Source organism: Hoplias malabaricus, chromosome 15 (assembly GCF_029633855.1).
Source record: "Hoplias malabaricus isolate fHopMal1 chromosome 15, fHopMal1.hap1, whole genome shotgun sequence".
NCBI lineage: Eukaryota > Metazoa > Chordata > Actinopteri > Characiformes > Erythrinidae > Hoplias > Hoplias malabaricus.
In genome coordinates this window covers 28,275,122-28,391,382 of record NC_089814.1, presented here as the reverse complement: position 1 = coordinate 28,391,382, position 116,261 = coordinate 28,275,122, and the positions used below count along the sequence as shown (strand labels likewise).

At 37.2% G+C, this 116,261-nt stretch overlaps 1 protein-coding gene and 1 long non-coding RNA gene across 6 annotated transcripts; one reads left to right on the top strand and one right to left on the bottom strand.

The window, feature by feature from the left end:
* Positions 1-5,244: 5,244 nt before the first annotated feature.
* On the bottom strand, positions 5,245-60,627 carry tcf7 (transcription factor 7). 5 transcript variants are annotated; one of them, XM_066645873.1, is made up of 11 exons: positions 60,299-60,627; positions 60,051-60,120; positions 58,996-59,102; positions 26,457-26,583; positions 20,537-20,624; positions 13,769-13,888; positions 12,455-12,617; positions 11,422-11,529; positions 10,247-10,295; positions 9,376-9,448; positions 5,245-6,653 (listed from the first exon to the last, which is right to left on the bottom strand). In XM_066645873.1, the coding sequence occupies exons 1-11, from the start codon at positions 60,479-60,481 to the stop codon at positions 6,341-6,343; spliced, it is 1,401 nt and encodes a 466-aa protein (XP_066501970.1). In that variant the 5' UTR covers positions 60,482-60,627; the 3' UTR covers positions 5,245-6,340. The 5 variants fall into 5 exon arrangements, with proteins under 5 accessions (XP_066501970.1, XP_066501966.1, XP_066501968.1 ...); XM_066645869.1 differs by lacking the exon at positions 9,376-9,448 and adding an exon at positions 18,100-18,186 and having other exon boundaries at positions 6,434-6,653; XM_066645870.1 differs by lacking the exon at positions 9,376-9,448 and adding an exon at positions 18,100-18,186 and having other exon boundaries at positions 6,512-6,676; positions 60,299-60,625.
* A 7,826-nt stretch (positions 60,628-68,453) lies between these two features.
* LOC136668121 (uncharacterized) lies at positions 68,454-104,636 on the top strand. The gene is made up of 3 exons (XR_010795470.1): positions 68,454-68,557; positions 103,817-103,937; positions 104,330-104,636. It is a non-coding gene; the product is annotated as an uncharacterized lncRNA (long non-coding RNA).
* Positions 104,637-116,261: the final 11,625 nt, after the last annotated feature.

Genomic DNA, 116,261 nt, shown 5'->3' with positions numbered 1-116,261 from the left:
ATATAGGCGACACGGTGGCGCAGCAGGTAGTGTCGCAGTCACACAGCTCCAGGGGCCTGGAGGTTGTGGGTTCGATTCCCACTCCGGGTGACTGTCTGTGAGGAGTTGGTGTGTTCTCCCCGTGTCCGCGTGGGTTTCCGGGTGCTCCGGTTTCCTCCCACAGTCCAAAAACACACGTTACAGGTGGATTGGCGACTCGAAAGTGTCCGTAGGTGTAAATGTGTGTGTGTCTGTGTTGCCCTGTGAAGGACTGGAGTCCCCTCCAGGGTGTATTCCCGCCTTGCGCCCAATGATTCCAGGTAGGCTCTGGACCCCCCGCGACCCTAAATTGGATAAGCGGTTACAGATAATGGATGGATGGATGGATATTGCAATATTGTGAATGCTATTAAAGGGTTAAATCGAACTGTTACCAGACTACTCCACTGCAGCCTTGAAGAACATGTTCTAGAGTACCCAGATTATACTTTTCATACATATTTACAGTAGGAATTTGGAGTAATATTATTTTAATTCTCATAAAAAATGATGTTTGATTTACATATATTGCATTTTTGAGTGCTATTAAAGCGTTAAATCATACTGTTACCAGACTATTCCAATGCAGCCTTGAAGAACATGTTCTAGAGTACCCAGAGAATAATTTTTACTGTAGGAATTTGGAGTAATAGCATTGCAAAATTCACTAAAATATTATGTTTAATTTGCACATATTGCAAAATTGAGTGCTAATAATGAGTTAAATCAAAATGTTATAATTTAATTTTATGAATCGTAATGTTTAAGACCATAAAAAGTTTTTAGTACTAGGTACTAATTACCAGGGATATGTACTGCATTTACAAAGAACATGGTCTCAGGTAAGTATATGTTTTGTTTTGGGGTTTTTTTGTGTGTGTTCGGAATAGTAATATTTAAAATTTCCCTAAAAATTATGGTTAAATACAATTGCAGTGTTACCAGGGAGCCAAGTGCAGTCTTTAAAACCTTTTTTCTTAGGTACAATGTGCATACGATTTCATTATCGTTTAGTGGGTAAAAGCAGTTAATGATTATCTCCTGCTAGTAATTCATATTTCCTGAAAATGACAGTTATAATAGAATTTTAAAAATGTTTAAAAATGTTAAATTCAAAAAATGCTAGAGATCATGTCTGTAGTCTTGAAAACAATAAGACAATAACTTTCAAACTTCAAAAACTCTTTTCAAGACTACAGACATGATCTCTAGCATATTTTGAATTTAACATTTTTAAACATTTTTAAAATTCTATTATAACTGTCATATTCAGGCTTTTTGGATGTCTTCTAGGATTTACGACTGTGTTTTGCCTGTGTTTACCCCTTGTGTGTTCTCGACTATTCTCTTGGACTTCCCGAGACTTAGAGAAGCGCAACTGAGAAAAGTATGAATAAAAGCGAAAATGGATTCTTCAAGAATATTAAACTCATAGACGATTATATACATAAATATTCTCTTTACAAACCTGTTTTTATAACTCTCAATATAAATGACAGTTTTCTCAATTTTTGGTTCTCAAAACTTTAGAACCTATTTTGATGCAATATCCCCTGCTCAAAATCATCAGGAGCCACATAGCTGTTTGCCACTTTTGTAAACATGATGAGTGAGTGAGTAAAAGCGAGAGAGAGTGAGAGAGGTGTTTGTTTGTGAGAGAGAGACTTACTTTACTGTGTAAAAGTTTGTCTGTTTATTAGTAAAGGTTACTGTATAAAAGTTTATTGTCTGTTTATTAGTGAATGTTTTTTGTGTAAATATTCATGGTCTGTCAATTAGTAAATGTTAATCTGTAAAAGTACATGGTCTGTCCAACAATAGTTTACGTTAATTTTACTGTGACAAAGGTCCAAATTTGTCAATATGCATTTCTTGTTCTGTGACATGATTTTAGCAGCCTGCTTGTTTATATTTTGACACAGTGTTTGTTCAGTTTGTACAGGGAAGTAAAGTTTGAACATGTCAAGGGGTGTATATGTAGAACTGGAACTGAGCTGTAGCCCTGGTGTCCGAGCTGGTCAAAGCCTGGAGACAAGGGGACTTGTGTCTAGGTCTTTTTCTGCTTTCCAAGACAGTATGATGTTCTCATGAAGCTGTTTTTTTACAATGTAAAGTAAAAATTACTAAGGGACACGTTATGATATTTTACAATGTGAAGTAAACATTACTAAGGGACAGAATTTTGTCAAGGTTTATGGCTACTGTATCACATCAGTTTTCCTGCATTGTGCACTTATCCAAACACTAATCCGCCATTAAGGGGAAATGGTTTTGTAAAATACCCATCTTCAAATGGATAAAATTTGTTTTCGTATTCCTCTTCGTCTTATGAACAAAACCCCTCTGTCTCTGAAGCGCCGTTCTATTCCATTAGTTTCTGCACATTCAGAGAGAGTCGACCGGCAAAAAAACACAAACAAAAACATAGTGAGACCATGAATCAAAATCCTAAAAATGTCAAGAGCCAATGTCATTTGCCAAGCAATGTCACATCATCATCACTGTCACCTGATGTACCAGCAACAACAAAAAAAGCTACAGTGCAAGCAAACTAGCACTGCTAGCAAACGTTTGTGAGAGCAAAACGTGAAGCAGATGATGAATTTCCTTAAGCCACAACATGCAATGGGAAAGCAAGAAAATTATGAATGAGGCATTTCTCAAAGTAAGCTCATACCAATCACTGAAAAGATGAGAGGGTTAAATGTGTCATTGTTGCAGAGCAATTGTGCAGGTTTTATTTTTTCTCTAAGGAAGCTGTTTTATAATTTATTAGCAAATATGTTAACAATATTTTTTAAGCACAATCACATCATTTTAGTTTTTCTCTATTCTAGTGGAGATCAGAAGAGTATGTGTCAATATCCTCTGGGGGGGTGGGGGGGGTGGGGTGGGTGGTATCATTAGGATTAGGATTTTTTTCATTTAGTAAGATTACAGCAAATGGCAGTATAATTTACATGGCCATACTCTTGATTTACAGTTTTACAGCATGTTCCTTGATGAATCACATATTAACCCTGTATGAAAGCTCACAACTTTAGGGGACACAAATACTGTGAAGTAATAATGAAGTAACACCATTCCTTTTAATTTGTAATGAAGTGTCAGTAGTTAGTGTTAGTTCCCAGTGACCCTTAATGTACTACTTAGGAATTCTGCATGACATTTTCCCACGTTACAATAGTGGGCACATTCATTCATTCAGTATCTGTAACCGCTTATCCAGTTCAGGGTAGTGGTGGGTCCAGAACACAACTGGAATCACTGGGCGCAAGGCAGGAACAGACCCTGGAGGGGGCGCCAGTCCTTCACAGGGCAATACACACACATTCGCTCACACACTCACACCTACGAACACATTTGAGTCGCCAATCCACCTACCAACGCGTGTTTTTGGACCGTGGGAGAAAACCGGAGCACCCGGAGCAAACCCACGCGGACACGGGGAGAACACACCAAACTCCTCACAGACAGCAGGACTCCAGGTCCCTAGAGCTGTGTGACTGCGACATTATTTGCTGCACCACCGTGCCGCCCATAGTGGGCACAAATACTCTTAATTAGTAATGAAAGTTTTATTAATAACTTATTACTACTATTAATCAGTCATGATTATTCAATCGTTCTAAGTAAGTGATCAGCCCAAAGCTCTCCCAAAATAAATATCTCCCATTTTATTTAACCTGAAGGTTCACTGTTCATAGCAACTTCGCACATGAATTATTATTTCTCAGATTTGTAGCCCGACCATGTTCCATTGAATTAAATAATTCATACCTGTGATTAAATAACCCTAATGTAGTTTAGACAGAAGATTTGGGAATCATCTGATTTTGTAATCAATTTTGTAATCTTAGGCTACTGGTTCTAATATATTTGCAATTCGTTTAGGTTAAGTTTTGAAAATGTACACAAAATTAAAATGTAATACTACAATCTTTACATTAATAAATATATACTATAATTCTTAAAATCAAACCATAAATTAGTTTCTGTATTTGCTTAATAATTTGTCCATGTTAAATTCCTATAGAATTTCATTGTTATTTTTTTTATGTAGTCATGATTTGTCCACATATATTTACTATATAATTTCATGATGTATATGTCCATGTATAGTTACACTATCAGTATATAATTTGTCCACATATTGTTACAACATTGGTTTATAATTTGTCCATGTATAGTTAAGGAATTGTTGTAAAACAAAAAATTTATTATTTCAGTAATAAATAAAATAGTATATTATTAACTACTATAGGAACACGATTCCGTCTTATGTCTGTTCATTAGTAGTAATGCATAACAACGTATTTGTTACCAGTAGTTACTGTATTTGTTCATGAGTTGTTCTTGTATAGGGACTAGGTTATTAAGGACCCTTATTGTAAATTGTTACCCATTTTCTGTTAACACTTTTGAAGGTTGTGGTGGATCCAGAGCCTTTCTGGAATCATTGGGCACAACTTGAAAACACCCTGGACACACACCAAGTCACTCATACACTTATGGACAATTTGACAAAGCCAGTTTATCTACCAAAATGTTAGGGAATATGGGAGGAAGCCCTTACACATTGTTTAAAGCCCCAAACTCTGCACATAAAATGCCTAGATGCATACTAGCTCCACATGGCCCTGGAGCTGTTTTGAAGGAACACAACCTGCTGCACCACTGTGTTGCTCATCTCAACTCATGGTATTTGACTTGACTCTGGACAGTAAGTCTTGTGTTTTGGACTTGCTTGTACTTGCATATGATTGTTCGGACTGATCATCTTGGAAATGTTTGGAAACGTTTGGAGATGTCTCCTGACTGGAAGACTATTATATTCTTTCTCAAATGAGACCTTTTTATGTAGGCACTCACTGATAATCAACTAGCTTTATTTAGTCATAATCATTAACAGTCAATAGACAATAATCATGTTGTCATATGACCAAATTTAAAAACATTTTGTGACTCATTAAAACAATAATCTAAGTAAGGATATCATTATTTTGACACTAGATTTACAGACATGGATTAGTGTTTGCAGTTAATTATGCACTTACCACTGTAGAATGTGTTGTGTATAGAATATTTATGCTATTATTGCTATGGATATATTTTAAAATAAAAGTGTAAATTAACAACATATAAAGCTGCCTAACCCATGAGTTTTTAACTGTCTTAATGACACAACTTACTCAATACAGATTTTGAAAATAGTTTAATGTATTCAACAACAAATCTACCTGTATAAAACATAGATGGAAAATGCACATGTACTGTCAGTCATGAATAATGATTTTTGTTGATTGTACATGTACACATAGATATTAGTCACGTAGAACAGCTCCCTCTGCTGTACATGATGTGAACAAGCATAGCAGTTAAGAGTGCAGACGAAGAGCCATAATCAGACATTTTTAAGCCATAAAATAACACTTCGTTTAAAGGGGAAACTTTAGCATTTTAAAATTTTCAGTTTCATTAATTGTCATTATAGATTCACTGACTGGACTGCAAAAAGAGCAATCTGACAGCACAGACAAGTAAGGCAAAACGAATTATTTTCTTTCTTTTTTTTGGACTATTTCTGAAGTTGGAAAGACATGCACAGTTTTGGTTGGATCAATGACAGACATTACACACTATTTCAGATCTATAGAATAAAATCCATTTTCAAAAGTGGAATTATCAGTATGTATGAAAACCAGGACTATGAAAATCAGTTTCTTTTTTTTGTTTGTTTGTTTCTTTTTTTTTTTTTTTACATAAAAACATATAAAAGTTCAATTATATATATATATAGAGAATTCCATATCTATAAAAAACAGATTTACAGCACTTGAAATAATACGCATTTGGTCTTTTAGAAAATTTTACAGGTCAAACCAGGGCACTGGAAGCACTTGGGGCAAGTTTTACAGACAGACATTAATCCAGAATTTAGCTGGTTTTTCAATAATGCATCGCCATACTGAATGACTACATGTACTGTACAACTGATTGGCTCATGACAATTTGATCATAAATATTTTCAGACTTTAACTCTACATGTGTGATGGACCTTAGCCATAGAAACTAGGGCCAAGCAACTTTTCACAAAAAAAGCATATACCATCACTGATTAGAAAAGAAGCCCCACCTTTCTTCACCTTAGGGCAACGGAGCACTAAAACATTAGTATAAAACACCTATGATTAGCATATTCCTCTTGTGCCTTGAACAGGCACATTAATTGTGTTGTTCATGCTGTTTCTTGTGGAGTTCTTGTTAGATTTGAGTGGTTGAAGATCAGGTAGATTGGAATGGAGTCTGAGGGGTACAGACGTTAGTGGGCCTGTGGTACAGTGCAGCCTGGCTGGAGGCTATAGACTTTGGCCTCTATTTTGTATCTGCTAAAGGCAGGAGAGAGTTTGCTGAGTTTGAGGGGTGAAGACAGAGAGTTTGGGTGCTTTCTGCTGGGGGCTGTGTGGAGATTGCTTATTCGTGATGTGGGGGAAGGTGGCGGGCAGTGTAAGGGAGAAGTAGGTTGTAGCAGATGAAGGGCAGGGGAAGAGGGCGAGTCTATAGCACTTCCATCGGAAGAATGGGAGCTGATGCATGGTCCTCCTTGAAGGTAGCGAATGCACTTCTTTTTCCTCCTAGGAACAGTCAAGAGAGTTATCTGTAAATAAAGCGTGGATGTAAAATGTCACAAATGCGTACACTCAGATTTTCATAAAGACAGAAAATCAAAAGAAAACATTTCAGTAAGAAAAATGTACCAATGTTTGTGAAAAGCTGCCTTTTTTCAGTATTTGATACAGTTGCAAATACATTTTCATGATTGTTCTTTTCAGAATCCCCAAGGTTAAAAAAATAATTTTACACTGAAGTAACCTTGCACTATGTTTATACTGAAGAATCAAACATTGGGATAAAATTGTAATAAAGAAAAAAGTCTTTTTTCATCATTCCAAGTGCAGATTAAAATTATTAGCCTCACTGTTTGTATTATCACTGTGGACAATGAATCATTTTTTTGTCACTGTATTTGTAAAGGTGTATTTAAAATCTTTCAAATCTGCAACCTTTTTAACATTAGTAAACCAAAACTATTTTATATATATATATATATATATATATACACACACACACACACACACACACACACACACACACACACACACACACACACACACACGCTGTCTTAATGGACAAGGTCAATATGCTTCATGAAACCCACTAAATTCCAAAGAGTTGTGTCTAACAAATGTAGGGCCCCAGTAGTGAAAGTGAGAAGAGCAGGAAACAAAAAATGCATCAGCTACTACTGCCATTGTTGATGAGTTTAGAATAAATCAAAGTAGCATGAAATCACCGAACAGAGAAACAACAGTTACTTTCGGCCACAGCAGAAATGGGTGGGTCATGCAACAAGTGCTCCCTGAAGTGTGCCATCAAACACATCTCAAGCCAACCGCACTGAGATAACGAGAGAGGAGACATACAAGGGAGGAGATACAGACTTTGTGGGGAGATGTGTAGGTGTGAATGCCATCAAAAGCACTGCAGTTTTGAAAGAGCTGCTCTGGGTGTTGTTTGGTCTACCAGGTTTGCTGGAGCTTTCTAAACCACAAGCATCTTGCTTTTTCTCTTCTTTTGTTGTGTTGGTGCATGTGAAAATATTTTGGATGTTTCCATGATGTGGGGAGACATAGGGAGATACACACATATAGGCCAGGCTTGAAACAATCTTACTGACTGAAAATTAATTCCCAATTTATAAGGCAATTTGTATTTTTTCTTAGTCAGATGCCAGAAATGGCAAGTTACAAGTTTTAATTGAAGGCAATATTAGAATACAGCCCAAATTCCAATGAAGTTTGGACGTTGTGTAAAACACAAATAAAAACAGAATACGATGACTGCAGGCAGACCAGTCTAGTACCCGCACTCGTTTACTATGAAGCCACGCTGTTGTAACACGTGCAGAATGTAGCTTGGCAGTGTCTTGCTGAAATAAGCAGGGACGTCCCCGAAAAAGACGTTGCTTGGATGGCAGCATTTGTTGCTCCCATGTACCTTTCAGCATTAATGGTGCCTTCACAGATGTGCAAGTTACCCACGCCATGGGCACTAACACACTCCCATACCATTAGATATGCTGGCTTTTTAACTCTGCGCTGATAACTATCCAGACAGTCCTTTTCCTCTTTTGGCCCGGAGGACACGACGTCCATGATTTCCAAAAACATGTGAAATGTGGATTCATCTAACCACAGGACACTTCCACTTTGTGTCAGTCCATCTCAGATGAGCTTGGGCCCAGAGAAGCCTGCAGTTTTTCTGGGTGTTGTTGATATATGGCTTTTGCTTTGCATGGTAAAGTTTTAACTTGCATTTGTAGATGGAGTGACAAACTGCATTCACTGACAATGGTTTTCTGAAGTGTTCCTGAGCCCATGTGGTAATAATATCCGTTACAGAATGATGTCGGTTTTTAATGCAGTGCCAACTGATGGATCAAAGGTCACAGGTATTCAATGTTGGTTTTTGGCGTTGCCACTTACTTGCAGAGATTTCTCCAGATTTTCTGAAGCTTTTGATGATATTTTAGACTGTAGATGATGAAATCCCTAAATTCCTTGCCACTGTACTTTGAGAAACGTTGTTCTTAAACTGTTGGACGATTTGCTCACACAGTTTTTCACAAAGTGGTGAACTCCCTTTAGGTATGCTCCCTTTATACCTAATTATGACACGCACCTGTTTCCAATTAACCTGTTCACCTGTGGAATTTTACAAACAGGTGTTTTTTGAGCATTCCTTAACTTTCCCAGTCTTTTGTTGCCCCTGTCCCAAATCTTTTGGAATGTGTTGCAGGCCTCAAATTCAAAATGAGTGAATATTTGCAAACAAAAAATAAAAAATAAAATTTATCCGTTTGAACATTAAATATGTCTTTGTAGTGTATTCAGTTGAAAATAGGTTGAAAAGGATTTGCAAATCATCGTATTCTGTTTTTATTTATGTTTTACCCAATGTCCCAACTTCATTGGAATATGGGGTTGTAGATAATGCATTCACTCAAAAGGCAATGAACAACTGACATGGGCATACCGAGGAAAAACGTTGAAATTATTGTCTGTGGAAACCAACCATATGATAAAGAAAACACAAAAAAATAATGTTTTCATTAAAATTGTTATTTTTGTTCTTGTAGAATTGTAGATCTGTAGAGTTGACTCCTAAAAATTATTTACATTCGATTTGAGTCCTAGTGTGCTCAAAGTTAGTAAAAGTGCAGAACAGTGTATAGCAGTAACAGAAAGACAGGAGAGAAGAATGGACATAGTGTGATAGGAGAGCAGAAGTACACACCTGCAGGGGCCACACCAGTCCGTTTGTTGGTTGAGGCCAAAGCGAGCTCTGCATTTCTTAGGGGAGCCAGGGTCTTAGTACATGGCAGCATGTGTGTGCAAGACAAAAACAAAAAGATACAGAAGGAAAGTAGGAAGACAGGGATAGGGTGGAGGTATAAGGCAAAGCACAGAATAGTGAAGCATTAATGGTCAGAGAGAACAAGGAAAGGCATTAAATATCAAGACAAGTGATGTTTAGTTGGGAGTTTCAGGAAATTTCTCTTAAAAACCAAATGTTCATATGCCTCTTTTGTTAACTGCTATTATGCAGATTTTTTAAAACTCAACTGTGCAATTCTATATATTTAAAGAAAAAATAATAGCTGAATTCTGTTTTTTAATTTTATTAACAAGAACATTTCAGAAAACGTATTTTTTGCGCAAAGAAATTTTTTTTGCATGTAATTCAAATGTAAATGCAAACAATTTAATTCATGGTCTAAAAATGACCTCAAAAGTTATCCAACTGAAGGACCGAGGATGATCCACCACCCAAATCATAGTTGTCCTGATGGGACCTAATCAATGAAGGCCAGAGTGAATGTGGGCTACCAAAATATACAGAATAAAAGATGGACTATAGTCTTTAATTGTAAAGTGCACCTGTATGATCAGTGGAGCTAAGTGGATGATGTAATGATAAAAGTGTAATGATGAAACAAGGAGAAAGAACGAGAGGTCATCTTAATGATATTGCAGACCTGTGTTTCTGTGTATATATATATATATATATATATATATATATATATATATATATATATATATATAGTATAATCTGTATGATTTTTGATTTTTAAACAAACAATCAAAGAGCAAAACTACTTCCATACCTGTGGTTGAATCCTGCTGTTTCTCCCTTTTTCTCCTTTTCTTTTTGCCCTTTGGAGAAGAAGAAATGTTTAGAAATGTAATTCTGATAAAGTATAATTAAATATAAATTGATTGCTAGTAGTGAACCCTCTGAAGTAGCAACAGCAATTAAATATTTAAATTAAAATTGAACCTATTGTAATGCATTCAGGGACTTTGTTTTTGGTCTCTTTGCTCTTGTTGAATTTAGGAGCAATTGTTGATTTTTACCTCAATTTAAAAAACAACACAGAATTAAAACAACAGAGAATTTACTCTTCACAGTTTATTAAATGAAGAAGCATGCAAAGTTTGGAGCTCATTTTTTTGATCCTCCACCCCCTCTTTCCCGAATCCGTTGTGCACTTCCTGTTTGTATGTCTGCGATACAGCCCTGAATGTAGACCACAACTCATTCTCCTTCCATTTCTGTCAGAACAGGCACATGTTTCGTTTAAGTCTGATTAATGCAACCTTCATCTGTCATTTTAAGTTAATTGATTGTTTTTATTTAAGTTTTTAAGTTCAAGTGTTATTTTAGAGAATGTAGGTACCATAATCTTATCAAATTAATCACTGTCGCCCAGAAAGGCAACATTGTTTAAAAAGGAAGTTACATCTCAAAAACCCAAAGACTATCAGGGTAAAACCTGTTGAAGATAAATAAGCATTGGTTTGTTGTTTCATAATGCCCAAGTAAGTTTAAGGTTTGTAAATCCTTTTTGTCTGATTAATACTAGGATTTAATGTAAGTCAGATTCCAATCAATGTACGCTTTGAAAACATGATTTTACAGTTACATTGCCACCATAAGCTTGGTTAAGGTCTCCTACAAGAAGCATATAATTTGCACATCATTATACTTCTATGTAACTTCCAGTGAGAGTCGCATCTCTTTTCTTCATTAAATATTCACTTTAATGTTATCATTGCCAATCCAGCATTCTACATTCATTATATATATTATTATTTACATATTGCTTATTCTGTTATCTGGTGTGTTGGTGAACAGAGGAAAGTCTTGAATCCTATTTTTCCTGTTCACCTCTGCTTACTACCTTGGGGCTAGGACACATTTTTTGTAAAGCTGACTCCTGAAAACAAAAGTTATAAAAATTACTATATAAAAGTAAAATAAACAGGTACATGAACTCACATAGTTGTCTCGGGCAGACCAACTTGGGTAAAGTTGCATGTGGAGCTGCCGCTCTTTCCTGGCAAGTTCATAGTACTTGGCCTGCTCCTCACGGGTTAAAGCATGCCACTGTAGAATGCAAAACAGATTTATTATAAAGGGATATATAAATGTTCATTCATTCATTATCTGTAACCGCTTATCCGGTTCAGGGTCACAGTGGGTCCAAAGCCTACCTGGAATCATTGGGCGCAAGGCAGGAACACACCCTGGAGGGGGCACCAGTCCTTCACAAGGCAACACACACACTCACGGACACTTTTGAGTCGCCAACCCACCTACCAACGTGTGTTTTTGGACTGTGTGAGGAAACCGGAGCACCCTAGGAAACCCACACGGACACAGGGAGAACACACCAAACTCCTCACAGACAGTCACCCGGAGCAGGACTCGAACCCACAACCTCCAAGTCCCTGGAGCTGTGTGACTGCGACACTACCTGCTGCGCCACCGTGCCACCCGGATATATAAATATTTATAATAAAAACACACATTTTAAATTATTTCTACAGATCTACTCTGAAAGTCAGATGAGTCGCAATGTCACAAACTAAATATATTCATTGATTATCTGTAAGTGCTTATCCAGTTCAGGATAGCAGTGGGTCCAGAGCCTACCTGGAATCATTGGGCACAAGGCAGGAATACACCCTGGAGGGGGCGCCAGTCCTTCACAGGGCAACACACACACACACACACACACACCCACACACACACACACACACACACACACACACACACACACACTTTTGAGTCGCCAATCCACCTACCAGCATGTGTTTTTGGACTGTGGGAGGAAACCGGAGCACCCGGAGCACCACACACACACACACAGGGAGAACACACCACACTCCTCACAGACAGTCACCCGACTCGAACCCACAACCTCCAAGTCCCTGGAGCTGTGTGACACTACCTGCTGCACCACCGTGCCGCCCTAAATGTATTTCTTAATTCTAAATAATCATGGTGTGTATGTTTAATGCTCCCTCACCCTGCGTCCCAAGATCTGATTGATTGCTGCACTCTCCTTCAAAGTACATTCTGCAATGACTTTTGCCCTCATCTCCTTCATATAGAGCATAAAGGCATTCAGAGGTTTCTTTATCACTGGTTTCTTGGGTTCTCTCTCTCGTTTTGGCTCAGGGTGAGGCTTACTGCAATACAGGGGAAAATAATATTTATTTTACTTTATTCAACATTGTAGTATCTTCAAAAAAATTATTTCTATGAAAGTTGAGATGCTGTGCAAAATGTAAATAAAAACACAATACAATTATGTGCAAGTACTTTAAACCCTACATATGATAGAAAATAGTAAAAAGGCAACATCTGTAATGTTAAAAAATAAACATTTTTTTTTTCTTTTTTGCCCATTTTGAATTTGATGCCAGCAACAGGTTACAAAGACAGGTTGGGCTATGTTGACCACTGTGTTGCAACACAATGACAGGTCTGTACCAGTGTAGCACCCAAACTCTTTTAATAAGGAGCCATTCTGTTGTAATCCATGTCGAATGTGAACTGGCCTTGCTTTCCTGAATTAAGCAAATCCTTTAGTGAACAAAAAATCTTAGGATGTTAGCATGTTGCTTCAAACCTCTTTATATAGTTCAACAACAGATGTGCAAATCACCATTGCCATGTGCACTAAAAAAGCTCCATATTATCATGGTGCTGGAGTACTTCAGTATTTTTGGACTCTGTATGGTTTCTTTTTTACATTGCTCACAGATAATGGTTTTGGAAAGTGTTTCTTAGTTCATACAGTTTCAGCCACAAAAATGTGTCTGGTTAGGACTCAAAGACCACAGCCATCTAATAATAGTTTTAGGCCTTGTTCCTTGATATATAGATTTTTCCTGATTCTCTGAATCTTTTAATGTGTACTGTTGATGATTAAATCCCAGTTTTAAGTTAAGAAATATTATTCTTTAATTGTAGAATTATTTGCCTGTGAAATCTTAAAGAATGGTGAACCCTTTCCAACTTTACTTCTGAGAGGTTCTTTCTTTAAATTTTGGAATGCGGTATTGGCATCTAATTTAAATGGACAATTATTTTCAAACAACAATACAAATTCTCAGTTGAACACTTGAAATGTTGTCTTATACTATTTTCAATTAAATATAACGTTTGAATGACTTTTCTGGGAATGGGGTTTGTAAATTGTCTGATCAATTATTCAATTCAGTATTTGAAACAATTAAGTTAATAAGCTGTTATGTATACAAATATACACTGAGCTGACAGTTTGCAAACTATTTATAATTTTAGAGTAAATATTGAAAAAATAAAAGCTACTTACCCATACATGGTCCTGTCAAACTGATCATGTTCTTGTTTGCCTGAGGAGGGCACTATAGCTGGGTGAGGGATGCCTGTAGGGTGCATGCCAGATGGCCCCAACATGAGAGAATGAGAGAACCTAAACAAACAAAAACAGGATGGTCATTTCATTTATCATGGTAGAATAAACATATGGCCTGCTCAGTTGGGTTATTAAAGGGAAAAACTAAACACTATCCCCAAAGTTTAAATGCTTAGTTTTGACTATGAACTGTGGTGTGAATAGTAGATCTCACTGTTATTACACTGAAAATATATTTTAAAAGGGCATTAAAAAGTGAGTTTTGCTGTTAAGGTAAACAGGCATCACAACTATTTTTTGAGGGGAGATAATATACTGCTTTTCATTCATTTATTCATTATCTGTAACCGCTTTTTCAGTTCAGAGTCACGATGGGTAAAGAGCCTACCTGGAATCATTGGGCATAAGGCGGGAACACACCCTGGAGGAGGCACCAGTCCTTCACAGGGCAACACACAAACACATTCACTCACACACTCACACCTAGGGACACTTTGGGTCACCAATCCACCTACCAATGTGTGTTTTTTGAACTGTGCGAGGAAACCGGAGCACCCTAGGAAACCCACACGGACACAGGGAGAACACACCACACTCTTCACAGTCAGTCACCTGGAGCAGGACTTGAGCCCACAACCTCCAGGTCCCTGGAGCTGACTGTGACACTATCTGCTGCGCCACTGTGCCACCCTATATTGCTTTTGCTTATCAAAAACTAAGAAAATTATAATTATAAATAAATCAGCCATAACATTATGACAACTTCTGTGTTTCTACGTACACTGTTAACTCTCTCAGATCCATTGACCATACAGGTGTACTTTGTAGTTTGTTGGTTTAGAATTACAGAATATAGTCAATCTGTTTGTTCTGCATACATTATTTGCCCGATTTCACCCTGTTCTTTAATGGTCAGCACCCTTCAGGTCCACTACAGAGCAGGTATGGTTTGGGTGGTGGATCATGCTCAGAGGGGCAGTGACACCGATATGCTGGTGGTGTGGCCGCATGTGTTGCATTTGTATGAGTGGATCAGACACAGAACTGCTGCTGGAGTTTTAAACACTGTGCCAACTCACTGTCCAATTTATAGGCACACTTAACTTGTTGGTCCACCTCTTAGACATAAAGTCAGAGACTGTAGCTCATCTGTTGCTGGACAGTTCATTAAGTCCCTCTTCAGTTGTCATAGGACACTGTTGTCTGGATATTTTTGATGGGTGGACTATCCTCAGTCCAGCAGTGACACTGAGGGGTATAAAAACTCCAGTAGGACTGCTGTGTCTCATTCACTTATACCCGCATAATATAGATCACACCACTACCATGTCAGTGTCACTGCAGTAGGAGTGGGCGATATAATATTATTCACAATAATACCGGTATGTTTTTTACTTCGATAAATCTTTTGCCATATTGTGATGTAATTGCGAGCTTAAAAAATGCAGGCTTGTGAAGATGACTTGAGCTCAAGCTAGAGCTGGAGGATATATCGCAAATATCCATACATTCCATATTATTTTTTACACGATTTTGAAAATGACCATATTCTTTATATCAGGAATGCGAAGGATACGCAGGTTTCCATCTGAGTACATTTAAAACAATGCACAAATGTGCCGTTCAGCTCTGTTTTTCTCTCGCACGAGCATCCACCAATGCATGCATGTGCACACACAAACAGACACACTCCACGTTGTCCTGCTATGGCAAGTCAAAGGGGTGAGAATTCGCCAGGGTTTTGATAGAATATAAAGCACGCGCTTTGTCTAAAAATGCTGTCCAGAGTTAGTTAACGCTGCCACATCTCTTATTAATAGAAATGAGCTGAATTAACATCCTTCCCTGATAGGGTCATCTATCTGGCTTCAGTGGGAGGGTCCTACTGAGAGTCGTCGTTTTGCTCAGTTTGAAATTGAACTTCAGGGGAATTTGTTTCATCTGGCTTGATTCCTCCGGTGGAGCCCAACTGGACATACTCCAGTCCACAACTAAAGCGATGTGACTGCATACAGCGATGTGAGTGACAACATACTCCACAACTCCTAAACAGAGAATGCATTTCTCATTGGTCATCAGTTTTATTTAGCCAATCAGCACCCAGACTTAGCTGTCCATCATTTAGTGCTGCAGCCAATGGAGTCACAGCACTGCGTAATGTGGTTTTGTGGCTGCGCTGAAAAAAACAGGTAAGTGCTTTTATTTTTACACCGTGGCTGAAACTACATGTAACTTTCCCCTTAACACATCTGTGATGACAATAAAATGGACTGACTGAAAATCACATTACATTTTTTTCATATAAGATTAAATATAATAATATATAATTTACATAAGCTGTGAAGACACCACTTGTTTACTTTGTTATAAAAAAAAATTAAGCAGCAGCTCGGATGCATGCAATTTGTTTCTTAATGTGAGATATTCAGTGTTAAGCAGATACATTGGTCTGAGCTTACTTTAAGTGTGCTCTGCATGTAACAGCACTATCTAGGAAAATCTAAGTACTAAATCAGGACTCGGTACTGGCAGATACTCAACATTAAAAGATTAGAATCAGGATCCGGGGCAATAAATACTTGATCGGGACAGCACTATTTCTTAAACATACAGTTTGATAATTATGGTTAGATGACACAGCATGTTCTATTTGGTGTTAAAAATATACACTAATACTTTAACATTATATTTTGTTATGGTTTTCATAATATCGTATCATATTGTATAATCGCCATTTATTTTAGGCATACTGAGATATGAGTTGTTTGGTCATATCACCCAGCCCTACACTTCAGTACTGAGAATGATACACCAAACAAATAATACCTGCTTTGTGATGGTCCTATGGGTTTCCTGACCATTTTAGAAGAGGGTGACAAGGTGTAAACAAAGTATGCAAAACAACAGATGGATAACAAAATGCAACAATATATGTGGTCATTGGAGCTGAGAAATTAGACAGTGAATGTTAAAACAAGGAGGCCATACTATTATGGCTGATTGGTGAATATGGTTATGTTTAGTTATGAAACAGAAAAGTATTTGTTTCTTCCTACTTTTTGTTAATTTAGAATAAAAAAAACAACTGTTTATTATTTGATTCATTACTCTTTCATGAGTAGAATGTGTGACTTTGGCCACCTGTTCACATTCATATAAAACCAATTTTGGATATAATACGTATTGTGAATATATTAATGTGACGTGTTCATAGAAATGAGGTTTTGGATTACAAAGAAGGGATTTGATAATGGAACTGACATCTAATGGGAAAAGCCACAATGGATTACAGACACTTGGCAGCCCTGCAGCAATTGCAATATTGGGCACAGAGGCTCCCATCGTCCAACACAAAATAAGTCATGGGGCTGACTGCACACAAAGCATGAGACTTACACACAGAGCATCAAGCAGTTACAAAACCTATTAGCGCAAACTTGCTTGCAATAATTATTTTCTTGTTTTCCTGGTCTATTCTTCTAAAATGTTAATTTCACAGACGTTTATGTTTTTTGAGGTTTTTAAATTATTTAATCTGTTAGAACTGGGAAACTGCTCTTGGTCTTCAAAACTGTCGCAATGATCTAAGTCAAGCATAACCTAAAAAATAACTTCTTACAAAAATTGTGAACAGTGCACTATAAGTAAACACACAGCTGAGACAAAGTTCAAAGGCATCAGCATGAGAAAAAGGGTCTGAAAATTTACATAGAATATATATATATATATATATATATATAGAGCTTGTGATGTTTTCATAAGCCCTTAACATCTCATGAAAAATTGCTTCAGTTTTTCTTATGTATATAGAGAAGAATACAATTCTTGTCTGTTGGGAATATTTAAGGATGTAAATAAGCCTGAGTGCCTCATATTGCTGATCACTGGCATTCTCCAAATAATAATAAAAAAACCAAGAAGATAAAAAGCTTTTGTCTATGATACCTGCCTTGGTATTACACAGCAGTTTGAGGCTTGGGTCTGGAGAGCCTGGCTTTAGTCTTAGTCTCCAAGTCTATGATATTGCCTGGATGTTTTCCATCCAGATCTTTGGTCAGATAATCATGGTAATACAACAGGAATGTATGATGTGATTAATCTAGGACCTACTTTTCCATAATTGCATAAAATTGATGCAACTTGCACGTAAAGACATTGCAGAAGCTTGGGCAAGCTTGGCTGGGCAGCAGGTATGACAGGCAGGCATAGGGTACACTGCAGGCCAACTGAAACCCCAGCCTTAAAACTGGTTTCTTTCAATACTGTACCTGGAGTAGGATGAGCTGCTGGGAAGACTGGAAGAGTAGGGCTGCCTGAAGCCACACGAGGAGAGTGGATACACAGGCTGACTTTGCCTGCAAGTTATTGTGGGGTGAAGTAGGAGAGATAAGGATTCTGACCTGACTAAAGACCTAGACCTAAGACCTGGATTTAGTAAGATGACCTGATCATGCTCAGAGGATAGACCAAAAAATTGTGCTTTGGCCAGTCATATCCTGACCTTAGGATAAGGAATATACACTCAGGTTGTAGCTAAATAAACATTATGGGTGAGTGACCAAATACCAGAAAAACCATCAGACTTGATTTAATTTGGCTTACATTACTTACATTTGTCTTACCATTCTCTTTTAGCAAATATTTTTTATCCATACAGTAGGAAGCATGTTCTGTACTGTAGTGTGGTAGGTGTGGCGCATTTCTAATATATTAAACTGAGAAAATTTGTGGATTTAGTGTAAACCATGTGAACATCATTGCATGAAGAGCCTATTCACAAAGCAAAATTCAGACAAAGCATAAATGTTCTCAGTTTAAAATATTAGAAATGCACCACACATACCACAAGAAAGTCAAAGTCAATTCAAATTCCCCCCCTTAAAGGAGCAATCTGTAGGATATTTACTGTACTTAGTCATTAAATGTCCAGGGTGTGTGATCATAGACTAAGGAAATAGTCAAAGTTAAAACACTGCTGCCTCTCACAGCATTGCTAAAGCAGTATATTTTCCTTGTGAATTACCCAGTCCGGTGCAGAGATACTATGATCCCACCCTCCGAGGTCCTGCCTGTCATTCCGCCCTCTGTCCAATCATTTTACAGTCCACCGTGTGGCCAGGTCTAGAGTGCCTCGCAGCCATTAAATGACCAACTGAACATAGTTAATGTTGTGCTTTACCAGGCCCCAAAAGCCCCACTGCCATTCTAAAAATGTCCATGACAAGAGACAGAGTAAAATGAAAGGAAACTGGCCCTGTGTTTGAAAAGTGGAGGCAGTTTACAAGCAGCAACAGTACAGAACAGAGCCCGAGCTAGCTAATTTTCTCCTGAACAGGTAACAGCAAATCATTTCTGAAAAACTATAGTACAGATGTCTATGAATAGATTAAAAGAAGTAAACACAATAGGTTCTGTGTTTTATATAAAGAAAGTGAGGCATGGTGACGCTTGAAGGGTGTTAGGACTGTGTTTTGTGTGTTTTATACAAAGAAGGTGGATAACAACATGATTGAAAAGTGTAAATACCATTGTTTGATTTAAAGAAATTGATGCAGATTCATGTGTGTTTCTCTGTGGTGTGTGTGTGTTTTAAACATTTTAAGGAGTAATAAGTGTGTGTGAAAAGCCACGCATATTCACCTATTTAAGGTGGAACGGAGAAATCAAGCTTGATGGTACACAGCAAATATAAGTGTTTTACTAGAAGATAGATGGTTTAGTGACATGGTGTACACTTGGTTGTGTGTTTTAAATGGATAAAATGGGAAACAAAAAGTGTTTCAAAGCGAGTTATGTTTATAAATCGTAGCGCTACATTTAGCTTAGCATAGCTGTTTATGTTGGAAATGAGTATTCAATATGAACCTAGAGAACAAAGCAAATAACACGCTTAAACAGACTTAAAAAAACATTTGAGCTGGAACTAAATGCTTCAATATGAAAATTGTGAATATTTGCTTGGATAATACAATTGGTCTTTGTGATTTAAATGGATAAAGTGGAATAACAGTTGCTCCAAAATGCTTCAAAAGCTATAGCATTAATTTCCGCTCTTAAGGAGGAAGAGAGAATTCAAGAAGCTGGCGGATAACGCCATTAGGACTTGTAAATAGACACGTGAAATGTTTATCTACGAAAATTGTGGATAAGATAAGGTTGTGGATAACTGCCTCCTAAAAGACATTTATGGTGGAAGGGAAAATCGATCAGTAACACCAGTCTTGTCTAGTCGAAATATTTCAGGTGGATTTGGACAGTAAAGACTTGTAAATGCAGGGAAATGGCAGCCACATATTCACTTTGTTTTGTGTAAATAGATGTTTTAGTGAAATGATGAACACTTTTCTGTGTAAATATGTTGATTATGGCACATTCTTCTTAGCTATTATGGCCCAAGTTCTTAAACTTATCTATTGCTTGTTGGGTTCCACTTTCTGGGGAGGAGGGGGAAGAGGTAGACAGCTCTCTCCACTGTTTTGAAACTGCAGTATAGTTCCGATTTTGGACAATTGGTGTCAATGTTACAGATTGCTCCTTTAAATACTACATAGCACTATCTGTTTGTCTCAATTAAATTTTCAGGATATATTCAGCATATTTATATGAAGGAAGAAACTTTGTGGTTATAACTGTTGAAATAATGGCCTTACTTCACCCAAAATATATCTCACTTATTGCTACTAATGTATAATTTTTGTAACATACCAGCTCATGGATGGGGTGATTTGGCCAACTCCACCTGGGGGCAGGGAGTAGAAGCTGGAGAGGTCCTGGGACTGATGTCTGTGAACTCCTGCAAAGCATAGGAATGAAAATGTTGGGGTGGGGTATGGTAACTAAGGAGTCTTGCAACAGCAAAGGCATTATTAATAGGCTGGGAACCTACTATTATGCTGGCTAATCTCAAAGGTCAGTCACTTCTCAGCTAGGTCAGGTAGCCACTGAAGATAAATAACCTTTTTCTTACTATACATTAGTATACATTTGGTACATTTTAGAAAAGAGCATTTTCATCACAAATGTAAACATTACAAATTAAACTGTTCAAAATTTGGAACCACAGTTTCCAACTCTGTTTTGTTACAGAAAAAATTTGTTTAGATAACATTAAAATCTAAGAGTTTCAAACCATGTTTAAGGCACTGCAAAAATTAAGTAGTTATTAATAACAGTAAGCAGAAGCTTTAGGCTATTACATAGTAACAGTGAAAGCTGCATTGCATCTATTGCAAACCAGCAAATGTATTTGTTCCAAAAAAAAAAAAACACTTTTAAGTGAGCAAGCCATTAATTTTCTTTGTAAATGTTACTGTTGAATAATGCTACCTGGTGGTGAATAGTAAAAGGAACATGGGTAAGTAAATATATATTAAATAAGTTTGATTCAATTAGCTTGTCAAATTAAGTCGTTCAAAAAATACATAGTACCATGTCAAAAACAAAAAATGTATCTCTGTGTGTTTCGAAAGGAAGTCATTTGTCAGCAGAGAGCACCTAGCATTTAAGCATAACCTGAAGGCAACCTGTGTTTGTACAGAAGAATGCCACTTGATTATTGTAATTTACCAATGCTTCAGGCATGTTTCTGGACTCAACCCTCTATAAATCTGTTTAGATGGAATGTGACTGAGTCAACCTGCTCTGTCTGTCTCTCTTTACAAAGTCATTCTACTTAGAAATGGCCGATCCTCATTCTCTTCTACCTGCGAAAACACAGTGTCCTCAAGCCTAATATGTCTTTGACCAAAACAGGCTTTAAGGGTTTTAAAGGACTTTGCTGACTAATATCTGCTTAAAAAATTGAAAGGGCAGTTTTTGTTGTGCATTAGATTTCTTGAATTTGTTCAGTGTTATCAGGTGTTGAAAGGGCTTTCTAATTCAGACAGAGGGAAATTCTTGTCAATGGTTGCTGTTTAGTAGTTTAGCAGTTTTTAAATGACACATAAGCAGTCTTAAAATAACTTCAGTATAGAGCATATTTTGTTATGTTTGCCAAACCAAAGAAAGTGAAAGCACCTCTGAGTTTGAGATGACTGGACAGTATCCCAAAAAGAAAACTCCAACAATAGTTTTATTATGTATGGTCTATTCAGTAAAGCAAACTTCTAAATCTACAGTAACAAAAGTTAAAGCTTTTTTCATTTCCCCCTGTACTTTACCTTCATGTACTGTCAATACAATAATGACTACATTGACCGAAACACATGTTAAACGTTCATCTTGTAAGTGTGGTGGGTTACAGTTGGTGAATCTGGTCATGTCTGACTGATCACACACCAACACACACACACACACATCAAGTGGCATAAAGTGAGAAAGTGAAACAGATTAATAAAGACAAAGAGCATGCTCTCTTACAACTAGGATATATTTCTATGGAGAAAAGACAAATTCAATCCACTTGCATAAGGCAGGGAAAAGGACATTAAGTCCTTTAACATCTATACTAATACACAGACACATTCAAGAAGGAGCTGGTCGAGAGCCTCTTATTACAGGTGAATCAAAGTGCCCCAGGTATGGTCACTGCTGTCTGACCAAGACAGGAGTTTGAGCAGAAGCTCAGCAGGGGAATTCCAGCTGTGGCACTTTTGACACACTCAGAAAACATAAGCTTTAAAAGGCTGTTTCTCACTCTGCCTACTGGGCCACACATAATGGAAAGACAATACCTGTACATCACTACAGGAAGAAAAAATATTTAGCCTTTATTAACTATGTAAAGCTTTTCCATGTAAATTTAGGTCTGTCAATATCACTACATGATCATGTGACTGTAATTATTTAATCATGAAGTACAGATTTGTATTAAGTAATTTAACTGCATTTCTCTTTATTTAAGTGTATATTTAGTCTTTGTTTACCAAATGTGTTTTGAATGCAACCACCTAAACCCCTGACTGTAGATTGTGTCCACTTTCATCTATTTTGTGATCTGGATAGTCTGTATATTCTGGCATTATTAGTATATTTACCAGTTGTGCTGAATGGTCCTTGCAGCAGATTGAGATTTGTCTGTGACTGTCTTTCTAATTGCTTCCAGCTCTTGGGTGTGTGCATATGTATGTGTGTAATTCTGTTCTCTCGTGTGTGGGATGGCTTGTGCAGTGGGGTGCCCGGCACTGCTTCAAGAATTACTGGAATGCTGGAGGCTCCCTGTAGCAGTGAAACAACCTCCAGGATGCTGACTTTACACTTCATGCTAATCTTTTGGTGTCTAGTTCTAGAGGTTGTCAGTATGATGATTATTTTATTGTTATCATGATAAATTTTTGTTAATGTGATAAATACATTTTTCTGAGCATATTGTTGTATAAGTAAAACACTGACCAAATGCTTGTTTAATTAAATATGGAGCAAATGTAATCATGTTTATCTTGATTTAGTGGCGTGCATCATGTTAAAATATGAAAAAATAATCGTGACTAGTTGTTACTTGAAGTTGTAAAATATGACCTGACTACAGCATTGTGTCTAGTTTTAAAGATATTTCAGTATGTATTGTGTACTGTGAAATGTGTTTTAGTTTCATGATATATTTCTGCCATATTTCCTAACCCCATCTGAGGCCCTTTTCTGATTTAGAGTTGCCGTATGTCTGGGGCCTACCCAGAATACTCTGGATGTGGCACCAAGATTTGATTTGCAATTACCTTGGCATAGACTTTCCAGGAAGGCTGAGATATGTGATGTAGGGATGTGCTGTACACTGACAAAAATTGTCACTGTGGTGGTACCTTTTGCTGTCATTGTGGTGGTACCCTCAAGGGTACATATTTGGTACCTTTAGTAAGGGAAATAGTTGTGCCATATTCAAGATGAATTATAGATTTCATACACCCAGTTTAATTTCCAGGTCTTATATTATGTTCTTTTATTTTACACAGTTTTATATTGAAGGTTATAAAAGAATGAAGGAACGTAAATTGATACCAGCCAACAGGAAGGGGTGAGAGTCTGGTGCCTTTTGGAACTTAACATGGCCAAGAACTACCTACTACTGCAGGAAAAGGATTTTGACTGACATGCAAAAGGACCAATCACAAGTCATCTATTTTGGCATGACATGTAGAAGGAGGCAAATAGCCAATCAGAATGCAAGTGATGCCAGCTTAAGGCACTAAATATATCAGACTCTCCGTCAACTTGTGGGTGGAGCTACTGTATTACAGTACTGTTCTGTTTCATAATTTGTTGGAAGTGCTCCAAATTTGAATGGAGGATAATGTAACTCACTACCTCGGAGGCTGCCTCTGAGGCAGTTTCTGAAGAAGTACATTCCTGAACACTTTATGACAAGTTATGATTGCTGCCACTGAAGGAATCTTATACAATACAATAGGCAGCTGAGTTTTATTGAATTATATTCCGCAGCTTCCTCAGAGGATATCATCAATTTAAGCTAAACAAAATACTGAAATTGTTGCAACAAAAAAAAAAAACACTTCTGAAAATTATGAAACAGAACAAAAGTGTACAGCATATTGCACATTTTTTTCAGTTATTTCTGGCAGTCAGGGCAAGCAAATTATAAAAGTCTAGGTAGGTAAAGCTTTACTGATTTATGGAACTGTATTTGAAAATCTTCACCCTGTCCATATTAACAATAGGGGAATGCCCTGGAAAAACAATGGAGTCAGTGAATGGATTCCTCTCTTCCTCTCTGCAAGCCAAAGATACATTGAGGCAATACTCAACATTTACCGGGAAAACACCAGGCACCTTTCACCTTGTGGAACTCCTGAGTAGTTATGAGACCACGCCCTATCAAGGAGTCTGGCTTAGAGGTGAGACCAGCAATACCTACCTGGTACCTCTCAAACTCCTAAAGAACTTTCCACTGGGGTCCATGCTGCCAAGGACCCTTTGGCCCCCACACTGTTTAGAATGGGCATATCACCACATCCTTATTGTGGACCTTACAGGTGGTTGGGTCCACATGGTCTTCCCACATTGCATTTACAGGCTGAGCCTGACTGGGTTACATGGGCTGCTTGGCTACCAGGAATTCGCTGTCTGACACTACCCCCTGGCCTCCCTACTGGGCAACCTCAGCTTTTAATGATATTATATACATTGATTCATTGATTCATTGTCTGAAACCGCTTATCCAATTCAGGGTCACGATGGGTCCGGAGGCTACCCGGAATCACTGGGCGCAAGGCAGGAACACACCCTGGAGGGGGCACCAGTCCTTCACAGGGCGACACACACACTCTCACATTCACTCACACCTAGGGACACTTTTGAGTCGCCAATCCACCTACCAAAGTGTGTTTTTGGGACTGTGGGAAGAAACTGGAGCAACCGGAGGAAACCCACATGGACACAGGGAAAACGCACCAAACTCCTCACAGACAGCTGTGACACTACCTGCCACAGTGCTGCCCTATATTATATACATAATATCATTAAAAGATTCAGAAAATACAGAAAAATCTCTATATGCAAGGGACAAGGACTAAAACAAATATTGTTGGCTTTGACATTCGGGCTCTCAGGTGCAATAAAAACAGAGAAGTTTATGTAGTGGAAATCACTGCAAGCATTCAGAAACACTTTTCAAATCTATTGTCTGAGGGTTCAGGCTTTTGCAGAATTTTATCAATGCGATTTAGAACTTAAATTCAAAGTAGGTTCCACAGTTCAAAGGCCAGCATTTGTAATAGTATGGGGGTGCATTTGTGCTCATGGCATGCGTCACTGGGCAAATGGGCAAATATTTAAAAAAAAAACTAAACTTTCCCTGTTTCAACATTTGCCTCTGCAAAATTTCAATTAAAGATAGAGATTAAATTATTTGAACATCATCACATATAGTTTTTATTTACAATTTGCATATTGTCCCAATATTTTTGGAAATGGGATTTATAATACCAGAGAACTAAGTGTACAACCAGTCTTAAGCTGGGCAAAATCAGATATATAAGAGTGTAAGTGACTGCTTGAATCATGTGTCATTGCACCAAAACTGAGGGTCAAGAGAAACTTATGTCTCTGTGTGACCACCTCTGGTTTCTTGCTATGTTAAAAATCAAAGGCTTTCCATTAAACATTCCAAGGTCAGCCATAGTGGTTGCCTACATCAGTAACATACTTCTCCTTTAGTTGTTGTGAAAATGTCAACAGGGGACATAAGAGGGAAATGAGAAGAAAAAACTGTACAACAGACAGCAAAAAAATAAAAATTCAAGATATATTTATAAGAAATTACAAAAAAATGGAGACAACAGATTGAGCAAACACACATTTTTATGAGCCAAACTGAAGATATTTTAACTTAATGTATAATCTCACCTTCAAAAATATGAACAGGTGTATTTTAATATAATTAATTGACCAATTAATGACAATATCAGGACTGTTTCCAGCAATTATGCTGTACAACGACAAGACAAGTCAAAGACTCTGGGGCACATATTAAATGCATTATAGAGCAACTTTGAAAATGGTACGTTCAGTCAAAATTTAGAAACACAACTCTTTTATAATAACAAACATCACTTTTTAAAACTGATGAAGTCTTCTGAAGGTTGTTTTTATATCTCTTATAACGACTCTCAGATGTTTGTTCAATGGGTTAGGAGTGAATGCACATGCAGATATAAACAAGAGACTCACAAACCTGGTTTCTGGCTCATGTCTGTGGGCATGTGTGGAGGACTGGGGTTGAAATGTTCATTGTGGTATGGCAGAAGTGACGTGAGCGGGTGCATCCCATGAGGCTGTTGTACCACTGATACTTTGTTAGCCTGCAGAACATATTCACACACAAAAAAAACAACAACACAGGAGTCAGTTTAACCATGGCATTTGGCAAAACACAGTACTTATGTTGTATAAATTTTGCTCCAATATCTTTGACTGAGAGAATCAATGCAAGTTGGGTCCATTTGATTGATAGCCTTTGAAGATCAAGAAAGCCTGCATGGGGTCTTGAATGCTTTCATGTTTCTGTTTACAAATGGCTTTCAATAACTTGTGAGAGTCCATTTATTACTAATTCTAAAAGCATGATTTTGACACGATATTTTTCAACGTTTTCAATGTTGCTGGTGGCCACATTATTTGGACACGTAACTGCTCACTTTTCTTCCTAACTGTTTATGTGTAAAAACAGGAAAGAGAATCTGAAAATGACACAATCAGAAAGATAGCATATTTATTCTGAAATCTGGCAGATGTGCTGTTTTCAAACAAATGTACATAATCATGACAAATTAATTCCTTCACTTGTTCACTTGAGAAGTTGACAGCAAATGATGGAGAAAGTGGGGTCTTTGACTCCCTGCTGGTTTACAAAGTGAATGCCTTATCATTCCCTGCCAGTCTCTTCTTATCTACTGAGGCACATTAAAAATCTACTTTCAATACTCTCCCATCCGTACCTGTTCACATAGCCCAAAAAATCCTGCTGTGGGATTTCGTGAGTATATACAAAGAGAGTACAAAGATCAAATAAACCAGTTTCTCAGTTGATCTTGCTATTTAGATCCAAGGATATGTTGCAATGCCATAGAAGGAAGATGTTTGGTTCCATGGATAAACATTTCCAATGAGAAAGGACACTTTAGGTGTGAAAATTGTAAAGGTTAAATTAATTTCAATGTTATTTATTTAGTTTCTCGTTTTTTTTCCAGATTCTCATTCACAGAACACATATTCGCAGCTGTGTTTGTGGAGATCCGTAGTCTGCCCTGTTCAAAGGATTGGGGATTGTATGCTATTTCCCTGAAACATAATAGCTGCACAATTGTACACTGATGTTTCTTAATGGTTTTCCCTTCCTTAAAAGCAATTAGCTCTTGAAGTGGTTTTTCATGTTCGGTTCTCACTTACGCAATCTTGTTGATTTTAAATAAGCATACTTCTCTAACATATTATTATAAAACCCCTTCAATTTAAGGATACCCCACCTCACCATCCCCAATTTAAAATGATCAAATTTCTGTAGGTAAAAGATACAACATGAAACCAAAATAGTGATCTTTTTGTCAATATAGCATCAAAGCAAAATTCCAATTAGGTATCAGAGCAGAGTGTCATTTATCATATGTCATCTCATTTTGTAATCAAGCAAAATGTATTAGCATAAGGTATCCGTTTTATCCTGTATTTGATGAAGAATTAGGCTTTTAACAAAAGAAAGTGTTAGACAGGATCACTAGGAAATTAATCATGGTTCTGTTGCAGTGCAGAACACCATGATCCACTGGCTCTTCAAATCACTTAGAATGTAGATGAAACACTTTGTGGTGTAATGTATTCTTTGGTTTAAAAAATGCAAGTAGCTTTTTTTGATGAGGAAATTAGAGGACCTTTTGGGAACACAGTGCTGCTTTGAGAGCCATGTCTTTAATCTCCCGTTTGAGCACAGATACATTTTACACATAAGGTGTTTTCACATCCCCATATGAATGGTTAGCAATCACTTTGTGTGAATAGATTTCTTTCTTTTTTATGGAGCCATTTAAGTGGCTGAATTTGTGAAAGCTCCTTATGACCACCTACTGAAGGTTTATCTCATTTGTTTACTCGAGTCATAAGTGGATCTGGGCATACTACATAATATAGTACAAATTTACATATTAATAATCAAACAGTCTGCTAAATTTAAATGTTCAAGTTATCATAGTTTTGAAAATGGCCAAGCAATAAAAATGAACTTAGCTAAACAATCCACTGAGTAGCCTTTAAAGATACACATTGTGGCATTAGTCACAGAAGACCCTCTGGGAGTTCATCAGATGGGCCACACTGTCCCTCAATAATTCACTGCAATCCTAAGCCCATAGAGATATTTAATAATTGTTGACACAAAAACAAACCAAAAAACCCAGAAAAAATTATGGCAAAATTGCAGTAAATGTGTATATTCAGACCATTCTTACACATTTCAAATTGTGAATTTTTTTTGTCAAATAGGATTAACTAAGTCTTTTATTTGAGATATTTTATTATCATTTCTGGGGACTGTTGTGACTAATATTGCTTCCCTGGAGGCTCACCATGGCTTGCACTAGACAACAGAAAGACATTTTGAGTCCTAGGCATTTGGTTTTCAGCTGTGTGGTCTGAGTATCAGTCACTCTGTGGGAGAACAAAGTTAGTCATCAGCTTTCAAAGCTGCCCACACTTGTTCAATCAACAAGGTAAAGATGGGGACAAGGCACTGCACAAACTTTAGCAGAATGCAGCACAACACAGATGAATGTAAGGAAATATAAATATTTTGCTCATAGAAATATACTAAAGAACAAGATAGCTTTATCCCTAATTTTTTTGTGCAGTTCTGAGAAAGTCCTAAATAATCTTGGTTGCACAAATTGGCAGTGTATTTTCATGTGAGAAGCTGATTTGTTTGTGCTCAGGATTACAGTAACAGAAAAAAAGTCAATTTCCTGTCTGAGTGAAAGTGAGATTAGAAAAAATTCCACAGTGGTCTTTTAAACATCTGTATCTACTCCTGTTTTCTTGAGTGTAAATGTGCGTGGGTTTATTAGAATTGGGGTCAATTTAATTTAAATTCAAATTTCACAATTAAAGCAATGATTGAAAATTTGACAAGATTACAGACTAAATTAACAAGTTACGTGTTACAAACTAGAATGCCTTCAGCCTTTGCCTGCTCTCAAACTTTTTGAGTGACAACAATTCTATTCTGGCACTGTGCTGCAATCTGGAAATGATTTGGCATCTCTGAGATGAAGAAAATAAGCGCCACTTAGTTGGAGGTTTGGACAACATCAAAGGAACTGCAGACATAACAATGCAGGCATGTTTAAACACACTAAAACCAATCTTTGCCTCTGCGCCCCCACCTGATCCCACTCTAATTCTCCACCCTCAGATTCCCTCTAGAGGGACCATAACCCAGTAATACAATCACTGATCATTTTTGACAACCATTGACAAAAAATGGTAAGGTTGACCCTCACCGTCTATCTCCCTGTTACCAATCATTATTGACATAATGATTTTACCAAAAACAAACAAAAAAAAATTTTGTTACAGTGTAGCAAAATGCTTCTCTGCTAAAACAACATGTCTTTTCATGGACCAATAGAACAATGTTAGAGCCAACACAATCACATTTTTTTACAATAATACTGCATATTTTACATTATCCTATATGTTTCTCTAACAGCTAAAGACAAATTCCCAAATTTACTCATATTTCAATTGCTGATGTGAACTAATTTTGTCTTACTTAATAAGTGTAACCTGAAATCTTAAGACACATCTGGTAAAGTCTGGTCTGTGTATTCTGATATTTCCCATAAAAACTTCCATAAAGACACTTTTCCAGATCAAAAACCTATGCAATATAAGGATGTGCTGCATTCTGGAAAGTCCTTTTTTTCTACCCACTGAATTATTCAGTTGATCAAAAGGCAAGTCCAAAATAAATAAAAAAATAAAATAAAATCATTCAACAATCACAACATTCAGCCATTTTTTGTTTCTTTATTTGTAAACTGTGTTAACTGATTTAAACGGTGACCTTCATGTAATTAACTATGTGTAAACATGTAAACAAGTAAACTCTATAAAAAAATTAACTATATAATGAAAAAAGATCTGCAAGAAAATGTGTTGACCTTCCAATAAATGTATCAACGTGATTAATAGCTTTGTTTACACTATACAGAGAAAAAAATATGACAAATCATTTTTGGGAAACAAATACTACTGCAAATGTCATAAATTCAACAGCAAACACACTTCCCTGTCCTCGTGGTTATCAACACAATACACGATGCATGTACTAACAGCATAAAATAACCATTGTTCATTTAACTCTTACAGGATTCATCTAGTTTATTATGTTCTGGGGATAATTTAACAGCAGTATAACAGTATGATGAATCAGAATATTGAATTAATTTAATTATATAGACAAATTTGCATACTTAATTAATGCTGCAATTATACTCTCAATTATCATAAGAATTATCAAGAGTTAACTTTTACATATTCTGACAGCCAGTTGTATAAGAAATTAAATTGCTGTTACATCAGATAAAAGGAAATCCAGAAAGGAAACAAAGGGGAAAAATAATGGGAAAATACTCCATCATTTAGTCTCAAATAAATGTTTCAATCATGCTGAGAAAGCTTTAGGTGTCATACCGAAACCTCTACTTATGGTGTTGTTTGAATTTGCTGGGTATTTCTTAAACCAGCCTTTGTGCCAGAGGGAAATACCTTACAGTTTCAGAAAAAAACCCTTCATCTATATATAATATTACTTGGAAATAAAGTAATCTGCTTGCACACATATGCAAAGATTAGAAATGTCATGACTGAAATGGAATATAATAACTAATGTTTTTAGTTTTTTATATATTTTGTTAAACATAAGGGCTGCTAATAAACACATTAGTAAAAAATAAACCAAACAAAACTCATGACTCGTCTATTAATCACTAGAGATTAATGATTAGGGGGGCTAAGCTTTAACCAGGGGGTACAGATTAAACAAAGCCACAAAGAGCTGCTGTTTTACAAAAAAAACTATAAAAAAACAAACAACAGGTTTTCTACAGGTAGAAAAACAAAACAAAGGGGAAAAAAAGGAGCAATTATGGAAGCAGATCTGTTTAATCAGACTTTGAAATATTACCACCTTTGAACCTTTCAAGCTTAAAAAAATTCAAATAATATATTTAGAAGTTGCTCAAATTCGATAGACCAGTGCTACAAATTCAAAGGTGGTAATATTTCAAAGTCTGATGAGACAGATTTTCTTTCATAAGCAATCGGTAATACTGACACCGAACGTTTAAAATCAGAACTATAATACAGTTTGAAAACAGTGACAAGAGCTGAATGAACAAGCATGGGACAAGTTTAAGAACTTTGGAATGTAATAGCTAAGAAGTGTGTGTTATAATCAACACATTTAAAGTGTTCATCATTTCAATAAAACATGTATCTATGCAAAAAAAACAGTGAATATGCGGCCGCCATTTCCCTGCATTTACAAGCCTTTAATGTCCAAATCCACCTTAAATATTTCTACGAGAGAAGGCTGGTGTTACTTAGCAATTTTCCCTTCCACCATACCAAACGACCATTTTGTTTAGGAGGCAGATCTTGGCTTCTTATTCACAGTTTTCGTAGTCAAGCATTTCGTTTCAGCTTACATGTGTCCATTCACGAGTCTTATTGGCCTTAATCACCAGTTTCTTGAATTCTCTGTTCCATCTTAAGAGCTGAAGCTAGCGCTATAGCTTTTGAAATTTTGAAGCAACTGTTATTCCACTTTATCCAATTAAACCACACTAACCAAATGTATGTGATGTCACTAAACATTAACCTAGTTACGTGAAAGGCAAAAATAGAAAGAGCCGCCTCCATTTTCCCTGCCTTTACAAGAATGTACTTGTACTTGTACTTGTCTAAACCATCTTAAAATTTTAGACTAGTCAAGACTGGTGTTATTTTCAACCATAAATGCTATTTTAGAAGGCAGATCCTTGCTTTGTATTCACAATATTTTGTATACAAGCATTTAGGTTCACCTTAACTTATTACATTTAAGAGACTGTATCAAATTCCCTCCAGAACTTCAGTCGTGCCTGTGTTTATTTGTGTGAACAATTGCTCAATATGCCATGTTTCCAGTTATTATTAAAGTATAAAATCAGTTCGCGCCAGGCTACGTCCATGTTTTCCTTACAGGGGGAGACTAGATCTGTGTTTAGCATGTGTATTTGTGCTGGCCCAAAGTAATTAAGGACCTCAAATTCCCTCCTGAATCTCAGTCTCACAATAATTGTTTTGTGCACAATTGCTCAATATGCCATGTTTCCACTTAAAATTAAAGTATAAAATCAGTTTGGGCCAGGCTAAATCCATGTTTTCCCTACAGGGGGAGACGAGTACTGTCTATCAGATGTGTATTTGGGCTTCCCCAAAGTGGTTAAGGACTTCAAATTCCCTCCAGAACCTCAGTCTTGCATGCATTTATTTATGTGCACAATTGCTCAATATACCATATTTCCACGTAAAATTAAAATAATAAATCAATTCGAGCCAGGCTAAGTCCATGTTTTCCTTACAGGATGTGTATTTGTGCTGGCCCAAAATGATTAAAGACCTCATATTCTCTCCAGAATCTCAGTCTCACATTCATTTTTATGTGGAATATTGCGCAATATGCCATGTTTCCAGGTAAACTTAAAGTATAAGATAGAACTTAAACTTCTAGAACCACTTTCACAACTTCGTTCACATCTTATTTTAATATGACTTGTTTCCAGATAAAGTAAAGAATTGGGCCTGACTAAATACAAACTTTTTTTAATGTGTGGCATTAGCTGTATTTAGTGCTATTAATTTGTCCATGAATCGTTAAAAGCAATGTGTTCAATATTACAGTTGTGTTCAAAATAATAGCAGTCCAATTTGACTAACCAGATAATCACTGTTTTTGGAAAAATTATATTACCACATGACAAACAATGTAACAGTTGGTGCAGTAGATTCTTAGAAAGCCAACAGACTCAGCATACATGATATGCATGCTCTTGAGTCTGTGTATGTGCATAATTAATTGAAAGGGGTGTGTTCAAAATAATAGCAGCGTGGAGTTCAATTAGTGAGGTCAATCATTCTGTGAGGAAACAGGTGTCCCTTATTTAAGGGTGAAGCCAGCACATGCTCTACATGCATTTGTCCTTGAAAGCCTGAGAAAAATGGGCCGATCCAGACATTGTTCAGAAGAACAGCGAGCTTTGATTAAAAAGTTGATTGGAGAGGGTAAAACTTATAAAGAAGTGCAGACAATAATAGGCTGTTAAGCCAAAATTATCTCCAATGCTTTAAAATGGAGAGGAAAACTAGAGAGACGAGGAAGAAAACGGAAGACTACCATTTGAATGGATCGAAGAACAGCCAGAATGGCAAAGGCTCAGCCAATGAACAGCTCCAGGTTGATCAAAGACAGTCTCAAGTTACCTGTGAGTACTGTGACAGTTAGAAGACACCTGTGTGAAGCTAATCTATTAGCAAGAAGTCCCCGCAAAGTCCCACTGTTAAAAAAAAGACATGTACTGAAGCGGATACAATTTGCCAAAGAACACATCAACTGGCCTAAAGAGAAATGGAGAAACATATTGTGGACTGATAAAAGTAAAATTGTTCTTTTTGGGTCCAAGGGCCACAGACAGTTTGTCAGACGACCCCCAAACTCTGAATTCAAGCCACAGTACACTCTGAAAACAGTGAAGCATGGTGTTGCAAGCATCATGATATGGGCATGTTCCCTCTTACTATTGTGCGGGACCTATTTACCGCATACCAGGGATCATGGACCAGTTTGCATATATCAGAATACTTGAACAGGTCATATTGCCTTACGCTGAAGAGGAAATGCCCTTGAAATTGGTGTTTTAACAAGACAACGAACCTAAACACACTAGTAAACAAGCAAAATCTTGGTTCCAGTCCAACAAAATTGAGGTTATGGAGTGGTCAGCCCAATCCCCGGACCTTAATCCGATAGAAAACTTGTGGGGTGACATCAAAGATGCAGTTTCTGAGGCTAAACCAAGAAATGCCAATTAATTGTGGGATGTAGTCAAAGCATCCTGGGCTGGAATACCAGTTGACAGGTGCCAGAAGTTGGTTGACTCTATGTAACACAGATGTGAAGCAGTTCTAAAAAACTGGTTATTCAACTAAATATTAGGTTAGTGATTCACAGGAATGCTAAATCCTAAAAAAGAGTACAAATTTTGAGTTAGTAAAGACAAATGCAGATAGTGCTATTTTTTTGAACAGCCCAGTGTTCATTTTTTGGTATTTTCTGTAAAGTAGTTAAAATTATATACATTTCTCATGTTTTGATTTGGAAAACAGTATGCAATGTTCCCAATGCATGGAAATAAAAACTACTATTAAGATTTTGTGCTTAACTAATGTTTTTAAACACACTGCTATTATTTTGAACACAACTGTATGTGCACATCTAACACTCCCTAGGTGGCACGGTGGTGCAGCAGGTAGTGTCGCAGTCACACAGCTCCAGGGGCCTGAATGTGAGGAGTTGGTGTGTTCTCGCTCTGTCCGCATGGGTTTCCTCCTGGTGCTCCGGTTTCCTCCCACAGTCCAAAAACACATGCTGGTAGGTGGATTGGCGTGAGTATATCCATAGGTATGTGTGTGTGTCTGTGTTGCCCGGTGAAGTACTGGTGCCCCCTCCAGGGTGTATTCCCGCCTTGCGCCCAATGATTCCAGGTAGGCTCTGGACCCACCGCGACCCTGAATTGGATCACTGGTTATAGATAATGAATGAATGAATACTCCCTTTTGTTCACCATGGCTCACTGAATCTGCATCTGCGAATAAGTAGCTAATTTCAGTCTGCAAATAAGAGGCTGCGAATAAGGAGCCAAACGGATTGGGAGCTGTGAATAAGGACCCAACTTCAGTGTCATAGCTAGCCTAGGTTTATAAACAAAACTCTTTACTGTTTCTCATTTTGTCCATTTAAAACACACAACCAAGTGTACATCATGTCACTAAAACATCTACTTAATAGTGAAACGCTTATGTTTGCTGTCTATTGCCAAGCTTGATTTCCCCGTTCCAACTTAATAGGTGAATAGGTGAATATGTGAGGCTTTTCAAACTCAGTTCTTACTCCTTAATTTGTTTAACACACATACTGCCTCAATTTCTTTAAAACAAACAAACAAAAATGGCATTTACACCTTTCAATAATAATATTCTCCTTCATCAAATAAAACACATAAAACACAGTCCTAACACATTTTAAACGTCACTATGCATAACTTTCTTTATATAAAACACACAACCTACGTCTCCTTTTACACCAGGAAATATCATAAACAACAATTCAGTCTGCCCTAAATACGGCAGTGTTTAATGCATGAAAATTTTAACTGGCTTTTTCATCATACTTACATTACGGTCATCAATAAAAAGGTTTCCTCTGCTAGCATAATGCTATTTTATAATGCTATATGCTTGGCTAAATAAAAGTGATGACCAATGAAAATCTTACAAAAGAAAATTAGGTGGGGGCTATAGCACCCCTAAAACAGGTCTAGTAGCATCCATGCTAGTCTTAAAATATTCCCTATACACTGATAAATCATAATATTAAAACATTATATTATGTAGGTGCCATTAATCTGCTCTGATATGTCCAGACATACACTCCACAAGATCTCTGGTTTCCTGTGGTATCAGGCACCAAGAAATTAGCAGCTGATGTCCTATAAGATCTGAGGTGGAGGTGGATTGTTTGTGAAGCACATCCCACAGATTCTTGATCAGATTTAGATTTGGGGATAAATTTTTCCTTAAATGATTTTTTGCAGTGTGGCAGGGTGCATTATCCAGCTGAAATAGGCCACTGCCATTAAAGATTTACATGGTCATTAGGGGTTTACTTGGTTTGCAACCATATTAAAGTAGGTGATATGTGTTATCCACATAAAAAACCATACCCCAAGGCTTCCTAGCAGAACATTACTCAAGGACTTATACTGCTTCAGCTATCTTGCCTACATCTCATAGCACATCCTGATACTATAATTTCTCCATGTAATCAAAACATATGCACCCTGCCAACCATCTGACATAAAAGTAAATGTGATATATCAGACCAGTCAAATCCTCCTGTTGCTCCATGGTCCAATTATGATGCTCACATGCCTAATGTAGCTACTTATGAAAATGGGCACTCAGACATATCTGCAGTTACAGAGATACATACATATTAAGCTCTGATGCACTGTGTGATTTGACACTTTCTTCTATAGTAAGCATTAAATTTTTAGCAATTTGTGTTATAGTAAAATTGAATTCAGGTAGTGGTCCAGATAAGCTCCTTCCTCACATATATGTATGAGACTTGGACACCAATGTACCTGTCACTGTATAAATCAATATCACTATTTGGACCACTTTTGGTAAATGCAAAGAACCACAACCCAGAAAAAACACACAAGACATGTTTAGAAGATATTCAGACCGAGTCATCTAGCTATCAAAATATGGCCCTTGTCAGGGTAGCTCAGATCCTTACACTTGCCTATTTGTCCTACTTCCAACAACTTCAAGATCCAAATTTTCAGTTTTGTAAATGCTTACAAATTCAATTATTGATTTAATAATTAATCACGTTTAATTAAGATCAAATGAGTATATCTGGTTGAATAAATGGCATGGAGCAGGACTAAATTCTCACGCATTGAGTGTTCATACACTCACACGCTACACATGGCATTTCTCATACTGAGAAATTATTAATTTTGCCGCACAGATATTAATCTTACAAACGAGTCAAAGGCAGACGACTCTGTGCTCTTACTGCTGTCTTGAATTAGTGACCTATCAGCCAATCAGAAAACAGGATTTCATGTTGTCGAAACATGATGTGTTGGGACGAAATACAGGACACTGGAAGCCAGTCCTAGCATTTCTCCTGCAGTGTTGCTATCAGTGTGTGAAGAATGGGAGAAGAGGGTTGCATTGACAATCCAACACAATGGGCAGCACTTTGAACACATTTTATAAGTGGTCAGAAACGTAATAACTAAATAACTCATGAAAGAATAAAGTTACGTTAAAACACCATTGTTTTTCTTGTGAAATTCCCAATAAGTTTGATGTGTCACATGACCCTCTTCCCATTGAAAAAACAAAAGTTGGATCCAAAATGGCAGACTTCAAAATGGCCACCATGGTCACCACCCATCTTGCAAAGTTTTCCCCCTCCCATATACTAATGTGCCACAAACAGGAAGTTAATATCACCAACCATTCCCATTTTATTAAGGTGTATCCATATAAAAGGCCCACCCTGTACTTTAACTCCATTTAAAACCATTTGACCATGCTGCATTAAGTGCAATATAAAAATGTGCTTGCTCAGTATCACAACAGATCAATTTTAATTCTACTACTGACATTCAAGGCACTTCATATACTATTTCACAGACCTCCTTCAGTTTACACTCCTTCCTGCTTTTTGCAATCTTCCTCAGTAGGCTTTCTGGCAGAACCAGCCAAAAATCTTAGCACAATGGGTGCCAGGGCCTTCTCTTATGTTGCACCCAAACTCTGGAATACACTCCCCATTCATAATCAAACATTGCATTCCATTGCAGAATTCAAAACTGCTTTTAAGACTTTTTAAACTTGCTTATTAACTTTAACACATTTCATACCTTTTGTTTTATGCTTGTGTGTTGTGATCGTTTGTTTGTTGTAGCTGTAATAACTTACTGTATGTTTTAATTATTGTTTTACTTGATGTAATGTGGCCTTGAAAGGCTAAAAAAAAACTGTATTTTTATTATTACTACAAGCCTTCTCCACATATTCACTAGTTAAGTAGAGTATGGTCAACACACCAAAAACTCCAGTCTGTTTCAATCTTGACATATTCAACAACCTAATAAAATAACTATGTACCTTTTATAAAGTAACTAATAAAGATTAACTGACAAAAACATGGTTAAAAATAGAAATGCATGTGAATATAAAAACTGTTGTGGTCTCGTACCAAATGGGTACACAACCCAGTACTGGTCTGCAGCCCTGTATTTGAGAACTTTTGCTCTATATATAATATTCTATTATTCATCATATTATATTATAATTTCCTTAAGGGGCTGGCCTACGAGAGGTATTTTCGCTTACTGACTGATTGACTGATTGACCAAAATGGAACTTCGTTGAAACACAGACAAGAGAGCTACATTAAAGCTCATTTAAGTCATTGTCATTTCATGTGGGTTTGTGTTTGTGTGTTTGTTTGAAATTGTATTGTACAGGAAAAAAGGGTAAAACTATATAGTGTTAAAAATGTGTTTGTCAAACTCAGTTGTCCTGGAGTACAATCCCCCACTTGTGAACATATTCAAGCTCCACAAAAATACAGCTCTATTAGTCTGGTGCTACCTTCAAAACATTTGGATTGCAGCTCTGTAAATCTCTACATTTGCTATTATTATTATTAGCTTTTGTGATTCTTTAATTAATGAAGCCTTGGTCTTTTCAGTCTGATGTTTAAGTGTAAAACCTACTACTTGCAACTATACTCAAGATCCACTAAAATAATACTCCATTAGACTGATGCTACCATAAAAATCCTGGCTTCACTTCATAAAGCTACATTATCTAAATGTCCATTTCAGTATCACTACAGTTAAAAATAGACGATGGAACTTAAAAAAACTAGAGTTTAACACATGCATGGAAGGGGAAATGCAGTCCTTTCATGTAATAATTTATTCCCTCTGATTAATTCACTCTGCCCCTCTGGATCAAGCGATTATGTTGAAGACCCCCCCCCCCACTGCTCCACTTGCCAAGGGTAGTTTTGCAGCCCACCTGCTGGGCTGGGCTCTTGCTGCATCAGGAAGAAGTCATGATGTTCCCATGGTTACAGCACTGTGCAGTTGGCAGGCTAAGCCTCCTGGTTTGAAATCTGTGGCAGATTACATGTCCTGCATATGCGAACTGTAAACAGCAGAGACACTACAGGTCTCAGTTCAGCATCAGACAAAAAACTAGGGAAAGTAAACTTTAGCAAGTTGTCCTCAGATATGAACTTAATACTCAAATATCACAAAACTTAATTCATTTTAAAATATATAACTTTACTAGCTCCAGCCATTAGGATTGATATTATTAATATTTGATGAAAAAACAGTATATGGCAATACAGATATAGCTTGGTCCAGCTGATATGCTAGGTGACATCACCTGATAAGGACCTCTCCCAAGTTTATCAGTATCCGAGATAATCCAACTAATGACACTGATATTTTTTACTTCAATTTTTAAAATTTATTAATTTACTTTATTAACCTTCTAAGTTGGTTACGGCAATTTCCCTGCTGCTGCCTAGGTCTCATCCTATCACATGATCTCACCAAGCTGAGTGGGTGAATGCTAGCATATGCTTCTTCTGTGCCAACAGACTTTATCACTTTAAACTGCTGTTAACAAAACCTCAATATGCAGTTCAACACAACTGCTAATTTTGTTATGTCAGCTATTATTTGCACTGGAAAATATTACAGGTGATTCAGTGCTTATTTTCAGACAAAACCTTCCAGAAGATGATCCATCATGGATCCATCACCTGTATTTTTCAACAGAAACAGTGCAAGGCTGCAGACATATCAGAAAAGATAACTGAGTTTTGTCCCACACTGGTAGTTGAATGAAAAACTCAATCTAAAACTCTACATGTCTCTATGTATATATACAGAAGGCACCATAAACCTGAACAGTATCACTAGAAAATTGTTAATCTGCCTTTTAAATGGGATAGATTCTGCCACTGGTTTAGACATCAGAGCCAAGCAGCAGATTAACTCCAGAGATCAGGGTTTTTTGTAGGGGATCAGAATCCACCCAAAAAACTGAACTGACTCTTATCTGAACTACCTACTGATATTGTTGTAAGACTGAGAGATTGTGAAAACACATCTTTGTAAATTTATATTTATTTTATTTAAAATTCTTATTGCTTCATCCTTATTAACTGTTGGAATAACTAGTTTATTGTAGCACAATAAAACTTACATGTAAAAAGAGCTAAAACTGTTCAATTAATTATTTAACAGATCTAAAAATAATACAGCATAACTATATGAATTACTCACATACATAAAAGCTCATAGAATTGACCTAAATAGAATTGAACTAATTATAGTTTAATGGATTCAGCACTTGCTTAGAACAACATGAACACAAAACTTAACCTTGCATTAACATTGATATTTATTTAGAAAAAGGGGTCTTTATTATTTTACACCATATGAAATAACATTCAGACAATTTTAGCTCTTTAAAATTTGCTCCAAAGTTTTCATACTTGGGGCTTAAACTTGAAATATGCAAACATATAAAACATTATTAACAGCATAGAATAAAACTCAGAAGTTTGTAGGGGACCTTGTTCTAATATCTGAGACTAGAGTAGATGCTTGTTTTTATAAAAGATCATATTTACTTTGTTGAAGTCTCTGTTTAAGAGAAGAACTTTAAACAAATCAGTGACAATTCTGACACAGGATAAAAAAAGCAGGGAGTATTTGTTATTGAACAAGCGTGATATCGTGATCTGCTCCTCAGAGATAAACCTAAAGGAAAGTTTTAATTCAGATTTGATAGCAATTTAATTTGGCCTGCTAAAATATCTCAAATAATATGGTCTGAAATCAAAAAGAGAGAAAAGTTGCTTGGCAGTGGCTTCTCAGTAAAAGAAAAAAAAATTGAATGATTTATATCAGGGGTAATTAATTCAAATTCATTAAGGTCCAGTTAGAAAAAATTTCCTCAAGCCAAGGTCCTGAACATAATGTATAAATACACAAGCCTGGCCTAGGCTGAACAAATACCTCCATAGAGGGTTGATGTTCCATGATGTTATTCACACTTAGACACATCTACATACACATAGCGCTATTAAATAATCATGCCAACTTCTATGCACTACCTTGTTCAATCCCTTCCTTGCTATAACGTGTAAAGTTTAAAAAACAAAGATTAAAGAAGTATTAAGGAAGATTAAAACCCACTTGTTTAAAGTAACTTTAAAAAATGCAGGATATTAAAAAAAAATAAAGTTACATTGCTTGCTATATCTAATTCTACTTTATTTGTAGAATTGTTTTACTCTAGCTTGTTTAATTTCACTCTGTATTTTATTCAGATTGTTTTCATTTAAATTATTTTAGTCTGTTTTGTAATTTGCACATAATCACAGGACTATAAATAGGCAAGAGGCTGATGCACAGTCACACACACTTTCTATATTATTCTATATTATGATGCACCAGGTCTGGATAGGAGAGCATCTGTGTCACAAACCTTGATCCGTGTCATGCTCTGGTCCTGTCTCTTGCTCTGTTTTATGTGTTTTCTCTGCCATGTGATCTTTTAGCATATGACTCTGTTTATTTTGATCCCTTGACTCTGTCTTAGCTCTGCCCTCTCATTAGTGTTTCCACCTGTGTCTCCTTTATTGCCCTGCCCTCTCGTTATCTCTCACAGGTGTTCCTAGTCTGTACTCCTTATATATATAGCCTATTTGTTTCAGTGTTCCCTTGTCTGGTCTTGTGTTGAAATGTTTGTTTCCGACTCTCAGAATTTTACTTACATGTACACCGGTTCACAGCTGTTTTCTGTTTGTTCCTGTTTAGTTCTGTTTGGTTTGTTTTCTGTCTCTGTTTATTTTTTCTTTTGTTTATTTTCATATTGTACTTTGCATTGTTTGGCTTTGTTTTTCGTATTAAAGTTGTTGTCCGCCTCCTTGTCATCGCTACAACTGTGACAGAGAACCAGACCTTCAACAATGGACGTAACGTGGAATCGGTGGGCAGGTTGTGTGATTCCCTAGACGGCAGTTCCAGTGTACATGTGCAGGCGGTGACCCCTGCTGCTTCTGTCCCCAAGATTGTTTCCCACCTATTCTGTTCCCGTGATGGCGGCACCTGCCGCTTCTGTTCCTGTGACTGTGGCTCCTGCCACTTCTGCTCGTGTCTGTGAGTCAGCCCATCGGGCTTTAAGGCTGACTCTCAGAACTGTGCCCAGGCTGGTTTCTCAGACTCTTTCCACTTCTGGGCACTCACCAGTGGTTGGTTTGATTCTCTTTCTATTCCTGTTCTGATTCCTGTTTGTGTCCCTGTGACTTTCTGCCTTGGTCTGTCTCTGTTCCTGTCTGTCCTTGTTAATGTCCTGGTCCCTATTCCCTTGCCTAGTCCTGTCCAGTCCCTGTTTCTGTCCAGAATCCCATTAACTGTTTTGTCCCATTACTCCCTGTTGTCAGCTGCCTGTCCCCTCTCTGCTCCATTCTCCATTTCACTCCCCTGTTCAGTCTCTGTATTGGTCTAATGTCCAGCACGCTGTTTTGTCCCCAATCCAGTCTCCACTCCTGTTTTCCTCATTCTACCATGTCTTCTGTTTCTGGTCCTGTTTCATCTTCTGTGTTTTCTGATTCTGCACCTGTCGCGTTGCACCCAGTCTCCTCTCCAGTGTCTTGATTCTATTCCTTTTGGTTCCTTCTGTCAACCTCCTTTCTTGACACTTTTTCACTTTTTTTTTTTTTTTTTCTTTCCTGTCTCGTGCTTTCCTGCTCTGTGTTGTCTGTCTCTGCCATGTGCTCTTTTAGCACATGGCTCTGTTTTGGTCACTTGTCTCCACCTTAGCTCTACCCTAGTGTTTCCACCTGTGTCCTTTGTTGCCCTGCCCTCTTATTCTCTCACAGGTGTTCCTAGTCTGTACTCCTTGTGTATATATAGGCTTTGTTTTTGTGATCCATTGTCTGGTCTTGGGTGTAGATGTTTTACTTATGTCTACACCAGGTCATGGCTGTTTCCTGTTTGATTTGTTTTCCATCTCTCCTGCTCGTTTGTTTTCATATTTTACTTTCTTGTTCGGCTTTGTTATTCGTATTAAAATTGTTCCTTGCATGTGCTTCCGCATCCTCATCATCCCTACAACCCTGACAGTCCGCCTGTTCATGATCCCTGGTTTATATATTTCCTAACTTGGATTGGCAACTCAAGTGTCTGTAGGTGTGAGTGTGTATGTTTTACCCTGTGAAGGACTGGCGCCCCCTCCAGGGTGTGTTCCTGCCTTGTGCTTGTGCCCAATGATTCCAGGTAGGCTCTGGACCCACCGTGACCCTGAACTGGATAAATGGTTACAGATAATGAATTAATGAATATTGTTAGCATAACCATGAAATGAGGTAATGTTTCCAGACATTATGACTTTTTGGTAGAATAATATGGAGAAAGACTCACACCCCTAGTTGACAAAAAACAAATGGGATAGTAGAAATCTGAAATATTTTCAGAGAAGTTTCTATTTATTAGAAACAATCAAATCAAGTGCCAAATTCCTAATTCCAGCCTAGCATAATTTTATTAGCAAGTGCTGATTCTATGTATTGAAGGCAGCACTAAGATCCAATTAAGGAAAAATGGCAGAAACACACAACTCAGCATTGATTAATTTAATAACAATAATAGCAATACTAATATGCATTTATTTGTCATTATACAAAGTACAACAAAATGTGTCATATGTATTTAACCCATCTGTGGCAGTGAACACACACATTCGTGCCCAGGGAGCAGTTGTGAGTTCAGTCATGGCTTGAGGGAAGGAGAGTGCTGTTCTTTCACTGTCACTGAAAAAGGTCAGGTAATGGAAAGAATGTATTCATTTCTAAATTTATTTTGACTAGTGTTTCACTGCACAGAGTATGAATACAAGATATGTCTAATATTCAGGACTGGCAAAGTAAATAAAATGGTGGCATGGGCAGTTTAGTGCTCAAAAGGCGGTAGAATAAATAATATATCATTTGATAGAGTTGATATCAAATGTTGAACCCAGGATAGGCTTAGACATTTGGAGCACAAAGGTGCAAAGCATCACACTGCCATTTATAAAATTTCTAAAAATATTTCCTAAAGAAAGATAGGAAGGGAATTCAATGTTCCTTCCTATTTTAATGTCTGTGGCCATTAAAATGAATTGCCTGGTTGGGTTGACTATGGTGCATAATGCAATTAAAGGATTCAAGATATCTGGAGGAATTCCAATGCATAAAGGGCAAGAAGCTGTTCTTTATGATGTGCCTGATTTAATAAAGTTTAAATGTGTATTGTGGTCAACCAATTAACTCACATATTTTCGGTAAAAATGCACAGTGTGCCCTGGGTGGGTGCTGTGTGACTGTTAACAGCAACAAGTCCAAAAAACAGTGTCCATCATGATATAAGATTGTGTCAAATGTAACCTAAACTTCTGTCTTGGCACCATTAATGCCACATATACATACAATAACATGTGCCCAAGATAACATTCATTCATTGTCTGTAACCGCCTATCCAGTTTAGGGTCACGGTGGGTCCGGAGCCTACCTGGAATCATTGAGGGTAAGGCCGGAACACACCCTGGAAGGGGTGTCAGCCCTTCACCAGGCGACACACAAACACACACACATGCTTTAGGTTGCCAATCCACCTGTGTGTGTTTTTGGACCTTGGGAGGAAACCGGACCACCAGGAGGAAACCCACATGGACACGGGGAGAACACACTAAACACCACACAGACAGGATCCTGGAGCTGTGTGACTGTGACACTACCTGCTGCACCACCGTACCTCCCCACAAGATGACATATCTTAATAAAGATCTTAATAATCCTGAATTAAAAACACTATGCAAAACCACATTCAAAAGCATGGCTGTGGCAGAGGAGAAAGTGTGAGCCCTGAACTGATGTTTGTCGCCCTGTCTGTCCTGTGTCCAAAAGGGAATATGTGGCGCATTTAGTTAAGACTCTTACAGGCCAACTTACTGACATTTATGTCTTATAACACCACTGGTGAATAAACCATCCCAAGAGGCCAGCCCTTCTGGAGTAAGCATTAATGCATTTTAAGTGGAGCCATGTGGCATTAGTTGATTAAAGCATCAAGGCAACCTCTGAGGATGGCCTACAATACTTTCATGACAGAGAGTGCAGTGTGCTATTATAACACCTTCACCCACACATGTATTATTCTTCCCTCTCCTCCTCATATCAATTAAAGCCCTTTCTATTTGGTTCCCTTGTATGCTATTAGCACACTGGAGCTAGCTTCTTTTCTCTTTAATCTCCTGTACATGTACATGACAGGAGTATTGATTTGATGTTCAGACTCTTCCTTTCATCTCATGGACTTCAAAATGCCATGGAGAGCCTCATCTTGTGTGGTTTACTTCAATGCTTTCATGTTATGGATGAAGGGGATTTAGTGGTGTACAGCGACATGGTTCATATTATGTAGCAATATGCAGTTTCACATACAGGTGTGCAGTTATCTCACAGAAGCAGAGAGTTAATATTTATTTAATTACACAGTGAATTATACATTATGTATTGTCAGTCACCAGTTACATATGGTTGGGGAGCTGTGTTACTGGAAAAGTGACCAGGGAAAAGCATGTCGAGGCGAGTTGCATCAAGTCAAGCCCATGCCAAAGTAGTAGTGGTAGAATTAACAGCCGGCTACTGAGCTCTATATCTGAATAGTTTATGTAACAGTTTAGTTAGGATTAAATGAAAGTTGTTGATAGACTAAAAAAATTATTGCACAATTTGCTGCAATTAATCACGATTTATCTCATTGTCCCTTCTTAGAGAACATAATAAAAGAATCCTGAATGAAACCGCCTAAACACTGCACTAGTGTTGTTGTGTATACATGGATATATATAAAAACTGCTTATACATCATCGGCCTCTATAATGGAAGGAAGTTATAACCAAATGTGGTAAATGATTAATTCACATTAATTTTGTCAGCAATAGATTAAATATCGCCTATTATTTTACCTTATAAAAAGTGAGCACTCTGTAGTGCTGCTATAACACACTATAATCCATCTGTTGCTCTGCATACTTTGTCTGCACCTTTTCTTTGTTCATCAGTGTTTAGAACCTTCACACTACCACCACAGAATTATCACAGTATTATCTGGGTTGGTGGATCATTCTCAGTGCTGCTTTGACACTGATGTGGTGATGATGTGTTGGTGTGAGGGGCATTTGTATGAGTAGATTAGGCCCAGACTGTTGGCTGGATATTTTTGGCTGCCAATACATCGGTAGTGGTTAAAAACTCCGACAGAATTGTTGTGTCTGATCCATCATAACGTTGATGTCACTGAAGTGCTGGGAATGATCTACCGGCAAATACTACCTGCTGCGTGTTTTGTTGGTGCCCTGACCACAGAAAACCAGGGTGAGAAAGAGGGCAAACAAAGCTTGCAGAGCAACAAATGGAATACTCTGTGATTTTAGATACAATATGCTCCTGTATGATCAGTGGAGCTGAGAGAATGGACAATGTATATAGAAACCACATGGTCATAATTATTTCACTGGTCTGTGTAAATTTTGCCACAATATGATTTTATTTTATACATTTATTTTTTTGTTTTAATAATTGCTTTTTAAAGTAATTAATTTCTTAAAAAATGAATTTATAATGTATTGAATGGAAAGTTTTGGTTGGGTTATGTCTATTTTTCTTGATTTGAATTAAACTTTGACTACATAAATATTTGTCAAATTCGGCAGAAAAGGTTAATTGAAATATAACCAATTCTAGTAGCCACACTATGGCTTACGTTAACAATTACTTATTAAGTATAATCCGTTATATATATAGGTATTGATTAACATGGACATGCTGAGAATTTTTTTTCATTTTGCTTGATAAGTCTTTTTTGAAGGCTTCTTGCTGACATTTCTCAAGGGAAAATGGTTTTTGCAGTTGTGGGCAAGCTGTCTTTCAGAGGTTGGTATTCAGCAATTGATCATTTGTGCAAATAACACAGCAAAGCCACTTCACCATATAATTTTCACCCTAAAATAAATTGCCAGGGTCCTTGTGCTCGTTCTACCAAACCTGAAAATAGTGCTCATGAGGATGGGCGTCTGCTCACAAAAGCTTTATGAGCAAATTGAATGCTCTGTGTCTCATTATATTCCCTTCTGAACAATAGATCTTATTTGTCCTGTGGTTGGGCAAACTGTTTGCCAATGATCTGTAATGTAAATATGGGTTATGGGTGCTCTGCTACCCCGGAAGGGGCAAACTGCTGATGGCCTTGTTTCAACCCTAGATACCATTTTTGCCTCTGCCACTCTCAGCTCCTTATAGCAGCATTCCAGAGCCAAAATTCTAAGATCAGTTCCTTTCTTGCCAGTACTTTTCTTTCTCTCTTTCTGCCTTGCAGCTACAGAATGGCCCTTAAATGGCCTTTTATCAGTGGAGGTCGCTCTTAAAGCAGGGACCACCTACTGCCCAATAAAATTTGAGTGCACTGACATCTTGAGGGTGCTATTCATGTTTTAGAACATAATGTGTAAATATTCAACACCATTTAGCTTTTACATATATAACAACATGTCATAATTTTAATAATATATGACTTGTATGACAGGTGTTTCAGTTTCATTGTCTAACCCCTGTATATCAAAGTTCATTCTATATATATCAAAGTTTATTCTATATAAATCAGTGTTCATTCTATATATATCAATGTTCATTCTACATACAGGGTTCATTCTACATTCTACATACATAACACCTGTTATTTTAGTGTGGGAGATTTCATGGCTAAATTTGACCAGCCTGGTGGCCAATCTTCATTCATTGCACATTGCACCAGTAAGACCATGCGCATACGATGGTTCAAACATTGTATCCTGAAGGCGGTGCCGTGTATCAGGACGACAATGCACCAATACACACAGCAAGACTGGTGAAAGATTGGTTTGATGAACATGAAAGTAAAGTGGAACATCTCCCATGGCCTGCACAGTCACCAGATCTAAATATTATTGAGCCACTTTGGGATGTTTTGGAGGAGCGAATCAGGAAATCTTTTCCTCCACCAGCATCATGTAGTGACCTGGCCACTATTCTGCAAGAAGAATGGCTTAAAATCCCTCTGACCACTGTGCAGGACTTGTATATGTCATTCACAAGACGAATTGACACTGTATTGGCCGCAAAAGGAGGCCCTACACCATACTAATAAATTATTGTGGTCTAAAACCAGGTGTTTCAGGTTCATTGTCCAACCCCTGTATATATCAACGTTCATTCTATTTATATCAGTGTTTGTTCTATATATATATCAAATTTCATTTATCTATTGTTAAATTTACAGTAAATATAACTACATTGTTTTGTTGTTGTTGTTGCAGTGGTTTCTCCTATATCACCATGTTAAAAACATGCAATACTTTACTCAAAGTTAAGGTAGGCCTGTTCTTACCTAAATACCTGTTATTTGCAGTGTTCACAGTTTTTTAACTTGACTGCATTTATTTTAATTGAAACAATGCTTTATATATATATAATAATATATAATATGTAATATAATAATATAATAATAATATGTATATAATATTAACATTAATAACATTTATTAAAACAAGTCATCAGTTTGACAAACCTCTATATTTCTAATGCCTGACTGGTACTAATTAAAGTGCTGTGGTGATTGCTGGTTTCCATCTGAGATTATGCTGTTCCAGTTTTCATCTGGAAGCTACTATTGACAACTAAGGATCTATTAAAACTTTTAAAACTCCAAACCTAGAAAACCAAATTTGTTGTTGAAGGTATAACTTCCCTCAGCTACAGGTACATCACTGTGAAAAAAACTGTTGTACTGTGATGGAACAAAAGCCCAGGTGAGAGTGCTGGAAAAACTGTGGTAGGGAGGTATAAACTTTCCATTTTGCTACCTCTGATAACAGGGTTGCTTTGTTTCTCAGGTAACATGCAGACTCTTGCCAGCTCTCTGTTTTCCATGGTAAACCACAAGACTGTACTCACACAAACCCAATCATAGTACAGACCTGTACAATCAGAGACATTCAACAAAATGCATTTCATCCTACCCCATATCTCCACTAACTCTATAACTATCTTCAGCTGCAGAATGGCAAAATTCTGAGAAGTGGGTGCCTGTACACGATTTGTTTTTAAAAGTCTTTAATCATGCAGGAGCTAAAAATACAGTAAATCCAATATTTTTCAAATGGAATAATAAGAGGAGAACTTAATATAAATGATAAAAGTTTCTGAAATAATTTCATTCTTTTTTTAGTTTTTGTAACACTATTTGAAAGCTGTTCTTTAGATTGTGTGAACGTCTCATTTTGTATGTATTAAAATAACTAAAAAAGTCCAAGATATGGAGTCTGGTACAAGTGATTGTCCACTATTATTACATGTTGCACCAAAATATATTCCATGTTCCATGTTCCAAACATTTCTTTATATGTAATACAAACCTGGTGGAAACAAGTTACATTTCTATCCCTTGACATGCTTGATTTTTTTAATCAAAAATGGGCAAAAACAAATACTGTCCCATTAATGTTTATTCAGTTAAAATCAGACAACATCTGATTTTAAATTCATTAATAATGAGTGGAGTGGAAAATATTGGAAAGTCAAATTAACCTTCCTTTTAAATGGGGCTGAGTTTATGACAAATGTTTTTATGCTGATACATAAGAGTGAAAGCCCTGGGAGAGGACAAGGCTGATGTTAGGCTGTTTTCTTTGAGGCTTTGACCACAGAGAAGACTATGAGCTCATTCTTCTTCATACTGATGTTGTAAATCTCACTTATATTTTGTAGGCAGATGAAGCGAAGCACCCATAAAAAAAATAGAGCAAGAGCAATAGCCCCTCTGCCTAGTTGGATGATGGCCAGTCAAACAGACATCATCCGTTTGTTTTGGGCCATCTGCAGCCTATCATCTTGGGTGAAGAGTTTATGCTCTGTTGCTGCTTTCCACTTATTCATATGTTTTTCTGTTTGGAATCTAGCAACATGAATGTATAAATTGGATTGTAAAATGATATTTTAGCATTAGGAACTAAATATCTAGCTTTTAGAATATGAAAATACCAGAAAAAATACCAGCCTTATTTAACTAGTTTATTTTCAACTAGAAAATAATTTAATTACATACTTGCTTTAGTGTATTTGATGACATGCCATTATTCATAAAACCTAGAGATAGTAATTTTTCCCCAAAATAATCCTGATATTAAGACTGGTGCCCTTTCCAGGGTGTGTTCCCATCTTCTGCCCAGTGATTCCATGTAGGCTCCAGACACACCACAATCCTGTGCGGTTACAGATAATGGATGAATGAATTTTGATTTTGAAACCTTGAGTGTTATCCAAAACGTATCCAACATATATTTCTTCAAATCCTTAGCTTTAAAGAGAGGTATATACTTGATGAACATCACTGAGGATTTCCTTCTGAAAATGTCCCAATGCCTAACCAAAGCACCCAATAAAATATTCATCTGGAAATGTGAATGTTCAAGATGCTCACAGCACACTGTGATTGGTCAGAGATTTATTTATGATGATTGTGGGCTGTACAATGATGTATTATCTAAAACATAATATACATTGACCAATGTTGCATGTAGGGGTTCCTTGAGAGGATGGCTATGAAACAGTTAAAGGCTTAGATGAGACTGTCTCTGACTGTTTGAAGTCGTTCAAAGTGAGGTGTGCCAGGTGTGCTTGTGTGGTTACAGACTTCTCAGTGTTTACTGCTGACTCCCTTCCGCCACCACTCAGCCTCCCTCACTATGCTCATTCCCTTCATTATCAGATAAGACCAAGAGTGAGAGGCAGAGACAGAATGCTTGCCTTCTCCCTCGACAAACTTCCCACAAGTACACAGTGCAGTTGCACTAATCCAGAGATATACATACTCACACTTACAATCACATACACATACAAAAACTTGACTGCTCTTCCTCTAACCACACTATATCTCACCTTCACTCTACTCTAGCAGCAAGGCTTGGCCTTGATATCGCTGAACACAGGATGTAAGATGTATGTCAGCTGCGCAGCTACCACAATGCTCATATATGGATTGTGCATATGTGTGCTGATCACAGCTGAATGGCAATGAAAACACACACACACACACACACACACACAGTAGTACCAAGATTTCACTTAAACATCAGTCTAACATAAAATCACTTTGTTTCTTTGGCTAGAAACACTAGACTAAACCCACAAACAGATATCTAGCATACAAATAAAATGCTTTGGGGGTTTCCCCATTTGGCTGCTCTGCCAACCCTCTCGCTGCATTTTTCTCTTCAATGAACATATTTACATGTAATTATTTACATTTCCAAATGTAAATTCATATGATGTATTTATGAAATTAGCTCACATCAAACAAGCTCACCATCAAAAACTAGATGCTATTTTTGAACATTCATGCATTTTTTGATATCTACGAAAAACCTGTACTCAATCCCACAAGCAGAACTATATTTATGGTACAAAAATGGTTACCAGTTGGCCCCACATGATCATAAGGGTACAAAAACCACATGGACAACCACATTCCATAACATTTGAAAGAGAGCAGGCAGCAGAAATGGGATTTCCCTTTTTTAAATGAATTACTTTTGGTGGCACACTAATATTACATTTTCAGCCGGATTGCATCCTAGAAGACTTCTTTATTGTTTACTAAAGTAACCTGCTTAATGCAGACAAAAATATTCCATACTTATATGTTCAGCATTTCTCCTGAACACTGCTACCTTTAAGATGAAGAAGATGCACTCAAATCTGCACAGTGGCTAAAAACATACCCTTACAAATTCTGGTAAAAGAGATAATAAAACAGAAAATATTTTAAATTAAGTAAAAAGGAGGCACGTGTAAAGATGTTAAATATCTGGGGTTTGTCTTGCAACAAGATAACAAAGCAATGGCTCTATGTCACACCTACCATAACTTACAAGTTACTCAGAGGGATTCATCACTATTTAAGCTGAGAAAACTGAGGAAGCCTGGAATATAATTATTTGAATTAGTTGCTTGTCTATTTTCTATATGCACCTATAAATGTTTACTTTCACTTTTGATCACCTTTCCCACTATACTATCATGTTTTATATAATTTGCAAACAACTCAAATTCATTTTGAATCAATCATGGTTCAGTTATATAAATTGTAATATGCACTTATAGATCATAGTAATTGAACTGTTGTTAAATTAGTTAATTTAAGTTAAATTAAGTTAATGAAATCAAAGTTCATGACTTCATGCCATATAGGCAGGGAGTATAAATTTAAAAAGTGGACTAAAATGCAGGTTTATTAAATGTGAAATCTATTTTATTTATTTCAGGGGCTTCAATGTGGATGCTGTCTACAAGTCACTGAAACCCCACCTTAGAGCCAGTAATGGAAAGAACAAAAACAAGCACAACATGAAAATCATGGTCTTTGTTTTGTGGCTTTATCTGGAGACCAGTTTGTTTATACTACTGGATTGAGATAAACCACTATTTATGCACTTGCAAATGATTTCAGATTTAGCCAAGATTCATAATCTTTTAGCTGGTGACAAGCTTGTGTAGGATCAGACTGAAAAATCTCTGTAATCTATCAAGCCAAGAACAGATACAAATATACAACAATTTCTGTCCAAAAATACTGTGCGATAGTACAAATAAAAAGCTAAAATATAGAGCAAATAACATTTTAACCAAATTCACAAAATTATCATTCCTTTAGCAATTATCTTCAATATATGACTTTTTGCTTAACGCTTCTGAATTTAAAAAGGATGAAGAAGAAAAAAAAAAAGAACATAAGAGTTCTCCATGGGACATATGGAAAAGTTGTCCCACTTCCCGCTGCTGGGGTCAGCCAATGCCACCCACACCCCGAATTAGTGCAGGCCCAGACCCACTGGAGCCTCCCCAGCCACATAGGGCAGGCCCATGTGGGTGTGATCACAGCAGCCTAATCCCACTCCCATCTGATACCCATCTACCCAAAAGGCCTAGCTGACAGCCACGGCTGGATCTGCACCCAGGAGCCTTGCTCATGCACATATGGAGGTGCACATGGGCACGCAGAGAGTAAGCTTACATTTCATGTGTTAACACAGGACTAGAATGGAATAGAATGGAAGAGTAACATATCCAGCAGAACGTAGTGTGTGTGTTTTATATATATATATATATATATATATATATATTGTTGTGTCAGTACATGAGACTTTTTACTACTTAGGAGGTGTGTATAATGGCTTGTGAAAAATTGTACTGTTTACAAGATATTAAAACAGATGATATAACATTCAATGATGACTTCAGGAATAACTACAGACAAGCATCAAACATGCTTAATGAAAGGGGTTTATAGTTATACATATGTGGACCACATAGTGGGTGGCTAAAATATCATTATAATGGACAAACAATAAGGACACACCATACATGTGATAGTATGAAATTCCATCTAATGAGCACTGTCAAACTAAAGAGAGGGACATGAAAGTTATAAGTGATTCTTAACACAAGCAGTAAAAATTATGTGGTAAATGATGATGGACCAAAGCAAGCAGGACTTAGAGATCAGATAAAAGACCTAAAAAGCCTCAATTTCCATCTGCCACAGTCATTTGCATAAGATGTGGTGGGTAAACATGTCAACAAATGTAGTAAACATTTGAAAACATCTCAAGAACGAGTCTTGGTAAACTCTCATAATATATTATGTACTTTTCTTTATAGTGAATTTACAATTGTCTCTTCTCTGTCATATAGCATGATTACCTTTTTTCAAAGGCCACCCTGAGCAGCACTTTAATAATAACAAAAAAAAAAAACTACCACAGCAAAACACCTACAGTATCCACCTGTCTAGAGGGCTCAATATGGAAATTTATTTTTAGCTGCCATCAAATGAAAAAGCATTTATATTCAAATACTAGTATTTGAAAAAACGACTAAATATTCTGAACTCCGAATGTAAAGACATGAAAAAATGTAACCGACCATTTCAATTGGTCAACTAATCATGAAATATTCAACAACATAAAATGCTAAGTTCAAAAGAATACAGAGTACAGATTTTTAGGACAACAATCATATTAGCATTAAAATAAAACAGTGAATAAGAATGCAGTCTTCCATTTTGCTATGCTTTCCACTATTAACTGTGGAAAAAACATGTTCAGACACAATCTGTTACTCAAAGCTGGTGTGATAACAGTAAAGAAGATAAATATAACCTGGCTAACCATCACAGGTATAAACAACACTTTCTCATCCCCTTCTCCTTTCCTTGCCTAAACCATCCACCCCCATCTTTAACATGTGATGTGTTTCTACAGTAATCTCTCTGTTATAACTAATAAATAGGGTACTGGGTACTTGAACACACTTATGTGACAACAATATAACGATGTTGCAGCTTTTATGTCTTCTTCAGTGGCATCCCCTTCATATTTGGGATTAGAAGCAGATAGCAAGCCAGCCCCACATATGAAGATGAAGAAGAAACACCTTCATTGATTCCCTTAGGGAAATTGCTTCCTTGCATTTGAAACATCTGTGGCAGTGAATACACAAACACACACTAGTGAGCAATTATTCACAAACACTGGGTGCAGTGAACACACACACTACCGGAACAGGGGGTTGCCAACCACCTCTGTGCCCAGGGAGCAGTTTTGGGGGTTAGATGTATTGCTCAAGGGCACTTCAACCGTGAATTAATTTTTCCTTGCTGGTCCCAGAAATGTAACCACCGACCCTCCAGCCTTAAACTTGCTTCTCTAACCTCAAGGCCACGGCTGCCCCTGGTTGCAAAAAATAGTGCTGTGACTCAGAACACCTTTGAATAGTCATATATTGCCATTTTCAGGTATTTGGTTTCATTCAAAAGGCAAGAAACATATGCTTTGAGGATTATAAATGTGTCACTGATCAGACTTTTGCTGACATAAATGATTTATGGTTAGGGAGTCATGGTTACCTTGAGGTAGGGGATTTTCTTTCATTTTTACGGCATTTTCATAAATATGCACACTGACTAACTCAGTGAATGTCTTGATGGCAGAAGATACAGTAGCTAAGAAAAGAACACATAGAGATGAAACATAACAGGATTACAAATCTCTGGACTGCTAGACACAAGTTTGGGGCAAAATGAAACTAATCTAACCACTTTAAACAGGAAAACTCAGCAGTGACCACACCCTTATTCTATGTGGTTTATCAAGAACTGCTTGGAAAGCCCTTGTCATATCCTGCTGCAAACAATTACACTGTTAATCCATGTTCCTGAGCAACTTTACTCTCTAGATCCTGTGGACAATCACCAAATGTAGGCATATTTGCATGACTAGGCCTGCTCACTTACCACCCTCCCCCTCAATGATCATCTTCCTGTAGTTTATTAACTGTTCCCTGAGAATTCAGCAGCTGTGCTTGGATGGGTCCTCCAGCATGCCTTTGTAAACAAGAGCAATTCAGCTCCCTTTATGTTGGCCAGTCTTTGTAAATGAATCACCTAGGTGCCATGTACCACCCCATGTATGTAGACTCACCAAAGTGGTGCCAGTGGAATATCTAAATTATATTTTCTAATAACTTACAAATATTCACCTCCCACACATATTGGTCAATAAAAGGCTTTTCTTAACCAATTTGGGACCATTTTTTTTTCAACAACAAGGAAATATTTACTTACCAGTTACAAATCTATACTTTCCCACATAAAATATACTCACATTTAGCCTTTCCTTCTGCTATTCCTATTTCTTCACAATTTCCGTCTCCTTTTGATACAACAAATACCTCAGAACTTACATCTAAATGTATTAAAAACTGGAGAAATGCCACACATAAAATGAATTTCTCAATGTGCAAATAACTTCACCTTTATAGGGTTCTATACAGTCATCCAAAGTTGTCATTTCCTTTGGTCCTTTTCAATGTGTGAACTAACTTTTTGTTCAGGCCACAAAGAGAGTACCTCATAACTAGACCAATATCATCATCTTCTACTGGACAACTGGATTACAGATGTGAAATGGAGCCTTCTATGTCATTGAAATAACTCTGAAGACACTGCTGGCCAATTTCATGCACTTTAAAGTGCCACAATTCTCTACTCTAGAGTTTTGTGTGACAATAAAGAACTACATTGTCTGTCATGACTAAATCACTGGCAAAAACAGTTTACCCAGAGGTTGCAAAAGCGCTTTTCTTAAAGTGAAGGGTAATCCTGTGCCCGCTCCTTATCACTGTCTGTCAGAAGCATGAAGCAAATGCCCACAGCTTGTATGTATGGATTATAGTGTCTAAGCCAATGTTGCTCCTATTGTTCACACAGAAAATAAAGGTTGCTTAAACAAGCTAGAGGCAACACAGCTCCATCATGCAAAACAAGGAAATACAGTTTAGGGATGAAAAATCCGCAGTTTTATAAGTAATAAATCCTCTATGCTGGGGAAGGACAAGTACAACTTGAATAGTTTTGAAGTAAATACATAAATAAAACAGGCATCCCCAAGTAATCCTAGTAAAATCAAGATAATCCCATTTTCTGCATGACAATGATGAGAACGTTCTCTCCCTATTACAAAAGAGAAGCTACAGCTTAGTGTATAAATCATTCTGTATTAGAGCCAAAGAGGCATCTCTTGCAAACCATACTGTACATCTTCCAATATTAGTCAATTCTGAAATACAGACAAACAAAACATCACACATATTGTAATCAGGATTTGGATTATCTATTTGCAGTCATTTTGCAGGATTGTAATCTGTAAACTGGAGGGATATATGACAGAGAAATGACAACTCAAATGTCAGACTCTAGGGCATTCTTGCTCTTATACAGCCACTGGGTCAGCTTTGCTGATCTCCATTCAAAACAAATCCCCTCTGCTAATCCTTAAAGTTCACTATGTGCCATCAAAAATTGATAGCTCAACAGCTTTTAGTTTTAGAACTCACCTGGGACAGAGGAAAAAAAGCCTAAGAATAATTCTAACAAATCAAGCAATATCATGTTACTTTTTTGTTGGTATCATTTTTACATAGTGAAACAACTCCTTAATTAATAAAAAGCACATTTTTATATTTTAGTGTGACTTTTCCTGTTTTGTGTCAGGTAGGATGGTAAAGTTTTTGCAAAAGGAAGTTCTGATTCAGTAAACAAACATTAATCCAAAAAATAATCAGTACTTCTGAATCAGAGTTCAGATATTTTTTTTGTTTTTGATTACTGTTTTTTGCTCATTAAACATATAAATTGTCAAATGAACTTTGCATTCAAAAAGTTCAAATGAAGACGTTTGTGTCGTCAGCCTCAAAGTAATCTATCAACAATTATAAAACAAACATGGCAAGTAATAGGGACACTGCATGGGGTATACCTGATATTAAAACCAGAAAAAACTATTAAGGTTAGTTAATAACTGTAGGTACTAGCTTAATATTGATGCTATATGGCATGCATAAAATTTAAAATGGAAAAAGTTATGTCAGTCTGAGATTTAGCAAGTTAACTTCCTTTCATGTCTTGATTAATATGACTCTGAAGTTTTCTTCCAGTTTTAATGCATTTAGACATTAAATTTTAGAAGATTTTTTTTCTATTTAGAGTTACTGTTTTAATATGGTTGTATGTATAATGTATGTAATATGTACTGTATGTGTAAATATTGTGAGAAACAAAAATACTTTAGACTTCTGAGCTACTTACATGCTATTTCTTAAGAAGACCCAATATTTGATATGCCAATACACCACTATAATAAAAATCTGAGGCTTGATCGTGAGTTTTATTGGTCTCAGGTAAAGACAGATTTTTACTGGTCTCAGATAAATGGATAATCGTAGTTAAATTCTGATAACAATATTCAATATGGTTTGTCAATTTTACACATTCTCTACATTACCTCATTATATAATTATATAATTACCAGCAAATTTGCCTAGAATAGATTTATTGCAAGACACATGCCAATCACTACAGATGTTCTGAAGGAAATGTACTTTATCTTGGGCTTGTACAAGCACTTGCAGTGTACGTCAAACTAAACATGACACAACTACGCGGGACACAATCTGTACTTCGGAGTTTCTATCATGTTTGTGCAAGTACATCCCACTATACACATATGAAAAAGGCTACATAAACGCACACACACAAAAAAGTACAGTAAAAACAAGGACTGTTAACGGTTAATATTTCCCTAATAATACACAATATGACTCATATATAATAATTAAGACACAGTGGTATTCTGTGTCTTTTTGTTCTTACTAAAGATATCATTTTACTGCTGTTGTACCATCTGAAGAAGAATCACATTTATTAATCTCTTTAGGTAAACTGTTCACTAGTGAGCAATTCTTCAAACACTACGCACAGAGAACACACACAAAATCAGAGCAGCAGGCTGCCAAACACCCTGGTGCCTGGGAGGTAGTTTCGGGGTTAGGTGCCTTGCTCAAGGGCACATCAGCCATGAATGATTGTTTTCCTTCCACTCCTGGGAAATGAATTTACTATAATAGAATGTTTTCAAATAATATCATGTAAAACTCGCCAAATTAATCTGATTAATGAAAAAAAACCTCTTAAAAGTATATATTATAATCTAAGATGTTGAGGTAAACATGTCCCTGGTTGGCTAGTGATCTTCATTTAAATATAACTTTGCATAACATATCAGTGTGAGGGATAAAAAGATCTTACAGATGGTGATACTGGGCCACTGGGAAGGTAAGGGTCTGGCAACATCAGAAACGGGTATCCAGGGTAGGCTGGTGCTTTGTACATTCCTCCATCTTGATGTTTTGGGACTAAGAGAAAAAGAGATAAAAGTCTGAAAGTCTTCCCTTTTGATTTTAGGAGATGCTGCAGTGATTTATTTCAAAATAGTTGTAAAGAAATAACAAGGTAAATCACAGATGTCCTGTAAATTTACTTTCTGTTTACACCAAAGTCACAAAAACATGTATGATGTTCATAAATTGCTCCGTATTTGCATAATATCACATGAAGAGTACAATACTAGTGCAAATTATAAGATGTGTACACACATTACTGAAAGACATTTATCTTGGCAGTATGTTATTTACTTGTAGAAAATGCAAGTCATTTGAACAAATCCAAAGTGAGACAAGCTAAAAAGTAAAAAATGTTGTTGACATCTTGTGCTAAGGTTTTAGAGCAAGGTTCATTATTATTTCTTGAATATCTCAGCCATTGCACGAATATGTTCCATAAGGGGCACACCTGACTGAACAATATGAAGGGTGGATTAGCTAAACCTGGTGCTGGAGAACAACTTCAAATAAACCTGGTATTTCTTATTGTAATATTTGAATAGGTTAAACAAACACATCATCATACAAACAAATCTCTTCATGTAATCATATTCGGTTTGTTTTCTCTTTTTTAATTCTAGTAGTCTAAATTCTTTAAGTTTTATTGTCCTATATTTTATCACAGTACTGTATATCTTGAAAAGAAAATTTACGTATATGGAAGCATTACGTTAGATGGACTTTCTTTTTGTGTAGTGATAAAAACAGTAAACTAAGTAAATGATGACGCGATTTGACTGGCAAGCCTTTTCGGTTTTCCCCCGAAAAAGTTAGACAACGTCATATCAACACATAAAACAACGTCATGACGAAGATGCATAGGTGTTGTAACATCTTTAATACACTTCAATTATTAACCTTTAATTATTCACCTAGAATGGTTGATATTTAGCACTCACAACAATAAAATGAAAGATTTACCATCGTCGAGGTGATCCCGGTGTTTATCTGAGTAAACCCTCTGTTCATCTTGTTGTCCCCTTCTGACCACCTGCATGTGTTCAGAGGAATGCCAGAAAAAAATTGTTACTTTGATACAGTGGGACTCTTCAGCTAAAGAAAAAATGCAAAAACGCACAAACATCAATGAAAAGGGAAAAAAACACGGAGCACACCACAGACCGTAGAGAAACTCTAAAACGTGGGGTTCGCTCAGCTGGAATACCTACCGCTGCGTTTGAGTTTTGGTTTATCTCCGATTCATTCACCAGAGACGACTTGAGGTCCGCCAGGTCTCCCTCTGTAAAGGCGTTTTCTTGTATTTTCTCGTCTTGCTCACCTTCGTCTTTGAAGGAAATCATTTCATCGTTGGCACCGAGATCATCTCCCCCTCCGCTATTGAGTTGCGGCATTTTAGGTTTGAAAGAAAAAAATTAAAACGCTGCCTGTTTCCTGTGACAAAACCAAGAAAACTTTCTTGTTCTACTTCTTTAAGAGCTCACGCGGTTCCAATGTATGAGGGGGTGAAAAAAGTTGTTGTGCTAAGGAGGACCTCTGCAACTTGAAAGTAATGGAGCCCGGCAGCAACAAATAGTGCTTTTGAGCACCGGAGCAGGCCAGTAGTACGAAGATCAAAGAGCGCCGACCGCTGATTGACAGCTCCAGTAACTCGTTGGGGGTTGAGCGTGTTTTCAGTGAAGGGTTCTTAAAGAGACAGAACCAACTCATGCCTCCAGCCCACTGCTGCGTCTTTTTGCGTGTGTGCGCGTGCGTGTGAAAGTGTGTGTTCTCATTCAGTTCAGCACTCAACAGAGAATATACACGGACATCAGAGGGACTGCCTGCAAATTCCACGGTCATTTTAGATCAGCAGTTAACTTCGAAAGCGAATATGCTCCCTTAATCCCTCCGTACACTTCTGGTAAATAAACACGAGTTAGTAAAGATACTTTAGACACATCTTAGTGGCAAACACTTATGAATTAAAGAAATCTAATCTGTTTATGATTTTAAAACACGCAACAAAATTAACATTTTGTGAAAAATAAAAGTAATAAAAATTAAAAGAAAAACCCAGGCCTCACGCACAGACACACACACTCACACACACACACACACACACAACCTTCTGGAAAGCGAATTCTAAACTTTTGCAAAACACGTAGACAACCCTTTGGTGTTGATTAACTGACGGATTTGAGTTTAGCTTTAGTTCCATGGAATTTTAATTGAAAAATATTTATACTCTCCCATGCTGTGTCTTAATATTTGAGGTAATCTACTGCCCTGAATGAAAATAACGAAACACATCTGGGAGTTAGAATTAAATGCAAACACAAATTATGCCTAATATTTGCATAAGGCTGCATATTTATACAATATCTTCCATGCATATTAATAAAAAGATTAAAAATGAGGAGTGTAATGCATGCAAATCTAAATTATAAATGAGACCTTGTTTATTTACGTTGATTAAACATAGACAGCTGTTTTTCACATATCCAGTTTTTCTACATCATTTACCTCATGATTTCTTAATGAGTTTTTACAATTTTGCTTTCCAGAGGAGCCCATGGAGTACCAGATGGTATAGATGTTCTGCTCTTTTTCTCCTCCTTTTTGTGGTTCTCAGACTTGATTCATTCTGTTTTTCCATGTTTGGTAGCCAGTTTCAAGTTGGCCAGCTTGTGTTTTGAATTACTCAACTTTTTGCCCTCTGATTATTTATCTTCAGCTTTTATCAAATCATTGTAAGTCTAGATATGAATTGCTCTGTAAAATGTATCAGTCTGTCCTGTCCTATAGTTAGGGAAAATAGAAATTGTTTAGTAGTACCTCATATGTAAACAAGCTTTATAAAACAATAAGTTTTCATTGTGTTTGGTGGTTAAAGAAATAAATGTATTTTGATAATGTCTTTATTAAATATATTTACTAAATAAATAAATGGATTTACATTTTTTTTTTTTGCAGAGAATCTGTTTGGAAATAATGAATATAACAGTAAAGAAAGTCTATAACTAACAACAATTATTTTACTGCACAAAAGACAAGAAGCTCTAGGTGCTATTTTGATACCCTTTTGTGGCATTCTTTTACTCATTTTGGGAAAAATATACAAACTGTCAATACATAAGAAACAAAAATGTAAATTGATTATTATGTAACTGTTGTTAGATATTTGGATAACACAAAAAGTGTTTCCTACCAAAACATATTCCATAGTTATACAGAGCAACAATTCTTTTGCAAATGCTTTGAAGGTTTACAGGATAAATTGAAGTTCCTTAAAATTATATACTGACAGAAAAGTTCTAAATAAACTCCAGGCACATTAAAGCATGAAACTAATTAAATCATATCCTTTTGCTGAGGTCAACCCACATCCAAGGGAACACAATTTAACTCAAGCCACTTGTGTGCTTTTTATTGGTCATTCCTTCCAACCAATGAGACTTGTTTTCCTGCACAGTATCTAGCAAAATATACAACACACTTAGGAAGATTTCTTCTGTTCATACTTCCATATTTTCCTTCCAATGGCATTTTCCTAAAACAATTAAAATATGTCACTGATTATCAACACTAAAGGATGATGTTTTGAATTTAATCTTCAAAACTAGTGTAAATGTATGCTTTTTTTAAAGACTGATGCCAGAGCACATACTTTAGACTGATACAGTAATTTAACCTTTGTCTCACAGGATCTTTCACAGACAGTTAAGTGGTAACATAATGCTTTATATTAATTCAGACGGCATGTAGTTGACATTGTGACAGAAGCTGAACAACTTTTTCTTTGGGATTCTTTGGGATTCATGGCATTCTGCAATGAGTAGAGTTCATTTTTGGAGTGATGAAAGTATACAGACCAAAGCCAAGCAGCTGCTTCATCCTCTCTCATGACTACACACACTTTGAGGCAAAAAAGAAAACTAGTGACACATCAAACAGTGTTAAACAAACAATACCACTGTGTCGACTATGGTACTGAATGGTCTAACATGTTTTCCTAGTACTGAAATGTTCCCTTCCCAACTCCTAGCTACTGATTTATATAATCAATTTTTTTAATATAAAGAAAATTGTAATTATGTTGCTTTTTTTCCAAAATGCAGTCTGTCATTCCAATAAATTGATTATCTGTCAAGTAACAATATGAATGTGTTCTATGACACACTCCTTTTTGCTTTTGCTTTCCACTGACTTGATGGTTTAAATAATAAACCCACATTTGCTCTTTGTTTGCTAGAATAAAACAAGGCCATGAACATGAGGATCTGTAGACTGTGTAGTGCGGTCAGTGCCTGGGAGAGACCTGTTGTAATCGGTGTGGCAGGAAACAAAGAGCCTCGTTAATGCAAAGTCTTACTGGGCCTTTGATGTTGAAGCCAAGCCATTCACTCCTCACTGCTTATGCACTAAATACACAAACAACACACAGACATATACACACTCGCATAAACGTGTAATAAAACAGTGTAATCTTTTTTCTCTGTCTGCAAGCCAAAGCGTGGCTTCTATTTAAAGACATGCAAGATCAAATCAACACGCTTGTGCCGCTGTGTTGCAGTGGTGCAGGTTACCTCAGTGGAAACAGCAGTTTATCTGCAAGTGTGTGTATGTGTGCAATTCCGTAGTGTATATTTTTTTCAGAGACATTCACAGTTATTCCTTTACTGTTACAGACCTCTTATCTGCCATGGTTACCTTACATGGAGATGAGTGCTTGTCAATCTGCTTTGGAGATAATATGTTCAAAAAATCAATAAGAGTAGGGTAACGACAGCATTAATTTGAGATACAAGTGGAGGTAAAAAAATAATAATAAAAAGCTCACTTGTCTCTGCTTGATAGAATAAAGGTGTGTTCTTATTAAATTTAGTTTGATACACTTACGTTTTTTATTGTAAGATTTACATTGCTTGATAGTATCATTTAATCTAGCAAACATTTATTTATGCTATCTGTAATGGATATTCATTGACCCAGTAGTGCTTTCAGGATGAATGTCATCATACAGTAATAATATGATAATAATTATAACTAGAGATAAATTCCTTACATTAACACGTTAGGTGATTTCATCAAATAAAAAACAGAAATGCTAAATACTCTGCAGCACTATGCCGCTGTCCTCTCTTCAAACTGAAGAAGAATTTATTTATTTATTTATTTATTTATTTTTTATTTTAGCACTTTTATATTTCATTTAATATATTTTATAAAAAGGTTTTTCTTTGCAAATTTGAAAATCATTTCCATTTAAACTTGTTTTCTAAAATCAAATGGAGAACATAGTTGGAGGAATAAATGTGGCATGATATCACAGGGTGTGCATGCCAAATTCAAATAAAATATATAAAAAATTTGCACAAGAAGAAAGACACTTCATTAAGAAGAAGAATTAAGAGATAACAACAAGCCTTAGCTCTTTCACATAAGTTTTGGATTCAAGCAAATTTAATTCGAACGTTAACCATGCTCCTTTAAATTTTACTAGAGTAGTATGTGAATTCTTGAATGTATACCACTTTATAAAAGAATAAACAAGCAAATTTTGCTTCACTTCAATATAGGGCAAAACATGTTACATTGTAACATTTTACTAGCTTTGTAGCTGCACTGTTCATCATATTATCAGCATAAATTATTATAAATATTACAAGAAAATTCTGCTTATATTATTAATTATTGAGAGGTAAACAATGTAATCTGGCATATATTTATATGAATTCATTCATTCATTCATGTATCCGTGCATCCAATTCAGGGTCGCAGTGGGTCCGGAGCCTACCCGGAATTTTTATATGAATTCCCCCACTGTAAAAAGATTTACAATATTTGTGATACTATACAGGTACATTATTGTTCATTATAGGTTTTGCAGAGAGTCTAGGAATGAGACATGTAAAGTGTTTAACAGCAATAATAAAAACATCCTACCAATTTATACCATGGAATGGCTATATTTTCCCAGCAGACATTGCAACTTATGTTGGTTGTTAAAGAAATCTGAGTTGGCAAGTTTGTTTGTAATGAGTCATTTCACACAAAGCAATTCTAAATGACACAGACTAATAAGTTATACTTCACACATACATTCAAACCACAAATAATTACTAATTTTATGGTATAATTAAAAAAATAATAATTTTAAATCTTTCCTAAGTATAAGCAAGATAATAGCTTATCCCACATTTTAATACCTTCAGAAACTGTACATATTAGTATTCATAGATACAGAACCATTTTAGGTATCAGTGCTGTCAGGGTAATTAATTTTGTTTCCATTTTAGACATTTGTAATTTTTTTGACAGTTATTTATACCATTTAGGCATGAAGTCAAGTTGAGGGCTCCTGTTTTGAGTTGAAAATGAGGTAATTTAAGGAGCAGTAAAATGGCTTTCCGGGACACGATTTGCTCTCATGGCAGAACTAAAGTGATGCTCTCTCAGTGGTGTGTTTGTAGTGGCGAGCAGGCGGGCGGAGTGTTGAATTGATGGTTAACAGCGGGTTCTGGGGCCAGTTTTTTCCACTACACAAGGACACTGATGTGGCACTGGAGAGGATGTGGATTCCTGTGATGGATAATTGTTTAGACTCTCTCTCTCTCTCTGTCTCTGTCTCTCTCTCTCTCTCTCTCTCTCTCTTTCTCTCTCTTTCTCTCTCTCTCTCTCTCTCTCTCTCTCTCTCTCTCTCTCTCTCTCTGTGTTGTCAGTGTTTTTAGGACCACAAAGACCTAGGATCTCAAGTGGAGAATGTAATAAAATGTGTAATTCCCTGCCACACTTGTTAAGCATAGGCACATTAATGTATATGTACATTTTGAATATACATTAGGTTTACACAATTTTTATTTTCATTTTCATTTTCAAAAAAAATTAACCTTTCCTCAAATGATGTCAGTTGGGCAAGACATATTAGTGTCTTTAGTTACACATAATTACGTCTGTTAAATATTGCTTAATTATATTATGACTTAAATTTATATCTAGCCTCATATCTCCCTGAAAAAACAAGAAGCATACTTCAGAAACCAACAATGTCTAAGTGTATTGATTACATTTGAGGCAATATAGAAATCACACACATTAACATCATAACATCATGAAACAGCATTGTACACACATGGAATATCAAAATTGAGTCATCAATTTAAATCAACATTCAATTTAAAAAGGACTGGGGATGATATATTCATGTAACTTAAATTAACTTCATAAGATATAAATTATATTTATACACTTTGTAAACATTGTGTTTATATATATTTATAAACATTGAAGTGCTTTCTTAAAAAATGTATTCAATAGACATAATAAGAATAGTTTTAAAACATTTTTAAACAATAAAACCTCAATTTCTGTCTCCTGTTGCCCGTTCCTCATCACCACTATCTAAATTTGTAGTTATAAAATTAAAATTTAGTTTAGGCACCATAGAAAAATATATGTAAATGTATAATTTAAAACATTTATTTGTTTTAAAACTTACTAACATAAGACGCAAATATACTACATAAATACACAGAATTGCATTTTATGTAGGAAAATGCTTTGAGATTATTGGCCACTTCCAATTAAGCCCTATATTTGCAGATTCTAACCAATAGATTTGATATAATAGAACAAATTCCTGTAATGGCTGAGGTTTTGAATGATGTAATGGTGAATTCAAAATGTGAGCTGTTTCTCTCACTGCAATTGTATATTTATTCATTTGTTGAGAAAACAAACACAGACAACAAAAACATACTATGCTTTACTACAAACATGTGAATGTATATTTATTCTATCATTATTTTTATTTTACCATAAAAACACACTACATTTTAATCAAATATGTGGCGTTTTTTCTCAGTACTGTATGGATTTGATGATATACCAAAAAATATAAAAAATAAAAAATAAAAACATCAAATGTCTAATAATATCTTAGAATGCAATCACACATTAGAAGTGCTAAAAAAACATTTCATTTTCCATCACAGGCTGTATTTAAATATTTAGTAGATTTGATTAATTCAACATGGTAATGATCGTCATGAAACATTGAACAAAACATACCTTAACCAAAAATAATGTGCATTTTATTAAGATAAAAGGACATACACATAAACTACTGGTAACTGTATAACTCTTCTTTTTTCCACCTGCTGCAAAAGTCAGTTTGTGGCTTAACAAACAGCTTTAACCAAATCCACAGTGCTGAATTGAAAATGAAGAATCTTGGTACCTGCATATGACTGACCCCTTGAGGTACAGGGGAGGAATGCCTGAAAGGACTTCTAATTATAGACAATAACAATGATTAAAATGTTAGTCGAATACTGCGAAACATAAAGGCAAGTAGTTTGCCTTTAAAACTTAAATTATTCTTTTGTACAGAGAAAAAATAAAAAATATAAATACTGGGCAAATAAAACTGTATAACATTAGTCCTCTCCATCAAATTTTGTTTTAAAGTGCTGGGGACAAGAATATATACAGGTGCTCTGTACAGTTCAGCTGCCCTTAATGTTTCCTTTAAGAAACCTTATCCTCAGTTATGTTGTAACAGTTTTTAAAAGCTCTCTCTCTCTCTCTCTCTCTCTCTCTCTCTATATATATATATATATATATATATATATATATATGTATATTAATATATCTAAATTATAAATTAGATTATAATATAAAACAATAAAAATAAACACGGTTACATAAAATACAACACATTATGCATATAGAGAGTTTGCCATGGCACAGGGATTTCTTTGAGCAATAACAATATTAAAGATATTAATAAAAAAGCCAGGTTCGGTTTCCTGAAGGCCACTTTATTTTTAAGCATGCAAAAAAGGCTAAATTGTTGTTCCTGATTAGGCTTTTTAAATTATTCATGTTTGAGGGTTGGATACTCAAAAACCGTATGCCCTTAACAGTTAACTATGACTGATTAATTAAATCAGAATCTTGTTTATTTAGCCTGGCTGGTGGTGTCGACATTATACAGAATATCCAAAATATATGACGGACCAAATTGTTAGTGAGAACAGGGCATGGTGCCTCCTAAAGTCCACAGTCACCTCCACAGCCTTGAGTATGTTCAACATCAAGTTGTTTTGACTGCAGCAGAGCACCACCCTTTCAACCTCCCATGGATATTCACACATCAGTTGAATGAGTATAATAACAATGATAATTCATTAATTAATTGTAACCGCTTATCCAGAGCCTACCCGGAATCATTGGGTGTAAGGTGGGAAGATACCCTAGAGGGAGCACCAGTCCTTTGCAGGGTGACAAAAACTCACACAATTAATCACACACTAATACATATGGACATTTCTGAGTAGCCAATCCACTTACCAACGTGTTGTTGGAATGTATAAGGAAACTGGGGCACCTGGAGGAAACTCACGTGGACATGGGGAGAACACACAAAACTCCTCACAGTCGAAGTGGGGCTTGAACCCACAACCCCAGGACACTGTTGTTTACAGGTGAGAGCTAATGAAAATGTAGAGAAAAAAAGGTGTGTTAACTGAATGTTGAATATAATGTTAACTGCCAGCTTCAGGAGTTTAACAGCTGGGTACTCAGATGTACACTCTAAAAATACAGGTGCTACAAAAGGTTCTACAAAAGAACCACTTCTGGTTGCTAGTACAGTTAAATGGGTAAAGAACCTTAAGGTCAAGTGATGAATTTGTAAAGCTGCAAAAGGTTCCTCAAACTCACACAGTGCTTAAAAAACAAAACAAACAAAAAAAAAAACAAAAAACAAAAAAAACACGGTTCTTTATGGAAACGCTCAAAGGACCTTTTGTAGCACTTTTGTTTTTAAGAGCAATCATTGGTGTACTACTGTGGTTCTAAATCCTGGTCCTGCGCTATATGTTTAGTTTTCTCCTCACTCAGTCCCATATACTCCAACTTTGGAAGGGATAGTTCGTTAGCTTATTAGTTGCATGTGTGTTGGGAGCAGAGACACATTTCTAAAATGTGCAGAGCAGTGGCCCACCAGGATCAGGACTGGGAACCACTGGTATATGGAAGAGCAGTGGGGAGAGTTCACAACTTTGGAAAGTACATGTGCTGACTATATGTATGCTGGAAGTGACCTCCCCTAGTTGCATCTTCTGGTAATACACTGTAAGAAACTGTGAGCTGTGAGTATTTAGAGGAGAATTTAGAGGAGAAATTTTGATACGTTTCTCAAATGGTAGTAATGTCATTCATCAGATATCTTGATGAATATTATTTTTAATTTCATTCTTGCATTTGCACACTATTTTTTGCAGGTATTCTTATAGAATCTCTCCGTATTTGCACATAGTTTAGAAGTGATGGCTGTAGTAATAATCAGGAACTGAGTTAAACAGGGTCTTGCTTAATTACTGTCAGAAATAATGTATACGTTGCAACTTTGTTCTTGTGACTGAACCGTTGCCATCCTGATCTAACATTACTATACAAATATGGTGAAAGTTTGATAAAACTGTGCCAGAACATGACATATAATCTGTTCCATCCTCTAACTGAAGCCCTTTGAATAATTAATTTGTTTTTCATCTGCATCTATGAATATTTCTCAATACCCCTTTCCTGGAAATCTTACAAATAAGGTTTAGTTTAGTTCACTCATGCTCACTGCTAGGTTTGAAAATCCATTTAGTTTAAGGGCTTGTATTTCAACTGCTTGTATAACCTCATGAACTATAATATATTCTTTGAATAGCCATCTTTGTAAATGAGCTTGTAAATCTTTGTCAATCTAAGTGTTTTGAAATTTTAAAGAACATTCACAAAATGTAAATATTGTAAGCCATTTTTAATCTTTAATAATATTATTCTTATTTAGACATCTGATTCATAAATTCAAGTGATTCTGAGTGGTGCAGTGGTCTAAGTGTCAGTCTCATTATTGGCAGAGCAGCATTTTAAAGTCTGGTGATGCCTTAAGGTATCAGAATACAAGAGGCCAGGAGAACACAACTGGCCTCACTCCCTTTCTGGGGAGGGGAGGTCTGGGGGTGTTGTCACACAAGCATAGCACTAGCCTTTGTGGGCATCTGTTGGCTGACATAGCAATTTGGGCAGATGCTATTCTCGTCCAGCATATTGAGCTCTTTAGTAGCTGTAAATAAGGGATAGCTCAAAAAAGAGGTGGTAACTGAATTCACATGTCCTGGAAAAACTGTATTTGTTTTCTGTGGAGGTATATTTGGTGCAAAGCCACTGAGCACATGTAACAGTGAAATTTGTAGTTGTAGAAAATATCACACGTGTATCAATAAATTTGGAGTCACAGAGAAAATCTCTTCAGGAGTTGCAGACCTGTAGATTCTTTTTCCTCTCCCACAAAAACAACTTAACAGTTACACCTTTACAAATTCTTCATTGCAAGTGCACAAATCCAATTCTACACACACAAGTACAGTGGAACCTCTACTAACGAACGCCTATACTAACGAACTTTCCAAGATACGAACTGGGCATTTGAATATTTTTTGCCTCCACCAACGAACCATGACTCTAGAAATGAACCCGAGCCTCTGCCGAGCTAACGGCTGGAAATGGCCACTGACCCCAACCGGCGAGTCTCCCAGCGCGCCCAGACTTGACTGAGCTTTTAAGATTAGCACATTGTAGCTTTAGCAATTTAGCATTAGTGTAAATAGCAGACATCGAAATTCGTGCTAAGTTAAGCCATATCTACGCTTCATCTCCCCACATTCACCTGCCTACTCTCCATTATTCCACCCACCCCCCACCTCCTGTCATACAGCCAGTGCCTGTGTTACTCCTCCAGCCAGTCGTCATGTCTTCAAAGTAGTGATATGTAACCACTTTAAACTTTTTTATTTGTTTTTTATTACTGTTACCACTGTATTTCTTTTTTATTTTTAGTAATGCTACATGTGTTTTTTTTTACTAATTTGAGAGTTTTGTAAACATATATCAGTGCGAAAAGGGTGACTTTCGGGGTGTGGGCTGGAACACATTAATTACTTTTCCATTATTTTAAATGGTTAAAATTGACTCGAGAAATGAACTTTTCTACTTACGAAATGGGTCACGGAACGGATCAAGTTCGTAGGTAGAGGTTCCACTGTACATGCGGTTTCGAGTCGCAAATGCGGTCGAGTCAGTAAAGTGCAAAATTAACCAATAATAAATAATCAATAAATAATTGGAGAACCCTTCTGACCAATCAGAGGACTCGTTAGGCACATGTCAAATGCTATTGGCTGAGGTCTCCTGGTTCTGTGACAGAGCGCCTCCTACAAAAAGCCTTCTCCAGAAAACATGGAGGACCGAGGATTCTTGTAGAAAATGGAATGGAAAAAGGGAAATTACTCTTTATTATTTTCCTGATTGAAAACATAAAGTGGCATAGAAATAAAACCCGGAAAGTTCTCTCTGTGTTTCTGGGGCTGTACTCTGGGCGACTCAAGCCGCGTCTATTGTGCTGTTTATATACCTCCTGTAAGTTTTAAACAGGACATAGCCAGGGATAATCTGATAATTCACTGTTCACAGTGGCTCAGAGAGATATATGATACACATTTAATCTTGAGAAGATTAAAAAAAGCATTTCAAACCAAAATCTTCTCAAAATCCTAAAGGAATACACTTTTTCTTCCCCCTAATCATGCTACATCGTAACAGATACTCCAGATTTAATCTCTATGCCACTTTCTTCATCAGAAATCTGATAAAGAGTAATTTCCATTTTTCCATTCAATTTTCTACATGGACACACAGTCCTCCATGTTTGTTTTCTGGAGAAGGCTTTTCATAGGAGGCGCTCAGCCAATAGCATTTAACACAAGTCCTCTGATTGGTCAGAAGGTTCTACGATCTCTGCACTCTGTACTCCTGTTTTAAACATTTGTTTATGGTACAAACATTTTTGGTATAAACCATTTTTTAATTGTTTAATTTAAGTTATTTTACTTTTTATATATAACAAACCAACAGCAATTCTAATACTGAAATATATCATAAATTAAAAACACAAAAACAAATTAATAGGCAGGTTCAACTAAATTTTCCCAGGACAGCAAATCTTGTTGTGTATGTTGCTTATTGGAGGGTAAATATACACAGGAGCGTGATTGCCATCCTCTCTTTCCCACCATCCATCATTTTGCTGTGGATCAATGCTGGGAACAAACATTATTCTCCAGTTCCACATAACTCAAAGCTCTCACACCCTTAACATTTCACTTACTAGTGTGTTTCCATGGCTTTCTCCTTGGCACTGATTAGAGGGAAGTCAAGGCATGGCGACTTGTGGCTCACCACATTTATATTAATCCTCTTTCTTGATTTACTGAACACTACGCACAAGGGAAAACAATTTATTAGAGGGACGTGGAGTCCTCAGATGCACTGCTGATGGAGCTTGCCGCCTGTCATTTGATGGGAGATAACTTGAAGAGGATATAACATCACTTTTATGGTAACACCTCTGTCAATTTTTTGGTTATGTGAGATACCACATATTACATTACTAAGTTTTATTACTACTCTTTAGTATAACTGCCTTTGAAAACAAAAACAACAATAAGGAAATTACTTTTCAAAACACATTTTTGGAAGTGTATATTACAAACAAAGGAAATATCCGAGAACCTTAGAAAAAGGTTTGCAAGATCAAATGGGGAAACTTCTAAGCTAACTAAAAGACACTCTCACACTGTCTAATGTTAATGTTTGAGTCCACCATCAGGAGAACACTGAAAAACAATGGTGCGCATAACTGTTAAGTTAGTAGAAAGTCATTCATCTCCAGAAGATCTCTGCTGCCTGTCAGTCTGACAGACAAGCCAAATATTGGATGAAAAAAAAATCATGGATGGACGTGTCCAAAATGTCGCCAAAGCTGATTGCTTAAAATAAGAAACACTATGCTTGAAGAAAGGAAAATAATACATTACAGCATAAGAACCTTATGCAATATGTGAAACACAGTGGGGGTAGTATCATGGATTGAGCCTGTTGTGCTGCATATAGTACAGGACAGCTTACCATCATGGAACAATGAAATTTGAATTATACAGATGAATTAAAGTAAACATATCAGAACATGTGAACTGACTCTCAAGAGAATGTGGATCAGGCATCAAAACAACCACCCTAAAAACAAATGAAACAAGTTGTTCTACAGAAGAATGGTTAATAAAGAATAAACTTAATGTTCTGGAAAGGTCAAGTCTACCTCAATCCAACAGAAACATTATGGAAGGATCTAAATCGAGCAGTTCATTTGAGGAAACCCATCAATACATAAAAGTTGAAGCTGTTCTATGTGAAGAAATGGGCTGGGGTTATTTTCACTGATCAGATTTCAGAGTTATTAAGTTAATGTTTAGTTTAGTTTATTTATTGTTGCCAAGAGGGTCACACCATAAAATTTGTTATTTACAAAATGCAATCAATTTGGTCAAATCTCCCAGAACACTGTCTTCTTTGTACTTTTGTCAGTTAAAAAAAAAAGTTTATTAGAATTAACAATTCCCTGAAGAAAAAAAATATTGTATTATTAGTGTTCCTCTTTGCTGTTCTTGGTAGTAAAAGTAGGGACTCTAATGAACAGACAACAAAACTCTTTTTAAATATTTGTATTTATTTACAGTTTCTTGTATCAACAAATATAATTGTTTTTGTCAATCATTATTACTTAACTGTAAAATACTTGCTTTCACCAAGTGATTTATGTTTACATAACATAATATTAACCTGGTAAATGATGGCTGTGTGCAGAAACAGGGCTTGTTATGCTTTCTTAGAGACTTGGGCACAGATATGTGTAGCTGGGAAATAAACTTTACCCAAAAATAAAGGATTAACCTTTAACAATGGTTTATCAATTGCTCCAAGCAATGTAATGAGCTTTTTTCCAAGATGATTAGAAATATATAAGTACCTATAAATGAATTATTGTAAAATCCACACACTGGCCAGGTACAATAATGTGAAATTGGTTAAATGTATGTGAAATGTTTGAGGAACTTTATTTTATAATATTATACAGTTGCTTCAAACTATTGAGGATTCTGTGATCTTGTTGATGAGAAACTCACAGCCCAACAGGTCTCTCTATCTTTCTGCCTGAATGAAAAAACAGATAATCCTCCTAATGTTAGATTATAAACATACATAAGAAGGATTTATAAAGGCTGAACAAAAAATGAAATAAAGCAAGAACTGTGTAGACAGGCAAACATGAAATCATCTGTGAAAAAGGAGCAAAAAAATGTCTCAGGTACCCAAATACCCTTTGTATATATTTCAGGTATTTTCTCTATATAAAATATCAGTGATAGTCAAGATTTCCACAAACAATATATTTGTACAAGTGTAGGTGCAAGCATTTTATAGCTGAAGAAAGGTTTTCACCACCCCCTGTCCTGCATTTTTTTTAGTTCTGTCTGCTTCAACACAGCAAGTGGAAAAAGTTAGTTTAAGATCATGAGCGCTTCAGTGTGAGGAGATGTGCAGAGGTGAGAGATGTGTGGGTGGTGAAGACCTCCGCACACACACACACACACACACTTGCTGAGACTGTTACCTGGCACTAAGCATTTCCTGCCAGTGTGCTATTATACGGTAGTTAAGCAATCACAGTTTAGGCATGCAAAGCTGCGTGGCTGCACTCACAAAGTGCACACAGCGAAACTGCAGTGGAAAGTACTCTTCCCAGTCAATTCTACTGGGGCTTTTACTTTCTCCAAATACTTACCACAACAGTCAAAGACACAATGAACCACATATTCAGATTCCTTGGCCTTGTTTGCACTTTCATTGCTTATGGACATGGAACCATAAAACTCTTCAGCACACTTTTTTCCATTTGTACCTTACTATGTAGTGCCATTTATATATGTTAAAACACAAATATAATACTGTAAAAAAGGACTTCCTTTCTTTATAATTCAATTGTTTGGATTTAGATCATTCAGTGAGGACTGATGGGAAATCATATGTTGAGAAGAAACTTAGTGACTAAAATTTCTTTATAGGGATGGTAATAGGAACTATGGATTGCCATATCTATAATACAAAATTAGCCATTTTATTTACAGTTAAGAGTAAACAAGCAGTAAGTAAAAAATATTTACCTCTTTACCTTTTTAACTATTTCTGTAGGCAAAAAATGCTTCAGATATTTTCAGATGTTCCAAATACCATCAAAGAGAGAACAGCACATACCAATCTACTGTGAATTATATTGTTCACATCTTACAAACTTTGCAAAAGTCAAAATGGATGGGTATCTACATTATTGGGAAAAAAGCATCACATATATGGCAAAATGTATTTATTTCTGGAGTATATACAACACTTCAGAACTGAGCATGCATCCAGTTGTATGTAGGCATATGAAGGATAACGCACAAGACACTATTGTATGGAAATTTTTGGATAATGAATTATATTCTTTCCAGCAATATACACTGAAATATTTAAAACTTCAGCAGCACTTCTGCCTGATCCACTTGTAGCGATGTAAGAGATAGTAACATGCCATACCCCATCATTATTACTGCAGAGAATAACCAACACCCAAGTCAATATCTGTTCAGTAGTGGTATTGAGGTGGTCCTACCTATGACAAACTGGGTGAAATGGGGCAAAAATTATGCTTTGCAGCAATTGGACTACAGTCTATAATTTTGGAAGGTGTTTCTGTATTTTCAGTGGAGCTGAGAGAATGAACAATGTTAATAATATTATGACCACCTCCTTTTTTATACACTCACTGTCCATTCTCCCATGTCCACTAAACATAAAGGAGCACTGTGTAGTTCTACAATTACAATTACAGACAGACACCTGTTTTCTGCACAATTTGTGCTTCAATTTTCAGGATCCCCACAGAATGGGTATAATTTGGCCGGTGGATCATTCTCAGCACCCAGTGACACTGACTGTAGTGGTGTTGGTGTGTTAGTTTGTATTGCATGGGTGTGAGTACATCAAACACATCAGTGCTGCTGGTGGTTTTAAATACTGTGTCCACTTACTGTCCATTCTTTTAGACACAGCTTATTGGTTGATGTAAAATCAGAGACAATATTTCATCTGTGTCTAAAATGTTTGAATTGACTGTCTTTTAGTTCTCCGTGAGTGAACACAGGATGCTGTTGGCTAGATTTTTTTAGTTAGTGTGTTATACTCTCTGATCTACTCATACCAGCACAACATGCACTAAGACACCAAAACCATTTAATTGTCACAGATGGTTCATGGTGGAACCCCGACAGCTACTGGTGATCATTCAGGACACGAAATTCCTGCTGCAGAAACTATACACAATTGCTGAAGAAACTATAGTTGAAAGAGCTCAGTCCAGACACATAAACACACACACACATGTACTGTATACTTGCTATACTTAAGAAAGTTAGAAATAATGATTATTGTAGCTAATTAGCCCTACACATACACCTAACCGTAATATTATTCACAGTGTGTGTGTGTGTGTGTGTGTGTGAATTAAAACAAAAATTGAAATTAATAACCCCAAGTGGGCAAACCAGAGGTGGTAGTGGAAAAAAATCTCCCTTGAAGCTGAAAACAGAAACCTTGGGAGGAACCAATATTCACAAAGAGGGACACATCCTCCTCTGGTCAAACAAATTATGAACAATGGAGTTTTAATAGTGGAGGTTTCCAGTAAAAATTGTGCTTAATTAGTCCTATGAAATATCCTCTTGCAGGGAGATAATATGCAGAGAAAAATGGTTAGAACCCAAAGAATTTATCTATTATATGTGGAATTCAAAATGGAATAGAAAAAGCTGATACAAAAATTGTCCTGGTCTTTAGTACCCTCCAAAGCTTCTTGATAGCTGGGTCACTCCACAATGTTCATATATTGTTTTTGTAAAATAATTTCTTGACACTTTTGGGTGTAAATTTTTTATTTTCATCTCAGTTGTTCTTTGATGCCTACAACTTTAAACTGCTTATATCGCTCTTAAATTTTAAATTAAAAACTTTTCTTAATTCCTTTTGTGTTTTTATTGGTGAATGGAGGAATATTAAAGTAAGAATTTTACAGTACAAATACCATTTGGAGAAGAGTTGGGACATATATACAAATCCAACCTTTGCCTCCTCATGAATGGACAAATTCATTAGATATTTTATTATATGCATGGCTTTTTTCATGGACACAGCCTCCCTTGCCCAGAGTAGTGTTACTGGGGCCTCACCCTGGAGCCAGGCCTGGGGGAGGGGTTCCTTGGCTAGCACCTGGTGGCCGGACTTTCACCCATGGGGTCCGGCCGGGCTTAGCCTGAAGGAGTTACATGGCTCCACTCTCCCATGGGCCCACCACCTGTGGGGTCGGGGGTCCTGGCGTTCTGATCCTCGGTTACTGAAACTGGCTTTTGGAACATGGAACGTAACCTCTCTGGGGGGAAAAGAGCCTGAGCTGGTGCGCAAGGTTGAGAGGTACCGGCTAGATATAGTTGGGCTCACCTCGACACACAGTAAAGGCTCTGGAACCAATCTCCTTGAGAGGGGCTGGATGCTCTTTCACTCTGGAGTTGCCCAGGGTGAGAGGTGTAAGGCAGGAGTGGGCTTACTCATAGCCCCCTGGCTTAGCGCCTGTACGTTGGGGTTTACCCCAGTGGACGAGAGGGTAATTTCCCTGCGCTTTCGGGTTGGGAAAAGGGCTTTAACTGTTGTTTTTGCTTATGCACCGAACAGCAGTTCAGAGTACCATGCCTTCTTGGGGACCCTAGAGGGGGTGCTGGAGAACACTCATTCTGGGGACTCCATTGTTCTGACAGTGAGACCTGGAGGGGTGTGATTGGGAGGAACGGCCCCGCTGATTTGAACCCGAGTGGTGTTCAGTTATTGGATTTCTGTGCCCGTCACAGTTTGTCCATTACAAACACCATGTTCGAGCATAAGGGTGTCCACAAGTACACCTGGCATCAGGATACCCTAGGCCGTGTTTCGATGATCGACTTTATAGTCGTATCATCGGACCTGCGGCCATATGTTGTGGACACTCGGGTGAAGAGAGGCGCTGAGCTGTCAACTGATCACCACCTTGTGGTGAGTTGGATCAGATAGCGGGGGAGGATGCCAGACAGACCTGGCACGCGTGCTGAGGGTTTGCTGGGAATGTTTGGCAGAGGAACCTGTCAGAAAGATCTTCAACTCCCACATCCGGCAGAGCTTCGACTGTATCCCAGGGGAGGCTGGTGACATTGAGTCAGAGTGGGCCATCTTCCGGACCTCCATTGTTGAGGCGGCTGAACGGAGCTGTGGCTGCAAGGTTGTCAGTGCCTGTCAGGGTGGACACCCTGGGTGAGGGGGGCTGTCAATCTGAAGAAAGAGTCCTATCGAGCCTGGTTGGCTCTAGGGACTCCAGAGGCAGCCAACAGGTACCGGGGAGCCAAGCAGCTAGCAGCTTTGGCTGTCGCTGAGGCAAAAACTCGGGTGTGGGAGGAGTTCGGTGAGAACATGGAAAACGACTTTCGGTCAGCTCAGAGAAGTTTCTGGCAAACCATCAGGCGACTCAGGAGGGGAAAGCGGTTTTCCACCAACACTGTATATGGTGGGGGTGGGGAACTGTTGACCTCAACTGGGGATGTCATTAGGCGGTGGAAGGAATACTTCGAGGGTCTTCTCAATCCTTAAAAACATTGTGACTTTCTATACATTTATATTTTTTCTATACATATATTTTTTTCCCTTGTCCCACTGTTTAGGTGTGTGTTGCATCAAATTCACTTAAGCTTGTCAGCGACAACACTGGATATCTCACAGAGAATTACAAAAATGGCTCTTTTATTATCACCTTTTACAAGCATCAAGGACAAGCAACATTTAGAAGAGCATATAGCAGCACCCTGCAGTGGAACTGCATTCTCTGGACTAACAGAGCACCATATAATACCTCTGGGATATGTTGGAGTCTACATAGCTCTAATGTCCTTGTGATTGGAAACAATTAAATCATCATAACAATGGTCCAATGTCTATTGAATCTTCACAGGAGATCAGAGACTAGCTTGAATAAACAGTTTGGATGAGCAGTTGTTGACAATTTTAAATTAAGTGTTGGATTCCTAGACACTTTCCTAGATTTTTTTCAGTCTAGACATAATTTCTTAGGGTCTTAGAAACTATCCCTCAACATATTTATGACAATATATTCATATAATATCAAGAATATAATATCAAGATACAATATTGTTGTTGTCTGTAAAGTAGTACAGCAAAATGAAAGTGCTTAGAGACCGTGGTTGAGAGAGCGGTTGAAAAAGTCACATGCCTTCCTGAATTGGTTTACAACTAAGGTGTGTTATAATTATTTATTTACTTCAAGCACAGATGGAAAAAACTGCAGCACAAAACATTAGATGTAAACAATGACATACAGGTATTTTAATGTACTGTAGAAAAATTAGCAATAAAGTTCTTTACAGAGGTGGTGATAGGAGTCAAGGATTGAGATGTCTATAACCCAAATAAAACCCTTTTATTTTTTTTATAAAGAATGACATGGTACACCATCGTATTCTATATTTTTATATTTAATGTTGATAAGGATAAAACAATTAAAGCATTTGAAAAAATAGACTGTATTTCTTACGTTAACTTTATGAGAATATGTCATGCATCGGGTAATATAAAAAAATTCTGAGAGGCAGGTTAGTTAGCTATTAGCTTTAAACACTTCATAAGTTTCATTCAAAATTATTCTGCACTATAATTACTTAGTAAGATTCTCAAGAATGTATCAGCTCTGAGTTATGAGATACTATTTTGCAACTTTGGAGGAATTCCTCTTTATAACTGTGTTGACATGCATTGAATAAAAGTATTCCACAGTAACAACGCAACCTCCACAAATAAACTATGTAGGCTTTAATTAAGATTTATACTGCTCGGAACTAAATTTAAATCTTTATATTGCATACAAGAAAAACTAGTTTATTAACATGTATCTTCATAGTCTAAAGTAGCTGGGTTTATTGTTATACATCTCACCATAACAGTATTCTACCTTGATTTTATCAGTTGAATAGATCACTTGATCTCTCATTTGATCTTTTGACGACCTTGCTAGAAGCAAAACAAAAGAAAACAAAACAAAGGCAAGCCAGATTGTGACTCACTCTGCCAGAGCTGGTTAGTAAAAGAAAAAAAGAGCACTGACCACAAACGCTTGACATTTCTCATACCTTCCGGTATTTACCAAGGTTCAGACAGGAAACAAGCATCTCTCTCTTTTTTCCTTTAATGTCAACAATCTTGTGTGACGTTTTCAGTCGAGTTGGGGTAACCACTATCTTCACAGAATTTGTGACATCACTTCCAATTTAAAACTTGCACACTGGCTCCACCTCCACCTTCTCCAACACATTTGTTTCAAATAAGATGATATGAAGAAATGCAGGATATTTTACTTCAGTGAAAAATAATTCAAATATGTATTTAAAAAGGACTGTGCAAATAAAAGTATTCCAACTTACATCAAAGCATATCGCTTTTAGCACATATTAAAATATTTGTTTTCCTTGCAGTTTTATTACTGCTTTACATTATTTAATGTTTACATAAAGTATATTGCTGCAGTACAATTTAAAATGTTGTATCGCTTTTTGTATTTTATATTGTTATTTTATCTTAATATTTAAACACCAGCTGATATTTATATTGTTTTTAAATATCACAGTGAATGAACTAATAGAAATGGTCTAAAATTATGTGGGGAAAAACTAACCTCCATTGTCAATTAAGTAGGTTATATCCCTTCTGAAATGTTACAGATTTAAATATAGAACATAAGTTCTGACAGCGGAGATATAGAATATAAGCCCAATACCCCAAAGTTTTACACATAATACTGTACAAAAACTCTCTTTGAATTTCTTACTTTGAACTTCTGGTTAAAATATATTTCCAAGAAGATTCAGAAAACACATAGGTATGTAAAAGCCAAAAGATTATAGGAATTTTTCCAAAATATGTAAAATCTTTAAAAATATGTAAATCTTTTCATGAAACCCAAGGGTCATTCTTTCTTCTCACATATCAGAAATAAATCAACAAACCAAACAAAATCCTAAACCAAACAAATGAACAAAAAACTAAACTAACCAGACAGGTGTTTTTGTCCGCCCTTCCAAGACAAGTGCTATGGGTTTTAAAGAATGTGTAGCTGTCCAGAAGCCAAAATAGGAAAAAAACAAACAAAGTGGATGCTAAATATTATGTCCTGGCCACCTCAAACCCAGTCCCTCAACATTACTGAATGTGTTTGGGATTCTTTGGAAAACTGGAAGCAGGTATCCTGAAAAAAAGACAAAAAAAAAAATGGACACACAACGCTAAAAAGTGATTCTGTATTAATTTGTTGAGGCTTAGATAGATAGATAGATAGATAGATAGATAGATAGGTGCTTAATTATTGTATTTGCTGGAAATTAAATGAAATTTTAAAGAGAACGTCTTTAAATATTTTAGTGCCTGTGAATTATTTACTTTGTTGAACATATAAGATTCTTATTTAATCTGACTTAATCCTAGTGAAATTAAACAGAAAATCCTCATGATGTTCATGAAAAACATTCCTGAATGCCACAGAGAAATATAACACTCTCATATCATAAAAAACACAACAAGAAAAGACATACAGGCTTCAAGTGAAGTAATGTGCTAGTGAGTGAATATGAACAGTATGCTTTAGAGCTCATTAGAACCAGTGTTTCCAGAAAGATGACAGCACTAGTTGCTCACATGTTGTGAATTACAGCATCTGTTCATGATTTCTGCACTGGCTTTGTAGATGCAGCCCTGAGTCGATTAGCATTTTGTGTCTTGTTTGTCTTCTTCATGAATGTGATTGGCACTTGCTGATAGCTGTTTGAAGTATGCGTTGGTTAGCTTTGATGCTGTAGGATGAAAGGAAGATCCAAATATGACTGGAGGATAGACTAAATATGAGCTTGGCAGTATCTACATGGGATTTGACACATTATATATTCAAGACATTAATAAGGGAAAAAGATTCTGTCAAAGAAACTACTGGGCCACTTTTCATTAAAAACCACTGAGGGAGCATTAAACAGGACCAAATGGAGAATTGTAGAGTCAGGCCACATAACATCTATGCATGAATAAATATATATTTTTATTACTGCTATTTGGCATAATAATAATAATAATAATAATAATAATAACAATAATAATAATAATAATAATAATAAAAACATTAATAAACAAAGAAAACAAAACAAGCAAAAAAAACTATATAATATAAAAACTACATAATTACTATTTTCAGGTTTGTTGACTAAAACTAACGGCTATACCATTTCTTCATATGTTTTTTATTATTATTTCTTTATGTTTGGATTTTGTTTTTTAGATATTAAAACAGGTTTAAAGGGTTGTAAAAGAGAGTTCATTATCAGAAGAAATTATAGGGGCAGGTAAAAGTTATTATATTTCTATCAGATTATTATATGTTGGACTGAATTGAATATTACCAGGGACATCACTAAAAGTTTTGATTTCTGGCTGAATTTAAGATCAAAAGCAACATTTTAAAAATAGTGTGGTCATTATTTCTAATAATCTTCTGTGGGATTATGTTTTAGGCAAAAAACCTTATATGTAAATAAACATACATACACAAGAGCTGAAGTTTTTAAAAAATTATTAATTTGAAATAGGGTGGCACAGAAGCGCATCAAGTAGTGTCACATTCACACAGCTCCAGAGATCTGGAGGTTGTGGGTTCAAGCCTGTCCCGGTGACTGTGAGGAGTTTGGTGTGTTTCCGCATGGGTTTCTTCCGGCCCAGACAGTGAGCATATATCGGCCCACTGGCATAAAAAGGCTGGCACACCACTGACTGCAGACCACGACTGGTCCACCATCGGACCACTCAGATTACTGTCCTATACAGGATATAACTCATTTATAATCACCTCAAACAAATTTTACATTCACAGAGACTTTTATTCTGGAAAACAAACTAATACAAATATTACCAACAACTATGAGAGATATAATAATGAGTATAAGCCTGATATAAAATGATTATGATAAAAATGTTGACACTGTGCTGTATTAAAATGATTTACTAATCTTATTTATAAAGAATAACAAAAGAACCTAATGAAGGAAATAAATGTAAATTGGACTGTGAATGGAAAAGTGCTAAAATGTGGCATTTTGTCTAAAATTCTGTTTAATCAAAAGTGGTCCACCTAGAAAACGCTGTGCAAAACACTAGTGGACCTCCAACTTTGCCCTCATTGGGCTAACAGTAGTCCGCCGTCTCCTTGCTATCAGAAGGGTGCTCCGGTTTCCTCCCACGGTCCAAAACAGACATTGGTAGATGGATTGTTGCCCCCTCCAGGGTGTGTTCCTGCCTTGTGCCCAATGATTCTGGGTAGGATCTGGACCCACCACAACCCTGAACAGTTACAGACAATAATTGAATGAATGAATGAATAATTTAAAATACTGAATCTTATTTGTAGCAACTTATAGCAATTTCAGTAGGAGTGACAGGAGTCAATAGGAGTGATTATTCAATAGGAGTCATTATTTCAGACCATGTTTCTGCTATCATTACATTGTTTGATTTAGTTGGGATGCATATCCAAATGCATATATTTTGTTATGTTACTTAAAACTACCAGTGCTTCTCCAAAAAATTGTGCTTTCAACAAATATTTTTATAAGAGCTTGTTTACAGATGGCCATTCCAGTCTTTTAACAAAAATAGTATTATAGTATTACAATATCAAAATGTATAATGTTCAGAAATTAACAATAGTTAATAATTTCTATAACAATAGTATAGTTATCAACAATATTTATTTACATCCTAGATTCGAAGAAATGTATGTTTCAGAGATTAAACATTTTCCAGAGATCATTCACACATTCTAACATTTTGGGGCTATGTTTAACTTAATTTTAATATCTTAAAAATAAGTTTTTTCCCCAGTAAAAAAGCAATGCTTATTTATGTGAAAAATGATAAAGTTCACTATGTTATTGCTAAAAAAAAAAAACACTGTGCTTTGGTACACTGTGACTGAACATCACAAAAAAGCAAATGTATAATAAAATTGAGGCTTTGCTACATGGTTTTAGCCAAGGTATTGACTCATAATGCATTTTTAAAGGATTTGATTCTACAAAATAGGTTTGCCATATAGGCACATTCATTCTAAAATGGACTTGATAATGTATACACTGCCACCTTCTGTATTACAGCGTTCATAACTTGTGATACTTAGTCAACAGATGAAATCTTCAACAGTATTCAGAATGTAAACACTTTGTATTCTGATGCAGAATAGAAATAATAAAAATTATAGAAATAAAACAGAATGAAAGTAACAAGAAATAATAAAAGCACACTCTTATTTTTTGGCTGATGAAACAGTTACACTTGCAGAATGCAGAATGTCTTTCCACACTTTTGTCTGTATATTCAGTTTTTTGGATTGTTTATGCTTTTCTGACTTCTATATCAAACATAAAATAGTGAGACATACATGTCATCCATTTGCCACTAAAATATACCAAATAAATAAAACAATACTTGTGGTAGTAGGCTTAAAATTGGCATATGATCACTGGCTAGACACATGCCCAAAAGGATAACTATAAAGAAGGAAGAAAAAAGGGCTAATTTCATTCAAAGATATTAATATTGTTCTGTCAAGAAGCTAATCCCTGATAGCAAGGAGACGGCGGACCACTGTTGGCCCACTGAGGGCAAAGTTGGAGATGCACTAGTGATTTGCACTGCATTTTCTGGGCGGACCACTAGTGTTTAAACAGAATTTTAGATAAAATGCCACACTTTAGCACTTTTCCATTCACAGTCCAATTTAAAAAAATTTCTTTCATTAGGTCCATTTGTTATATAAAATTAGTAAATAATTTTAATCCAGCACAGTGTCAACATTTTTAGCATAATAATTTTATATTTGGCTTATACTCATTATTATATCTCTCATAGTTGTTGATAATATTTGTATTAGTTTGTTTTCCAGAATAAAAGTCTCTGTGAATGTAAAATTTGTTTGAGGAGATTATAAATGAGTTATATCCTGTACAGGACAGTAATCTGAGTGGTCTGATGGTTGACCAGCCGTGGTCTACAGTCAGTGGTGTGCCAGCCTTTTTATGTCAGTGGACCAATATATGCTCGCTGTCTGGGATATTGTGTGTGAGAATGACATGGTAAACAAAATCATTAATTGAAGTAGTCTGACGGATCTACTCTATGTGCAGGTCAGCCTTATTAAATCACTTGTATCATACCCTGTTAAACACCACAGATTATGACCTACTGAAATTAACCCGTGTCACATTGCATGGAACAAAGAATATATGAGCATGGATGTATTCACAGCGAAGAGATCCTTTTAATACAGACAACAAAGTAATAAAAAAACTAAATACAAAGGTAACAAAACACTAAGGGATAACTCTGAGCAGGAAGCTACGTACAGAGGAACCAACACACCAAATTAGCAACCATTACAGACTAACAGTTAAGGGCTTATATTGGAAAATATATAGGAAACCCCCCTGATCAGTCAGGGTTGGAGTACTGGGTGGGGATAAAAACACACACATGGCAAGGAAAATGGAACTGAGACATGTGATCAAAACACGACCAAAGACAGATTATGACAAACCAGTACTATACAAAGAAAATGTGATATGTAAAGTTAACATCTAGGCAGTATATATCTATTTATTTTAAAATAACAATGGAATAAATGGAAAAAACATGTTCCTCTATTAACCAAGATAATAACTCTATTGAAATTGTTTATTTTTTTTAGCATTATTAATGTCATGCCCTTGCCCTGTGCTGTCATGTCTATTTTCCCATTATGTGCTCATTTAGCACATGGCTCTGTTTGTTTTGTTCATGTCTCCACCCTAGCCTTAGTCCCTGCCTCTGTCTTTTGAGTTTCCAGGTGTTCCTTGTTTGTCCTGTGTATTTATACTCCTTTGTTTGCAGTGACCCTTTGTCTGGTCTTGTGTGTGTGGGGATATGTGTCTCCATGTCTTTCAGTTTACTCATGTCTACACCGGTTCCCTGTCTGTCCTTATATAGTTCTGTTCAGTATAGTCCTATCTGTATTCTGTCTGTCCTGCCTGTGGTTGTTTTCTCTGTTGATAAAATTCCTTGCATGTACGTTCGCCACCTCATCTTCCCTGCGCAGCCGTGACATAAGACCTGACCGTAAATGTAGATGTAGCGAGGTATCTGTTTGCTGGGTGTGCGATTCAGAGCACTACATTTCATTCTGGACCTGGCACTGCATTCTGCATTCTGCATTCTGGCCTCCCCCTCAATGGAGGACTACCCCAAGTTTAGGGTTGGTGCTGTTAGACTCAAGGCTCATGGCAGAGGAAATAAGGCTAATGGTGGCGCACTTCATGAGGGTCCTTGTGAATGTGCCCATCGGACCTCCTGAACCCACAACAGCTCCAGAACCTACTCTTCGAGCAGCCGAAGAACCTGCCTCCGTGGACGTCAATGCAGGGCCCCCTGCCTCTGTGGATATCATTGCAAGACTTCCAGCCACTCCTGCTATAGTGATCAAGGCCTCTTGGACTTTTCCACAGACTTTTACCAGTCCTGGGCACTTGCCATTGTCTGTATTTGCTCTTCTGTCTGTTCCAGTTCTTGTCCATCTTTGTCTGTCCCTGTGCCTGTGTTGCCCTTTGTCTCTGCCCCAGTTTGTCTCTGTCCCTGTTAATGTCTGGTCCCTGTTCCCCTGCCTAGATCAGTTCACTCCCCATTTCAGTCCAATGTGTTGTCTCCAGTCTGATCTGTTTCCTACATCTATCCTGTCTCCTTTCCAGTCCAGTGTTTTGTCACCTCTTGGTATCCCCTGTAAGTCATTTGTACCATCTCCATCCCAGTCTGATTTGGTCCTGCCTCATGTCTCTGCTCCTATTCAGTCTCCAGTCCAGTTTTTTTGTCTCTATTCCTATCTTGTCCCAAGTTCAGTCCCAGTACTAGGTCTATGTGTTCTTGGAGTTGTGTGTTTACGAGGGTGCTTCTGTCACATGGTGGGAAAATCAGACATGACAGCACAAGATAGGGGTGTCCTGTGCTGTCATGTCTGTTTTTCCCACCATGTGCTCATTTAGCACATGGCTCTCTTTGTGTGTGCTTGTTTAGTTCTGGTCAGTCCTGTCTGCATGCCATCTGTCCTGCCCGTGTTTTCTCTGATTTTGCTTTGTTAATAAAATTCCTTTTGTTTAGGTCCACCTCCTCATCTTCCCTGTGCAGCTGTGACTTTTTTCTTTTAAATATATAAATGTTGAAAAAGTAAGCAAGCCTGGGTGATAATGGCAAGAAAAAACTCCCCAGAGCTGAGGAAGAAACCTTGGGAGGAACCGAGGCTCACATGGGGGACCTATTGTCTGGTCAATCTATCTACAAATTATTGAGAGAGGAAAAAAAATTTAAGAGGACCCTATACATAGGTCCTCATGTATATAGGTCTGCTGTTATGCTCATGTGTACTGATGTAATCAGTGCATATACAGGGGTTGGACAATGAAACTGAAACACCTGGTTTAGACCACAATAATTTATTAGTACGGTGTAGGGCCTCCTTTTGCAGCCAATACAGCGTCAGTTCGTCTTGGGAATGGCATATACAAGTCCTGCACCGTGGTCAGAGGGAGTTTAAGCCATTCTTCTTGCAGGATAGTGGCCAGGTCACTACGTGATGCTGGTGGAGGAAAATGTTTCCTACACCCCAAAGTGGCTCAATAATATTTAGATCTGGTGACTGTGCAGGCCATGGGAGATGTTCAACTTCACTTTCATGTTCATCAAACCAATCTTTCACCAGTCTTGCTGTGTGTATTGGTGCATTGTCATCCTGATACACTGCACCGCCTTCAGGATACAATGTTTGAACCATTGGATGCACATGGTCTTATTGGTGCAATGAATGAAGATTGGCCACCAGGCTGGTCTAATTTAGCCTCCCACACTAAAATGACAGGTGTTTCAGTTTCATTGTCCAACCCCTGTATATTATATAAGCAATGATGATATTTATAATTCATTATCTGTAACCGCTAAGGCAGTTAAGGGTCGCGGTGGGTCCAGAGCTTACCTGGAATCACTGGGTGCAGGGCAAGAATAAACTCTGGAGGGGGTGCCAGGCCTTCACAGGGTGACACACACACAAACTCACATCTACACAGACCTTTGTGTTTCCAATCTGCCTACCAACATGTGTTTTTGGACAGTGGGAGGAAACCCATGCGGACACAGGGACAACACACCAAACAGTCACCTGGAGTGGGATTTGAACTCACAACCTCCAGATCTCTGGAGCTGTGTGACTGCGACACTAGCTGTTGCACTACTATGCCACCCTATTTCAAATTAGATTTTTTAAAAAAGAATCAGCTATTGTGTATGTATGTGTATTTATGTATAATGTTTTTTGCCAAAAACATAAACCCAAGTCTCTGGAGCTGTGTGACTGCAACACTACCTGCTGCACCACTTTGGCAGACTATTATTAATAGTAATAGTTCGGCTTTCATGAAAACTTCTAATTAGCACCAGTTTCACTTCTTAATTATAGTACACCACAAGTAATGCATCAATCTTAATATTCTCATGCATTAATCTTAATATTCTGGTGTATCCATCTGTTCATTACGTCATTAGTTTATTGTAATAATAATTTATGTGCTCCCAGCAAGCTCCATTATGCACCTGCAGCAATTCCAGACTGCTTCTGTAAGAGTTCTGACTTGGAGGAAAATAATGCATCACATTACACAATTTCACTGCATTGTTTATGTCAGAATCCATTTTTACAATATCTGTCATGTTCATCTTTACCTTAGTGAAATGATTGTACACCCTTAAAATCAAAGGTGCTACAAAAGTTTCTTTGAGTGATGCCATAGAAGAACCCTATTTGAGAGAAGCTGCCACTTCTCCCCCAGTGAAAAAGTTTTGATATATTCAGTTTTTCAAAAGTTTTTCAAAAGTTCTGTGGAACCCAACACATTCTATTGAACTTTGTACTGGCTTTACTGTAATATGAGCCTTGGGAATTTATCCTTGTGGCTCTGAATTCTTTTTTAGAGTGGAGCATCTGTGACTGTGTGCTTAACACCTGCTGCGAGAGTACCTGTGTCGCCCGGGCTGTGGATTATTTAGGGATTATATCTCTGGCATTCACTGGGCTGCAACTGTGGCCTTATCATGATGAGGAGAAGGATGAGGTACTCTTTTGGTGAACTTTTTACGTTCCGAAATGCAGTGTAAAACTCCTACTCCTTGATGCATCGTCACCTTGGTATTTTGCAACGACCTAAATATTGTTATCAGGGTCTTGGACGGACTTATAACTATTATCAGCACCCCAACAATATTCCCTCTGTAGTGAAATAAATATGCCTCACATTGGGGCGGCATAAATACTACATAGCGAAATCAATGATAATAATATTCTCATGCATTAATCTTAATATTCTGGTGTATCCATCTGTTCATTACGTCATTAGTTTATTGTAATAATAATTTATGTGCTCCCAGCAAGCTCCATTATGCACCTGCAGCAATTCCAGACTGCTTCTGTAAGAGTTCTGACTTGGAGGAAAATAATGCATCACATTACACAATTTCACTGCATTGTTTATGTCAGAATCCATTTTTACAATATCTGTCATGTTCATCTTTACCTTAGTGAAATGATTGTACACCCTTAAAATCAAAGGTGCTACAAAAGTTTCTTTGAGTGATGCCATAGAAGAACCCTATTTGAGAGAAGCTGCCACTTCTCCCCCAGTGAAAAAGTTTTGATATATTCAGTTTTTCAAAAGTTTTTCAAAAGTTCTGTGGAACCCAACACATTCTATTGAACTTTGTACTGGCTTTACTGTAATATGAGCCTTGGGAATTTATCCTTGTGGCTCTGAATTCTTTTTTAGAGTGGAGCATCTGTGACTGTGTGCTTAACACCTGCTGCGAGAGTACCTGTGTCGCCCGGGCTGTGGATTATTTAGGGATTATATCTCTGGCATTCACTGGGCTGCAACTGTGGCCTTATCATGATGAGGAGAAGGATGAGGTACTCTTTTGGTGAACTTTTTACGTTCCGAAATGCAGTGTAAAACTCCTACTCCTTGATGCATCGTCACCTTGGTATTTTGCAACGACCTAAATATTGTTATCGGGGTCTTGGACGGACTTATAACTATTATCAGCACCCCAACAATATTCCCTCTGTAGTGAAATAAATATGCCTCACATTGGGGCGGCATAAATACTACATAGCGAAATCAATGATAATTAATTACTATTTTATTAATAATTAATTATTTAATTCATTTTGCTAAGCTTCTTTACCGGTTCAATTTTAGCCTGGACATGCAGGTCATCATGTTAGATCATGTCATCGCTACGTGAGTTCTTCAGGATTTTCAGACTCTTAATGAAAAGACTCCACACACTGTTATTTCAAGTAATGGAAATATTTTATTAAGAGAAAAGAGAATATTTACTAAACATAGCACGATCTTAGAAATTCTCACTAGATCAACGCAGGTCAAGCCGGTTCGAATTTAAAGATCGGCTAGGCGATATGACTTGACTAATGTGTTGCTAAATGAGATTTAATTAATGTATAAATTTATCAAGAGACTTAATTAGGCATCAGCTTCTGAAAAGTGAGTAAATTTTGCTTGCTTACTCTTGTCGCCGTTATCGCCAAGCCGTTGGGTGCAACAGATTCAATCTCCGTTCTCCGGGTCTGCTTCTTTTCCTCCCCGTGTCACTGAAGGTAGGCTCGTTAGGGAGGGAATTCCTTCCAGGGTGAGTCAGACACTCTTGGCCTTAGACGGTGTGACATCAGTCGGGGGATTCCCTTCATGGAAAACTGCTGGCCTGGCTGGATTGTCCCCGGAGTGAGGGGGGCATCGAAGAGTCGTTCGCTCGTTACTCAAGTCCTCAGAAGCAATGCCCTCAGAAGTCAGAGTATAACGCTAACATATCCGCTATCAACTAATCTAAGAGGTGGTATCTTATTCTGGCCAAAATAAGTTTCACCTGCTTTGATCAGTCATGAGATTAAACTTGGATTGGGCGACAAAACATGAACACAAATAAGCAAAGAAAAGATTACTGAGAATTACTCGACGTTACTCTGTAGTTTCTGTATCACACTGCTAACTAGCACAAGGCGTCCCTTGGAAGTTGAGTGAGGTCCCCCGTTAGAGTCTTTTTGAAGAGTAGTTTCATCGGCGTAAGGAAGAAGGATGAGCGTCGCAAGCGAAGTGAAGAGTGACGTGAGGAGCGTAAGAGGAATAGAAGAGGGTAGCAGAGCAACAAGAGAATAGAGTGAACAGAGTTGGGCACTCCCTTTTCAGATGTGGTGCGGTCACGCCCATTTGGGAGGTCTCCTTCCTTTGATTGGATCCTGGGTCTGAGGCTCACGTGACTTGTTTCACATTTCAGAGAGAGAAAGGAGTCACATATACTGAATAATATAGAATAATGACTAGGGTAAAATACATTATACATACTTGGGGTACAGCATAATGAGTGTCCTGGATTATTAATATCAAATATCTATGTATTTATATCTTGGGTATTTTACGATTACATCCCACTACAATATTATACTAGAAGTTAGAAACTAATTCGTTTTCCTAATCAAAGACAGAATTTTTCCTTCATGATTGAAACAGTAATACACATCCCTTCATTAGTTAGTAGACATTCACTTGAGAATAACAGAGAGTAACATTCATACATATTGCATAAACATATTTATAAATACTTGATGCGTCCGTTATGGAGTTAAAAGGCAGCAGGGCGAAATGTGGTTTCGCAAACGTCCACTTGGGAGCACTGTTGGTCCATGTTATTCGTGTGGTTCGGATCGGGTTTTCAGGAGTTCAGTGCGAGGTCAATTCTGTGTCCCATCTGTGTGATTTGCAGACGATAATCAGTGCCATCTTGACGCCGCTCGTAATAAAACTGTGTGAGTTTGTGTGTGTGTGTGGGGAGGGGTGCAGAGTCTGTACGCACACACACAATTTTGTGGAATGTGGGGTTCTGTCCCAAGAAATCCTTATTGGGAAAACGAATTAGTTTCTAACTTCTAGCATAATATTGTAGTGGGATGTAATCGTAAAATACCCAAGATATATATGCGTAGATATTTGATATTAATAATCCAGGACACTCATTGTGCTATACCACAAGCATGTATGAGTAATTTTTACGTTATTCAGTTCCATGTGTATGCGTGAATCTTTTCTCTCTCTCTGAAACGTGAAACAAGTCACGTGAGCCTCAGACCCAGGATCCAATCAAAGGAAGGATACCTCCCAAATAGGCGTGACCGTGCCATATCTGAAAAGGGGATGCCCGACTCTTCTTCTGGGCTTTCTTCTTCTGTGCTTTTCTGCTACGCTCTTCTGCGACCCTCTTCTCTTTTCCGCTACGCTTCTCACGTCGCTCTCTTCACTTCAAGTGCGATGCTCTTCCTTCTTCCTTACGCCGATGAAACGACTCATCAAAGACTCTAAGAAGGACCTCACTCAACTTCCAGACAGAAACTACAGCGTAACGTCGAGTAACTCTCAGTAATCTTTCTGTTTTATTTGTGTTCGTGTCTTATCGCCCAATCTAAGTTTAATCTCACAACTGATCAAAGCAGGTGAAACTTATTCATGGCCAGAGTAAGAAACACCGCCGAGATAGAGGAAAATCGTAAAATAAGCATAAGCTTATTAATTTGATTTTTAGTTCTGGAGACTGCGAGGACCAGCAAAACTTCTCGTCCAAAGCTTCCATATGGATGGAACCTCCCACTCAGGACAGTGAGCCAGAGGAAATCCTTTCATCTGCGTCACCACGCTCTGAGTACGCCCGAGGCGGCCTGACTCGAGGGTGACTAAAATCCATGCTGACCCAGCCTGAAAGATTCCACGGAAGAACTGCGGGAACTAAGCGGAACTCCTCTCTCCCATAATCTCAAAGCGCCTCTATACCCATTGAGTGGTTGAGATAGACAGAAAAGTAAGCTAAAACTACGCACTTCCAGAGCTGAAAATTGAATTAAATCTCTTGATAAATTTATACATTAATTAAATCTCATTTAGCAACACATTAGTCAAGTCATATCGCCTAGCCTATCTTTAAATTCGAACCAGTTTGACCTGCGTTGATCTAGTGAGAATTCCTAAGATCGTGCTATGTCTAGTAAACAGTCTCTTTTCTCTTAATAAAATATTTCCATTATTTGAAATAACAGTGTGTGGAGTCTGTTCATTAAAAGTCTGAAAATCCTGAAGAACTCACGTAGCGATGACAGTATTCACTCTCTAACTACTTGTTAATGTTTTTGTCTTTTAAGTCAATCATAACAATAACAGTTATTATCATTATTCAAAACATCATTAATCAGAAGAGTTTGAATAAGGTCAAATGCTACAAATACAATATATAAATATATATATTATATATATTTATATATAAACACTACATACACTATATATAACTATACTAAATATTACGTTTAATAAAGCAGTTGTGTGATAAAACCAGCCCTTGGTTAGTTGTTTGTGTGTGCACCTTTCTTGTATGGAATTAGTACTTTTAAGCCAGATTAAATTTTGGGGTCAAGAACTTACACCTGACCCCAATGAGCATAATATAGGGGTTAGACCATGCAACTGAAACACCTGTCATTCTAGTGTGGGTGGTTTCATGGTTAAATTGGATCTGCCTGGTGGTTAATCTTCATTGATTGCACATTGCACCAGTAAGACCATGTGCACCAATACACATAGCAAGACTGGTGAAAGATTGGTTTGATGAACATGAAAATTTGAAAAAGTAAGAGGAGGGGTTGAATGAAGGAGAAATTTAGATTCACCCAAGAGTGAATCAGCTAAGAGAGCCCAGAAATTACAACAGAAGTTTAATTTTTAAATCCAGCAAAGCTCACTGCCACACCCAGAACACTCTGGCCTGAGTGGTGACAAGTGGTTCAGGATCAGCAACGAAGGAGAAGGCCACATGCGCCCTCAGAACTAACACTTTCCTGTTGTGTAGTGGAGATGAATATGTTTTATTAGTTTCTAATAAGAAATTAGATTTTTGACGTGTTACGTGTATACAATTCTGATTGTGACTTCCGGTCTGAGTGAACACTGGCGTGTCTGTCTGCTGCTGCTCTCCGGTGTTTCGTTTGTCTGTTTGTTTGTTCCTGGAATTTTGGTGGCTTGACCTTATTTTTCCACAACCGAGTGGACTATAGTCTGGATAGTCTTTCTGTATCGGACTATCACTTGGAATTTCCCTGGATATTTTTGACTCACCTTCACGGGTTTTTATCTACCAGCCTAACACGAGCCCTCGCTGCCCTGCTCCACTCTACACCTGCGTGATACTTCGGGTGTTTGCAAATAAAAACTTAAAAAATTAAAATAAAATTAAGTTGCTTCATGCTGTCAGGTATGTAGTTCTAACTACATTTCCTGTATATAGGTTTTGAGACCTCCGTGAAGCTGGCCCCTCATATGATGAGAAACGGAATAAAAACGTGTCCTTTCGTTAGTGCTGTGTTTGTGCTCGTTTGTGCCGCAAAAATCATCATTTGTGCTGGTACCGTTTTTGAAGAATTAGACATTATATCTTATTACCTGTTACGTAACGCAGACCCTCATTAGTGGCCAAATTGCGCCAAAGTGGTCTCATTCGTTCGTGCCTCATTTGTGCTGGTTTGTGCCGTTAAAAGAAACGCTAGAACCATTTTCCTTCTTGAGTTATTCAGCCATAAAGTTCCAACGAGTGACGTCACTCAGCCCCTCATCAACGTCCAAATCGCTCCAAAGTGGTCTCGTTTACCTATGGTTTAGTGGTTTGCTGGCTAACATGGTTTGGTTGATTTGGCTGAGCCTGCCCCCTCAGATCTATGCTCGTTGTGTCGCTATGGGAATAGCCCGACGCCCTCGTTACGTTCACCAGGGATCTCGCCGTGCTCTCTGTATCTCTGAATGCACTACCAATGAAGAGCTTATTCCATCTATTTATTTAGCGTATCGCCGCCATCAAATGAGACCCTGGGGTCGAAGAAATAGTGTCAATTTTGGTAACCACCGTCATCTGTTGTATTCACACTCAACACTGAACAATGTTACACAATCAGTTTCAGAAACGGCACCAGTTAAAATAGCGTTGATCAACGCTAGATCGCTGGTTAACAAGACTTTTCTACTAAATGACTTCTTTGTCTCCCGCTGCCTGGATTTTCTGTTTGTGGTGGAAACTTGGCTAACAATAGACGATTCAAGCCCCCTTGCTGAACTTTCTCCTAGTGACTGTACCTTTTTTAATACCCCCAGATCTACCGGTCGGGGAGGGTGGCTTGCAACAATTTTCAGAAACCATTTTAAATGCCGTTTACTGACTGCAGGAGAGTATTCAAGTTTTGAAATGCAGCTGTGTAAAGTGGAATTGTCGTGTCCTATACTCTGTGTTCTAGTGTTCAGAGCTAAATACTTTGCTGATATCATTGCCAAGCATTTACACCGTCCTAAAGTTCTCTTTAATACAATTAAAAAACGATACTGCACCCTCCGGCTTCACACATGCTTGGTGCAAACTCTGATCTATGTGATAAATATATGAGGTTTTTCATTTCCAAAACCAACAGTTTACGGTCACTTAACTTTTCTCCGGCACTTGGCCCCTCTGTTCTACCTATGCGTTCTGCATTCCTAAGTCAGTTTGAGCCCATGTCATTGTTGGATCTCACTGATATAATTCTGCATATGAGACCAACCACTTGCTCCCTGGATGCCTTCCCCACACCGCTTCTTAGGGATGTGCTGTCTTCAGTTGGTCCAAGTATATTGTCCATAATAAACAGCAGTCTCGTTAATGGTGTTGTGCCTTCTTGTTTTAAACATGCAGTTGTTCAGCCTCTTTTAAAAAAGTCTGGCCTAGATCCATCAGTCCTCAATAACTTTAGACCAATCTCTAAGCTACCTTTCTTGTCAAAAGTCTTGGAGAAGGTTGTCTTTCATCAACTTTCTTCTTTTTTAGACAAACATAATATCTTAGACACATTTCAGTCAGGTTTTAGAGCACACCACAGTACCAAGTCTGCTCTTCCTAAAGTATTAAATGACATACTCTTAGCTGTTGTTTGAGGAAAGTGTGTTGTTTTAATTCTCCTGGACCTAAGTGCAGCCTTTGACACAGTTGACCACACCATCCTATTAGATCGCTTGTTGTGTAATGTTGGCATCCAGGATCTTGCATTGAAGTGGTATGCCTCCTACCTAGAAAATCAAAATTTTTATGTTAAAATAGGACTTCCTCTTCCTCACCTGCACCTCTTACTTGTGGTGTACCTCAGGGCTCTATCTTGGGACCCATCCTCTTTTCCCTGTACATGCTCCCTCTGGGGTCAATCTTTCAAAATTATAATGTATCATATCATTGTTATGTGGATGACAAACAGCTTTATCTTCCGCTGAAATCAGGAGAGAATTGTTCACTAAAACTCATGTTTGATTGTTTGAGGGACGTGGAGTGCTGGATGTCTAAGAACGTTCTCAAACTGAACCTAGACAAGACAGATGAGATCATTTTCAGAAATTCCCACTTGAGTCCAACCATGGCCAATGAACTGGGGCGTCTGTCATCTAATGGTCACAGCCAAGTAAAAAACCTTGGTTTCATCTTTGACACTGAACTTACATTTGAAAAGCAAATAAGCACTGTTGTGACAAGTAGTTTCTTTCAACTCCGCCATATAGCAAACTTAAGAGAATACTGTCTTTTAAAGACCTGGAAAGAGTTATTTATGCTTTTATCTCCTCCCGTATCGATTATTGTAATTCTCTGTACCTGGGTATATCTCATTCGAGCCTGTCACGATTGCAACTGGTCCAAAATGCAGCTGCAAGGCTTTGTACTAAGAAAAGGGAGAGAATTACCCCTGTGTTGGTATCATTGCACTGGCTACCAGTGAAATACAGAGTTGAATTTAAAATCTTACTGTTTGTCTTTAAAGTTCTCCATGGCCTGGCTCTGAAATATATTTCGGATCTTCTTTGCTTTCGATCTACCCCACGTGCCCTACGTTCCTCTGACAAATTGCTTTTAGACACCCCTCGCTCTCGGTTGAAGTTCAAAGGAGATCGGGCATTTGCTGTAGCCACTCCAAGACTTTGGAACAGTCTCCCACTCTTCATAAAGAAATCCCCTACAATAGTAACTTTTAAGTCCAATTTGAAAACCTATTTATTTTCTCTGACCTTTTAAATTATTTTAGAAATTTGTTTCTGCCTTGGTTTATGTTGCCTTGCCTTTTCTCCAACGTTTTATTGATAGATTTTTTATTTGTTTTATTTCTTTTATATGTATGTTTTATAATTTTATCTGGTTTGTTTGTTATTTGATTTTTATTGTGCAGCACTTTGGCTGACAACCACTGTCTTTTAAATGTGCAATATAAATAAACTTGACTTGACTTGAAAGTGAAGTTGAACATCTCCCATGGCCTGCACAGTCACCAGATCTAAATATTATTGAGCCACTTTGGGGTGTTTTGGAGGAGCGAGTCAGGAAACGTTTTCCTCCACCAGTATCACGTAGTGACCTGACCACTATCCTGCAAGATGAATGGCTTAAAATTCCTCTGACCACTGTGCAGGACTTGTATATGTCATTCACAAGACAAATTGATGCTCTATTGGCTGCAAAAGGAGGCCCTACACCATACTAATAAATTACTGTGGTCTAAAATAACAGGTGTTTCAGTTTCATTGTCCAACCCCTGTAATTCATTAATAATAATTTATTCTGGCTAATTCTGCTATATTTTGTGAAAGCTGAGACTGGACAGGTAAAGACAATACATATTACTTATAAACATGGAGCTAAGAAAAATGAATTAAATAATTAATTATTAATAAAATAATAATTAATTATCACTGACTCTGCTACACTTTAAATAATGATCTAAATTAGGAATTAAAGTTACAGGGATGGGACTAATGTGAGTGAGATTATCAGGTGGTGTAGTTTCATTCTGCAGTGAAATTGTTCTGTGCAAACTGAAGCTTTCCTTTAATAATTTTCTAAGTTTGGAAATAAAGTTAAAGAGATGAGACAACACAAGGGGCCTTTATTTTGAAATGACACACCAGAATGACATGATATTACGTGTCAGGACTGCAGGGGCGGACTGACAGATGCGGATGCACTTTTATTTAAACAAAAGATAACAAAACAGAGACTTCGACAGAAAGACAACAAACAGGGAGCTAACAGACATGGACAAAGGGAGCTAAGCAGACTAAACTTGGACACGGAGAGCTAAACAGACTAAACCTAAAACACAGAGCCCTAAACACGGCTAATGGGACAGACAGACTAGAGAGCTAAACAGACTAACACTGGACAGAGAGTTAAACATACTAAAGAGGGATACAGACAAACTAGAGATATGGACAGACTGAAGGGAGCAAAACGACAATGACAGTGGAAACAAAACGAGAAGATAGCAAACTGAAGCAAGGGACAGATGAGACAAACAGACTAGGGAGCGAAACAACGGTGAAACTGCGAAGACAGACAGACAGACTAGACTAGACTAGACTAGACCAGACAACATGACATGGGAAACAAATGACCGACAAGAGGAGGTGAGACAAGGGAACCTAAATACACTACATAGACAAGAGACACCTGAGACAGATAACGAGAGGGCAGGATTACAAATGAGACGAGGACACGGAACAAATGTGGGGCATAAGCGGAGACATGGACAATAACAAAACAGACACGACAGGACAAGGGTGTGACATTACGTGAGTGACATAATCAGGTGGTGTACTATTATTATGAAGTGAAAGTGGTGTGTGCAGATTGGAGGAGTCCTTTTAATAACATTCTAAATCTAAAAATGGTGATGAAATATGATAATTTAATGAACATTTATTTTTAATTGACACGTCCTGATATCCATCACATCCACTAAATATCAAATTTCTTTTTTATTTATTTATTAGTATGCTTTGTTTGTTTGGTTGTTTTGTTTTTTACATCCATTTCCTGTCAATGACTTGTGGCTTTTTTTTTTTTTAATCCCTACATGCTTTTACGGCGGACGACAGCACCACCGTCTCAATGTACTATAATTGCCTGTGTCCATGGACCCCTGGATCTAGAACTTTATATGTCAATAACAGAATTTTGTAATTGACACGGAATTTAACAGGGAGCCAATGAAGTGATGATAGAATTGGGCTGATATAATGAAATTTTCTAGTTTTAGTGAGGACACTGGCTGCCGAATTTTGAACTAACTGAAGTTTACTTAAATTCATGTTAGTGCATCCAGACAGTAGTGTGTTACAATAGCCTAGCCTTGAAGAAATAAAGGCAGGTAATAAATGTTTCTGTGTCATGCAGGAATACGGCATTTTTTATCCTGGCAATGATGCGAAGAAATAAAAAATTGTCCAAATTGATACTGCCTATGTGTTGATCTAATGATAAATCTGAATCAATTAAGATGCCCAGATATTTTGCTGCGGAACCAGGTATAACTGTAAAGTCAGCAAAATTTAAAATGAAATCTGATCATTTGTTTCTTGCCACTTTTGAACCCAGATGCAGTCCCCTGTCCAGTCCCAGTATTTGTCTCCTGTCTCGTCCTTAGCCCAGTCTCCTGTTTCTTGTTCTGTCCTGTCCCCAGTCCAGTCCATGTTCCAGTCTGGTGTCTCGCCTCCTGTTTCCAGCCCTTTTCAATCTTCTGTCCCCGTTCAGGTTTTGTCTAGAGCCCGACCCTTTTTTTATTCCAATGTCTTGTCACCCGTCTCTAGTCCTGTCTTGACCCAAATCCCGTTTCCTGTTCCCCTTTGTCAGTTGCCTGTCCAGTCTCTTATTCAGTCCCCTGTCTGCTTTGCAAGTCTGTACATTTCTAGTCTATTTAGTTATTCCCTCTCTCTCTCTAGTCTGTTAAGTATTTCTGTCTCAGCAACCCTGTCTAGGTATCATCTGTCTAAGTCTTTTTATCTAAGTATCCTTGTCTTTGTCTAAGGATTTCTATTAAGTATCACTGTTAAGCATCAGTTAAGTATCTTTAAGTATCTCTTATTAAATAAACCTGCTGTGCTGTAGCATTTGTGTCTGCCTCCCTCAGTCAACCCAGTTGTTACACACATACTCCACCTCCTTTATTTGCCTGATAATCTTGGGCTGTGTACATAATTATAGCCCACAGGGTTGGCTTCATTTAGTGCTGAATATTCATTCAGTGTAAACCATGGTTCTGTGAGACAGAAAACATCAAAATTAAGATCACATATAATTTCATTTACAATGACTGCTTTTAAGTTCACTGATCTTATATTGAGCAACCCAAACGTTAGAGCTGAGGTGTTGCTGCTATTATCTGAATATGATTTAATTAGGTTGTTGAAATGGGCTGATTCTTACTACGTTTAGATTTCATTCAGGGTAAAGACACATCCTCAATGCAGATGAACCTAGGTGACACCTCAAGGCAGTTCTCAGATTGTCGGTTTAGCCTGTCTGTCTGAGGTCTGGTCCTGGCGGTCTGGATTGTCAGCAGTTGTTTACACTAAGTAACCATTTATCTATAAATCCCACTTCATTTTCCAAACAGCACTTGGACATCCAGCAGTTTAACACTGAAAGTCTGCTGTAGGCTTCAGCACCATGCCACATTGGGATGGGACCAAAGCAAAGAATTTTCCTCATGTATTGCTTTAAATACTTTAATTACAATTTACTTTTAATAAATATATTATTAACAAACAAATAAACAAACCTTTTATTTGCATAAAGGCCACCAAAATACAAAGTAATTTTTTCAGTCATTTTTCATATACATAAACACACACACACGTGTGTTGGATAAAATGTACTCTTTTTTCTAAATATTTAAATGCATATACTTTTAACTGATTTGAGTACTTGTTTGGCTCACATTATCAGTCTTAGCATGAGACCAAGTATTACACACATACACTCACAACATATGTCCAAATATACAATCTTAAATTTGACACTATTTATAACATTCGTGTGAGGATCAGATGTTATATTGGACAATTAAATATAGATTTAGTTGGGGATCCAAACAAAGATTTCAAAGATAGTCATTGTGTATTATAATGCAACATTTATTGGTGTGTCCCAGTTGTGCATTCAATACTAACACGAATTAGCTTTTGAGTACGTATAGTATGTTGCATAGTTACAAGTGTCAAAGCAGAGTATTAAAAAAATCCACAATGCATATTGAGAATCAGTCCATTTTCAAGTATGTTAATGATAGACATTCTTGATCAACAATCAAATGGAAAAAGGAGAGGAAGGAGCTTCTTAGATTGATCAGGTTTAATTAAAGCTTATTTATAATAAGACAACCCAGCTGGGCAGCAGAGTGGACCTGGAGGTTGTGGGTTCAATTCCCGCACCGGGTGACTATCAGTAAGAGGTTTGGTGTGTTCTCCCCGTGTCTGCATGGGTTTCCTCTAGGTGCTCTGTTTTTTCCCACGGTCCAAAAACACATGTCGGTAGGCAGACTGGCGACTCAGTAGTGTCCATAGGTGTGAGTGAATGTGTGTGTGTGGCCTATTCCATAATTAAAGGTACATTTTGTGTTTCCCAGATAAACATTTTGTTCATTTTCATTAAAAATACCTTTAATAAATATTTTTTATGTATTAACATTACTTATATTAAACTTTCACTAATAATGACACTTTATGTATATTTTGGGCATAATTTATACATTAAGCAAATGAGTTCCAACTCACACATTATTGACTGTCTTCATCTTCTGATTCATACAATGTGTCAGGATGGGGCAGATGGAGGCAGATGTACACGCTTTAACACAGGATAGTTTTTATTTACACAAAAGACAATAAAACAAAAACAGGATACTTAGACAAAGAAAGACTTGTACAGAGGACCCATACAGACAAACCTGGACTGAGAGACAGATACATACAAACCTGGACTGAGAGAGCTGAACAGAGATCCAAATGGAGAGCTATACAGACTTACCTAAACAGAGGGAACTAAACAGACAGAAAACTAAAGGGACTAACCTCGACAAAGAGAACTAAACAGATACCTAGACAGGAAGAGCTAAACAGAGACCTAGACAGGCAGCTAAAACAGACAAAATGAGAACACAAAGAAACAGAACACACCACACAGATATACGCAGGGAGGTGAATCGAATCAAGGAACAGATGAGACAGACAAGCAAATGTGGAATGTCCAACAACGGGGCACTAAGACAAGGGAACTTAAATACACACCGACAAGGAACACATGGGACAGATTACAAGAGGGCAGGACAACAAAGGAGGCACAACAAGAGGGTGGAGCTAAGGCGGGACAAGGGCGGAGACAGGAAAAATAACAAACAGAGCCATGTGCTAGAGCACATGGTGGGAAAAACAGACACAAGACAAGACCATGGCGTGACAGATGCCCCCTCCTAAACGTGCAACTCCCGGGGCACGTAAACCTAGACCCCCCAGGAGCTGGTGCAGGAGAGGAGCTAGGAAAACAAAACAGAACAAGATAGACTGACAGATCAATGAATCAACAGGTGACAGGACTCAGGAAAAGACATGGGGACATGACAGGACCAGAAACAAACTGGACTCAGGACAGGACTGGAGACTGACAAAGGGGAGCAACGGGAGACCAGACAGGGGACGGAACAAGAGACTGGACAGGCGACTGATGAAAGGGAACAGGAGACGGGACTCAGGTCTGGAACAGGGACTGGAGAGGACTAGACAGGATGGGATTGGAGACACAAGACTTGACAGGAGATTGAGCTTGCACACTGGACGGGAACTGAGACAGAACAGGACTAGCAATGGAAGACTGGACTAGGACTGGACAAGAGCATGTGACTGGACAGGGGACAGGACAGGGTACTGGACACTGGATGGGAACAGGGACTGGACATGATTAGAAACAAGGGACAACGTAGTTGGACCCACGTTGTTCGTCCTTCTACTTTCAGTGTGGTGTGGGTGAGCACCTGGAACGGTCCCTTCCACCTGGGTTGGTTCCACTTGTTTCTCCGAAGATCCTTTACCAGGACTTGGTCTCCTGGTTTGAAGCTGTGGAGTGGGGTCTCGGTTGGTCTGGGTAGTGCTGCTTTAACCTGCTTAGACAGAAACGAAAGAGAGAAAAGAAACACACACACAGTATATATATATGGCCCATTCCAAAATGGGTACATTTCAAGTATAGAATGTGAATAATATGTTTTCTTTTTTATTAAACATTTTTACTTCCACAGAACACACTTTAAATGCAATGTCTGCAGTATCTATTAATGTTAAACCTTTAACATTTAAAACATTCTGAAAAACAAGTTACTAACAAAAATCTGTCAACTGTTACAAATTGGGTGAAATATAAAAAGTTAACATATACAACCCTGTTTTCCCTTTAATACAATAAAGGATTTCTTTATGATAAATATGATCTTTATCTGGGAGACATGAAATGGACCTGCAATTCTGGAGCGACATGTGTGTGTGTGTGTTTGTTTTAGTGACTATTTTATTAAGAAACATTTACTTATGAAATTTCATAATCAAATTGTGATTGATATAACTTACATTATCTCATTATAGGTCAATGCAGAGTTTGTTATGGCTTCCATTCTTCCTCACCTGAGTGACAAAGGAACGACCAAGCATCAGGTTGAGCTATAAATTATCAACTTTATTCAGGACTTCCTTTGTGAAGTTGAAGGTATTTAGTTTTTAGATTTGTGTTAATTTGTGTTGGGTATCTTTAAAAATATCTGGTTGCCACCTAGCTTTACTGGTACTCAACAGGTTAAAGTTTTATTCCCCCTGAAAAATCTTTGATTATAGATATTTTGTTCCTTAAAATCAGAGGCCAGCATGTTTTGAGCAATGCCCTAAATTGCAATAACAAAACAATTTTATTATAAGTATTTATATTATAACTATTGTGCTAGCCTTATCTCCAAACCTTGTGAAAACACATTTGATTAACTTATTTGGATGAGCTGTTCTTTTGTAGCTGAGTACCTGACTAATTTAAAGAAGTGCATTGTAGTAAAGACAATTTTAGAAAAAACATCTTATTTATCTTAGACTCATCTTTTTGCTTCATAGCTGAAGATCAGGGGCAAGTATGCCCCACATTCCTTGACACCTGCCAGGTTTCTGCAGTGGATCACAGGCCAAGGTCACATCCCACTTCTTCCTTCAGAGAAGAAGAAGGATTTTGCTGTAACAATCAAATTTAACCATGACTGCAGTGCAGACTTTGGGCATCACAATATCTGTTACCCTGTTGTGTCAGCTTGTGCCAAGACTATTGTGCTACCTGTAAGACATATGAGGTCCTATGACCAATTCAAAAGGGTTCTAATAGAGGCTTTTTATCTAGGCCAAGAATTTAACATGGTGTAAACCAATGCCATCAACTGCCTGTTTTTTATTTTAAGGTTAGTTTAGCATCAAGTGCTGTTGTTTTACTGTTCTAAAGGGTTCTAATGAAGTCTTTTCTGCTAGGCCATAGATTTAACACTGTTAACAAATGCCATCAACTGCCTCTAATTTTCAAGGATAAATTACAACATAAATGTTTAGCACTAAGTGCTACTGTTTTATTATTCCATGTTCTGATTTAGGAACAATATTTCTTAACATTTAATACAGTGTTCCATGATCTTACCCTGTTAGAAGAGGCTTAGTCAATTAAACAAAAACACTACATTGTTTAATAGCAGTACTGTTGAACATTTGTACAAAACAAAATAATTTGGAAGTAAATCTTGTAGCTTTCATATTTACATGTGGTATTGCTTAATTTTTAGATGGCTGGTTAATCGTAGTCTTGTCTCACCAAATTTGTGTTTTGGTTTAAGGTAGACAATGTAGTACACAGTTAAGTAAATGTCTCGACCATAGGACTCAGATGGTCTGTTAACATCAATAGTAGCCCTGCCATATCCTGCTCAGACAGGGGGCATTCAACAGGTGGAAGAATCACTCCAGAACTTGTCAAATATAGCTCACTGGCCATGTTGAAGTCATCATCTGTGTCCTCAATTTCCTTTAAAAAAAAAATTGAATTCACTTTTAAGCTGGTGATTGGAAACCACTGTCATAAATGACATAACAGAAAATACTAAAAAAAATTTAAACATTTTCTTGGCATTTTAGAATTTCATGTTAATTTGAGGGTTTTTTTCCAGTATTTTTAAAGCTGTTTAAGCACAGTGCTTACTTAAAATCTTTCAAATGAAATTGTGTAAGCGTTATTGTAAGATACTGCCCAAAACTATAAGAAAAAATATTATCCCTTCCACAATATAGAAAATAAGATAGTACCTCTGCATATTCTGGAGCATCAACAAGATTCTGGAGGTGTCCCAGTGTCCATAGGTATGGGGACAGATTTTGCTCTGTTCTTAGAGGGTAATAACGAGGGGGACGGATTACAAATAACCCTGACGAGGACACTGACAAGGAGGCGGAACAAAGGCAGGACAAGGGCGAAGACATAAACAATAACAAACAGCCATGTGCTAATGAGCACATGGCAGGGAAAACAGACACGACAGGACAAGGGCGTGACAGTAGTGCACATTTGAAACAGTCATCCAAACATCTCGCCATAAACGCTCTATTCTGTTGAGTGATAACATCAGATTAAATCAAGTTCAATTTGAGGAAGACAACACCTGACAAAATTCTACTGAATATTATGAAAATATATATCAAATCAATTCAAATGTATTTATATAGCGCCTTTTACAACTGACGTTGTCACAAAGCAGCTTCACATAGTTTCAGAACAGAACATTTAAATCAAAGCCCAATGCGAGCAAGCCGAAGGCGACAGTGGCAAGGAAAAACTCCCTCGAGGCTGGAGTAGGAAACATTGGGAGGAACCAAAACTCACAAAGGGGACCCATCTTCCTCTGATCAAACTATAGATTGAATTTTAAATTATCACCATTGAAGTGTCATTATGCTACATTATAATAATAATAATAATAATAATAATAATAATAATCATAATAGTGACATCAATCTTGGGGCATAATAATAGTGCATCAGATTGGAAGAATCAGTCAGTGTTGCTAGTCTGGTCTGGTCTGGGCCGCAGGAGAATCCAGCAAACAATCTTCCATCAGTGGGCCACCATTTTCTCAGAAAACAGTAAAGGGAAGCAGTTAGTTTGGTTGAGTGCAGCAGAGAAAAAGAGCATGTGAATATTTTCATTAGTGTAGTGACGGATCTGACTGTAACAGAGTGGGAGGAGGGAAACCAGAAGGAGCTCAGGCAAAGACATCCTTCTGCTCCAAGCAAGAGAAATTGTGAGCACATCATCCGAGTTTATCCTGATTCCCCATGTCCATGAGTTCCTGAAATGACAGCCTTAAACTAGAAAGAGGTTAGTTGCCAAAGGCTAAACTGAACAAGTGTGTTTTGACCCTAGACTTAAACATAGTGACTGTGTCTGCGTCCTGAACACTAGCTGGAAGATTGTTCCAAAGCTGAGGGGCTTTGTAGGAGAAACCTGCATAAGTGTGGAAGGTAATGCCATGCCTGCTAATAACTCTGCCCATTGGCAGCATGTATAATATGAATAATAAAGGTCCTAAAATGGAGCCTTGGGGAATTCCAAATATCACTTTTGTATGAATAGAAGAAACATTATTTACTTTTACAAACTGGTAGCGATTGGTGAGGTAAGACTTAAACCATGATAGGGCCGTTCCTGTTATTCCAACAATGTTTTTTAATCTTTCTAGCAGAATAGATCAATTGTATCAAAAGCTGCAGTGAGGTCGAGTTGAACTAGCATGGATACACAGCCTCGATCAGAGGCAAGAAGAAGGTTGTTTGTTATCTTAACTAAAGCCGTTTCGGTGCTATGGTGTGGCCTAAAACCAGATTGAAATTTTTCATATATGTTATTTTTATGCAAATTTGACCTAAGTTATTGGGCCACAAACTTTTCTAAGATCTTAGATATGAAGGGAAGGTTAGAGATAGGTCTGTAATTGGATAGTACACTAGGATCAAGACTCAGTTTCTTGATCATGGGTTTAATAACTTCTAGTTTAAATGCTTTGGGTATGTGACCCAGTCTAAGGGACGAATTTATGATTGTTAAAAGGGGATTATGATTGGTAAATTGGTAATTTAACTTTTTAAAACAGTTTTGTTGGTATTGCATCAAGTGTGCAGCTCATACAATTTGAGGAGTAGATGATTTTCTCCAATTCTAGCTTTGGTAGTGGGTCAAAGTCCTCTAGACTTTCTTCTATATTTTGTTCTATATCATCCACACCAGATTGTTTGCCTAACATTTTCAGTCTTGTTGTTAAAAAATGTCCATAAAAGCATTGCTGGTGTGAATGGCTGGGATCTGTGGATCAGTAGCTGCTCGATTGTTGTAAGTTTAGAGATTACATTAAAGAGTGCTCTAGGACTGTCTTTATTATTTTCAATCAGTGAGGACAGATGTGCTGAACATGCATTGACAAGTGCCCTTCTATATTCGATAAGGCTGTCTTTCCAGGCACAGTGAAATACTTCCAGTTTAGTCGACCGCCATTTCCGCTCTAATTTTCTTACGGTTTGTTTTAAGGTGAGTGTTTCTTCATTATACCAGGGAGCGAGTTTTTTTTTTTTTTGTCGTAGCTTTTTATGCTCAAGTGGTGCTACACTATCTAAAGTTGATCGAAGTGTGTTATCTAAGTAGCCAGTTAGTCTGTCTAGCTCCAGTGGGTCTGCTGGGCTACTGACTGAGGTCAAAATATCAGTGATGTTATCAATCAATTTAGGAGCTGTAGATGGGGTTAGTGAGCGCTTTAGATACTAATGTGGGCATGTACATTTTTTAATATCTAAACTCAATTCATATGAAATAAGGTAGTGGTCTGAGACTGTGGAAGACTGAGGGAGAATATTTAGGTTTTTTATGTTAGTGCCCAGGGTCAAAACCAAGTATATACCTCTGCCTCTACCATATACCTCTGATTGTGCACGCTCTTTCCAGACAAGAAACTCCCCTTTCCACAGCCCCTAATAGTGAACTTGTATCACGCTATGCTAACATTTTCCACTCCTTTGTCCCCTCTTACTCTAAAAGTAATTGTATCACACACAAAGGAAAAAAAAAAGTTTCATTTGACACCTAAATGTATTTTTTTGAGAATTCCAAATGCATAGACCTTTGACAAAATAAATATCTAATATCAACAGAATCCTTCTAATTAGTGCTCACCCAAATAGATAGAAGGGGAAGTGATTAATTGCTGTATATTATACATTTAATTATTAGCAGGGCTTTAGAGAGATAATGATTTGATTTATCTAGACAAATAACATAGTAGTAATTTAATTAATCCGCGCTGCAGTGATACTGATGTGGTGTGATGTGTTAGTGTGTATTGCACTGGTACGACTTGATCAAATTCAACAGTCCTGCTGGAGTTTTTAAACACGACCTGTGGGCAGCATCCTGTGTCCACTGATGAAGGACTAGAGGACGATCAACACAAACTGTGCAACAACACATGAGCTACTGTCTCTGACTTTACATCTACATGGTCAACCAACAAGATAGGAGTGTCTGATCCCATAGCCAGTGAGTGGACACCATTTAAAAACGCCAGCAGCACTGCTGTGTCTGATCCACCACAACACACACTAACACACCACCACCACCACATCCATCAATCAAGATTTTTTTTACATCTGTGTCTGTAATGGTAGAACTACTTAGTGCAACTATATGGTAAGTGGAACTGATTAAATGGACATGGTACATACAAGGAGTATGTTTTAATCTAATAGCTACACTGAGTACATTTTTAACTGACATCTAATGCACCCATCACTGAGGAATTAGTACAATGAGGCACACTTCTGTGTTGGTCTTACCTTAATGGAAAGCCATACTTTTGCACTGCCTCCAAGAAGAAAGCAAGTGCAGTGGATGCTTTGTTATTTGTTGCAACACCCAAGTACATGATCTAGAACAGGGATTAATTAAATTAAAACATTTTCTATTTAAAAACAAGCTTGTTCACACCAGACATGTTCCCTACATGGTCTGAGATGGATACTAACAAAAATATAGATCCTTTGAAAGAACTTGTACAGCCTACAGCAAGTTTAGTAGTATACCATGTCTGTCAACTGTCACCATCTTGCTTAGTTTATAAGTTATAAATATGGGTGAAAATGAAATTACGTTTCGTGAAAAGCCATCAATCCCTCCAAAAATAAAGCCATATCTGTTGGGTAAAGAAATACACAAAATTTAAATTAGTATCTGTGTACATTCTTGATGCAAAATAATAGTGTTAAAAAAAATGGACAGGAAATTTGTGAATATTAATTTTCAGTGTATTATCCTGTATGTATCCAGAATAATATACATCTAAATTGCATATAAACATCAAATGTGTGACATACCTGATGAGTTTATGATTGGTGTCGATATGTAGCATGTGCAGAGGACCCTGAACAGAATATGTCCTTCTTGCAACACACCCCATCCTTGTCAATCTTGAGAGTACACCAACAGAGTCTACACGATGCATGGATGAATACATTCTGTGCACGGTGGCCCATGACCTGCAGGATACCTTTCATCATTCGGCACCCTACATGTGGTGTCCTGACCTTCACTGACCTCACCAAATTGTCTAGTTGTTCATCATTTAGGTTACTGTATAACTGCTTTATAGAAAGTTCATTCTCATGCATGCAGCGTTTCAATGTGCTCTCAGATACACCCAGATGTTTTGCAATGCATGACACTGGTAGGGACATTTCTATCAGGCTTTGTAGTTGCTCAGAAGACACAAAATATTTGGGCCGGCCCATTTCTCCTCACAACACTGGCACCTGACTAGGTGTCAGATTACAGTTGTCCTCTATATTGACAAGTGCATATAGCTCAGTTAAAGCACTGACAACATCCTCTGGCATCTCAACCTGGCCTGACAGCAACCTAAAAAGAACCATCTCCTCGTTGACTTTTAAAGTGTGATTGGGGCCCAAAAAGTTTTGTATTTACAACGCTGTAACTCGCGTCAGTTTTTTCCCACTGAATATGGTACATAGAAAAGGCTGAATCATATTTCTGGCAGGCAACGTTGTGGAAGGTCCTCTGCCTTAATTGCTATGCTGTCCGTCATTATAGCACACCCCTCTCTGCTGATGTCCCGCCTCCCATGCGAAGAAAGTGTCAGAAGTCTGAAACAGGAAAAAAAAAGATTTGAAAATGAAAAAAGGATCTGTAACTGAAAAAAAGATCTGTAACCAAAAAAAAAAAGATATGAAACCAAAAATAAAATAAGATTTGAATCTGAAAACATACCATTTGCAACTGAAAAATATAAGACTTCAAATATCAAAATATACTTGAAAGTGAAAAATGAAAATAAATTATTTATTCAAAAAATAAATAATTTAATCAAAATTCTATTTAAACTGAAAAAAATCATCTTACGCTTATTTTAATTTTGAATATGTTGATGTACTTTTCAAAGTCAAATCTCAAGTTTTAAACTTTCAGTTTCAAATTTTTTATTTCAAATGAACAAAACTTTTGACCCTAAAACAGCTCCATAGTTGTGATGGTGATCTGTGTTCCGAATGAGAAAAATCTGGGAACTTGATGTCATCATGTTGAGGAAATAATTGTTTCTTTCCATTTTGGCATAAAATTGTTCTACAACCTGGCTGTTTACTCTCTCAGCTAGTTCAGGCACCAGATCAAATCTCATTAGAACGTCTTTGGAGTCTTTGGTGTTACACTGGTGCAGTGTGTCATAAAGCACATAATGTTCAGAGCTTCCTGTAAGGGGGTGTCAATTAATATCTAGATTTTTTTTGTGTTCATTTAACCATGGCAGGCTTACTTTCACTTTCCACTCCTTGGCAAGAGAAATATTTTTAAACCTTTGAGGGGTTTAACCACCTTCCCTCATTGGGAGAAAATGGCAATATATTTGGTTGCCTAAGACTTCCATGTGTTGTCGGTCGTAAATTTTTACATTTTGTAAGTAAGCCCAGGAAAGTAAATTATCCATGTAGTCTCTAGGACTCTCTGCCCTCATGTTGAATTTGAGGCTGTATATAATTCCACATGAGCACTTAACAGTGGCCCAGCCCCCTAAAATGAAAGAAAATTTAATTTTAATTATTTGTTTTCAAAAAATTTTAAATATTCAAAACAACAAAATCTTGTAAGCTTACATGATGCACCCGAGATTTTCTCAAATAATTTATTGTAGGACCTACTTTTGATCTCCTTGTGAAGTCTAAGGATGAGGTCTATTTCGGAACCAGCTGGATGGTTCCTGACATCTTGAACTTAAAAAAAAAAAAAATAGCACAGTTTAATGAAGATTCCAAAACTGTTTTCTTTAAGATTCTTTTATAAATTCAAACTGAATCATTACCTTTATTTTCATCACTTCTTCAAGAAGCTGTCCTCAGTTATATCAACATTCGCCCTTTCTCTTGTATGGACTGGACAACGCTCCTTCTCCTACTATGTGTTTATGAGTACAGGTGATTTTCTTGTCCCAAGTCCTATCCATGGTGCCCAAGATTCAAATGATGGCTGCCCAACAAATGGATTCTTCTGACCTACTACATGAGACAAAACATAAGACAAATTCTTAGTCTAATCAAGTTTCACATATTTTATCATATAACTGCAGCTACTAATCAATAAGGTTTTTCTTACTTTTGATGAATCCATGTGAAAAACCTCCAAAAAAATGGCCCCCCAAAATTTGTTGACATCTACTGTCCCACTGTAATGAGATTAAACTATTAATAGACATTTATAGTTGTTTGCCTGCCATGCTGAAAACACCCATTTCATGAAGGTCCATAATTACAACTGGAGGGTGGAGTCCAGATTCCAGGTAGGCTCTGGACCCCCCGCGACCCTAAATTGGATAAGCGGTTACAGATAATAGATGGATGGATGGATGGGTGGAGTCCACAATTAATGCATACAAAATTGTAGTTGTTCCTTGTTAATGCATCAATACATAAGTAACCATGAAGCAGCCTGTTGTGTGGAGGTAGCTTGATGCCAGATAAGAATTCCATTGCCTCAAACACTCTGCTTAATGCATTATGGGTCTATTAATAAAAAAAAATAAACAGAATTTCTCACTTTGGAGAAAAACAAAATAAAAAACCAAGACCTGAAGCCCTAATTATTTTTAGTATTACCTGAAGAGAAGCCTTTATATATAAACAGAAATGAAGGCCCATTAAGATGTAATTGTCAAAATTGTACATTCCCTGATCCAAATCTTGGTAATGGTACTTCATTCCACAGCTCAAACAAGTCTTCAAATATGTACTTATTCCAGGACAAACAAAGCAAATTTGTAATATAGGCTTCAAAGCTCCAGTATTTCAAATGGTGTTGCATTTAGTAACTTAAACTTAACACTTACCTTTAAAAACACAGGTTAAAGTTACAATCTTTGCCTTTGAAGTGATCACTGAGTAGCATTTTCGAGTTGCATTCACAGAAAATTTCTCAGAAGGAACTACATAATTTGATGGAGCTGTATCAAATGTTGCTTTGCAAACATTCTCTGGCAGGTTGGCTGGGTATTGCTTTTTATGTAATGTGTATTGCAATGCTCTTTGCAACTGTTCCTTTCTATTCCTGCTTAAGTCTTCTTCTGCATCTTCTTCCTCATTCTCTTGATCTTTGTCCAAAATATCTTCAATGGATTCAGTTGACTTAACAGATTTGAAAATCTGTCTGTTTGTTTGAAAGAGAAACCACTTTTCTATGTACTTATGAGGACACAACCTTCGTCCCCTGACACAGGGGAATTGGCAGTTAATCCTTTGGGCATCATACATTACCATTACTTTGCCTAGCTTGCTGTAGTATGATACCTTTTTTCAAAGACTGGCACATAGTGCTTTTTTGGTGGTGCAATGTTAACACTGTAGTGGAAATAGTAGGCACACGTTGCAGTGGCATAAATACTACATAGCGAAGTCAATGATAAGTCATTATTATTTTATCAATAAATTTTTATTTAATTCATTTTGGAAAACTCCATGTTTGGGAGCCATTAAATAATATGTAGTGTCTTTACCTGTTCAAATTTAGCTTAGACAAGTAGGTCATCATGTTAGATGACTAGCAGGATTAACTAGAATTTATAATTATTAATGAATTATGCTCAATGACCCGCTGTAGGTTCTTGGCTCTGAAATTGAATCTGAACTAAAAGTAATAATTCTATACAAGAAAAGTGCACACACAAACAAAGAGCCAAGGATTGGTTTTATCACACAACTTGTTTATTAATTATAATATCAAATAATGAATATGATTATACATTCCTATTATGAAATGAATTACAGCGATACATGAGGGAACAGGGAGATAAATATATGAGGGAATTTCTCTATGATAATTGCCCTAAATTCTAGAAAGGCTATTGTTTATCCCAGTAAGCATTCAGCACCAACCTCCTGAGCTATGAAAGAAATGAAACCATGTGACCTTACGTATCCCGGGAGATAGCTGGGAGCATGTCGCTGACGCGCGGTGCTTTCCAGCGTGGCTTCCTGGAGAACTGCAGACCCTTGTAGTCTGCAGCCACGGGCGTTCCTTTTCTCCCCCTTTTCAGACACGGCGACCCCTCATCGGAGCCGGTGGCATTCTAAAGTTTTCTGTGAGGATTCTCCGTCATCGCTTATCTGCTGCCTTGTGAGAGACACGTCCATGCAGGTCTCTCCTGGGCCTCATCTCAGAAGGTCATTCTGAGGGTGCGTGTGGCCGTCTTCTCCGTCACTGGTCCGGAAGCTTTGTCATCACTTTGAAGATCAGAGGTCTGAGGTCGCCTGAGTAATTTCTCTCTTTAGCCTTGAAAAAGTGAAAAACAGAGAGAAAATGTGAAGTGAAGAGGGCAGAAAATTGTGGAAAGAAGCCTTTCTCATTTGGTGCCACTGGGTTTTTTAACCAGAGTTTAGAAAACCTGCCCTGAATACCTGATTGGTGGTCAGAGATTGAGAATTGGAGCCTCTCTTGCTCCTGATTGGCTGCTTCCTGTACCTTGGTAGTGACATCACATAAAATTTATGTCAATTGTGGTGGAAAATTATGACAGAAATAAGAACGCTGAAATAAGAAGTCTCTGAGTCGGCATCAAATGAGAGAACAGTTTATTTAATTCAGAGAGAATGCTACGCGCAGCACTGTTCCTCTCTCTCTGATCATTTCTCAACTAGCGTCTCTTATACCTGGAACTCCTTTTGAAGTTACCATCTGTTTGCTCTTTTACATTTCAATCACCTTTCAATGTATCCTGCTCCCAGTATGACTCCAAGTCTTTTACCATTTGTTTTTACTCTCTTTTGTATTTCTAACACCTTTCCAGACGTGCTCTGTGCACCCCCTCTATTCAGTCTCCTCTCTGGTCTGGAGACAAAAGGAGTTGACACAGAGAATTAGTAATAAAATAATTTCAGTTACACAAGCATACGTGGTCATTGCTGATTAAAAATATCTATATTGATTATGAATCATTTCAATAAACAAATTCCATCACACCCTTGACAAGACAAAGACTTGAAGATGATTCCTGACCAACCCAGAATTCTGGATCATAGATATATAAAAGATACAAAAAATATAGAAGATTATATGTTAACACAAAGTAATATCATTCAGACAGTCATGTTTTACATAATTCCTAACCAAATAAAAAAGGTCCCTGGAGAGTGGTTTACCAGCTTGCTCTGTGCTATCTGAAATTCCCATCTGGGCTGGTGTGGCTTGGAGATGTCTCTGAAACCAGCTAAAGTTTACTTATTAAGGGTATTAAAATCAATTCTCAGAAAGTCAACTTTCTTATTAGAAATTAATACACATTCATCATATCACACTACAACAGCTACAGCAAGGAGTACGCTTGCATCTGTTAAACGTGCAAGGCCCATTCGTTTTTTCTCTTCCCCAAACCATCTCTGTTTTACCAGTTCAGTCAGAGTCTCCTCTGCAAGGAACAGGTGTTTGAAAGACCTGAACAATAATGTAATGACTGTAAATGGGAACATCTGTATAATGTATGTGCACTCCTACCAGCTACATCATAGCATAAACAACATTCAACCACAATCACTCACACCTTTCAGTTTGTATTTCACATGCACAGGAATAGGTGGGCCACGGAATGTCTTTGTAACTGCAAAAATTCTATTTACAGGATCAATACACTGGCTGGGAAGGTGATGCTCTGTTGTTATATCAACTTCAACACCTGTGTGCTTTCTTTTTGCTTTCTATGTAAATTTCTTAAATATAATGACAGATTGCAGTGTGGACATTTTATTACTTTGAGCTTTCTTTTTAATGGTTTAAATTCCAGTGCAATTTCCTCATTATCCACCAGAGAATAATGTTCTTGAGCTGTTGTGGGATGTTGCGGGCCAGTCAGATCTTGAGTTAGGGTGGGATGTTGTACGCCAATCAGATCTTGATTTAGGGTTGGATGTTGCAGGCCAATCAGAGCTTGATTTAAGGTTGGATGTTGTAGGCCAGTCAGATCTTGAGTTAGGGTGGGATGATGCGGGCCAATCAGATTTTGATCTGGGATAAGATGAGGTTGTGTTTTATAAAGTCTGACTTTTTAAAAACTTTTTGACCACAGGTAGGACGATGATAACGAGGCTTATCACGGCAGGTGAGGTGGCATTTGAATATGTTAAATCCTGAAAGAAGTGACAAAAAACAGGTGTTAACACTTAAAATTTTAAAAGCTTTGGGTATTTAACTAGAAAATACCTGTGTTATATTAGAAACAGTCATGGCCAAAAATGTTGGCACCCCTGCAATTTTTTCAGAAATGTAACACTTCTCCCAGAATACTGATGCAATTACAAATATTTTGGAACTCACTTTTTAGTTATATTTGCAATGAAACAATATAAAGCGCAAAAAAATCATTCCACATACAACTCTCTGGCTTTACTGAAAGAAGGACATGTACAAGGGCATTTTTTCACAGTT

Bases quoted from the DNA above. Each gene is read 5' to 3' on its own strand.
- tcf7 (XM_066645873.1), bottom strand. From the start codon at position 60,481: ATGCCGCAACTCAATAGCGGAGGGGGAGATGATCTCGGTGCCAACGAT. The intron at 12,618-13,768 runs GTAAGTAGCTTT...CCTGTATTGCAG, and splicing joins TTTGACAGGACCATGTATGG to TAAGCCTCACCCTGAGCCAA. The intron at 11,530-12,454 runs GTGAGGGAGCAT...TGCATTCTACAG, and splicing joins ATCAGATCTTGGGACGCAGG to TGGCATGCTTTAACCCGTGA.